This window comes from Mytilus edulis, chromosome 8 (assembly GCF_963676685.1).
Source record: "Mytilus edulis chromosome 8, xbMytEdul2.2, whole genome shotgun sequence".
NCBI lineage: Eukaryota > Metazoa > Mollusca > Bivalvia > Mytilida > Mytilidae > Mytilus > Mytilus edulis.
In genome coordinates this window covers 7073483-7208084 of record NC_092351.1, presented here as the reverse complement: position 1 = coordinate 7208084, position 134602 = coordinate 7073483, and the positions used below count along the sequence as shown (strand labels likewise).

Sequence of the window (134602 nt, the reverse complement as noted above, 5' to 3'; positions counted from 1 at the left end):
GTACTGTGAAGCAGACAGAGACTGGGTTCATACAAAATTTATACAAAGAGTTGAAAATGAAGAGGGATTAAAATTGTGTATTCATCATCGTGACTTTGAAATCGGACATTCAATTATCGGCAATATCAATAAGTTTGTGGAAAAATCTAGAAAAGTTGTGGTTATAATGTCAAATGATTTTGCCAAAAGTGAATGGTGTCAGTGGGAAGTTGATGTTGTACAGGAAAAACGTAGACGACTTGGGAGAGATGTGTTTCTTCTCGTCATGTTGAAGAATATTGACTCCAGTCATATGACAAGTCATCTCCGAGCTCTGCTGGCCAGTGGTCATCATGTTAAATATTCAAGTGGCGTAGGAGAGGATTTGTTTTGGAGAGCTGTTGTTGAAGGTCTTAAAAAACCTTTAGGGTATCCACCGGTTGCGTTGTTGTAAATACTTATACCGGCTGACATAAGGCTTTTTCTAACAAAAATAGCATCTTTATTAAATTCGTCAAAAGTAGGCGTCATGCCAAAACCGTCGTCCAGATATAAAACCATCTTTATATAATTTCTTCTGTTTAACCATTTCACGTAGACATTTTGAAAAAATAAAAGGAGCTGTTGATAAGCCAAAATGTAAGACAGTGAAGCAGCAAAACTGTTGTTTCAAGGAAAACCCTACAAAGGTGTGCTGTTTGGGACACGTGTCAAAATGATGATACCCCGATTTTAAATCAAACTTATATAGTGTTTAATCATTCGCAAAATATTATATTGTAATTTTCAAGTCTTTAAACTTGAACTTGTCTTTCCTGACACTTTGATGCAAAATACTTAGATGTAATATTAACCTATGCTTTGAAGATTAATTTAGCGCTACGCTCAAAGGACTCACGAAGAAAGGCCTATTAGTAATTAGTTATCAAAGGTATCAGAATTATAATTTAGTACGCCAGACGCGCGTTTTGTCTACATAAGACTCATCAGTGACGCTCATATCAAAATATTTATAAAGCCAAACAAGTACAAAGTTGATGAGCTTGAGGATCCAAAATTCATAAAAGTTGTCCCAAATACGGCTAAGGTAATCTATGCTTGGGATAAGAAAATCGTTAGTTTTTCGAAAAATTCAAAGTTTTGTTAACGGGAAATGTATAAAATGACCACATTATTGATATTCATGTCAACACCGAAGTGACGAAGTGTTGACTACTGGACTGATGATACCCTTGGGGACGAAACGTCCACCAGCAGTGGCATCGAGGTGTAATACCACCATTGATTTTTCCCTATTAGTCTTTGTTAAATTGGCACTTTTAAAAAAATTGTATAGTATTTACCTTTATTTCAACAAAAGAAATACTTTGCATGTATAAAGTTTAATTCTTTCCAGTGATACAGTTAAAAATTTCACACTACATTTCATTGCCTATAAGAAAGAAACATGCACCGGAAGTAAACAACCCAATTTTTACACTGTTATTTACTGGTTACCTGCTATGTAACCTTAACGCTTCAAAATATTTTATAAGACCATCCAATAAAAAAAGAATGCTGCTTTCAGACATCCAACATACATATTTACGACTCAGAAAAATTTAAGTGCACTGAAATGCAGGGTTGATTTTCTACAACTGTCAAATTCAAGGGAATATTTTTTTAGGCCTACTTTCGTATGCAACCAGATGTGACGTACCATGATTTGGTGGTATTACACCTGGACTCAGTGGTGTAAATAGTTATCAAAGGTACCAGGATTATGATTTAGTACGCCAGACGCGCGTTTCGTCTACATAGGACTCATCAGTGACGCTCATATCAAAATATTTATAAAGCCAAACAAGAACAAAGTTGAAGAGCTTGAGGATCCAAAATTTCAAAAAGTCATAAAAGACACCCAGTTCCTACTTATTCAGAAAAATCTTTATCAACAAATTTCTCATTCATAAATGCAGATTTGTTGTTTTTACAGTACAACTGTTAAGGCGTTTCTAAAAACGGTATAATGTAACCGCCTTTTATAGTGTTAATGACAAAATCACTATCGCCAATATTTTTCCCAAATTCGATATGTTTATTCAAACTCCCTTTTACACGATGAAAAGTGTTATTATGTTCTGCATTTTCAAAAAACTTTTTTTGATTAAGAAAATCAGAAAAGTCATAAATAATGTTTTCATTGCTCCAATTCAGAAAAATATGATTCACAATTTAAATACTTATCATTAAATACCGGTTTAAGATCGTTGGGCGCCTTGTCCTTTTACGTTGTGTCTGGACCCTGTTAAGTGGGCAGTTTTTTTGCGCAAATGTCCAAACTGTTTACACTGTTGACACGTCGGCCGGATCATGCCGACCGTAGCCTGCATGAAAGGGCTGTGGATGTTGAGAATAACGACTGTAAGACTGAGATTTGGTCCTCTCTTTAATAAACTTATCTGCACGACTTTTGGCTTGTCTTATCTTCTTTTCATCGTCAGAGTTATCATCGATGGTATTTGACTCATATTGCGCAGTGTAGTTCAGCCTCCCTGCAAAGCTGTCAGCGATCATTATCGACTTATTTTTCAGTTTAGCTTTAGTTATAGGCTCAGACACAATCCTGTCAGTGAGAGAATCTAAAGTGGGGCCCTTCTTTAATTAATTAATTAGTTAATAAATACATTTTTTGGTTTCTGTATCGTGTTTTGTGTACTATTGCCTGTCTTTTTGGTTTTTTTCTTTTGTTGTTTGTCATTGCATTGTCAGTTTTTATTCGACTAATTAGTTTGAATTTCCTGATAGTATCTTTCGCCTCTCTTTTATACTGATTTTTTGTGACTTTATATAATAATTATTCGTAAGGTTATTTTCATGACAAATACAGATTCAAATTTATATAACCAAACGTTTTTATGAAACGAATGACATTAACTTATTCGCTTAACTCTGAACATTTCATTCCTTTAATTCAGACTATTTATTCCTGGGAGAACAACTGAAACCGACACCAGCTAAATTTAACGGTCATCGTTACGAGTATGTTGTCCACTCCGATTTTGTTTTGACTAGACTTACTTACGAACTTTTACCAATATCAGTCTAAGACAATTATACTATTTGTATAGAATCGTATTATATTAAACTTGTAGTGAGAAAGATAGAGAGCAGGATGTACATTTGAAGTTTATGATTTTTACATATATTTTGTTATTGTAAAAATGCTTTCGAATACCCTATTTAGCTGCATATATTTCTACGTTATTGGTCTTTTGAATGTTTTGATTTGAGCGTTCCTGGTAAAGGTAAATCCACAATTCGCGTCGAATACCGTAAGTTATCAAACTGTGTTTTGTTTTGTTTGTACAGAACATTTTATATAAATCATTTTGTAAAAGCAACTTTTTATTATAACTGCTACTATTGTGGCATAAAATTTTGCTATTCACATTTCTTTCACTTGTCATATTTATATTTATTGAATTGTATACGTGACAAATATTGCTGCAATCATATTCGTCACATTTCACATACTTTCTTCAAACGTCCACAGATAAACTAAACTACTGGTGATGGACAAGAACGTAGTATATGTTGATGCAACTGTCATACAAGTGAGAGGTTTAGCGCTATAAAACCAGGTTTGATCCACCATTTTCTACATTTGAAATTCTAATGCAACAACGTTTGTAACGTTCATTTTGATTGGATAACGTGACTTTCTTACATGGCATCAATTGACAATTGATGCTATGGGACGTACGCGCAAGCGCAGACGGCATATGACAGATTTTAAATACATGTTTTAACGTTGTTTTCTGTCAGTTTCATTAGAATGGAGATAACAATATTGTATTTAAAGCTCCGACGGCATCAATTTGGGATTTGATGGTCGCAAATACCCGTTTACTGTCTCCGCTAACGCGTCGCCAGTAAACTTAATTTGCGACCATCAAATCCCCAATTGATGCCGTCGGAGCTTAAAATACAATAAGTTATCTCCTAAATGCCTGTACCAAGTCAGAAATAGGACAGTTGTTGTCCATTCGTTTGACATGTTTAATCATTTGATTTTGCTATTTGATTAGGGACTTTCCGATTTGAATTTTTCTCGTAGTTGAGTATTTTTGTGATTTTACTTTTTTCCAGGATTGAACTTTGTAAGAAGCACCAACAGGTACGTTTTGGTGACATTCAAAGTCTTCCACATGACAATTTATAAAGCTTGATTATCTGAATACATTGAAATCGGAAAAGTAAGAGAGAAAAAGGTAAAAAAAGAGACAAATATTCCTATTAGTTTTTAAGACCAAGGAACAGAAATAAAATAAAATAAAATGCATATATTAAAAACACTGCAAAATTGTGAATTAATGATTTGCGTTCATGTCGTCTTGTTTCTGGTAAGCATTTTCATAATCTTGTATTAAAAATGAAGTGCAGTGAGTGATTTTCATACTCCATTTCTCGAGTTTTTTTAATCTCGAGCGTTCTTGCTCATTTTGCAAAGGAAATCGTGCCATGCACTTTCCAATAGGTATTATACATATACATGTATACACAAAGCATGAGATCTGGCTTCAAGGATTACTGACTGCGAAACAAAATGTAAACATATCCTTTTTTTTTAATTTGAATTTTTTATGTTTAGTGACTAAATGTTCAACGTTTATCTAGTATTTGTATTAAATAATAGGTAAAAGTAATGCACAGAAAAAAACCTAGCTATATCGAGCCTTAAAATCAACATCATGAGAATACTTAACTTATGAAAAATGCTAAGTGTGCAGACAGATTTAAAACAGAATTATTCGATATAGTGATAGATTCTTACCGCCAGCAAAACTTGTTTTATCTGTTACAATTAATAACAGGTGATAAAATAAGAAGACAATTGCTAGTAACTTTAACTATACAGGGAAGTATAGTTGATTTCCGCATAGATGAGCTTTGATATTGTTATATTTGTTTTTTGCTTTATAAGGGGTGAGAGAAATATTCATTGAATAAATTCGTTTTTAAAAGCAGGAAACAAAGTGTATTCAAAATCAAATTAAATACATAATAGATTAATATTATAATAATAATCCATTGAAGTAGCAACCGAAACAAGTAATTGATTACGAGGAGACATTTCCACATTTGAGATCGCAAATTGAAGAATTTAAAGAAATTTTGTAGTTCTTTTTTTTTATAAACGACAATTGTAGCGAAGGTAAGAGGCTCATATGTAAGACAATTGGTTGATAATTGATAATACTATAGTTACTGTAACCATAACACGTTTTCATGAACGAACTTCTGCTAAGACGTTAAGCTGAAATTTTAATTTAACTAAACGGAAATTGCACTCTTTCCTCTTCATTTTCAATTTTTTTATTGCTGAATTGTGATAGTACAAATTACTATTAACGTCAAATAAACTATCAAAAATGTTGGACATTGGGCTGGTAAATGAAAACTTATACTGAGTCTCCTGGTCAATTCCTGAATCAGCCTGAATATGACTTTACTCCATGAGCTTGAAAATAATATTCGATTTCAATTTTTTTTATATGTGTTTCTTAATCATCTATTTTCTGACATGATTGTTGAATTCTTCCAAGCTCATTATGGGATATTCATATTAATTATGTTTCATATTTTGTGTTTGTTTTGTTTGAGTTGAGGATATTTATATATAAAGACAGACGCCTAGGAACCTGGAAAGGGAGCACACTCCCGTCAATTTCAACATTTGAAGCGGGCCATAACAAATCTTTATATTGCCTCACATCAACACTAATAACATTTCCTTTATTAAACAATGAGCCCTTATGTGAATGAGGACATTAACTTACTTCAAGTCTGTCAGGCTATACTCTAATAGAAAAGTTTTGTTTTTACTGGTCACTTTTAGAGAAGACTCTCAATTTTTGGTCTAACCCTAACATATTGATGTTGCACAAAATCGGTATTAATTTAACATGGACACTACAGATTCAAGACGCGTTGGTTTTAAAGTATAATTTATTAAACTCATAATGCGTCGTAGGCAATTAACCAGTTTGAACAGTTTGGCGTTGACGTGCTTAATCTTGATAAGTATGCATTTTAAAATGTAAAATCAAAATCATCTTATATGTCAGATCTAAACAAGTGTAACAATTGAAACGGGCTGATGACAACCAGCGGATAGTTTTTATGTACTCGACGTCTGGTCACGGTCTTCTACTATCGCCTCGAACTTTAAAGTTACTTCTCATGAAGAAAATACAATACGGCAACGCTTGTTACCATCAAGTATATTGTTACTTTTGTTCTATATCCAGTATATGTATAAAAAGAAATGAGTATTCTTATTTTGAAATGAATTACGTTCCAGTTCTTTTATTTTGTGAACACAAATACTACCAGAAAAAGGAGAACAATAAAGAATAAAAACATTTCTGAAATTCAATCAATACATCTAAAAAAAAACTACAAACTCAATAAAAGTTTTATTATAACTATGTTTTGCTGTACTCCCCTTGTTATGTTATCCTACTAGTATTATAATTCATTTCACATCTTAAAAACTAAGCATAGATACCATTATTAAAGTGTTGTACGCAAGAAACACGTTGTGTACACAAGACTTATAAGTGAAGCTTGAAATACAAAAAAGGCAAAATAAAGAGGGAAAATTAAACAGCACTGAGGACAGAAGATTCTAAAAAGTTTTAACAAATACAGCTAAAGTAAGTCTGTGCTGATGCTTTTATTTACATATATTTCATTTTGGTTCTTTGTAGAATTCACAGAGAAGATGATTTTACTTTATACGGCATGCGTTTTTTCAAGCGTTCTTTTTATCGTTATTTCTACTCATTTCAATCACGTAAATGGAAGTAACATAACATGTGACAAACACTGTATATGTGAAGGGACGAGAGCCTTGTGTAGTGGAGATTCCTTAAACTATGTTCCGAAATTTCCACCTAGTATTACATTAGTGAATTTGACCCACACAAATTTATCTTATATTGGGGAACATGCATTTTATAATCTTTCATTCGGTATGCCCATCGGAAAACTGATACTGCGTGATAATTACATAACGTATATTCATCCAAAGGCGTTTTACAACATTTCAGCACTCAGAACATTGGAAATATCAAACCAACCTCAACTGGATATCATTGTGTTAACTAAAGCCTTTTTTAATCTTCAGAAACGTTATTTAAAAGCACTTCATCTTCGTGACAATAAATGGACGGACCTACCTGTTGATACCTTTATTTCATTTTCAACAAGTAAAATACAGAAGATAGTTATTACTGGAAATAATTTCAAAGTTGTAAACTGTATTATGTTTGAGCAAATGACTTCTTTGACAAATCTAATATTATCTTATAATTCTATGAAAGATGTGTATGTCAAGGGATTAAAAACATTGGTAAAATTATCTTTAGATAGTAATAGGCTCACAAAGGTCCCGAAATGGTGTTATAATTTAGATTTAAGTCATGTTCCAAACTTAAAACACCTCAACCTTGGAAGCAACAATATTGGCGACCTTGGAAACAACACGTTTAGATGTTTGCCAAGCGTTCAACTATTAAATTTAGAAGGCATTAATACTGGTCGAATACAAGATAATGTGTTTTCGTCTATGCCTCAAATAAAAACTCTGATGATTTCAAGAATAGGAAATCCTTTAAAAAAGATAAGTGAGTTTGCTTTCAATAGCACATCTCTGTCCACACTTCAGATGAGTTTGAATAACTTCCATTTTGACAGAACAACTAACAAACTATTTGCATACTGTCCAAACATCGAGTACCTCGACCTGAGTCAAAATTTCATGCCGCGAAACCTTTCAATGTTCAAAGAAATACTTCTTCCATTGTCCAATCTTCAGAAAATTCTACTTGCAGGATGTGGAATTACCGCCATTCCAGAAATGCTGTTTACACCATTCAAAAAGATATGGTCTATAAATCTTAGTCAGAACAAAATATTTCAGTGGAAAAACTTATTCCTTAATGTTACATCGTTAACTATGCTGGAATTGAGCGTGAATTCGATTGCAGTAATAAATCAGACTTCCTTTCCTCGGGAAGTTTTGTATTCTTTAAAGATACTTAACTTAGGTTTCAACCCTTTCTCTTGTACATGTGATCAGCTTTGGTTTCTTAATTGGACGAAACATTTCATGAAGAAAGTTGTACACTTCAGGAATTATAAATGCAAACATCCACCAGATTTAGCTGGACAGCTGTTGTATGATTACCACCCAACAGTGGAAGTATGTGCTCCCTGGAATCCAGTAAATACAATTATAATCGGGCTTGCAGGAAGTGGAATGATAATTGTGTTAATAATTGTGTTAATTGTACGATGCCAATCAAATATTAAGAATTATATCTACCTTTTTCGTGTGACATACAACAAAAGGCGGGGATATCTAACCTTGGATGACGACGAAGATTTTGAATACAATGCATTTGTTGTGTACTGTGAAGCAGACAGCGATTGGGTTCATACAAAATTCATACAGAGAGTTGAAAATGAGGAGGGATTAAAACTATGTATTCATCATCGTGATTTTGAAATCGGACAACCAATTATCGGCAATATTGATAAGTTTGTGGAAAAATCACGAAAAGTTGTAGTTATAATGTCAAATGATTTTGCCAAAAGTGAATGGTGTCAGTGGGAAGTTGATGTTGTACAGGAAAAACGTAGACGACTTGGGAGGGATGTGTTTCTTCTCATTATGTTGAAGAATATTGACTCCAGTCATATGACGAGTCATCTGCGAACTCTACTGGCCAGCGGTCATCATGTTAAATATTCAAGTGGTGTAGGAGAGGATTTGTTTTGGAGAGCTGTTGTAGAAGGTCTTAAAAAACCTTTAGGTTATCCACCTGTTGCGCTGTTGTAATTCCTTACGTTATGTTGTTATCACAGGCAATAACTATATGTTGCAACATATTCTTGAGAGTGTCAGATGATGTGTACTAAAGCAATAACCGATTAATAACAACCCCATGATTAATCAGATAGTAAGGAAACTGTTTGTACAAATTTAATTATTGAACAAATATAACAAAAGAAGATGTGGTTTTATTGCAAATGAGACAACTCTTCACAAGACACAAAATTACACAGAAATTATTTAACAACTATAGGTCACCAAACGGCTTTCAACATTGCGCAAGGCCCATACCGCATAGTTAGCTTTAAAAGGTCCCGAAATTACACTGTAAAACAATTCAAACGGTATAATTAACAACATAATGTATGAAGCAAATAATGAACGAAAAACAAATATATAACACAGAAACAAACGACAAACCCTTAATTACAGGTTCCTGACTTGGGACAGGGAAATAAAGAATGTGGCAGGGTGAAACTAGTTTAAAGCACCAACCCTCTCCTCACCTGGGATAGTGGTGTTACAGTACAACACATAAGATCAAACTATTTAACAGTTGAAAACGCTTTATTAAGTTCACTCATCAGATGAATGCACATTGAAATACAATTAGCAAAAGTGAACGTGGCCGGGTACTGTTCTCATTATCATTATCATTAAAAACGATATTCCATGCAAATGAAATGTCAATGTCCAATTAGAATTGAATGACATAAGATTGAAAACATATGATTATATATACTGACAGATGAATGCTTCACGTTAATAATAACCATGTATATGTCTGATCATGTATCACACGTTGAATAACGATTCAGATTAGAATTGTTTTATTTATTTTTTTATTTAGACGTAGATCCGGTTGTAACGTAATTCAAAACACTAAATACGCACAATGAACATAAAAAAAAATAGACAATTGAACCGACACACGTGATTGAGACCAAACAGGAAAACATAAAAAGATAAAACAATCAGATTATTTGCTTTATAAAGTTGAAAAAAAAACAGGTTAAGGAAATAATTATTCTATCGAAAGTTCATACACTTTTTTTCTTCCGATATAACAGAATGCACATCACATACTGTACATGTATTTAACAAATGAAAAATGACCATGAATCTAGTTATAAAAGGAGAGTTTTCTGCATATGTGGTACTAGTACAGAATACGCATGAAAAGTGGTCAGACCAGTCCGAGAATTATTGATAATGATAAAAATTAACTTTAAACAGAAAAATCATAGACTTAGAACACGATAGATATTTTTAAATACCCTACACTAAAAGTGTTAAAATGTAAGGAAATATGGTATGATTTTTAATGAGACAACTATCTACCAGGGCCCGGTTGTTCAAAAGGCTGGATAAAGTTATCCAAAGGATAAAGTCTGTATCCACTGGATAACTTTTGTCCACTGGACAAATCCAGTTGTTTAAAAATTGTCCAGTGGATAAAATAGCTTAACCACGGACAAAATTTGTCCAGTGTCTGGGGGTTCGGATAAGTTCTTATCCAGAGGCTAAATATGGCTGCCCATGTGTTGTATACATGATGTGTAGTAGACATGTAAACCACGCATAAATAGTGAATTTCACGGTGAACCATATATATATAGAATTTCAGACTAGGTACAGATTTTCTGAAGCTAGCATAGAAGTTTAACCAATTTTGCTTTATGATGATTTGAAAAGACCTACCGAGAGAAATTATGCCATTCCAATTTCCACACAGATTAAAATTACTTTTCGATGTTTTTTACCATTGCATTGCTAGATATTGTGTAATATTGAAGTGGAAAAAAAAAATCAGTTCGGACTATGAACGCCTTTTACTTTAAATTATTACATGACGTCACAAAAGTTCTGACGTAAGAGATGCTCGGCCAACGCACCTGTTGATGAACAATACGATACAAGTTGTTTTTCATATTGCATAAATTTTCCAACAATAGAATAATCAGAAATACTGGTCAGCGTAATTATAAATGAATATAGACTAATAACTGATTATACTCAAACGCTGCCTATACACATTAAATGATTTTGTTTCATAATTGATGAAATCAGCACATTGGAATGTTTTAATCTCCGTTAGCACTTTTGTGAAAAGTGCTTTCTTTCACGTCCGCATTTTTATAAAGTATGGCATGCCAAGTTAACATTTTAAGGCAATCTTTTTAAAATATAAATACAGATGGCGAATATAAATTACAGAACTGTGAATAATAACATACATTGTAATTCATATGACATAAGAAGACACCATTTGACAATTTTAATTATTTAATTGTGTAAGTGTAACAATAATAATTAAAAGATCAAACAAAATTATCCAACACTTTTATGATCTACATTATGTATCTTGAGTAATTTTTTGGTTATGGTGTTGAATTTATTTATTGGACTAATGATAAGTAATTGTACCCCGCCTTCCCGTTGTTCTTTTTCAACGACAACGCAGGCTACCTCGTATTTCTTGTTTTCAAATTATTCTCTACATAAATTTCTGTTTATAATATGCATGCATAAAGTATTTGTCACGTGCACTGGATGGTCAGAAAACAACATTCAATCAATCATATATCCTCCTAAATAATAGTACTATAATGATTTTAAACATATTCAAAAGAATAACATATTCTTTATTTTTTAATCAGATATGCACACGTCAATGAAAATAAAATGAATATTGAATATTAAAGGAAAAAAACCGCATCATAGTCAAAGATGTCTTTCTTTTTAATTTTGTACACTAGACATGTGTTTCGTATCTTGATTCAAAGTTTTGTTAACAGTTAATTCATAAAATTACGAAAGCCTAATTAATAGGGAAACATTTTTTTTATCTCGTAATTACGGGTACATATCTCGTAATTACGAGAAAACTGTTGAGTAATTACACAATAATTATCTCGTACTTAAGCGATAATTCTCGCGTATTATTTACGAAATAATCATTGTTTTATCTCGTATATACGAGATATACGAGATAATTATGGCGTAATTACGAGAAACATTATCGCATAATTACGAGATAATTATCGCGTAATTACGTGAAACTATCGCGTGTTTACTTCATAAGAAGCTGTTTTATCGCGTAATTACAGTCAAGATAATTATCACGTAATCACGAGAAAACTATCGCGTTATTACGAGATCAGTTGTTTGTTATCTCGTTTTTACGAGATAAGTATCGCGTAATTATGATTTGAAAAATAATACAGGATATAATTTATCGAAAATACATAGAACAAGCAGTCATTGAAAATCAGGAAGAAAATGATTTTTGGAATGGAATTAACAACGAAGAAGATTAAATTGTCCTTGAACTTGGTTATTTTGGCGCACAACTTTCCCTATATCATGTATATGACTGTCTTAAGTGTAACAAGTTTTGGAATATTATTGGCATGATTGGACTGTACAGAAAATATGGTTCCGGAAGCTACAAAGAATAGATTGCCAATACTGTTAACATATAAGCGCAGTTTACACAGAACAGCAAAATCACAATGAGGGAAAAAGTTAACAAAGGCCTGTCATTTTTGGATGTCAACACTTAATGCGCACCCGTTGGGACAAACTAAAATTAGATCATTTAGACCCTGTTACATATTTTTTCTTTCAATTCCGTATTTTAATCAAAGAGCTGAAAGCTCTGAAGAAAAATGATGCCACTGTCTCTAATATTGGGATAGTTTATGCAAGTCTTGATTTTCACATACCGTAATGAGTTTAACAATGCAACATGTCTCGTAAGCAAATAATTGATATTCGTATATGTGTGTGTGTGAAGTGAAGGTGACAACTGGCTGTTTTTTTTTAAGACAAATGAATAGGTCAAGACTACCTGAATTGTACAAATGAATACCGTAGAAAGGCTTGTATATTTCTCAATGGTACATAGTCTGAATCCGGGTCCGTTCGCGCCCAACTCATGTTCGCCCTCTTTCACTTTCACACCCTACATGTTCGCACCCAATCTTAATTGGTTTTGTGTTTAATAACTCTGTAAGCAAGTGTTTTCTGATAAGTATAATTGTTGTCATTGTCTTAAAATAAAGTGAGACAGCATTTTTGTTTGTGTTGATTGATTGATTGATTGTTGGTTGCTTAACGTCCAGTGGCAAATATTTCATGCATATTCAGGACTAGAACAAGTTCACAATAAATACAATAGGTAGATTGATACAATAGAGGCCATCTGGGATGATGGTCGGAGAAATTTGGACTGCCACCGGAAAAAGAGGGTATATTGGATAGGAACAGAAATTTGGCCTTGCAACAGGCCACCTACGGACCCCTTAAAGAGTTGTTGCAAGGGTTCTTAACGTGCAAAGAGCGTGGCACTCTCTTTACACGAGGCATCAGATTTAACGTCCCCCTTCTGACCGTACGTGACTGCGAACTTGATACATTCCGCACAGCCAAACGGACGCCCCACTTCAGCAAGCGTTTTACTGCCGGTCGGGAGAAGACCAAGTGACCATATTTCTATTCCCCAGTCACCCTTGGGGAGTGTTTGTGTTGAATAAATCTTAATCATGTTTTGGATAGCGTATTGTTATTGCAATTTAAAACAACAATCATGATTTTTCAATTATTCAACTTGAATTTGAATTAAAATTGGGCGCGAATGAGTAGAGTGCGAACGGACCTTGGGTGTGAACCTGCGAGGTGCGAACGTGTAGGGTGTGAAAATGTATTGGGCGCGAACAGACCTGATACCACATAGTCTGAACCCCCTTCTCCCACAAAATATTAAGTAAATAATCTTTGTGTTACTGTTATCAAAGGTCTAATGAAACTCAGGTAATTTCAAACATTTGTCAAAGAATTCTAGTCAACCGGCACCTGGTTAAATTGGCACCTGGACAAATAAGCACCTGGTTAAATCGACACTGGATATAGTCAATTCGTCACCCATGTTAAATATATATTTAAACAGTATTTTAAGCAAAAAGAGTTTAATACTAACTTTCACATTTTTGGGTGTTCATGTACATTTTGTATATATTTATTTTTCTCAACTAAATGACTTTTTTGGCTTATTTTTAATGATATATATATGAGTAACAGTTACGGTAGTCCAAATAATTATTACGTCTGGCAAGGCTTTTTAAAATTTATTCTGGGACACCTTCTTATGACCGCAAGGCTATGTTAATTTTTTTCTGGGACGCCTTCTTACGAACGTCTAAGGAAGGCGTCCCAGAAAAAAAATAAAATAGCCTTGCCAGACGTCATTATTATTTGGACTAATACATGAGATATTGGATATTTTTATGCATTATTTTAACCAGTTGAGCATTTTACAGGATTGTTTGTTTAATGCTGTTTAAACTTTACTGTAAAAAAAACACCTAAAATTTGCTAATTATTTGGCATAAAAGTTTAATTTATTGAAAGGGACTCATAGTTTTCCATTTTATTTTAATTATTGTCTAATTGTTAAAACAATAGCTTGGGTAAAGGCTTCGTTGTTTACTGTACCCTTATACACAACAACATATTCACTTTGGTTTCGTTGTTTACCTAAATACACAACAACATATTCAGTGAGTGACGGTGGATTTCACAGTGAAATTCACTATGTACTTGGTACCTGTTATTAATTAATTGAATAGAAAATATTATAACAAATATTATTGGATGCCGATTTGACTAGATGCCAATTTGTTCAGGTGCCGACTTGACTTGTACGTTTCAATTCCTCTGCGATCGTTTGCGGTATTTTCTTGAGAAAACATATTTTCCATCATCAAAGAGAAAAAGAAACTGCTTGAAAATGATTCTGGAACGCTTCATGATTGTTTCAATAAGTTTAATTCACTCAAAAAACAATTTTAAAACTTGCGATGTTTAAACAGGAAGTTTCAAAAGCACGTGTAAAAGAAGAAATTAACCGGTGAGAGTGGAAATCCGTACATAACAGATATCACTATAGTACGACTTTGAAAGCAAAACAGTTCCATCCTTTTGTAAAACAGTCTTTAATATACCTATCACATTAATGTTTGAAGGGGCTTAAGCTTATTCAAACCATATAAGTCGGTATGAAACACCAACACGGAATGATCAATAACCGATTACGTTTTGTAGTTTACAAATTCTAAACTGGTTCCTGTCAAACTACAACACTTTGTTCGAGTGTAGTGAAATACAAGCAGAAACCAGTTAGTTTGTAAACTGGTTCCTGGCTGATTACTACACAATGATCATGCATAATGATAACACAAGCAGATTCCAGTTTGTATGAAAAATAGTAAATACGAAACCAAGCGCGGTAGGCAGAGAAATGTAATGAAGTTCAGGTCGCCAGTAATGGAACAATGACTGCGTCATTTTCCAAAAATTATTTCTTGAATTAACAATCACATTTTGGTACACGTTAATTAACACTTGGGTGTACAGGAATGGGTGTGTTTTGTTGTTGAGTTGGACATGATGTACAGTTGAGATTTCTCAATTATATTCCACTATGAGCTGCTTATTCAAAAATAAATGTTGTCACCAAATTCTTTGTAAAATAGAACACAATCATAAACGCTTATTATATATTTTGGTCCCTCGACAACATGCCACGAGCGTACTGTTTTACCCGTGTCTATTTGGCCATCCGTCCCTCACATAATCGGTATATAGGATGTAGCTTTATTTTATACAACTTATTTCGAAGTGCTACATTTTCTTTATGTCAACTTAAAAAAAAATATATATATATACCAAAAGTGCGCATATTCAGTCAAGACTTTTTTTAAATGACAGTTTGCTAAATTTGGTATTTTGAAAATATATAAAGACACACAGAGCACATAGTCCGACTTCCTCCTTCTACAGTGTACAATTTCAAGGTGGACATTTTATAATGTACAGAGTGTTTTACTTACAGAGGATGCATGTTTGTTCTCAGATTTTTTTATTGTATTTTTTTCACGAATGACAGAATGTTGAACTTACATTTAATACAGTTTGCAAGGTTTGTCTGCATCTATGCACACTACCCAAACGTTTACATCATACAGAGAATATACTATATTAAAAACATGTATTATTTATCTTTCACTTTTACAACTGACGGAATGTTTTTATTAGTAACCTTTTTTGGTGGCTGCTACGGGGCGCCGAATGGGACTCTTGTAGTTTTGTACTCAAAATTCAATTTTGTACGGACAAAAGTGACTTTTGTTCAACAAAAATAAGTTCAGTTTAACAAAATTTGTATCATACTACAAATTTAAAATTTTGTCATACAAAATTATCTATCAGCGGACAAAAGTCACTTTTGTCATAACAAAATTCATTTTTGTTACACAGACTTGAATTTTGTTACCTAATTTGAAAATTGGGCGACAAAAGTCAATTTTGTATTCAAATTAGTTTAGTTTGGTTTCTGTGAACTAATTTGCATACAAAATCGACTTTTGTTACACAAAATTGACAAAAATGAATTTTGTCTCAACAAAATTGACAAAATTGACTTTTGTCTCAACAAAATTGACTTTTGTCTCAACAAAATTGACAAAATTGACTTTTGTCTCAACAAAATTGACAAAATTGAATTTTGTCTCAACAAAATTGATTTTTTTCTCACGAAAGTCAATTTTGTCACATAAAAGTCAATTTTGTTGTTACAAAATTGAATTTTGTCGTCACAAAAATGAATTTTGTCGTCACAAAATTGACTTTTGTCTCAACAAAATTGACAAAATTGACTTTTGTCTCAACAAAATTAACAAAATTGACTTTTGTCTCAACAAAATTAACAAAATTGACTTTTGTCTCAACAAAATTAACAAAATTGACTTTTGTCTCAACAAAATTGATTTTTGTCTCAACAAAATTGACAGAATTGACTTTTGTCATAACAAAATTAACAAAATTGACTTTTGTCTCAACAAAATTGACAAAATTGAATTTTGTCTCACAAAAGTCAATTTTGTCTCACAAAAGTCAATTTTGTCTCACAAAAGTCAATTTTGTCTCACAAAAGTTAATTTTGTCTCACAAAAGTCAATTTTGTCTCACAAAAATTGACTTTTGTGATTTAATTTCCATATCAGGTAACAAAAGTCAATTTTGTATGCAAATATGTTTATATTTGTATGCAAATATGTTTATATTTGCATACCTTTTAGACAAAATTGACTTTTGTCATGAAAATTATGAATTTTGTCTACAAAAATGAATTTTGTCATGACAAAAATGAATTTTGTCTACACAAATGAATTTTGTCATCACAAAATTGAAGTTCTCACAAAACAAGTCTGTAGCACATAGTTTTGTAAGACAAAAATGATTTTGTTATGACAGAATTGAATTTTGTACAAATCCACAAGAGTCCCATTCGGCGCCCCGTAGCTGCATTAGAAATGTGTCTTTTAGACACAACAGTTTCGAATTGTATTGTATCGTCCTGAACATGCCTGAAATATTTGCCACTGGACATTTGCAACCTCAAATCATTCAATTCAAATTGTACTTGAAAATCACAGTTCACTCAATAACATTTTTGAAGCAGAATGTGCACCCTGTTAGTTAGGAAATAAAACTAAATCAGTAAAATTGATAGGAAATTTACGAAACCAGACAGGGAAAATGAAAACAAAATAACAAAAACCATTCAGATCCCGTTATATGTTTTTTCAATACCTCTCAGATAAAAGCATGTTACTCTTTATTAATTAATGTCATCCTTTTTCTGCCAGATTGTATGCATATCGATTAACTTTGAAGCAATTTATCTATAAAAAAAACCAAGGATGGTGACATGTGTCTCTATTCATTCATGGACTCACAAAAAAATCCTTGAAATTGTTAGCTTTTAGTTTTTCTCCATATATAAGAGATTGTAATGAATTAATGACGAGGTTCGGAATATTTTTTTTGTTAGTATGCCATTTTGGGGATTTTTTTGCGACTGTCATACAAGTGAAAAGTTTGACTAGTCATAAAACCAGGTCCAATCCACCATTTTCTACATAAGAAAATGCCTGTATCAATTTGGAATATATCTGTTGTTATTCATTTGTTTGATTTTGCAGTTAGATTAAGGACTTTCCGTTTCAATAATTCCTCAGGGTCGTTTTTTTGTTATTCTGTTTTTATACGTTTTATTATTTGCTATGCTCTATTTATTTCTTGAATCTTTTGATTAACTCATTTATTAGATAATTGTTTTCTTGCTAAATTTTAATAATTTTAATATACATTTTTGTCTCCCTTTTCTCCTTTCTCCCGCCCCCTCTCTCCCTTCTCCCGCCTCTCATGAATATAGTTTTGTAAATCATATTCGCCATCAATGATAATCGTTGCCATAAATGTTAATTTGGAATGCCATACTTGATAGAAATGCGGACGTGAAAGAAAGCACCTTGCTTAAAAGCGTCAATGAAGAGTCTGGGGATGAATCGCCTAGTTTGTACATTCCAGGGCGACGACCTCGTCATTGATAAAACAAAATACATGTTTCTGAAGGTAAAGATGTACTAAAATGTACATCAATATCCATCTGTTGAGTAAAGAATATTTATGCAAAATGTGTTCCTGTTAAGAAACTACCAATCCTCGGAGATAAAATTCTAAACAAAGTTATTATTTTTTTTTTTGCAGTTTTAACGCTACAAAAGACATGTTAATGCTTTGACATTATTAACGTCTGTGTAACAGGGTTCTAAATATTGAAATTTAGTAAAAAAAAAAAAAAAAAAGGAACTCGGTTTTAGTATGAACAACTTATCAAAAAACTTCATTCACATTCCTAAATTTGTCACAGCTCCTTCTGATTTTGGTCAAAATTCGACGGTCTGCTAAAATGTCACTTTTAATCAATGAATATTAGATACGGGAATATCCTGTTTTCCTGTCTCAAATATGTTAAATTTTAGTCCTAAAGAAACTAGACATTATCTAGCATGAAGACAAGTCTGTCCCAGTGAATACCGGAAATCCTCTCTGGTCTGCAGTTCGTTTAAAATTTCGATGATTCAATGAAAACTACGAGTAGATCCGAGTAGGACGAATTTATTTTAACTGTTTTTTAAATGTGTAACTATGATCGTACTATGTCAGTCACACTTAAATATTTTAACTGCATCAACATATGTATTCAATGAATTTCTGGTACATATATATTCGTGAGCCGTAGCTACGCTCATAGTTTCATATACAGAAAAGGGTACATGTATGGAAAATGCCATTTTTTGACTTTTCGCCAATTTTTATGTACTTTCTGAAACAGAGCTTGAATAATATCATTAAGAATTCTCTGGTTATGGGAGTTGTCCTCCGGATAGCATTTTGTCCAGTGGATAGCTGGACAATCCTTAACCAGTTTTTGAACAACACAATTTAACCTCTGGATAGCAATCCACTGGATAAACATTTATCCAATGGACAAGCTTATCCAGTGGATAACTTTATCAAGCCTTTTGAACAACCGGGCCCAGTACTCAGATATAATCATGTACATGTACAAGTCACCATACGGCCTTCAAGTCATAAATTGATTGAGAGAAAATATCTCCGGGTTAAAAGTTAAACCGATGGAATCACATCAACTATAAGAGGAAAACAACAAAACATCAGAAACACAGACGTGCAACAAAAAACAAAAACCAATGCGACATACATTGAAACGAACTTTTTGATGACAACTGTTATATTTCGGACTTGGTACAAAACATTTTAAGATAGAATGGTAGGTTGAACCTATTATTACGGTTAGCCAAACCTCCCGCTTCTATGACAATGTTAAAAAATATCGCTAAAATGACACCACTACGTGACAGAAATACAGCACAAACAAACGCAAAATCCACTCAGCACAGAGAAACGCACAAATAAATAATAAAACAGAAAAAGACAATACAGTGCAGAAATATATATTGCCATACAAAAGAAGTGATAAGATATCAAATTGTTGACAGAAAAAAAAAGATTCGATTAAGATTTCATTCCAAATTAAAAAAAATAAGAAACATCATCTGAAAGTGTTACTTCATCTGGAAATTTGAGATGACAATTCTCCTGCTTTATCAAAACTTATTGCTCTTTTAAACAAACAAAAGAAAAGTTTTTTTTAATACGTATATATAATTATAGGATAAATTCAACATATCATATTTTATATCATATGAACAAATCGCATTCGATAGCATATTAGAAAGTATTATAGTCATGGGCGACAACTTACTCCTGGTCAATCGTTATAATTTGATAATAGAATCAAGCTATTTCCGAGCCAACTTTGTATTGTGCCTTCCGCGATTCACTGATACTTAATACTTAATATTTTCGATATTGTGACATCTCACGAAATGATAAGGATAAAATCAAAAGAAAATACTAGGTTCCATTGACAATGGAAGTCAAGTGGAAGGTACTTTTTCTGCATAAAAAGAAATGAATACAGTCATTTAAAACTTTCAGCATCATCTGTGATATAGAAATATTCGTCAACGGACACATTTAAGAATTGAATGCTTCTTTTTGTAAAAGCGTTGACCGAGGTACATTTTGTGTGCTTCATTCTAAAAATGTGCGCACCGTCAACGCTTTTACAACCCTATGAAGTTACAAAAAGAAGCATTCAATATTTATAATTACATTTTTCAGCTAGGATCAGGGAAACACGATTTTTATCAAGTTTTTATTAAATTTACCTGTGCACTTTATTGTGGGATCTCGTGTCATCATGAATGATAAATTTTATTGTGTAATGCAATTGATTAAGGAATAACGCGAGATTGCCAATTAGCCAATCAGAATCAATCGGTATAGAATGTCTTAAATCTTCATACTGGCACTGAAAAGAAAAATGGCAAATTTCATTTTGTTTTTTTTATTTCTTATATTTTAATCTATTCAACATATGCATATAATGGGGAGTTGTACAGTGACCACATTATGACTATAATTATCTTAAGTATTCCAGTCCCTTGTCAACTGATTATTTTTTTTAGCTTTATACATGTACGATTATTTGGGCAAATCTCTATTGTTTGATTGCTACCTGATACACGTATTCATCCATGTACATTTTGTAACTATGTTCTCCTTTCTAATTCAAACTAACATCAACGTAAACTATTTATACACGAAATAAGGTTAGAACCAATTGATATACAATGTCTTTTGTTTTACATTGTACATTTTAAATATATTTGTATTCCGTACAATAGTTACTGTACACTATATTTTTTTCCCTATAGAATTGAAATTATTTTTTGTAGAGCTGTGACAGTCGCTTTGTGTGTCCGTTCTTTCATACATGTATGTTCGGTGTGAGCCAAAGCTTCGTGTTGAATGTCGTACATTGACCTTTAATGGTTTATTTTTATAAATTGTTACTTGGATGGAGATTTGTCTCACTGGCACTCGTACCACATCTTTCTATATCTATGTAATAATAGATCCAGTTATTAAATGTCGCTAGAACCCAGAAGAATGCGAAACTAGAGGCTCTAAAGAGCATGTGTCGCTCACCTTGGTCTATGTGAATATAAAACAAAGGAAGCAGATGGATTCATGACAAAAATGTGTTTTAGTGATGGTGATGTGTTTGTACATCTTACTTTACTGAACATTCTTGCTGTTTACAATTATCTCTACCTATAATGAACTTGGCCTAGTAGTTTCAGTGGGAAATGTTAGTAAAAATTTACAAATTTTATGAAATTGTAAAAAATTTACTATTAAGGACAATAACTCCTTAGGGGGTCGATTGACCATTTCGTTCATGTTGACTTATTTGTAAATCTTACTATGCTGAACATTATTGCTGTTCACAGTTTATCTTTATCTATAATAATATTCAAGATAATAACCAAAAACAGCAAAAATTCCCTAAAATTACCAATTCAGGGGCAACAACCCAACAACGGGTTGTCGGATTCATCTGAAAATTTGAGGGCAGATAGATCTTGACCTGATAAACAATTTAACCCCATTCAGATTTGCTCTAAATGCTTTGGTTTTTGAGTTATAAGCCAAAAACTGCATTTTACCCCTATGTTCTATTTTTAGCCATGGCGGCCATCTTGGTGGGTTGGCCAGGTCACGCCACACATTTTTTAAACAAGATACCCCAATGATGATTCTGGACAAGTTAAGTTTAATTTGGCCCAGTAGTTTCAGAAGAGAAGATTTTTGTAAAAGTTAACGACGACGGACGACGGACGCCAAGTGATGGGAAAAGCTCACTTGGCCCTTTGGGCCAGGTGAGTTAAAAAGAAGGACGATATTATACTAGTGTAAGTACTATTTCACTTTTACCCTTTTTCGTTCTGAACAATACAATAGCAATAGAGGCATGTGTGTGGCTTAAATGGCTTTAACGAACATACTAAAAGCTTCCGTAGAGTTTCCAAATAATTCAAAATATTTATTTAATGACATAAACCACATCAAAGACCAAACCACGTTGAAAATTAAATGAGCTTTTTAAATTTATTCATATTTTTAGACTTTGGCGATCTTTACGCATTTCAGCTGTTAAAACAGATTCCTAAATGAGATTAATCATTAACAAAACATTAAAACTTGTCATATACTAGGAATCAGCTTTAATGCATACTTCATTTTGAGGCGAGATGTTTTTAAGAGTGGCGTTAAATGCCCACAATCAATCAATCAATCGAGCATTGGTATTTTCTATGTTTTTCTTTCAGATTTTTAAGTATTACAGAACAGTTTGTAATGTTTTTAAAATGGGATTTATTTTCGCAAATTTCACAATGAAGATGTAAAGGAAACCTATCACAAAAAGTAAACTAAATCGAAAATGAATATCATAGTCCGGGACAATCGAAACGAAAATAAAAGCTTATCAATTAATTTGCTTTCCGCGTTCACTGAGTGACTGTATCTCTGTTTTCTTTTATTGACCGATATAACGGTGGTCTTTATATAAAGAAGTCAATCTCTAAACACAACGCTATCTCAAAAGCCAATAAATAATATTACGGTTGTTATCTAAATCTTTTCAAAAACACCATTTCTGTTTTGGATTATATTTCGGTCAATAGCCAGTGTTTATTTACATTAAAACGAATATAAATAAAAGAAATTTTCCAAATGAATACATATTACATTGGAGCAGGATAATGTAACCTTCACAGGATAGTTTCTAGTATAACAATTAAAGGTAGGGCGTTGACAAAAGGGAATTTTGTAAAACAGACACAGTTTAAATTTAGTTATGTTTCTTGGTGCACTTTTAAAACAAAACGATCGGATATCTAATTCATTTAATACGTTAAAACAACAGATATCTTGATATGTCTGAATAACCATTGAAATTAAGGACGAAAAATAACACAAAATCAATGAAAATATTTAAACGTTACTGCAATTTTGGATACGGAACATTAAGTTGCACTGTAGAACCGATTAAATACTTTAACATTGGTTAGGTTTAAAAAGTAATACTTTCAAAATGGCAGGCAACACCATGGCAGGTATGCAGAATTAATTCTAATTTTTATATGATAACTTTATTTTGGAAATACACATTTTTATTCAAACTTTATACAGAAAATTAAAATATGTAAATAGTAATCAATTTCTATATATTTCATAAATAAAGGTAAAGAAATTGCATAATCAATTTACGCCTGTTGTAAATCTCAAATCAGTAGTTTCTGTGTCTCAGCCTTTATATATTAATGACATATCTTGGATTTTTGACGTTCGGAATTTGCTGATGAAACTTTTCTTCTTGGTATACTTACCTAAAACATATTTCAATTGTAGCGACGAGGATGGCTACGACTTTCCCCTGTAATAACTGTGCCGGACAGGGAAAGAACAAAATAGCCGTAGGATGGTGTGACAAGTGTATGAAGTTCCTGTGTACTCCTTGTAAAAAGCGGCATCAGAAATTAAAATTTTCCTCAAATCATAGCTTCATGCCAGTTGAAGATTACCACATCTTTTCTCTCAGAAAGGAGCGCCCAATAATGTTTTGCCGAACACACCCTTCCAAAGTTATATCGATGTATTGTCGGTTTCACAATCATACTATCTGTGATCTATGCAAGAAAGACATAACTCATTTCAACTGTAAGACACTCGACATAAACTCAGACGGAACAGGTGCCCGGAACTCGTTTGCTATAAATGATCTCAATCAGAGGCTGAGAGAGTCCAGTCTTACATTCGGTAAAATTCTTAAAAATAGAAATAAGAATTTGAAGGCACTAGATAGACAGAAAGAAACAATTGTTAATCAAGTACAGTCATTTCGTGAAAATATGAGGAAAGCAATAGAAATATTGATCAAGAAGCTCTTGGAAGATGTTGATATCGACATGACCGACTACAAGACAAGACTTCAAACTCAAATTGATGACCTGAAAGAAAAGAGAAAAGCAATCGCTTCACATCTTGAAATGATTGAGGAATTACAGCTGGTCGGTTCGAATGCAGAAACAGTAAACTTCATTCAAGACTGTGCCCATATACAGACCCGGCACGAGAGATATCTGCTCAGCCTACCAGAAAGTGTTAAGGACTTGAAACTTGACTTGTCTATTAAAGAAAGCTTCCAGAAACTCCTCAATGCCGAAAAGCTTGGTGGAATTAGATTGACAGAAACGGAAGTTGAAATAGATGTCCCAAAGAATACGGATCGGACTCAAATTCCGTATTCGGCTCATCAGTTAGGCTTTGACCCGCATTTATGTAGTCCTGTTCATGTTGATATGGATATCTTAACCGTGAGAGAAAACGAGTATAATAACTATAAAAACCGAACCTTGTCACCGATAACACCAAAACAGACGGTCAAGAATCGCCAGGAAAACACCGTCAGTTTCGAGCGGAAAGCTTTAGTTCCCACGTTTTACCTGTCTTCAGATTTCGTTGTACCAACTGAAGAAAAGAATGACGTCATGATAACAGGCGTACTCATTCTTGATGATGGGAACCTCCTACTGGCAGATGGCAAGAATAAACGTCTATTGAATTGTACAGAAGAAGGATCCGTCTTGGACGTGTATCCCCTTAAAGATGAACCGTTTGACTTTACTTTGGTGGATTCTAATAGGGTTTTTGTCACACTGCCTTTTAAAAAATATTTTCAAGTAGTTTATACAAAAGAAAAAGAAAAGCGAAAAATTGTAGAACTAACTTATGGGTGCTTTGGAATAACTAAAATGAACAAGCTTTTAGTAGTGGCGTGTAAAACGGAAGGGTTATTAGTAATAGATCATCGTGGTCAAATATTGAATACAATTATTACACCAGTTAGTTACCGTAACTATGTTCATTCAGCTGGGAATAAAATCTATTTTACCAATGACGATGACAGTTCCTTCATTTGCTTCGATAGTTCTGGGGATATCATTTACAAGTTTAAGTATAACGGATCTATTTTTAAAGGGATCACGTCTTTACCAGAGGGGAAAGTTCTCGTGATCAATTACGGGTCATCGCCGCATGTTTTAGAAATTTCGACCGATGGAAGCAAGTTTTTGATCGATGAACCAGCTTTTGAATGTTTATCTCTACCGTATGCGATCAATTACAATAAAACATTAAGGAAACTGATTATATCTAGTGAATGTGGGAAAAGGATATTTGTTTATAGACAGTAATAATTGTACTTCCCCTTTTTCTTGATTGTAACTTATTGATCTTTGAAATGCATTTTTATTTGATTTAAGAAAATAAAAAATAGCTTTAAACATAATTATTTTCAAAATACGAATAGAAATTAATACTATTTACTAATATATAACACTAACGCGGATATATTTTTTTGGCCATTTTTTTTTTTAAAATTTCTCCCTATGTTTAGGACTCATTGGTATCATTGGGCTGATTTATGCGAATTGATTGAGTTGTTGTTTTTCGGACACATCCCCACATTTTCATTCTCAGTGTTATTTCAAATCTATCTGCAATAAACACCGGATGATTTTTTTAAATCTTATCATTTTTTAGAAGTATTTCTATTTTTGAAAACCGGATATTGACCTCTGGACGTCTTTTGGGTATTTGTGTTGTTGTGGTGCTGTCTCATTGAAGGTTACTTCAGATACTCGTTGTCGGGCCTTCTTTAAAAAATCTAATATTATACATTGTAATTTGGAGTGGATTTTATCGGGTGACATAATAATAATAATAAAGATAACATTTAAAAAAAAGTGCAAGTAAATTACTGTTTTACATCGGTAAAATCATTTACAAAATGTTGATGTTACCACTAAAAATTTCAGACTAAATGTTTTTTGTACTAATTTCTGATTTCAACAAACTTGCTTGATGGCATAAATTACAAAATGTTATTAGAATCTATATACAATGTATCTGAAGATGTTCAAGACTGGTCTGCAAGTTCCGTTTCTAGTGCATCGAATCTAGTGCATCGAACAATCTACAAAACAATGTATATCTGTATGTAAAATACTACAATGATGGCTACATGTATAATCAGTTGTATGTTTTTATACTATATCAAACAGATAAGGCATTCCATGGGGTTGGACCCCCCTTTATCCTTGGTTGGGAATCACCCCTTTTTTAAACTTCATAGTATTGTTAAAAATCAATGTTGTTGTACAACAGATCAGATGTTTACTGAGCGATACAATCAGACATAGATCACGTCGATAATACTTGTAATCTTAAATTTTTTCACGAAAGGGCATTGATTGTGTTGCAGACGAAGAAGTGTAACCAGATTTAATGAATTTGTTGTTAGATATACATTTGAATTGTCTCCCTTTCACCAAAATAAATCTTAACATAAGTAAAAAATGAAAATTCTAATTTGAAGATCTTTGAAGTAGATCAACATTTTTTTTTATTGTTTGTAGAATATCAAACAAATCAATTTTACATGTAAATGTATAAATTAGGTGTGACGTAAAACGGTGATACAATTTGTTAGAATTTGGCATTATGGATGAAATATAATTTATTTTCTGAGTCACTGATATTATTCAAACAAAATGCGAGTTTTAATAAACTAAAAAACAAAACACGTCAATTATGCATATCTTTCACAATATGATTTTAAAAACTTCAAAATACAAGTATGATCTTAGTTGTCAATAACCTACTTTGCATTCTTACCTTGTTATTTCTTTACTTTTTCTCATTTGATCCGTTATTCGTATCATTTCGTTCATTTCATTGCCATTCTGGTTGCAAACATCATCAACAGTAACAGATTTGCCTGCCTTTACGCCATATACTTTATCCTTTAGGATAGGATTAAAACCTTCAAATCATAACACATTACTAGTATGTTAGCCGGTTGTAGTTGATATTGAAGGTATATTCAAAAGAAGATGTGGTATGATTGCCAATGAGACAACTCTCCACTAGAGACCGAATGACACAGAAATTAACAACTATAGGTCATCATACGGCCTTCAACAATGAGCAAAGCCAATACCGCATAGTCAGTATGTTGATTTGAGCAATTGAGTTGTTCATTTTAAGGTAAATATGATAAGAAAAGAAATCTTGCAGCTTTTGTAGTTATTGTATATTCTGGCGTTAATGCTTTTTCGAAATCATGAAAATGACCGATCATATATTTATCTTTTTTCATGGGGAGTCCACTGTATGAGCAACACACACCGATAATATTTAATTTTGATGACATTTTAAAGAGCGCTCATTGGGACAACACATTTTGCAGATATTTCAATGCTACCGAATATTTAAAGAAGATCTTGAGAATTCCGGATATTGAAATGTTTAGGACAAAAGTACAAATGTGGTCGTACCTGTCATTTATTTATGATATCAGAATCACCTTTTTATTAAAATGCAATAACCGTGATGACGGGGGTGCATTGTACATACGAAATCTGCTAGTTAAATCATAATTATGTAATGTACCTGTCTGTATGGAATACTCTTCGCCTTTAACAGCCAGACAAAAATAAATGTCAATTTGTATCCCGAAAATAGGTTGTGGAGTCCTAAAACAAAACAAACAAAATCTCCATTTCGTTAAAGTCTCGGTATCTCGACTAACTATAGACATTTCGAATCACTCATACATCCAACGTGTTCATATTTGCTTACCCTTCCGGAGCACGGTCACCTGAGATCACCCCAAGATTTTGGTGGGGTTCGTGTTGCTTAGTCTTTAGTTTTCTATGTTGTGCCTTGTGTACTATTATTTTTCTGTTTGTCTTTTTCTTTTTTAGCCATGACGTTGTCAGTTTATTTTCGATCTATGGGGTTGGCTTTACCTCTGGTATCTTTCGCCCCTCTTTTATATGAATACTTATGTGAATCATAATATTACTAATTAACTCTTTTCATTTAATGAAATTAAAGAATGTAAGTCAATTAAAAGTGTCTCCTGAATTAAACGAGTGTACAAATAATATTCACAAAGTTTTGTGGAAGAAAACCAGTTGAAATAGAACCTGGCTACGCGTAAACACAAACTACATGGCAAACAAAAACTGTATTACAATGAAGCTTGTTGTCACAAGTATTTAAGTTTAATAGAAACACACACACACATAGACAAACACCCAAACCATTGTACCATTCTGAACCTACTCATTTTTAGCTTTGAACTTTAAAAGGCCGTAGTTTTATCGTTTGAATTGTTTTATATTTGTCATTTCGGAGTCTTTTACAGCTGACTATACGGTATATGTTTTGCTCATTGTTAAAGGCCGTTCAGTGACCTATAGTTGTTAATTTCTGTGTCATTGGTCTCTTGTGAAGAGTTGTCTATTTGGCAATCATACCACATCTTCTGTTATATATAAAAAAAAATCGATTTCGAAGACTACCCCATACTTACTCCACATTTTGTAAGGTATAAATCGTTGTATCTCCTTTCTGGAAACTTTCGACACAAGTAAAATCTGTCTGTGACAGTGTTGGCATGTTTAAGGTAAAATCCCTCAGTGTATCTCCATCAAAATTGAAAACAACATTTTTCCTGGTCTCGGCATCATAACCGCCATTCCATTTACCCTGAATGGAATCTTTGAATTGACAGGATGCATCTAAAATAATATATAATAATATTTTATATAGAGAGCGTTTAATCCTATACTAAGTAAAATAATCATTTTTTTTTTAAATCTAATTTAGTTCTGAGTTCCATGCACTTTATCGTAAAGCCGATCATTTTGGCATATTTATTAAATTTAGTGTATCTGACAGTATGAAGAATGCTTATCCCCAGGGGGGGGATCCAACCCCAGCCCCCCTCCCAGGATCCGCCAATGGAATGCCTTATCTGTTTGATATAGTATAAAAACATACAACTGATAATACATGTAGCCATCATTGTAGTATTTTACATACAGATATACATTATTTTGTAGACTGTTCGATGCACTAGAAACGGAACTTGCAGACCAGTCTTGAACATCTTCAGATACATTGTAAATAGATTCTAATAACATTTTGTAATTTATGCCATCAAGCAAGTTTGTCGAAATCAGAAATGTTTGCACCTGTCCTATGTCAGGATTCTGATGTACAATAGTTGTCGTTTGTTTATGTAATTTATACGTTTTTTTTATATAGATAAGACCGTTGGTTTTCCCGTTTAAATGGTTTTACACTAGTGATTTTGGGGCCCTTTATAGCTTGTTGTTCGGTGTGAGCCAAGGCTCTGTGTTGAAGGCCGTACATTGACCTATAATGGTTTACCTTTTTTAAATTGTTATCTGGATGGAGAGTTGTCTCATTGGCACTCACACCACATCTTCCTATATCTATATTATATACAATATAAAATTGAGAATGGAAATGGGTAATGTGCCAAAGAGACAACAACCCGACCATAGAAAATAACAACAGCAGAAGGTCACCAACAGGTCTTCAATGTAGCGAGAAATTCCCGCACCCGGAGGCGTCCTTCAACTGGCCCCTAAACAAATATAACCTGTTTCGTTATATAAAAGTAAGAAAATGAGATGATTCCCAACGTTACAATGTGACAACTATCCATGTCGTGAATATTCTGGTCCCTTTTCATCAAACAATCCCTCCAAACAGCAGTAAACAGTCACATATATTAAAACAGTTTTTAAAATAAAGATTCAAATAACTATTTTTATTTTTATCCTGTATACAGGAGAATTCGCTTTAATGGTAGTATTTTAAATAAGAATAAGATGAACACTTCTGTGTTTATATAAAAAAGAAGATATGGTAAAATTTACAATGATACATCTCTTCAAAATAGATCAAATGGCACATGTACAGAAATTAACAACTATTGGTAACCGTACAGCCTTCAACAATGAGCAAAGCCCATAACGCATACTCAGCTATAAAAGGCCAAAAAATTAGTGAAGTTGACTGAACACTAAAAAATGTATTCACCTACAAGTGAATAATTCATATACGTATTTTGTTCACTGAGTAACAGATATGGGATAGTTTAAAGTTTACAAAAAATGTATACATATATTTAATGATTAAATCAATTTGACTGTCAATGAAAATTTATGTAACATCATATTAGATAAAGAGACAGGGTATGATTGTCAATGAGACAACTATACACCAAAGTTAAAATAAAGTGGATGTAAGCAATAAAGGCAACCGTACGGTATTTAACAATGAAAAAAAACATATACGGCTAAAAAAGCCCGCTACACAAGCAAAATATGAAACAATTCAATAAAGAAAACTAAATTAATGGAATAGCAAAACAATTAACAAAAAACAAATATGACTGACAGAACCAACGACAACTTCCGAACAACAGGTTCATGACTTTGGACAGGCACATGATACATGTGGCGATGTTAACCGTATCTTTGAGCGCTCATCCCTCAGATCGATATGGAGAAAAACATAGAACAAAATCACAGACAGGATGTGGCAGGCTTGATTCGTGTCAGGCGTGTTGGACATAAGCGTGACTTGTTATTTTTTTTGTTCCCATGCCTTACCCGATGGTAAGGCCGTGTCAGGACCCAAGCAGGCGAATGCATTATTCCCCGATACGTTACCCATCGGGTAAGGCATGGGAACAAAAAAATTAACAAGTCCCGCTTATGTCCAACACGCCTGAAGCGAATCAAGGGTAACCGTATCGGGGAATAATGCATTCGCCTGCTTGGGTCCTGACACGTCCTTACCATCGGGTAAGGCATGGGAACAAAAAAATTAACAAGTCCTATCCATGCATCCCTCACCCCTTAAATATTGTAGTTAATTAAAATTAAGGGGATATAAAATTTAAGAGTATATAAATATGATATTAACTAACCTGTATTACTAATTACACAAATTACAAGCATGCAAATGAATCCAAACGAAATCATGTCCAAATTATGTCTTCAACACGGCGTTTCAATATTTACAAAATTAATGTAAAGTTTAACAATTAATATATGCCATTTTTCCCCTTTATTGATTTATATATCTATCGAAATAATGGCAAAGGTAAAACTTTACTCAAGTTTCTGAACCAGCTGAAATAAAAAAAATAAAAACACAAGTATTTTGTTGTTGCCAAATCATGCAGTTCTATGGACCACAAGCGGGAAAACAAACACTCGTATTGTTCATTATTTCTCCTGACAATAAGCATACCATTGATATAGATTCCACGTCAGCAGGAAGCTTACACTAGATCTGATTGCATATCTTTAATAATCAGTAAATTTAAAACTTTGTAATTAAAAGTTGGCGTTGGTTGACAAATAAAAGTAAATCTTAACTTTGACACATAGCATGCATTAAAGCACTGACGTGTAGTATACCTATATATATTGAAGTGTCAAATAAAGCATGAATGTTACTATGTTAAATTATATAGGCTAGTTCTTGAATTCATTTTTTAAATTAACTAGTTGAAGCTATAATTGTATGTGTCTGTTACATGTATGGCAATTCAATTTGGCATATAGACGTGAATGCATTTAGGTGGGGGAAAATAAGTTAACTAAACTGTAAGGGTTGATCATTTGATTTTCTATGTATGGATGAGGGTGGGTCGGGCAAGACGATTTAGAACATGAATTTCATTGAATTTCATGGCTTGGGAAGAACTGAAAATAAATAACCTAGCATTACACTTTATAAACATGAATTATTTTCTGCAACCCAAAAGAACATGTGTGTTCAAAACTATGGAAAAATGAGCATGCGAAGCAATAGATAAAATTAATAGCCAATCCGCAATGTTAGTCCTGCAATCCCCAACCCCAACCACACCCTACCCCGAATAACAAATTGATAACCTCTTGGAACGACTTCATTGGTATATCTAAGTGAAGATGCGGTTTTAAATCTCATAAATTTATTAATTTTAAATATCAATTGTTTAACTCTCACCATAAATAAAGAGATTAACTAATAGATGATATTCGTTGACAAACGTCCAGTGGCAAATATTATGCATATTAAAAATCATGGTAAAGTTCTATGATTCACTTTTCTTTGTTTGTTCTATACTGTATTTTAACATGCTACAACAAAACGTTGATTGTGTGTGTAAGTAAAAAATGGAAGTGGCCAAATTAAACGTTCGACAAATTTAAATTGCAGTATTGTGTTACAATTATTTAGCCATGAAGGACACTTTCATTTGACATACTAAACTATGAAATCGACATAATGACATGCAGGTCAAACATAATTATTCAAGCATATATCATAATTGTTCCTTTTTTTAAATTGAAAAAAGGTCACGATGAGCTTAAACAATAATTCGTGGTACGTCGTGGTCCGTCGTATGTTGTAAAGATTTTCAAAGATCTCCGAATTTACCGCACTAATATTAACCAATTCAAAAGATTTTTACGGAATAGGTGATAAAAGTTTGTAAACTATTATTTTATTATACGCTTGATTATCGTCTTAGCTAAAATATTCTCAAGTAGCTATCTTATGTTTTTAGAAAAAAAATAACAGACATGACGGGGTGAGAATCAAAATACCTTGAATTCTATTTGTACAAAAATTATCAGAAGACTTCTTCTTGAAGAAATAGCTTTTAAATGCTGGGCTCGGGCTAATTTGAATATTATCATAATGTAAAAGCTAGTCAGCTAGACGATACTTTAATAAAAACTGAAGCCTGTCACACATACGAGATTTCTGCTGCCATCCTCGACATTACCATTCCCGATTTAAACTTGTCAAGATCAAGAACCTGTGAATCTAGACATTAAAAATATGTTTATTTTTTAATTTAATAACAATACCAAACATATTTTCCAGGCAGCGTCTCGATTGAGCAGTTTCTTGTCGAATTAGTGCCGATTATCCCGTTCTCAATCCGATTATGATCCGAATTGCATCTTTTGCCTGGTTAAAAAGGAATGCGACCATGCAGACAGTGCATTGATGCAGGCGGAAGACGTCCAGCAAGATCTGAACGCAACCTGTATTCAATTGGCAGGACACGACATTAAAAATGTCTCCAGATCATGCTTCTCATTATTTAAGGCCGTATGGTTGCCTATCATTGCTAACGTCCACTTTTATTTATTATTTGAATTTTGGAGAATAGTTGTCTCATTGGCAATCATCAATCAATCAAGTTAAAATCTGCTGAGTTTCCCAGATGGAAAGGGACTCATCTAACTATTGAGAATTCAGTCGCACACAGTCCAGTTTTCATTTGAGATCAGAAAAGAAAAGTGAAAAAGTACGACTATTATCCTCAGTGATCTGGATATCATATTTTTGTCTGAACGCAGCCGTTTAAGTCTGGAACAGAGTCCTATGGATCTGGAATGGTCCAAAACTGTAAGAATCGGGACGCTGTCGGGGCACATTCGTTTTTTTTTTATTTTACAAGGCGAAAGATACAAATCGCAATAGAATCTGATTTAGAACGGGATAATCTGGAGGCCTTCTGAACAATTTCAATCTGATTTATGTCGTGATAAAATATTATTTGTTTTTATAAATTTACAGCTTCAAATTACATGATCACGATCCCACTTTTTTGCATATTATTCACGGGAATGAATGTTTACTGGATTTTTTTAAAATAAATTAATCATAATTTAAATTTTACAAAAATACAAATATTACTGAAACATCGACTCGTCCTAAAATTACAATTTACTACCTATAACTTAGTATTGTTTCCCTTCATTTTGACAATTATTGTTAACGCTCATCAGATAGATGCATTGAACAACAAACATAGGCAGAAATACAAATTATAATAATAATTAAACATTATAACAGTATCATTTCTATTTTGTCATATTTTTTTTAAAAGCACGATATAAGCACGTTTAATAATGATTACCACATTAAGCAGACGGTCATTTAGTGTATTGCCTTGTAGGAGACTTTTGTAACTAAACACCAATAAGTAATTAGAATAGTAGGAACACTGTTACTTTATTGTTTACATGGTCCAATATACTAGACTATCCTTTAATAACAGAACATTATAAATTATTGAAATATCCCCAAATCGTAATTAAATCGCCTTTATGACAAAGAATTATGTGTTCGGAGGGTAATGTATCAATACGTTACACGCGACGTTTAAAATTAAATCAAATTAATAATATAGTACAATTTAATTTGGGGTACAATTTTCAAAATATTGAATGATAATAATTTTTGTCACTCTGCCCTTAACCAAGTGGCGTTTATGCATGTTATACAAAACAAGAAAATGTTGAGATACTTTTCATGGATATCTTTTGTGTTGTGCTTCTCTACAAATATTTGGACGAAAAAAGCAGGTAATTCCTTATACATTCAGAGAATTTAAGTGAAAACATATTTATATAAAGAAAGTAGATTTCTGATGAAGACATTTTGATTCGTAGACAATTTTCATTAGTTGGTGTTGAAGTGGCTTTGTTAGACTACGAGTACTCCCAAATCAGTACTTTTTTTGTCTTTTGAGCTTTTGTTAGGGTTTTAAATGCTTTTTACGTATCGATCTGATGAGTTAAGTCCTTTCAACTGATTTTCTGATTTTGTTAGGATTTTATTATGTTGCACTGGTATACACCACTAACACAGGAACGAAAGGTGAGGGGTTGGGGGGGGGGTGACACAAGCAAACCTGTTAACCCCCGCCACATTCAAATATTATTTAATTTTGTTTTTTGTTTTGAATATGAATCAGGTTGAAAGTTTTCTAGCTTTTCAAGGCAGGTTAGGTTCTGCCCATTGTTGAAGGCTGTACGCTGACATACAGTTATTAAAACTTCTACGTCATTTGTGTCATGTTTAGACTTACAAAATGTATCTACTGCTGTACCCATATTTTGACTATTTTATTTATTATGTCTGTCTAGTTCACGCATCATTATAAATATAACGGAATTTTATGAGACTGTCATCAAAGTTAGAGGTTTAGTGCTATAAAACCAGGTTTAATCCACCATTTTCTACATTTGAAAATGCCTGTACAAAGTCAGGAATATGACAGTTCTTGTCCATTCGTTTTTTATGTGTTTTGTCATTTGATTTTGCAATGTGATTATGAACTTTCCGATTAGATTTTCCTCTGAGTTCAGTATTTGTGTTTTTTTACTTTTTGCAATTATACATATCTTCTTATTTTGATATTTTGAACTCCGAGGTTTGTAAAAATGAACCAATATAGAATACTAAAACTATTCGGTGATACGTGGTTAATAACCAATTGTCTGCTTTGACGTCCAGTGACAAATATTTCATGCATATTCGTATAGAGAACCAATTATTCAGGTGCTTTTTTTTTTAAAGTAGTGGTCCGGAATTAAGGGGTACATTTTTTTGTAAATGCCATGTGGTTTGTTAGAGGCAGACTATCATATGTGTCTATCAATTAAGCAATTTATGAAGTCACCCGGGCACCACTCAACATGTACCAAAGGAGTTATTTACCACGAACATGAGCATGGTTCAATCCAACACGATGACATAAAATGTTTTCTCTTCCTTGCCGGATGTGGCTGAGTATTCGTACATCTCACCTAGCAAAATGGACACCTCTCAGCATGGGTAGAGTAGTTATAATGACCATATTTATACTGCTTAAAAAATCATTTGGACTTCACTATGTAATTAGAAGTTTAGATATGTAGATAACTGAGGTGCTTATTTTGATACTCGCGGAATTACCTTATGGACTAACATTGGGTATATATATGCATTTTATTTATATCAACCGAGTTTCTAAATTTTGTTTAACAATGTACCTTTTCTTCAAAGTTATTTAGTGCATATGATTTTGATATTTCAAACATATAAATCAGACATTTTAAGGTGCATAATATATTACCAGTGAATTTCGGTACAGATATATAACAATATTCGAACGTTTACATCGGTAATTATGCTTTATTTTCAGATGGCCAATGTATGATGCCATTTGGTGAAGAAGATACCTATGTCAGTGCTGCTACGGGAATACTAGGTGCTAATGTAACACATATACTTAACTACCCATTAACAATTCCTAATACACCGAAATCAGATTTCGAATGCCTTGAGAAAAGAGAAGACCGATACGTCCTGAAGTAAGTTCACATCATTTTCTAGAAATTAAAAAAAAACAGGCACGGCTTCCTCTGACTCATCTTTAGATGTATACCTCGAATTTAACATCAGCGGTCATCTCAATACCAGAATCTATGTGAAACAGCACAATTTCAATTCTAAAATAATCAATCCCCCCTCCCTACCTTAGTAGCAATATACCTACTTCACCTGCACATTTTCCAACTCATTCGATAATCAAGAGCTTGCAGCTGTTACTTAGACATTGTAAAACGTCACCAATGTCTGAGTAGAAAGTTGACAACCATGGGTTATGTCAAAAAATGTCTCGTTCTGCTTAAAAAATAAAATCAGATGATACCAAGACCTTGTTGATAAATATTCCGTATCAACTTACCAAATAGTACACAATGGTATTACATTATAGAATCTAGGAATCTATTTTTGTATGATAACCTTAAACATGACCCCTCCCGTTAGATTTTTGATAACCTTACTACCCAAATGCTAGGACAAACTGACAATAATCGAAAAATGACCATAAGAGAAATACAATATCAGTGTATAAAATACAATATATGTTATATGCAAATACATGTAACAGCTCATCATCCTTTCTTTTATGAACGTCAGTGGTGTCACATTTAAAGGTTGAGTGTGAACATTTGTTAGTTTTTTTTTTGTTTTATTTTGGTAAAAAATATACTATATATTTAGTAATAAACCAAAGCTGAACTATTGACTATTGACAGATGATTTCATCTTGGACCGAAACAATCATCAACGACTCGGTGTTTACAAAGCTATATGAGCATATTACGAAAATACTCTTTTTTTTAATTTCAGAATGGTGATTGAACCTAATATATTCGGGACAATCACGAAGTTTTATATGTGTATAGAGCTGTTTAAGGCTGACAACGTTACATTTTATTATTATTTGGGAACAGGTTAGTGACAAACGTCGTGACTATATTGTGGTGTTATATTAGACAGTTGTGATAAGCACCAGATTGAATATATACAAAAATAAAGAAACAGCCATATTAGCCAGCATAGACACAGCAAAATGCCGACAAAGCTTCGATACAGGAGAATACAGTTCACTACCCCTTTATTAAAGTCTTCAAGTTAACCAAACAACAGAATATTTTTCTTTTCAACTTAACATTCCTCAGTTCCAAGTTGACATTTTTTATTTCAATCTAAGTTGCGTCTATATTCTTGTAGGTTTTAAGTTGACAAAAATGAAACCGAAATTTCTCCACTCCAACTTGACACTTCTCAGTTCCTATTTGACAGTTTTCATTTCCAGCTCAACATTTTTCGTTCTAAGTTGCCGTTTCCAGTTTCAAGTTATCATTTCTCACTTTCAATTTAATATTTCCTTCTTTCAACCTGAAATAACAAGTAAAAAATTACCAATGTCAAATCGAAAGTGTCAACAATAGAAATTAAAAATGTTAAAAATGAAATGTTCCTATTAGTCAAAATTGACAGTGACCTCACCTCCAGTTACTGCTAGTACTCTTAGATTGGGAGTTTGTGTCTTTTGTCTTGTGTCTTTTTTATATTTTGTTTTATTCCTTGTGCTGATCTGATGAGTCGGACCCTTTTTAACTAATTTAAAGTTTGTTATTTTGATTTGTTATACTTCACGTTAAAATGCCATATTTTGATTGGCGAGGGTGTTAATTTACTCTATCACATGGCTGAGAGGGTGACAATTTTTTTGAATGTTACCCTCTCGTCTAGACCAATCAAAAATCGACAATTCAAAGGAAAATGAATCGAATTTACATCAAGTAATTAAATACAATGCTTATGTTCTACGTTTTTTTGCTCAGAATTAATTATTTGATTGTCAAAATAAAAAAAAAAAACATATTGCTTAACTTTTGCTGTTTTATATAATACCTGTAATGTTGATATGTACGTGACGTCATAGGACATACTTTTAAAATACAATTAATCTGTAAAAGACAATAATGATAGGACATTCAGTATAATAAATGAAATAACACATAGCTGAGAGGGTGATAGAGCAGATTGGTACCCATCGAACATTGTTAACCTTGGCTTCGCCGCGATTGACAATGTTTTCTCGGGGTAACAATTTGCTCTATCATCCTCTCAGCTATGTGTTATTTATATAGTGTTGCCTTGTTTATTGTATAAGCATAGCCGAAGCCACACGGATACCTATATTTGTTTACATCCTTCATGTATATTAGTTTCCTGTAGATATCATTCTCATTGGCAATGATGGGTGAAGGACATTGTAGCGAAAAATTAAAACTACTAGGGGACATTTGAGCGCCGACATTAGAGCCCATTTAATGCGGGGTTCACACATTGCCGATTATTGCTCCCGTTAGAGATCAGACAGCGATACGACAGGAAAAATTAAAAAGTCGGATTACTATCCTCAATTATCTGGAATGTCCTATCAATGTCTGAACGCTTTTTAAGTTCGTAACAGATTCCTACGGGTCGGGAAGGGTCCGAATAGTTCGGCGAAGCACACCGACAGTTAGGTGCGTCTCGTAACATTCGGGGAAACTCAGCCGATTTTTTTCTAGTCGTATTACAATCGTGCCTATGTCGGGACAGATTCTGCTGTATCGGATCAAAATCTTAACAATGTTCTGTGTATTCTGAACGATGTCCTGTGGAACGGGAATGATCTGGAGAAATTTTTCATTGCTGTTTTTCTGCCAATTGAGTCCAGATTGCATCCAGATCTTGTCGATTGCGAACCTTTTTGCCGAAACTGTTCCGGAACAGTCCCGTTATTAATACGAAATTCGTCAATGATACCCACGTCAGAGTCCCGACAAGTACAAAAAACAATACGACTGAGACCAGACAAAGCCGTTTGCAATGCGATAGAGCGGACCGTGATAGGATTACGTTCCGACAGTACCTGATCATCCCGAGTTTTCCGACAGTTTTCGAACGGATAACTTCCGTCAGCGTCGGTTAACTGTCTGGTCACTGTCTGATATCTGTCGGATTACATTCGGTACAATCGGGACGCAGCCGTGACAGGCGAAATATACAAATTGGATTAGAAGCGGATTGAGAACGGGATTATCGGGATAAATTCGCTTGGAAATGGTTGAATATCGACGCTTCCTGAACAATATCTGGTTGTTGTCGTAATTAAATTGTTTGATTTTTTTTTAGAATTTGGTGTTTTTGCTCAAGACTATTTGTTAGGCGATTCTACCGGTGCCACTATTACATTTGAAGATGTGTGTAGCAGGGCATATCCTTACGAGAAACAAACATTTGTTATGTTAGTTAAAGCAGGTACGTTACTATATGTATGTCATGTTAGCATGAACTGTTTCATGTTACTCTTAATGAATATGCTAGTTGATTTGGAGAGGTTTTCAAAAATAATCGGCATAAAACAAGCACATAACATGAACTGAATAAACGTAAACGCTATCGAAATAATGGTGCGCTAAATTTTCTTTAGATATTAACGCAAGTAAAGGGAACACTTAGTTAGGATGTGTGCTTCAATTTGTAATAAGACTGACAGTATTTTTCCAAAACGAATTTTCTGGAAAGTGCACATAAAAGCAAACAAATTTATCGTTTCTTTTCTTTTAAAATTTATTTTGGCTGAGTAAATGTTTTGACAGTTTTCAAATTAAAATCAGAATTTGTTTCGTTTTTTCTTTTTTGTCAATTTTGATTCATTTATAAGTTCACTTAAAAATTGTTATGTATTCTTAAATTAAGTTTATAATGACTACTTCACTTGTTCTGCTGCTTCTTTAGTGTAGTTGATATATATATAATATATGAGAGTAACAAAAGGTTAGTTTTTTATAATCCGGTTATATACCCTAAAGTGGTTTTCCATCTCTCAAAATTTAGTCATATTGAATGTAACGCAGAGATTGACTTTGGTATAGTAATAGGACCATATAGACTTCTTTCTATCAGAAAACACAAATAAGAATGCTCTTTTCAAATTTGGTCTCAGGAACAGATGAAAAGGGGTTTTCATTTTTGTACCTATCGTTCCATTCCAGATGCATATGATAATGGGTTATTGACAACGAGGTGTCCAGATGATTTATTGGCAATATTCCAGAGTGTAAACATTACCCTGTCGGACGGCACCAAAACGACTAGCTGTCCAGGAAACACATTAGATGTGTGTGCAAACAGAACAACAGTTAGTTTTGGGTACAATGATTCATGTTCCTCTCCTGCCAAACAAACATCTCGTATGTATAAAACTCTGTTATCATATTAGACGTAAAATATACGTATCATTTTTATTTTATTGACATAATATTTGCGATGGGTCATTAAGCTGAAGAGTAAAAGAAAACATATCTCAAAATTAAACATGGAAGGGTTTATATCATTATGAAAATAGAACTAAACAACTCATATGAATACTACCACTTTAACAATGTTAAATACCTATAATAATCATCAATTACAAAAACAAAATAATAAAAAAAATGGTAAATTTGTACCTTTTTGTTATGATTAAAAGTCATCAAATTATATGATGTCTGTGTTCCTTCTTAACTAAATTTCAACCAAAAAATGCTTATAAAGAACTTGATTTTAACTCAGATAATGGAAGCTACAGTTGTTTATTTTATACCACTGTGAACAGCTTTACATATCTTGGACTTTGGAACCAGGACAATACTGTTGACGACACGAATACTTACAGATTTTCTTGCTTTGTAAGTAGTCTGACATTTCATAAATTTAGTCGCTAATGAAATACAATTATATTTTTCAATTTAAGGAACTTCAGAATCTGAGATCAACCCCAGTTTTTAATGGGGTTCGTGTTACTTGGTCTTTAGTTTTCTATGTTGTGTCTTGTGTACTATTATTTGTGTGTTTGTCGTTTCCTTTTTAGCCATGGCAATGTCATTTTATTTTCGATCTATGAGTTTGAATGTCCATCTGGTATCTTTCGCCCCTCTTTTATAAGTACTTATAGACGACAATAACCAGTTTTGATATGATCTCCGAATTCACAACATGGTTTACCGGGAAAATCATCGCTTTTAATTGACCAAAGAATAAACAATTCTAATATGACGCGCTTCATTTGCTGTGTGAACAAACCCATGATCTAAATCTAATAAAATTTGTTTGCACATGCGTAAATAGACTTCTTCAGAATAATGAATTTTATCACATTATCATGCACTTAATATATTTCTGTAACTTTAAAACACTTTCAAACTCTTTAATGATGCACATGATGTTACTAATTCATTTATTATGACTGTGATGTGTTGCATTCCGAAATTGACATATTTTACCTATATACGACAACCGTACATGCTGGCTATTCAAACTCCTCCCTCTGCAAAGTCACAGTGCTTCTTTACAAACAAAAAAGGGAGGTTCATGGAAGAGACTACACAAACGCGTTAACCTTAATTGTTCTATTCAGAATCGAAATAATTGATGCAAGCTATCCTTTATTGTAGTTTTAATATGGATAGGCATTATATTCGTGTTATTTTAGCCCTCACTATATATCACTCGGGCAAAAACAATCACAAATATAATGCCTACCATGTTAAAACTACAATAAAGTATAGCTTGCATCAATTATTCCTAAAATAAAAAGTTTTAAGAATATGATATGTTTTTATAATGTTTGGTCTCTCCATGATAATCTGTATCATGCAATGTTTATAATGTTTGGTCTCTCCATGATAATCTGTATCATGCAATGTTTATAATGTTTGGTCTCTCCATGATAATCTGTATCATGCAATGTTTATAATGTTTGGTCTCTCCATGATAATCTGTATCATGCAATGTTTATAAGGTTTGGTCTCTCCATGATAATCTGTATCATGCAATGTTTATAATGTTTGGTCTCTCCATGATAATCTGTATCATGCAATGTTTATAATGTTTGGTCTCTCCATGATAATCTGTATCATGCAATGTAAAAGCAGACCATTCGTTTTTCTTCAAAAATTTGCAAACGAATCAAAAATTTATTTATCATAATATATAATTATGCCTCTATAACAATATAAGAAATACATGTAGAACAAAGCATAAACATAGTATCATCATAAATCGAGGCAAGTTTAAAGTTCCAAGTCAAAGAATTAATCAGATATGATCAAAACATTTAATGATTGTCATGATTGTGAGCATTAAAAAAAAACGATCTTCAACCGATACATGTATGAAATTGGCGTTACCACTGTTACAGGCATTCAAGAAAGAGGGAGGCACTGTTTATTCTACCGAGACACCTAAGTTTTGTGATACAGCAACAACTGCTACGAATCCAGGACCAGATGGGCTGACAATTGTTTCCTGGGATATTTCAGGTTACTGTAGTTCTTAGATAACTGCGAATTCAAATAAGCCAAAATAATAAGGATCAGCTGCAACTTATTCTTTATTTATATGCACCTCGCCAAAAGTTAAGCAACACCTAAATGTGTTTGCTTCTCGTTTTTGTTGTTGCTTATAAATAAAAAAAAATTCCATATATTTCGTTAATCTATTTTAATGGACAGATTAGAACTCAGGTATATATTTTATTCCTATGTATCTTAAAAAAACAAGAGTTTCTATAAGGCTAAATACAATTTTTTTAATTGCAAGTTTCTTGCAATAAAATGGTGTTTTACGTGCTGATTCTCAGTGTTTACGATAAATATTCTGTTTTGGAAGATGCCCAGACGTAAGATAACAATAGAAAAGAAATAACTGCGAATTCAAATAAGCCAAAATAAGTTATTAGTATGTGCACTACTGGTTTGAGTATGCGCAGAATAGCTGTTCAATATGGGGTTGCAATTTCGAGGTCATTAAAGCATCATAGAGATAGTGGGATCGTAGATGAGCAGGAACGTTCTAGTAGATCATGTAAAAACTCCTACAGATGACAGTACTTTTTCCATAGTCATTTCGTCGTCATTCACTACTACATGTACGTCTTGTTTGCCGGAGACTAAATAAAGCTGGTTCACGAACACGTCAAAAGACCATTTCTGACTTGTAGACATCGTTAATTTGACACAAGTGACGATTAGATCAAAGCATGAGATGACGTATGGATGAAATTTCCGGAGGCGTGGGGGTTACTGGGAAAAGTGTAATATTACATTTTCCCATTATTAGATTGGCCTTTTGTGTACCCAAAACAGTAGTCTTGGTAGTCAACTTAGAAGCGCTATGATTGGATGTAAGGGTACAATATATATTTTTTTATTTATCTATGAATAACTGCAGTGTGTAAATTTACAATATAAATTTTAAAAACTATTGAAATATTTTCTAGAGAATTATTCGAAAAGGCTTCCAAAATTTCATAAATTTGGTGCAAAATGACGGTGGGCATGGATAACATAAACAAGCTCCGTTGGAAATTGGTCATGATACTATTTGGCTTCAATTTTTAGAATACAGTAATAAAGTACTAACACCACACATAACTGTTTATCCAGGTTTTTATTATAAAATCTGGTAAATTTAGAAAATGTTAGTATTGTCGCATATGGCAGAATAAATAGTATCGTTTTCCCTACACTCGTCACTGAACTTAATTGTAATAGAATGTATTCACAAATTGGATTTGTTTTTTGCCATTTTACAACTTTTTGTCATAAATTTAATAGCGAAAAATTCATTCATGAAAACAGTCAAAACTTTCACTTGGCCAATAATATTATGTATGGTATCTTATAAAAACACAAATTCAGTTAATTTAATTTTATTTCGATTAGTTATGAATAAAGTAAAAAACAATTCTGAAAAAATTATCAGGTTTTGCTTAACTTTTGGCGAGTTGTAAAATTCAAACATCTTTCCGTTTAAAAATGAGAATTTTAAGTACAAAGCAATAGATTTTTTTTGTAATCTAATTGAAGTGCTTTTAACTTGATAAATATGGAAAATGAAGATGTGTGTATACAAATTAAGCCGATGTGCCTTGCTTGTTAATGTCAATAAGACAACCAGTAGATAAATGTCATTGTACGGTCTTTCAATATAAGCAAACAAAAGCCGTCAGGTCAGTTATAAAATGCCCTTAAATTACAAAAAAAGCTATAAAAAAAACAACAACGATATTTTGCATACCAAAACAATCTAACGGAAAACACATATAACTGCAAACAAAAAAACCATGACAATCATTAAATTTCGGGTTCCTAACTTGACACAAACACAAACAGAGTAAGGAGGGATTAAACAGGTCGAATACATTACCTTTAACCGGTTTGCATCATTGTTTGTTTGTTCCCTGTACAATTACAAATTATCAATTCATACAGAAGGTTTGTCCGGCAAAGTTAGTCATACTTGGACAAACGTTAAACAATCAATAATGGTAACAACTTAGTGAAACAGCATTTTTTGTGTGCATTTGGCAACATTTGTCTTTCGCAAAAAATTGTAACAATGATTTCTATCACATGAAGATATTGTGGTACTCTTCCTGTATAACATATCAGACGTAATGTCCCAATCCGAACAGATATGAATGACTTATTAATCAATAAGTACAACATAACAGGTGCCCTCTTCATCGTGAGATTTGCTGCCGGAATGTAGGTAGACATATAGCTGTACTCCAGTTGATTCGTTGTTGACCAGTTTGGTTAGTGTATCATGCATAAGACCTGTTCTTTATAATAGTAATGTTTATACAAATTATATATTTAATGTTGTTTTTTTTTCTTCAGAAATCTGTCTGGATGGAATACCAGGTATGTATAGACTCCATATAATCAAGAACTTATGTCACATGATCAGCTTTAATTGTTAACTAACAAAAAAAGATATATAGATATAGCAGGAATAACAATTCCAATCCACTCCAGGAAATTACAAAACATCAAACAAATTAAACGTTGCTATTAAAACAGGACAATGAATGAAAGATAAACAATGAACATACATTTCTTAATTAAGAAAAAGTATTCACAAAAATATCGGAACTCCAAGGTAAATTTAAGAATGGAAACGTTCATAAAAACTAACGAAATCAGACGAACAAAATGGTGTTCTAAGACCTGGTTTTATAGATAGATAATTTTTGAACCTCGTACTTGATATTGCTGTTATATTGATATTTCTATAGTCCTGACATTTGATAACATCAATATATATTTTAATATTTTTTTTTTTAGGAATAATGCATGTACAGCCATGCCAGCTATTATTTTGTAAAAAACTTTTTTCGATATATTTTAATTTCATGTTTATAAAAGGAATTTTATATTAAAGGGGCACTAGCTGTCAAATTCGTGGTCACCGATTTGACTGAAATTCTCATATTTGATTTATAATAGTGTAAAACATTTATCCAAACTACCAAAAGTGTAAAATAAACAGTTTCCAGAGCACGGAGTAGATAATATGTAGGTTCGTTTCGTGTGTACATGTATTTTAGTCCAGACGCCATCTAATTAACTATCTATTTGACCTCAGATGACCATATAAGCGATGTAAACATGAATGAAGATATGAATAGATTAAACCAACACGTGCAATTGGATTTGTTTAGGTCTCTTTGAGTTTATTTTATAGATTGAATGAATGAATGAATGAATATTTTATTTGCAAAAGCATATATAACATGCTATGGCAATACATAGTATATACATAATGTGACAAAAGACTGGTAACAGACTGAGAACAATACAATAATAACATACATGTTGTAGCTAACCAATAATATCAGACCTAGCTTTCCATGCACTCTTCAAATAGTTACAGAGCTTAAAAAAGATTAAAAATATATGTTTCTCATTGTTTTAACCGTATAAGAATGATTTTATATGGATCGAATCAGTATTCAAATGATTTATCGTAGTTTCACTTTCATTGTTGACATTCTTTTTCTTTAAATAACCAGTACACGTACAATGCATGCGTTGTCAATCTCTAGCAAGGGGTTAAATTGAAGTTCACATGACGGATTTAATGAGGTCGACTAATTCACTTGCAAGTGAATGAGTAATTATCAATGTTTCTTCGCTTAATTTGACAAAATTGAACCATTTTGGCTGCTAAAAGCGAATTATTATTTCACTTTTTCACTTTCATTATTGATTGAACAAAAAAAATCTTACTTTAGTTTTTTTATATATCTCGTAGCTAGTGCCCCTTTAATGATTTTATTTGTACAATAAATTATGTGTTATTTCCAGGTAGCTCTGACGAGACAGCTGACACAGACATGTCGTGGATATACTACTTGGTAGCTGGTCTTGCCATATTGCCACTCTTGATTTGGTTTATTTGCTTGTTTACCTTATGTTACAAGAAATATGGATGTATTTGCAAGCGTATTAAAATACCAAAAGTAAAACTACCGACAAAGAACAAAAAGCGTCTGACACCAAAACCACCATCTGAACATGAAATTGATGTCAGCAAGGGCGAGATAGTCGGGCCAGCGAGGTTTACAGGACCTATTATCACAGGACCCGAGTATAACATGGCTAATTTGTACCGACCTAAGAAACAAGTCGACGATTTCACAATGTTGAGTGCTATCTTCGTTGACAACAAACCATTATATTTACTGGGTGCTCCTAACATTAGACCAATATATAAGGATACATTTGATGACTATATGATGGGTGGACTACGGCGGAGTTATACTCAAATAAGTATTGATTCGAGTATCTATGAGAAAAAGGAGGATTGAGATGGGATAATTAAAACAACTACCTAGAGCTTTCCAAGCAATTATAAAAAACAAAAAACTTTACACATTTATGAAATCAGATTATTGATTGGTTATTAATATTGGATTATCAAATATAACAATTGAGCCATCATTGATTGTTATGACGAGACCCGTTGGCTCATTTTTTATTGCTTTCTATCAATTCTGGAAAAAAAATCAATAGACCATCTCTTGATGTAGTTTAAAATTAGAAAATTTGTATTACAATTACAGTGGGAAACATCCTGAAAGAAAATTCGACAGGAACTATATAAACTATCCGGTTGGTCTAATAAAAAAAAAAACAATCACCAAAATGGCAAGTCGAGCCGTGTAGTAGTTCTGTTATATTTAATCAGAATTTAAATAAACCGTGCTACTATTATTTCCTTAATAATGCAATGCACATGTAGAACGCTTTATTTTATTTAACAATGAACTGATTTTCAATTAGATATAAAAAACGATGTGGAATGGAACCTTTTTTGAAATATTTCCGAATATGTAAATGTTTACATCAACCGTGTAATCAGTTTCAACACCCTAAACGAATACGGCATTTTTTTTAAATATTTTTTACGAAAGAAAAAATAAACTTGTTAAAATTCATATAAGTATAATGTCTTGATAGTTAAAGAATAACTAAGCCTCGTTAATAACAATAAACAAACACACAGCCAAATGTACATACAGTGTTCTTTGTTAACATGTTTATTTTATTACGTGGGTAACATATCATCATAACATCGTTATTGATACTTAATCAGTTTATTAAATTTCAAAGATTGATTGTTTAGAATTAACAATTATGTTTTGTATGTCTGCATATTCACATAGCGGTCATTGTTTAACATAGAGTATACTTGTCCATGTTTGCATAATTAATTTATGAATTATGACGCTTTTAAATGTCTTTCATCATAATAAAAATTTAAATAGAAACGTTTGGTGTATTATTTTCAGTCTACCTTTAAAGGTTCTAATGTTTATATATTTATATGAATTGAAAAATGAATTAGTCAATTCTTTTTCTAATGAATTAGTCAATTCATTTTCTCTAACTCTAGTATCAACAGGGGAAAACTTATGACAGACAGGAACTATTTAATGTATTGATTTACCATTTAACAATTTATCAAATCGATTGATTTCTTTAATGATTTTACTGACCGAAAAAATCAGTCAGAGTGTGTATAAAAAAGAAGATGTGGTATGATTGCCAATGAGACAACTCTCCAAAAAAGCCAAATGAAAAAAAACACTATAGGTCATCGTACGTCCTTCAACATTGAGCAAAGCCTAATATTATACCACATAGTCTGCTATAAAAGGCCCTGATATGAAATTGAAATTAACAATTCAAACAAGAAAACTTACTGCTGAAATATTTTCATCCCTTGGCGTCCGTCGTCCGTCTACGTTATAACTAATTTCCGTTATTTCTAGAAAAACAATTTCTAGAAAAACATAACTGTTTATTTTTTAGTCAGTCATTTGACCAATTGTAGCGTTTTGAACGCAACAATGAAAGAACGACAGAAGCTATGAAATATTACAACCGATAAGTTTAGTGTTTCAGGAAAAAAAAAAGAAATTGGAGGGAAATGCATTATTTGTTGTATCTTATTGGTGATTTTTATGGGGTTGATCATCTTAATATTTTGAGGACTTTTGTTTTTGTGTATTTGTCTTTCGAGGTCATTTGGTGTACGTTTTACTACAACGTGATATTTTGACATCTATCCTTATCCTTTTTTCATAATCAATTTATTTGAAAACAAACGTTTATTCACAAATCTCAATACAAGTAAATGTCTCGTTGATACTTTGAGTAACAGACGTCGATTTTATGTCACTTACCATGAAGAAATTATGCATATTTAGGTCATTGCGGGCTCTTGTACGTATTATACATTAAAGACTGCTTGAAATGCTGGAATCTTATTATAATGATGGGAGTTTTTACCAGCCGTGCGAGATCTTAATATATATATGTGTTTTCCCTTTTATTGAAAGTCTTGGATGTGTGTGCTGCTTAAATCTAGCTTGTTGGTCATCATTAGAGTAGGATATGGAGTGGATAGTGGTTGTTGAATTGAAAGTTTAAATTCGTTTTTTTCGTAAACAAACAATGCTATATAAATAAGGATATGTTGATTGTCAATGCGACAATTGTACTAAAGAGTCCGAAAATTAATGTTAACAACTATAGGTCACTGCACATCCTTTGATAATAATTATTAAACAAGTCGTATAGACGGCTCTAGCTTCGAATATCCACGACACAAACAAATGTGAAAACGTTCAAATAAGAAAACCAACTCCGTGATTAAAGAAACAAACAGCACAATAATCGGGAAACAAACGTGGCAAACAGATATCAATGGCCAAACCACTGTATATATACCGGCTCCTGACTCGAAACAACTGACCAATTGGTTATTTTCTTTTCTTTCTGGAAGACATTAACGCATTCGAAGACTGCAAGGACTGGGAACAAAGAACATGGGGTATTTATTACGAATACAACGCTTATATATGTTTTCAATAAAGTTACATAAATTTAAATATGTGTCTTGCCCTATTTATAGGCATTATGTTTTCTGGTCTGTGCGTCCGTTCGTCCTTTTTGTCGTTCGTTCGTTCGTTCGTTCTTCCGTCTATCCCGCTTCAGGTTAAAGGTTTTGGTTAATGTTTTTGGTTAAAGTTTTTGATCAAGGTAGTTTTTGATGAAGGTGAAGTCCTATCAACTTGAAACTTAGTACACATGTTCCTTATGATATGATCTATATAATTTAAATGCCAAATTAGAGTTTTAATCACAATGTCAAGGTCCACTAAAAACATAGAAAGTGATTGTGCGATTTGGGCATCCATATGGACACCTTCTTATTTTGTTATCTTATTTCTCGGTAAAAAAATGTCCATTTATTTCTATTTATATCCTGTTTATGAAAAATAGCAAAAATAATTATATTAACAATTGTAAAACTTATAATTTGAGGATACTTTAGACTAACAGCCATTAATAACTTAACTTCTAAAATGATGTTACTAGTATAAACAACTATCACAGCCGCTCGAGAAATCACCCATGACAGTAATGCAGTTAACATTTCATTTTGATTTATATCTATAGAGTCTGTTAAAAGGAAGATGGTAAAATGTTTTTCAAAATACAGCGTTTAGACTTAAAAAAAACCTTCGTCATTGTGGGCAGTGATGTATGTTGTAATGGTTGTTTCTTTTGTAAAGCAATATCTCGGCGTGTTATACAATTAAACATTCAGATGCAACAACAAACTACAAAATAGACTGATGTACTTTAAAAGTGAACAGACGACTATAGAAAATGTAAATGAATAATTGAAGATGTTTCACTTGTAACACACAACAATAAAGAAAGCTGCAATTTTCATTTAAGTACTGAACATTGTTAAGTTGCATAATCAATTTAACTTTATGTAAATTAACAAAGTTTAACACTCTGCGATCATTTCATTATTTGTTGTCTGCTTAACGTCCAGTGGCAGATATTTCATGCATATATTAGACGCACACAAATGAACACAAAGTTCTTTGTAGATGGTTTAACTAGCTGAAGAACGGAAAATTAGTAACGATCATCCCCCATACAGAGTTGTTGCTAGGCTCCTGTAGTGTGTTGCGAGCGTGGCTCTCATCAGATTTTATGTCCTTATTCCAATCGAAAAATGCTTTAAGTTCATTTTACTGTTTATTGAACCTGCAACAAATTTGTTCAAGATGTAGTAATTCAGTATTTAAATTCGACTTTTGAACGAAGAAACGCTTTTGATAACTGTTTCGGATTTTTTTTGCATCAGAATTAGAAAGTGAAAAGTGTTACAGTAATTGTATTGAAATATTCTCGATAAAGTAATTGACATATTAACAAAAAAAAACACAAATAGTGAAAAATCGTTTAATATTTTGTGTCAAACATAAATATATTTTTGCAACAATATCTATCTTTATTGAAAACAGTTTAGAAGAACATAAACTTTGTGCCCAATTTAATGAGAATAAGAAAGCCATGGACAAATAAGTAGATTATACACAGTTGATAATGACATAACTGTGTCAAAAATTCTATTTAGATGATTAGGGATGGGATATATTATGGCTAAGGTTATACGCCTTATTTCTCATTTATATATCTTCTGTAATTTCATAGCCGTATCAATTACGTTAAATCATATTTATTACTTTTATACGACGTCATTCCATACTGACCAATTTTTTGGGTGTATTATAAATTTGTAATCATCTGTCGGATTATGGATACTTTCATATTAGACGTATCCCGAGTATGTATTTCTACTTTAGGATTGTACATTGTTTGGTGTGTGCTATGATTTTACTGTGCATTTCTCAAACAGGTAAAGACATATATATTTACTTGCTAGAACTTATATTTTGTAACATTTATATGTAAGATAAAAGCCTCTTATATCAAAATGACTTAAAGAAAGCATCTAAAGGTTGACACCATTCAGCGTTCAACAATCAGCAAATATGAATATATAGCAACCCACGACAACTCCTGTCTTACGAACCTGGTAGCTTTTATAACTATTAGCTTAGTATCTTTAATAACTATTAGCTTGTCGTAATGTTCTATTGTATTGTTTATATTTGTGTTACTTTGTCCTGTATGTTCTTCTGTTTATTTGTATTGACGTCCTGTCATGTTATGTTGTCATTTTAATGTTATATTTAACATTGCCATCAAAGCGGGAGGTTTGGCTAGCCACAAAACCAGGTTCAACCCACCATTTTTGTTCTTAAAATGTCCTGTACTAAGTCAGGAAAATGGCCAATGTTATATTGTAATGCCGGCAATCCCCCCTTTTTATAGTAAACCTATGTCTGTACAGTTTCTTGAAATTTTTGAGGATTAACGATAGATGTTTGTGCGATGTCTAATGTTGCAAGTAATGTAAGACTTGTATTTTGTTATTTTGGCTGTTGTTTCCATGATACGACAGATTTGTATATGTTAGTTTGTTAAGAAGTTTTATTTTTACGTACTGATTCCGTAATTTCGCGGTAGTTACCTTATTATACAATAAACTCAAATAAAACTGTTCTAATGTTCAACTAATAAATTAAAGTCAAAACCCATCTTTGTTGATGACGATCAATCCATGTTTACAAACAATATCAATATTACGGGAATTTCCCTTGTGTGATCCATGGTTTCCCATTGGTAAACAATATGTAACAAGCTCTGCCATTGGTAAGTCGAAAGTATAAATACAAAAGCATCAACAGAAACGATGGAGTGTTGGGTTGACAATGAATGAAGGAACTTAAATATAAGCTGGAATATGTCTGAGAAATACAGACAAGCGTTGAAAGTTAACTTTGTTTTAATTTAAGATTTTCAGTGCCGGTGACAGTGCTATCTATATACGGGTGCCGACAACGGTGCTAAATACGGGTGACGGTGACAAATACGGTCACCGGTAACGGTGACAGTGCCGGTGACGGTGCTATTGAAGGTGCACATTAATAGATATGTTGGCGGTTTTGAAATGATTAATATGTCATTTAATGAGTTATACTAAGTTGTTGTCTTCTCAGTTCTATAATGTAGACGGGTGTTATTATCCTTTAATTGGGATTATAGAAAGATACAAAATAAGTGACAACCTTGTTACTTGACTGTTGTGAACTTTTCATTTCTAAGTAGCAACATTCCAGCAGCACCTGCATACGGGGTATATATCTCCCAATTGATACGATATTCCCGTGCTTGCATTTCCTATCATGATTTTCTTAATAAAGGTTGCTGCTCACAAGGAAGCTATTAAACCAAGAGTTCCAAATGTTTTCATAACTGAGAGTTATATAAACACAAGAATACGATTCCCCTTTCTGTAACGTGTTTTGGTCCGACGGTAAACAGTGGACGTCGAACCTTATACTTTATAGATCCTTTTACTCTCTTTTTCTTTGTGACCCTGCGTTCTCTGGTGGCCGACTCTAGCACCAGGGAGGCGGCGTTACAATATCATAGTTCGTTTCTGTGTGTGTTACATTTTAGTGTTGTGTTTCTGTTCTGTCGTTGTTTTCTTTTTATATTTGATGTGTTTCGCTTAGTTTTAGTTTGTAATCCGGATTTGTTTTTTCTCAATCGATTTATTAATTTCAAACAGCGATATAATACTGTTGGTTTTATTTACGTACTCTATGTTTGTTGGGCCCAACCACATCCCTTAACTGTTTCTCGGGAATCAAACATTTCAAATATTTTTAGAGTGTTTATAGTTCATGCTTCTGTGTATTGTTGAAGACTGTACGTTAACGTTAAAATTTATTTTATTGTTTTTTTACACACTACACAGCTTCTGTCATTGATAGATGTACACATTCTTTATGTGCCTTTCCAAAGTCAGAATCATGTATTTCAGTGATTGCTATGTAACATATTTTTGTACGTTCATTATTTTATACATATATAGGACTAGTTTCATGTTTGAACTGTTTTACATTTGTCATTTGGGGGCCTTTTATAGGCGAACGCGTTGCATGGGCTTTGTAAAATGTAGAATTCCGTCAGGTAGTCCATATTTGTTCATTTCTGTGCCGTGTGGTTTCTTTTGGAGAGATGTCTCATTGGCAATCATACCGCACCTACTTTTTAAACAAGCTAAAAAGACGAAAAATAATAATTAACAATTAAAAACCAATTGTTCAGAGAACAATTGAAGGTCTTTCCATCAAAACAATGTATTTTGATATGAAAAGTTGTGAAACTAAGTTTAAAATGTCATTTTAATCGTCAAATGATAGCTCCTAGTAAACTGATTCCAAAAATATATTGTTTCCATACATTTTTTTTTAAATAAGGGAGATAATTTGTTACTTCCGGTTTGAAAAATGTTACTTCCGATTATATTTGAATATTTACTTGACACTGATTCCAAAAATATCTGGTTCTATATACTTTTATATTAGTAAAGTACAAAAAAATAGCTACTTCCGGTTTACAAAAGGTCACTTCCGGTTTTGTTTTTTTCAAGGTTAAATGGTTTGATACCTTTTTCTAAAAGTTGTATATCTTTATCATGTATACATATAGAATAAAAGCAAAGGTCAAAATCTAGAACGTCAAATTAAGCTATGACCTTGAGATCAATTTCAAGGTCATAAACCAAGGACCTCAAATCAAAAGACCATAGGTCTTAATTATATTTAGTTAATGAGTTATATCACCAAACGCGTATTTTTATCTACAAGAGGGGAGAAAACTCCCTTTTACATTCAACGTACGCTTGCAATCAAAATTTACATCTTTCGACATGTCGCAACTAACAATTTAGTAAAAATAATTTGTTGATATCTTATACAGTCTTTGAATATAAGTGAAAATAAGCCAAATTCAAATATCAGAATATGACCTTGACCTTTGACCTTGACCTAATTTTCATTTTTTGGGACCAAGGACCTCAAATCAAAAGATCCTAGGTCTCTATCACTTATGATTTATAAGATAGAAATTCATATCACTTATATCAGATGCATAAGGGGAAATAACTCTCATATGGAGCGGTCATATCGCTTCGGTCAAAATAGGACAAATCATGCGAAGGATATAACGAGCAATTTTGTAAAATAAATTTGTCATAATCTTTTACGGTTGCGAAGGAGATGCGCTAACAAGGAAAACAGTGTTTGGGGAGATAACTCCTACAAAGAAAAGTATTCGTTTACGCAGGGTAAATTTCAAAAGCGCATAAACTGTTCGATATCATATACAAAATATCTAAGCGACATATTGCGAAACAAATGTTTATCGCAAGAACAAAATTAGGCGGAAGAAAAAAAAAAAAAAAATAATCAGAAGAAAAACAATAGGTCTTTCCACAGAAAAGTGGAAAGACCTAATAACATATAATTTTAATCAAAATTATGTAGACGAATTTTGAGAAAATGCATTTCAGAGGTCGTTCTAACGAGTGGTCTACACATTTCTAAACCTCTTTCACTAAACTACCATCGACTGTATATCTGAATGTATAGAAGTGGCATATATCTCGTCTGTATACTGAGATGCATATAAATGCGTATTTCAATTATAATCTTAAATGTATTCGTCCTTGATTTAAGTTATAATAGTATGATGTTGACACAAATATAGGTCTTACATGACTGAGACTAAAAAGATATTCTTTTAGACATTTCCATTGTATATTATGTATATAAAGTTTGTCTTGTATAATTACAGATGCCACGTGTAACCTACCATTTTACTACGATGATGAATATGAAATAGCAGGCAAAGATAAGCTCCATATGAATTCTACCATAATAGTAGATTATCCACTATCAATTCCGGGTACAAGTCGAAGAAACTTTGGTTGCATAGAAAAACAGGGCGACATATACCTACTCAAGTAATTTATTATTTTTAGTATTTTATACATTCACTAACTACAATTATTATAAAACGAGACTGGACGACTTTAAAAAGACAGTTAATGTGGTAAAGGGGATATACTCAAATGGCATAAAAGTCAGTCATATTAAGGTTAAACTCGTTTATAAAGAAAAACGACAGTGAAATATTTGGTATACTTACCTTGACAAAATCAAACTATATGATGAGTATTTTTTACATCATTCGAGACCCTAGATAGACGCACAAGGTTTTAGTGATTATAAGACATATGCTGGTAAGTCATTTATACGAAACTTGTACAAAACTAATCTTTAATAATTAAGACATTGTCTTTACAGAGGAACAGAGGAATTAAATATTTTCAACCAATTTACCACGCGTTATATGTGTTTAGAGACTTACAGGATGTAATGACTTAAGGATATATGTTGGTATTTCATTAATACTCAACCTATACTAAAATAATCATTGAAAAGTGAGACATTGTATTTTCAGAGGAACAGAGGACGTAGATATCTTCAAACAACTTACCACGCTTTATATGTGTTTAGAGATACACAAAGTGAGCAATACTACATATTACTACTACTATAAGACAGGTAAGTGTGACACAGCCGAGATTCATGCTTACTAACTTAGATAGATGTAGGAAAAAGTGGTATGAGACAATGAGGCAACTACCCATAAAAACATATTTGATAAAAATTTAAAAAAAATATAATAAACAAAAGCGTGCAATATTATAGTGACGAAAATACATGACTAAAGTAATAACACATCTTAAGAACAACTCATCACAGCTAACCTTCATGCTTAAAAAACAAAATTAGGCAAATTCGTTTGAGCTTCGATAGAGCATAGTGAAACACCCTAAACTCATACCAACAAACCGAAAACAGCAATAAACCACATTAACAAAACCATGACTTGTGGTCTCTTCATAGCTTGAACAATAATCTGATTTTTATCATATATCAAGTCAAAACATTATATCTGCATCTACAATCAGCTTTAATTTGATAAATAAAATTTGAAAAAAAATTGAACGTTTATATGTGCATACTCTTAATATAATTGTAAAATTTGTAATTTGCCTTGCCATGTTTCTCTTTTTAAAGCACCGTTTTTTATGAATTATTTAATAATACAATAGGTTATGACGTGTTTCTACGGGATAATTTGATTGGATCAAAGACTGGAGAACGTACTTTTGATGAAGTTTGTACCGAGACAACCGACGAAAAAGCTTTCATCATGATTACAAAGAAAGGTTAGAGAATTCTATATCTTGAAATGTTATTGTATCAAGAAAATAAAATAAAACAGAACAAAGGGATCTCAATTGTTAATAGAAGGACCCTCAATTAAACAAATGCACTACAAAAAAAAAAAAACCTAGTGCAAATGCGGTTATTCCAAGCTAAGAAGTGCATATGCATTTGAAGGAAAATCTTAATTTGAACATAAACGACATCTTACGATGATACAAACAAAATCACGGCGGGAATTAAACAAGTTCAGAAGAATCGAGGACAGGTTCCTAAACAGAGGACATTTTTTATGAGTCATGAAGCACCCTCCATGCGAGTCCACACTCAGTACAAATGTTGCAAACGACAATTCGTTATTGCAACTTTAGTGTCAAATTCAGTTGTTTTTCATCATAACTCTGCTTGATAAGTTTTTATATAAGATCACTCCTCTTCTAATGTACAGTGTATAAACATGCACGAGTGTAACGTATCAATACAAATATGTGAACCCAATACAATGGAGCAATGGGTATATTACTGCTGTGAAATAAAAAGTTAATAATTGACAACTGGAAATTAAACTCCTTTTGATAGTAATGTATTATAGATTGAAATTGTTTAACTGAGACAATATTGTCAGGTATGATGCAAACTTTCTTGATTCTGTACATTCTTTAATCGCAGGTTTATTGATGTATATAAGTTGCGATCACTCACTAAAAGAGAATCTAAAGAACTTTTTTTTGGCTTTTAGTGTGTTTTGTTATATTCTGATCATATGAGTACACAATCAGTAGGGTGGACACTTATTACCTATTGACAAACCGACTGTCTGTTGAAATATTAATCGGTCAACTTCAAGAATTATATTGTCTATACAAAAAAAAAATGTTCACAAAGAAGAGGTAATGTGTATCTAAACATTCAATACCAGTACTTTAAATCTTTCAATCCTTTATACGTATATTTAACATACATAAGTAAAATACAAAAATAAGAAAGCAATGAAGTTGTTTAAGTTGATATATGCCGTTTCTGCTTCTTTAATAAATTTGTGTTTATTTTGATTGTGATTAAGATATATCATATCACAATGTTGACTGATGTCCCCTATTTGTGACCTTTTTATCCATTATGTCTGATTGTGTTGTTCACTCATCGTTGCCAATATAATGGAATTTGATACGACTGTCATACAAGTGATAGGTTTAGCTAGCTTTTAAACCAGGCTTAATCCACCATTTTATACTCAAGAAAATGTCTGTTCCTAGTCAGGAATATGACAGTTGTTATCCATTCGTTTGATGTGTTTGAGCTTTTGAGTTTTGCCATTTGATAAGGGACTGTCCGTTTTGAATTTTCCTCGGAGTCATCAGAATTTTTGTGATTTTTACTTTTTTTTTCACTATGTTATATTTTGATGACCTCAAAGAGAAGCTTTATTTAATGAGATGATGTATTCGATAGCATATAGAAGTGTAACGAATAGACACATTATAGATTAGATTTGTGCAAAATGTGGAAAGAATGGGATTGGAAAACATCAGCGATATCGCTCACATGGGAACTTTTGTAAAATTTAAACATCCAGTGTACATCCGGTAGATTAGGGATTCATAGGTATATATTTGATTCCATGTATTGCTGTGATATCATAGTTATTTAGTTGGAAATTCTAAATAATGATGTGTGCGTATGAAATCCTTATTGTTAGATGTTGAGTGAAGATGTAATGATGTAATGATTCAAATGTCGTCTCTGTATACATAGTCGACGTAATAACTGTATACATCTAACAAAATATTTAGTTGTCAGTGGTTGTCGTTTGTTAGTGTGGTTCATAGTGTTTCTTATTTCTCGTTTGTTTTCATATTGATTAGACTGTTGGTGCTTGAATGGTTTTACACAAGTTAATTTTTGGACCCTTTATAGCTTGCTGTTCGGTGTGAGCCAATGATCCGTGTTGAAGGTCAAACCTTGACGTATGATGATTTACTTTTACTAATTGTGACTTGGACAGAAAGGTGTCTCATTGGCACTCATACCACATCTTCGAATATCTATTGAACTGTAGTTGTCATTTAACAAATTTAACTTGAACTATAATTTCTTTAGATTCGTATGATGAAGGTCTACTTAACACAACATGTCCACAAGATATATTGGCTGTATTTGACAACGTGAATATCACAAGCTCTTCTGGTACTGAAACAGCTGGGTGTCCAGGAACAACAGTAGATGTTTGTACAGACAGGACCGCAGTAGCATTTACATACAACAGCACTTGCACTTCAGCAAAACTGACATCAGGTATGGAACTATTTTGACTATCTTTATCTTTATTTTTGTAATAATATATGTAACAAAACAGAAGATGCAATTTAGATAAAAGGCATTTAATATTCCAAGTAAACTCTACACCTATAAGAATTATATTGTTTAAATATTTCTCTGCATATCACAGTTATTCCTTTAATAATATTCATGGTGCATTAGATTGTAGGCCTGGTACTTTTGATAACAATTAGCATGCCGAAATGTTCTATTGTAATGATTATTTGTGTATTTCTCTGACCGTAATGTTCATGCATTTATTTGTACTGTAAACCTGTCATGTAATTTTATCATTGTATTGTTATATTAAACAACACCATAAGAGCGGGAGGTTTGGCTAGCAGCAACACCAGGTTCAACCCACCATTTTTTATTAAAAAGTCCAGTACCAGTTAAGGAAAATGGCAGTTGTTATCTTATAGTTCGTTTTCGTGTGTTTTGAATTGTCGTTTTGTCTTTTTGTTGCACTTCAGTGTTTCTCTTGTTTCGTTGTGTTCCTCTTATAGTTGATGAGTTTACCTCAATTTAAGTTTGTAACCTGGCTTTGTTTTCTCTCAATCGATTCGTGAATTTCGAACACGGTATACTACTGTTGCCTTTATTTAAGATTATATGTTTGTTCTTGCATTAGTAACACAAACACACTGTTCCTGTTTGATATGATGCAGTTATAGAAGTTGTTATGGGGGAATCAGAAATCGGTTCAGGATTATTTATCTACCCAAAACACATTATCAACTTTTATTAACAGGAGAAGGGAAGTACAGTTGTTTATTCTCAATCATATTGGGATCTGAAACATATCTAGGGGTTTGGAATCAGGATACGACGGTTGATGACAGCAATACATTCAGATTCTCTTGCTTTGTATGTATGAATTATAATAAGTTTCCTTCTATAATTTATTTACATCTAAGAAACGGCAGAAAATTAAAACTAGTCATTCGAACCTACTATGGAAACAAAGACATTGCATTATAAACTGTTGTACAGTACATAAAGTGTTAGGTTGCTATTGTAAATAGTAAGGCTTTTGATTGCACTTTTTAAATACAGCTGTTTCACAAACCACGCCTCTTTTGGGAAGATATATAATATTCATAGATAATTTGATTTGTTTAAACTCTAACAAGTTCAGGGCATATAAAGAGTAAAAATATGACAGACAGCCCTATGTTTTGACCTTTGAATAAAGTAGTAGTACTTTCCATTCTAGGATATCATTTTTTACAAAACTTTATTATAGTAAAAGTGTCACTGTTTTAGCTGCAAATGGAGTTCCTATGAGAAATTCCATTGTCTATATTTACAGAAATGCAACCTATAGTTGAACATAAGAACCTTGCGTTTGAGACCGTATACGACATCGTTTTGTAAAAATGTGGTTATTTTAAAAAGTTATACAGAGTGTCATAACATATACCAGATTTATAAGTTAGTACGTTCATCAGAGGCTCTAAAATCAAAACAGTTAGACGGTTTAGACAATAGATTAAAGATTATTTACAAAACGTTTTACAAAATCAGGCTTATGATAAACTGGCTTTGAGGTAGATAAATGTTCGTTTTCGTTTGATTTCAACATGTTATGTATTTTACGAACTGGAATATCCCACAAAGTAGTTGTTACTATATTTATGTTCAGAAATGGTGTAAGACCCACAACGGAAAAAAATAGAAGCCCTAACTCAAATTGTATTTGACCCTGTATTTATTTATACGTTTCTTCATATACATGCATTTTATCAACATTTAATGGAAATCGACCACACTGAAAAATCTTTTTTGTTATTACTTATGTTTACATTTGGATTTTTTTATTCAGGCATACTCCTTAACAGGGGATGTTTTGTACGCGACAGAAACGCCGACAGCATGTACGGGTACAACAACGTCTACTGATCTTGGATCAGCAACGGAGGGTGTTACTATTGTAGCATGGCATATTATTTGTAAGTATCAGGGTAGACAACATGCATATGTCATCATGGCTTCATAAATTGCATAGTAGTTGTTATAGTTGTCAAAAAGTCTAAGTAAGTAAGAACTTGATCATAAGACAGATGCACATGATACCAAAAGGACATCGAAACTCATAAGTCTAAATACACTCAATGGGTAAAATGAAAAAGATCACAGACAAGCACCAGTACACAAAACACAACATAGAGACTGGGCATCAAGAACCCAACCAAACACAAGGGGGTTGGGAATATCAAACCACATGTCGGAACACAAAGATACAACTAAAATCAATAAATGACGATTTAGCAACCTATAAACAAATAGCTTAAATTCCGACGAAGTTGTTAGGGTCCTCATTTTTACTCTTTGTTTTAGCAGATAATCATTTAGTTTTGCAGTATCATATATGTTTATCGCGTTTCTATAGAATAATGTTAGTAGTATAATATGCAATGATCCTTAAATATCTAACCTTTGTGACATCGATTTTAAAATTCCAGTAGCCTTGTATGTAAATTTAAACAGCATGTTGTTCTTTGATGTAGGTATGTTCTGATTTAAATTATATCTTTGCAGTGAGGTGTCCTGATAGAGTTATATTGCCAGGTAATTTTTCTGACATTATAATTTGTAAACGATTAAGTTGCTGTTTCTTACAGTCATTGAAATTAAATCTGTTTTCTTGCAAGTGCATATGGCATAGAGAGTTGTGAGTAAGAGACTTATCGATGTTGTTAATAAACACTTTAGTATTTTCACAACGACAGTTCATCATACTGCTTTCATGAATAGATTAACATTTTAGAAATATTTGATTCGTTGTGTCGTTAAGTTGCAGTCTTGTGTACGTTTAACAACCATCTCCGTTTAAATGCAGATAAGTTTATTAGAAAAGTTCTGTAAACAATTTTAAAATTTTAAAATAACTAATAAAAAGTGTAATACAAATATCGACTTTCAATGTCAATTAATAAAAAGAAGGCCATAAAAACTGACAAAATCGAACGACGGGATTTATAAGTATCTGATTGTTTAAATGGAGGTCATATGTTTTAGTAGAATCATCTATGATATTTGCAGTTATTAAATGCTTGTTTTGTCTCTTTCTAAGGTGTTTTACTTTTTACATACCACAATGCACTCTCACTTGATGTAACTCTTCTGCTTTTAGTTGTACCCGAGTCACCGGTGGATTTAACTTGGTTACATTATCTGGCTAGTGGACTTGGAATTATATGTTTCATTATATTGCTTTGCATTCTAACTTGTTGTCTCTATAAGAAGTATGGTTGTGTTTGTTTGCGCAGAAAGCCACTAAAAATAAGAATTCCAGCTATCAAATGGAAGATGAATAGACAAAACATGAACAGACAGGAATCACAGACAGGTTTCATGAATGGAGATGAAAAGAACACAATGTCATCCTCTTTAGCAAGTCGAAATTTGTCTAATTCTTCCGAATCCGACCTTCCTAATGTGTTCAAACCAAAGCAGTCAATCCATGACTTAACCATGATATCTGCTATTTTTAAAGAAAGAAAAATTCCAGTTATAATGCTGACCCCTAAGGTTGGACCTATGTATTCTGATACACTTGACGGTTATTTAAGATCTGGTCGTAGCTATTCACAGACTAGTTTATTCCGACTTGATTCTGGGGTTTTTGATGAGGATTTAGACCTGGAATAAACATTAACAGAAAGTATTGTTTTGTATATTACTCATCTTCATCATAATTAGATATATAGGAAGATGTGATATTAGTGCGAATTTGACAGGTATTCAAGTCATAATTCATGAAAATAAACCATTATAGGTCAAGGCACGGTCTTCAACACGGAGCATTGGCTCACACCGAACAGCAAGCTATAAAGGGCCCTATAAATTATTAGTGTTCTTTAATTCAAATGAACGGTATATCAATGTGTTATATTTCACCAACATGTTGGAAATTTATTACAAATCAAAAATAAACGAAATTGTATTAAATGAAATTGACTACAATTTCAATGATGAAAACTTCAAATCATTTACTTGAAGACAATTATAAAGTTAAGATAGCTATGAAAAAAATACCGATCGCATGTTTAGATGTAGCAGCATAATTTTATTAGTTTGTATCCATCGTTTTATAAGGCAAATATTTTAAAAGTGTCAGATTTTTAAGATTATGTAACGAAAGAATTAGTATACGATGACAAGTGTTTGTAAAAACTGAAAAAAAAACGTATTTCCATAATAGATTTATATATTAATAATGAACAAATATGTTCATCTAAGTGAAATAAAAATATAAATGTTTTCTCTGTCAGATTGAGAAAAAAAATTACGTTCAATCATATACTTACATCTAAACTTCTTGTTTGTTTGTACAATCATATTTTTATGAATGAAATGTATGGATGTGATATGAATATAATAATTGATTCATATAAATTTTGGAATTTTGTTATTGTATGAAAAAGATGATATATGAGACAAAAGCAAATATGTCAATTGTGCGGAAATAATAAATTTTAAAGTGTAAGAAACATTTATAGATATAACAAACAAAACTATACATTTAAAATGAATGATCAACAAAATCAATGGTTTGTGTCTGATTTATTGGTTAATTGCTCATAACCGAGACCACAATACAAAGTTAACGTGTGAATGAATGGGTGGGTTAAAGTATAATTAGAAACCGATGAACTAATGTTAAAAACGCACAGGAGATGTTATCATTTCAACCCCATAGAGACTGCATGCAAATGGTAATATGTGGTTATAGAAAATAGACTCTTAATTGTTCTAATGAATTCTTATACAAATTAATATAAGTGTATTTCTACTTGATTAACAATAACGGTTCTGTATGAATTTTCCAACTGTTTTGTTATATTTATCTTTGAAAATCTTGAAGGTCCAGATTTTCCATATGCATTACTCACAGAAATATAACATCTGGTAAAATAACACTGCAAGTTTTTAATTAATGTTTTAAAAGTTTGGGATATAAGAAAAGCAAGATGTTCTTTTATGATTTACTACGACTTTATTCTTGGTTTTCGTTACTCTCAATAGCAGGTAAGTGATTAGAAGGATGTACAACAGCATGTTTATATATCAGACGAACTTATATTTATTCGGGAAGAGGAGAAAACGGAACCCATCGATGTCGAAATCAATAAGTATGATTTTACAATGTTAAACGGTATTGGGTTTCCGTCACAATTGCTGAAGTATTAATCCTGGTTTTATTGATGTACAAAAATTGAAAATCGTAAACAGAATTGAAGAAAAACAAACAAATTAGAAAACAGATTTTGTTTTGATTTTGTTTTAGTATTTACTAGTAAATCTGATTTCAAAAGTTGATGCTCGTACATTTATATTTGTATGGTTCCTCTAACGCTCTTTCAGAATAAAAAAAAGTGTTGACCATCAAATCCTCAATGAATTACACAAACCTTCAAAAGAAATTATACTGCTTGCTCTTGATAGTTCATGGACATAAATGATTTCATCGAGCTACCGAGTTTTCGATTACTACTGCTAATTCTATCGTTACATGTTATTATATATACTCAATATGTTTGAAGGTCTATTTCTATTTATTACTGGTTTTATCATGTTCTTTGTCCCTAGATATGAATTAAAAATTATAATGCGAGTGAAGCTTGTAGGCAGATTTTGTATTTTTCTCTGTATATTTAGTAAATATGATCACCTCAATAATGAATCGCAAGTTTGTTCTCTCTGCATGGAATTGCTTGATGAAATATACAGTAATTGGTTGAATATTAAATCTTAATTTAATCTATGGTTTGTGATTGCATCTTGATGCTTTTGAGTGCAAAAATGAACTTGAAGGATAGTTATTGTTATTTTTAAGATATGATATAAGGTTTTCCATAAAAAATACTATGTTTATTTATAGAAACTTTAAATGAGGTTATCGTCCCTTTAAGCAGGAGCATAAATGTCAAACATTATGAGATATTAAAAGAAAATATGTTAATTCATTTATTTAGTTATGATGTGTCGTCTTTTGAAACTCTGGTTCGATATTATCTTATCGTTTGTGCTTTGAATTCTATTTTTATTTCCTGTCTGTATGTAAACGTTAAGACGATTAATCAGCTAGTTCATTTATATGATTTGAGTATAAAGTAACTATATTCACAGGATTTATTTGTGTTTTTAACTGTTTTCCTTTAAATCTTAATAGAAGAAAATCCGACATAGTTAGAAAATACAAATAATTACACACACCATTACTAACATTATTCTTTATAAATATTATTGTCATGGCTAGAAAATACATAGATATAACACCATTACAAACTTTATCTCAACTTTTTATTCTATTCTTAAACATTTACCTGCGACGTCACTATTTGTGGCGTCGATGCATTCGTGTGACGCACTTTTCATGATTCTATTGTAGTGTACTTTGTATGTAAGGTGTTCGTTGGTATTTTGAAAGTGTGGTAAACCTTTTATAGCTGTCTATGCGGTATGAGCTTTGCTCATTGTTGAAGGCCGTACGGTGACCTATAGTTGTTAATGTCTGTGTCATTTTGCTGTCTTGTGGACAGTTGTCTCATTGGCAATCATACCACATCTTCTTTTTTATATGTTGTAATGTACCGTCATATTATTTATTTATGTATTTCTCTTTTCTGAGTGATCTTTCGTTTATTTGTACTGAATTCCTGTCATGTAATGTTGTTATATAATCAGGAGGTTAGGCTAACCTTAAATTCAGGTTAAACCCACCATGCATTAATGAATGTCCTGTACCAAGGCAGGAATATGGCAGTTATCAAATAATCCGTCTCTATATATGTCGGTGTTTCCGTTATTTGCTTGTTTGTATAGTTGATATGTTTAAATATCCTCATTTTTGGTTTGTGACACAGATTAGATTTCGCCCGATTGATTTATGTCTATTGAGCGACAGTATAATACTGTTGTCCTTATTTGGGAAATGCGCTCAATCACCCTTTTGGAGCATACAGAACAAAATAAAGTGAGTAAAAAAGTCCCTAGTTCAGTGGTTGTCGTAGGTTCATGTTTGTCATATTTATTTTTGTAAATTGTTTTGTTATACATTAGTTTTAATCCACCATTTTTTAGATTAAAAAAAATGCCTGTACAAAGGCATGAATATGACAGTTGTTATTAGGGATGTCAACGAGTACTCGAGTAGTCGGTAGTACCGAGTATCGATTACCAAAATGATACTCGACTGATCAGTTACTTGTTAGAATGTTGTTGATTTCTTAAGATTATAAACAAAGTTTTGAACAAAAAACATATATGTTCATCAGCAAAACTGGTTGTTACATTTTGTATACTAAACAAATTTGAGAAATCGCTACGTCCAAGAAAAAATTGGTAAGATAATATTTTTAAATAAGAACAAGTTCATTTCATACTGTGTCGACCCTCAAACAATGATTAATGTCATTTTATGGTATTAGTAGTAAGTTATAATCATCACCCCTTTGTTGATCTTTAAATGTGTTTTTCTACGATTTCCAAAACTGTTGTTTGAGTAATATTTTTCTTTAGATAAAAATCAATTACTAGATTAGTTTTATATAATAAGTACATGTCGTAAATGAACGTAAATCAATTATGGTAGAAAATTCCTTGGACAATAATCCTAGGTAATAATGTTGAGGGTGTTACCATCATAAGACAACGACCCACACTACATGTACATTAAAAGGTATAGTTTTGTGTTTCCATTTTGTAAATGTTTTACCGAGCGAGGACTCGAGTATCGCTGGGTAAATCCAACGAGTAATCGATTAGTAAATATTCACCGAGTTGACATCCCTAGTTGTTATCCATTTGATGTGCTTTAGCATTTGACTTTTCCATTGATTACGTGCTTCTTGATTTGAACTTTCCTCGGAGTTCGGTAGTTTGTTATTTTGCTATTTAGATAGTTAGCTTTCCAATTAAATTGTTTTATACTTTTTGTTATGTCGGTTACGCTTATAGCTGACTTTCCGGTATATTTTTTTTTTATAATGGAATGCCCTACGGTGTCCTATAATTGCTTACATCCACTTCATTTTACCTTGGCGGATAGTTGTATTGGCAATCATTTCAAATCTCCCTATTCTCGTACAAAGTATGTTAAAACATTTGACACCCAAAAATAAATTAATTCTTGTACATTTTTGTTTTTATTTTGTGCAATGCAACATGCACATAACCGTTACCATTAAAATATTGCATTTATTACATTATTGTGGTTGTAGCTTTGTGACACTAAAAGTTTGGTAAAGGCTGTTATTATCACATAACTGAACTTTTTATACAACAAACTGATAGGGTTGGATTGTTGCTTCTAGTTCAATAAAAATGAGAAGGTATGAAAACAGAGATATTGAAACAGTTTTAAATGTTCCCCTTAAATGAAAGGAGTCATGGAGCAACTATTCAACTAACCACAAATTAAAATCATCGGAGGAAAAGAATGTACACAGTTATACAGCCATGTACGGTTTTCACTAATAAGCAAAACACATACCGTATAGTAAATAATAAACCATCGACATGAAAGGAGCGTAAGATACGAGGAAACCTTCCAAACTCCAACAGAAGAATGGAAACATACAACATGATGGCAGAAAAATCGAATAAAATATATCAATCCTCAAAACAATACACATATAAACTAACGACTTTGAAAACCAAGTACTATCTAACCGTCTATAATATTAAGATTTCCATTATTGTTAGCGCATCCTGCTGCATATGTTATACCCGTCATGTTCCATATAGTAAGTATACAAACAAGTTAAACAAATCTAACGAGTAACTAATTAATTTTGTCATCCTCAGGTCAATAAGAAAAATAAAACATAAATAAGGTGATAACCACTGAATGAAATGCCCCTCGCGTGGGATAAACAAATAAAGCCCTTGCCTGAGTTAAACATGTTTGAAAGTTAAAAACCGCCTATTTGTTAACAGAGCTGTAAACAATGTAGGAAGAAATTAAAATGTAAAGTCTTGAGACATCAAAACGGCAATGCCATTAAAAAAACATCACAAAAAAAACAAAATACCGATTTAAGGTAGATGGAGTGTCTAAATTATAATCCATAGAATCTTTTAATAATTTGCCAAAATGTAGTTCATATTCTGCTTGTTTAAAAACATTATAAAAAAGAATGGGTCACCGGACTTATTTTCACACTACAGGTTGTGCAAAATTGTCAAGATTTTGTATAGATTATACATGGAAAACCCATTTTTCCGCCATAAAACGCAAACCACAACATAGAACTTTGAGATAAAATATGAGAAGATAGCTCCAATATTATGCTTTCAGATAAAAAAAAAGAAAAAATGGGGTCACCGGACTCGTTTTCTTGCTACATGTAAAAATTGGTAAATTCCTAACACATTCTATTGTAAAAGTAACACTATCTGAATTATCTGCCCTTGCATTTGAGTTGCCTCCCCTTATTTGAGAAAGTTGGAAAAAATGAATCAAACAAAAGAATAAATTCTTATTTTTGTAAAATACAATCATACATATGATCAAACATGGCATTTTCTATATTATAATGAAAATTCTTTCACATGAATTACCTACTACTATAAAAATTTGCACATTTCATCAAAGATCAAGACCTTGTTTTCTAGTATTTCAAAATCCAAGATGGAGGAAGACACCCTATCTACCTTAAAAGTACTTCAGGTTTTTCTAGACTTTGATAATTATCAATGAAAATTCCGCTCGCCACTTAATAGTAAACACGTCATAAACAGTTCCAAAAAGCATAGCCTTGCGCAATATTCATCAATTCCATATTCTGTCGTCTTATAAAAAAAATATTATCTAGAAATCGTATTGAATGCAGAATACTGTTGGTGGATATCACTACTAATCTGAGTAATTTGTTCTAAATATATAGTGAATAAAAAGTAAAATCACAAAAATACTGAACTCAGAGGAAAATCAATTTGGAAAGTCCTTAACCACATGACAAAATCAAATAACAAAACGCATCAAAAACAAATGGACAAGAACTGTCATATTCCTGACTTGGTACAGGCATTTTCAAATGTAGAAAATGGTGGATTAAACCTAACGTGTGAGTTTAATTACAAAGTAATAATGTGCAACTCCTCATAGATACAATGCATAGCATCTTGAACACCAGGCGCGGGTTTTGTGTTCAAAATACTCATCAGTGACCCTTGAATTAAAAAAATCAAAAGGCCAAATAAAGTACGAAGTTGAGGAGCATTGTAGACCCAAAATTCAGAATAAGACTATTTACCGGGTTTGTAATAACATTAGTAACACGACGGGTGCCACATGTGATTACCCTTCCGGAGCATATGAGATCGTGTTGCTTAGTCTTTAGTTTGATATGTTGTTTCATGTGTACTATTATTTGTCTGTATGCCTTTATATATTTTTAGCCATGACGTTGTAATTTTTTTCGATCTACACGACTGAACCTCTGGTATCTTTCGTCTCTCTACTTCCTAAGAGTTTTTACCATGCGGCATGGGTAATATCAACCTGGGTTAGAAATCCTTAGTGAGAACCCCCTTAGTATTTCGAAAAAATCGAAGTTCTTTCAACGGCAGTGTTGACATAAATATCAATAATGTGGTCATTTCTATAAATTCCCTGTTTACAAAACTTTGAATTTTTCGAAAAGCTAAGGATTTTCTTATCCCAGACATATATTACCTTAGCCGTATTTGGCACAACTTTTTGGAATTTTGGATCCTCAATTCTCTTCAACTTTGTACTTTTTTGGCTTTATAGAAATGTTGATATGAGCGTCACTGATGAGTCTTATGTAGACGAAACGCGCGTCTGGCGTACTAAATTATAATCCTGGTACCTTTGATAACTAATTAGATTATAATAATAACCATAACAATAACAATATCGCAAAATTTGTTATATGCTTATCCCAAGCTAGGAGCCTGACATTATTTGTTATCGTTGTTTGCTTATTTTTGATGATTGTTTAATATGTTGTCTAGTGAAAATGTACAGACAACCATATAACATCAATTTATTAATATATTGTTGACTTTCGTTTTCAGCATGTCAATGTAATTTTCCATCACAGCTTATTGGAGTGTGGAAAGGAGCCGACCGAGGTGACATGACGTTTGTAAATTCTTCATACCTACAATTGTATAAAGTAAATATTCCTGGGGTCAATTCATTCGATTTTCATTGCGAAGAGCAAAACAGTGCAGGAACTTTATACTACTTAAGGTAATAGAAAGTTTCAATTAGAATAGAAAATGATTAAGAAACATAACAAGTATTAAACCATTTCTATTGTGTCATATGGTTCAATCGAGAACTCATTAAAACAAGATATCAAGCAATCAAAGCTACAAAATTAATATATCGGAAATAACTTGAACAGTATTCTTATAGTCTTTTATATTTATATTGGTGAAAAATAGATCGACTGCTTTCAGACTGATAGCATTTATCGATATTTTAAAAGTTATCAAAGTTCAATATGCTCCTGTCGGCCACACGAAACTTGTCAGTTGCACTGACATCAAAACAGTAAAAAGTGCAAGATCATCGAAAATAAGAAAAATAAAACAAATTGTCCCAATTGCTGTGGATTAAGGTGTCTGTGAGTACAAAAACCTTGACATCTTAAATTACTTTAACGTTATAAACATTGAATTGCCAACCATTACTTAATTATGACATTTCAGACAGGAATTGTACATTAAATGTCTATCAACACTATATAATGGTTGTCAAAGCTCTTTAAAGATACCATGCTTTTTACATTATACTCCAGGCTCATATTTTGTTAACACGACACTTGTCACTAGCTGGAATTAAAAATGTTAGAATATAATTAATAACTATGATTTTTTTAATAATTGAGCAGGTAAATAACACCTCTGTAACTGAATAATAATGGTTGCAAAGTTATTGGAAAGGATAAAAATATCTTTTTATGCATATGACGTATGTCTGCGTGCACATAACTGCTAAAACAATTTAATCTAAAGACTGAATGATTATATTCTGGTATACAAATATTCATAACAAACTATTCAATATTTCAGAGCAGAACAAACGAACAACATTTTTGGCTTGATAATAAAGTTCTATATGTGTTTAGAAATACATGTTGTTGATAGTGACATTGCCTACTACTACCAGTTAACAGGTGAGTGTTGATAGTGACATTGCCTATTACTACCAGTTAACAGGTGGGTGCTGATATTGACATTGCATATTACTACCAGTTAACATGTGAGTGTTGATAGTGACATTGCCTATTACTACCAGTTAAAAGGTGAGTGTTGATAGTGACATTGCCTATTACTACCAGTTAACAGGTGCGTGTTGATAGTGATATTGCCTATTACTACCAGTTAACAGGTGAGTGTTGATAGTGATATTGCCTATTACTACCAGTTAACAGGTGAGTGTTGATAGTGATATTGCCTATTACTACCAGTTAACAGGTGAGTGTTGATAGTGACATTGCCTACTACTACCAGTTAACAGGTGAGTGTTGATAGTGATATTGCCTATTACTACCAGTTAACAGGTGAGTGTTGATAGTGATATTGCCTATTACTACCAGTTAACAGGTGAGTGTTGATAGTGACATTGCCTATTACTACCAGTTAAAAGGTGAGTGTTGATAGTGACATTGCCTTCTACTACCAGTTAACAGGTGAGTGTTGATAGTGATATTGCCTATTACTACCAGTTAACAGGTGAGTGTTGATAGTGATATTGCCTATTACTACCAGTTAACAGGTGAGTGTTGATAGTGATATTGCCTATTACTACCAGTTAACAGGTGAGTGTTGATAGTGATATTGCCTATTACTACCAGTTAACAGGTGAGTGTTGATAGTGATATTGCCTATTACTACCAGTTAACAGGTGAGTACTGAACATATTTATACCAATGATATAATTTGTAATGTTTCATACGATAGAGAAAGATCAGTGGCTAACTTTCAATATATATAGGAAGATGCGGTGTGAGCGCCTATGAGACAACTCCCTATCCAAATAACAATTTATAAAAGTAAACCATTAAAGGTCAATGTACGGCCTCCAATACAGAATCTAAGAGTACTCGCTTTGAGAGCTAGGTCAACGACTATAATAAAAAAATGTCATGTATCCAAGATTGAAATATCAAACAGTAAATAAAATTAGAAAAACACATTATCCTATGACAAATTATTGACAGAACATAGGGCAGTACATGTCATAGCAATATTAGTATTTATCCTTTAACTTTTTTATTACGAAGTCCTTGTTTGTACCGATCAAATAATACTTAAATATCTAATAAAAGTATTAAATTGAAAACCTTTTAGAATTTATTTTTGAGATAATCAATGAATTTACACGGATCGTATCTTAATTTACGAGCTATATGAAAACTAATAATAATTATGTTTACGAAAATTATTAAGACTCGACGATTTTCTTATTTTTCCATGAATTTATATATTCATTAGAACGTGATCCCTATCTACAAGATAACATGGTCGGAGATGGTCAAAACTCGGCTACATTTGACAACGTGTGCAGCAGGACATTGGTCAGTCGTAATTTCATTACATTAGTTCGAGATGGTAGGTTTATGCTTGGCTTAAAGAAAAGGTTTCGCCTTACGTTTTGTATCATGTTCTATTAACATTTGAAAGCCATTACCACGAGCTCCTTTGTATATGGTGTCGAACGACAGAATAGTCTAGTTTGATTCACCACAAGTCTTAAAGCTGAGTTTATTTATCATAGTCTATCAAACACCAAATATTAAAAGAAAAAAGAAAACTTAAAACTTAAAAAAAAAACAAAAAAAAACAAGAAACTAAAAGAAAACATCAAACTTGATGTTACACGGATTCGCTCTACTGAAAATGTATGTTCAGAAAAAAATTATTACTGAAATTCAGAATTGTGTATTTTCAGTATGAAACATCATTTTGGTTTAAGATCAAATAGGTTTGAATGTTTATAACAGTGCTCTTAAATATTAAACGCACAACTTTTTTACTAACAATACAACTGCCTTTAGAATACTAAATTGGTGTTTGATTAGCGTAACTATATCGTTAAAGGCAATATCGCGTCACAACTACTGAACTTTGTAATGTGTACAATTATGAATATCATCTAAGTTAAGTTTTATTTTACTCATAGGTTCCATTGCTGATGGAAGTCTCAACATAACATGCCCAGAAGATCTACAAGCCCAGTTTGGTAATGTTTCCATTCAGCACGAAGGTCAAGCGGACGCATCAATGTGTCCTGACACTGTATTTGATGTCTGTACAGATAAAACTTTAATCAACATTACATACAATGAAACGTGTTCTTCAACGTCTAATGACAAAACTAAATCAGGTTTGCACTATACCGATTCCAGTATTCATAACTGAGATTTACATATTTATATATATACGTATAACTAACACGCAACATTTAGCTTTAAAAGGTACATATGCAACAGCAAAAAGAAAAAAAAACATCTTATCATGTATAGAAGCAAGACTGCAAAATTTAAATTGACAAGTTGTTGATTCTTAAACAAATCACACGTAACGCGTCAGGCATGAATTTTGTCTGTATTGTATTTTTTTTTATCAAATTGATTACACGATAAAAAAAAAACAAGGATGAAATTGTAAAACTGGATAGTAATTGTAAAACCTTATCAAAGAAAAACAATCCCCAAAAAGACGAATATACATATAAAAGTCTGCACAGGTAATTTAAGACTAAAATGTAAATGTTTTTTTTTAAATAGACAAGCACTTTAAATGAATAAAGCAATTTCTTTTCCAGAGAAAGAACACTTCATGACTATCAATGTTGTTTTAAAAATTATTTTTGATTTTTCTATAACAGAGATCATGGTTTTTTGAATTCTGAAATAGCACCAATTCTGTAATGATTGCTTGAGTAAGAATAGTTTATAAATTTACTTCAAACCGTGCTAACAATGTAAGCATACTACTACAAAATGTATTTTCATAACAAATTTTAGAGCTAAAATTTGTTATGAAAATACGTTTTGAGCTAAAATTTGTTATGAAAATCCGTTTTGTAGTAGTCGCTTACATTGTTAGCACGGTTTGAAGTAAATTTATAAACTATTCTTATCATTATAAGCATTCATTCAACTATGTTTATGTTAACTTCCAGTGTCAAACTAGATGTATATGCTAATACAATTATATGGGAGTGTGGAGAGAGAACAATATACTCGTAGATTGTGCTCGTACTTTAGAGGAGGGGCGAAAGATACCAGAGGGACAGTCAAACTTATAGATTAAAACTAAACTGACAACGTCATTGCTAAATAAAAAAAAAGACAAACAAACAAACAAATACAAGTACACAAGACACAACATAGAAACCTAAGCTGGTTCTCGGCTGACTACTACACCTTGTTCATAGAGTTAAATTTAGCGTAATACAAGCGGATTTCAGTTTTATAGAAACCTTCAGACTAAGCAAAACGAGCCCCACACAAACTCGCGGGTGATCTCAGGTGCTCCGGAAGGGTAAGCAGATCCTGCCCCACATGTGCTGTATGGGGAACGAACCATTGCACATGGATGTAAGATATATTAGAATCTCAGTTCTAAAGTAGACAGAGAATACTGCAAGATAAACACGGCTCACTGCTGGACGTTAAAATCGCAGCTAATATCTACATACAATCATCTAATGTAATAATAATTTTTTTGTGGGAAAACCAATAAAGTTAACACAGTCTATCTACTCATTTCACTATCTGTTGAATAAGGGGGAAAAACTATGAAAAAAACAACAGGCAAGCTATAAGCCAGACGAGATAATAGATAAAACTAAAATATACTATACAGTATGTTATATGTACATGTACCACTATATACTTACAGGAGAAGGACTATACCGCTGTATACACGCAATATCAGACGGACCCGATACCTACCTGTCTATATGGAACGACGATCCATTTGTTATCGAGCCATTTTACTGTCTAGTACGTGTTAAAATTCAAATTATGATCATACTTGTTATGAATAACAAGTAAATATTTGTCCTGTAATACAGCGTTACTTTACAATGATGTAGTGCTAATCATGTATTTTTTAGAATTAGAACCTTTGATACCATTTTTAACTCAGATTTTGTTTTCAATGCATGGGATTCATATTTTAAGTGTCAAAATAATCTTTTTGACGGATGTTTTCTGAGGTAAATTACTTTCACCCTGGTTGGCATAAGACCAGTAAAACACATTGCAATTATAATGATACTGTATTCATTGAAATATTTGTTTAAACCTGTCAACCTGTTATCAGTAAGACTGCAATATTAATGAGATTCGTTTGTGTGCAGTTTCCAATACTTTGTTTTTGCTGCGTGTTTTAAATCTAGTGTACCGTTTCTATTCTAAATACATGTTTACGGGGGTTTTTCTTCAATATTTTACTATTTAAATTGCTTAACTGTTACATAATCATGTTCTGTTTTTTAAATCTAGGCATTCAGAAGAACTGGTGATACAATTTACGCTACAGAAACTCCACAGTTTTGTGGTAATACAACAACATCTTCTGATGCTGACACAGGTGGCGTTAAACTTGTTATATGGGATATAATAAGTAAGTTTATTTGGCTAATAAGAATATGATTTGGCATATTTATAATTTGATAATTACTGTTAATCAAACACCGCTAAATTGTTCCACTTAAGTAAACATAAAATTGAGAATGGAAATGGGGAATGTGTCAAAGAGACAACAACCCGACCATAGAGAAGACAACAATAAATGTTTTGTCCTTTATATTTTCGTGTTGTTCATTTTTTTTTTCCATTTGCGTGTATATCAACATCTGTAGGTTTATATAAGAGTGACATCAAAGTTTGTAGGCATATTTGCAAGCTCCGACATCCTTTTTTTCTCTCTAAAATATTACGTTGACGTTGTCTTATTCTTAACATTCATTGTGTTCTATTTTTAAAACATCATAGAATCATTTTATAGTTAATATTTTGTAGTGTCATGTAAATTTCATCATTTCTGTTTATATCTACAGAATGAGTTAATTCCGGGAGTAAAAAGTTAATCATCTTAAGAATGCATAACTTCAAAAAAAACTTTATTGTATTATGTCGTCAACCCCAAAAAAATGTTTAGTCTTCCCTTTTATAAAGTACTTAATTACTATGTTTTTAAATTTTTATGAACTTTCGAAAATTCCAACCGAAAACCAACAAGACATTAATTTTTACTCTATGCAGATAATTTATCTATTTAGCACACAGTAAAATTGATCATCTTCGTTTCAGGTACATGTGAGGTTATAATTCCCAGTAAGTACAAATAGCTTAATGTTCAATGTAAAAAGATTCTTAAAAAACGATTGACAGAAGATATTTTAAGATGTTCAAATCAACTGATACTTGGAAGAAGTACAAAAAACATACTTAAAGATCTTGGTAGGGGTTTCTTCTCGTGTTTATCTTTCATAACCATTCTTCTCTATTTTGTATTCATTTGCCAATCGTTCTCTGTTATTTATTTTATAGAAAACTGTTACTCTTTTCTTTCTCGATTCTTCAACACTCCCTTCATTCTGCACGATTTACATTATTTTCTATTCTGTATAGTACCCAATTCAGACTCTCGTATTTGATTGGTAGATTAAAGCTTTACACAGCACGTGACATATCGGCGAAACCTTTGACTTTTTTACGCCCCAAAAAGTATAACTTATATCAAATATAATTGTTCAAAGATCGATATCGGCACGTGGTTATAAATGATTCATAAAATATAAAAAAAGGATACATTTTATTAAAATTCGAAATACATAGTATGTTTAAACGAAATATGGTTTACATGATATTACGTTTGATATGTTGTAGCAATACCAGAGGTTCCTCCCAACCTGGCATGGTTGTACATGCTGCTTATTCTACCATTCATTCTACTGCTTATTCTAGCCATATTGTTGGCCAGATATTGCTGTCGGAAATATGGATGTATATGCAAGAAAATAAAACTGCCAAAACGAAAGAAGAAACCTCCACCAATCGTTGACGACGGGACTGGACAACCTGACGTGGTCCAAAAAATTACATTTGTTCCAAGTGTAATAAAACCAGCTAAACTTTATAATTTTAAACCCAAAAAACCCTTAAATTTCTTTCCTTTGTTTGACCCACAATGGATTCCGTCCAAAACATTACAACCGATTGCAAAAGTGGAACCTTTATATAATGATACATTCGATGATTACATGCAAGGGAAACTCCCCCGAAGACCGTCTGGTGTTAGTCTATACAGCTTTTATTCTGGACCAATGTCCAACGGCAACGCTTTATAACATGCTTTTTTTATAAATAAAAACAAAATTGTGCATACAATCGTTAAAACACTGACATATTGACTTGATATTTTGTATTTGTAGAATAATTATTACATAGAAATAAAGTATTTAGAATCAGTATTAAATTGTTTGTTAGTATACAGATATCGATCTTGCAATAAATGTTGGCAAACGTTCAGATTGAGGCCTTATTTGGTTTACCAGGCTCAATGCAAATATCAAGAATTGGATGAATACGTAGTAAAGTGTAGATTTTTGAAAAGTTTCACAGTTTCACAAATATAATAACGGTTTTATTAGGTCGCAAATCTTACAAAAGAGTTCAAAATCGTATAGGGACACTTTGTTGAAAGAAATACATTTAGTTCTTATTTCCATTTTCTTATCATTCACTGCAACGTCATTGTCACATTCCATGGACTCCTGAACAATTCAATTTTTGTAGTTTGTTTTTGCCAGTGATAAAGAGGAATATTTCAGCGTTGTTCTGTTTGTTATATTTGTAGTTATAATTTACAAGTAGCTAGCATTGTATACGCTGACATTTACATGTAGCTAGCATTTTATACGCTGACATTTACATCGGTATTTGTGATTTGTCGATGAAACGACTTCTTTTTCTTGGATGTATGCTTGTTCTCCCATCGTAACTATAAAAGAATGATCAATAAAAAGTCTCAAAACCATTTTTAAACAACTACATGTAAATACACATATCTAGTAGAAAATAGAACGGATACAACAATGGAAACGAAAAGGAATATATATGTAGCCATGTGCTAGTTGGGTAGACAAACTTAGTAAACAGTGGCAGAAGATACCAAGGGATATATAATTTGAAGATAAACTGACAATACCATAACAAAATACTAAGAATGAAATAGATCCAAAACAAAACATACACAACTTCAAGAAACCCAATCAAAATCCAGACATGATATCTGGTGATTTCGGAAGAGGAACTTGATCTTATGCCAAATGTACAGAAAGTATCACAAGTGTATAAGTAATCTGAAGTAAGGTCACTTTGGTCATTTCTGCTTTCTTTTTGTCATTTGTCAGTCAAACTGACCGATTGTTCCTTTTGTTAAAGCGACAGGTTGGAGACAACCAGCTGACGCACAATGACGAATAGCTGAAATTTGAAGACAAAAATTGAAACATGATTGGATTGTTGGCTGGTTGTTAAGTACCGATATGCAAAGAAGAAATTAACCAGTTACGTAGTACTACATAACTTGTATTTTGAAGGCCATCGTGTTTAACGTTAATTCTTTAATGCATATGCTAAGCTGTGGTTGTCAGTGTTTTGTGATTGTTGTTTTTTTGAAATGATAAAAAAAATAAGTATACCAAAGGCAGTTAAATTATCAGAAGTGCCATGATGAAATGCATAAACTTGAGAATGAAAACATAATATGTGGACCAAGTTTTAGGTATAACAAAATGACATTTAAAAGTAAATTTCATGCTTACTTTCATATGTCGATTGATTCCAATTTTTGTCATTTTTAAAGATTATTTATTTCATAAATATGCAATCAACATGTTGTTCATACGTTACAAAATGAATCTGCTACACAGAATCAATTGTATAAATCATAGTTTACCAGTACAAACACAATAATAGATACTGATAAAGTAATTAAAACATTACTTGCATATTATTATCAGTAAAATCATAGCTTAAATCAACAATTATTCTCTTATATATACGAGAAAGTGATATAGGTGTTTTCAGTTTAAAGGGTCTAATCAAAGTAAAATATATACTAATTGATTTAATCGTAGCTGTCTTCATTTGGCTCAAATGAGTTACATTGTTCTTTTTTTCCTTCTTATTTTTAAAACATTTTTTTTTAATATAATAATGACAGTGATGACAATAGTTGTAGGATTTTGTGTGTTATGTTTGATTTGTTTAAAACATGTAGGTGAGTATTTTACTTTCTATTTTTTTATTATTTATTTTATTTATTTTATCAGCATAGCAACTATTTATTCTCTAGAGATGACGATCCCCACAATTTTTTAATATATATATATAGTAAAGTTAGTAAATTGCCCAAATTTGATACATACTTTGTTTTCCTTTTTATACTTTCGTAAACCTGCTTTGTTTAATGCTAATGTGTGCTGTCTTGTAACAATTTCTGATTAAGTACAATTATTTATTTCTATTCATTTTTCTGTAAAAGATTTTCCACAATCACTGTAGTAATTTCATTGCTTATATACGGAAAACAAGTAAATAAATTTAAAATGCCGCTAACTGCAATACATCGATTTGATAAAAGAAAAATCACCTTTTACCATGTAGTAACTACATGTTCCTTTAGGCTTGAAAAAATACCGATAAGAATAAAAATCAATGCATTAATTAAAACATAATTTTATTCAAATAATTGATTTAGATTAGGCAACAGGCAAAGTTAGGCCTATATAACCCCTCTACACACAGTGCATTCAAAGGCTTATTCTCATTTCGCCTTAGCTGTCAAAATTATTATATAAAACTAATCCCAGTTTGCCGTAGTACAAATTTTCAGGTTAAAGAATTAACTAAGGCGAAATGGGAACTTGTTTTAACAATGAAATTAAGTAATTCTTTGTTTGTATTGCAATTATGTTTGATATGTGTTATTTTAATGTCAAAATCAGTCTTGAAATACTTTTTAAAAGATGATTTTTTTGTGTGTGTTTCCAATGTCTCTCTTTTTGAATAATCCTTTCAAGAGTGGCTCATGTTTTTTAATGTATTTTTAAATTAGAAAACTAATAATGTAATAATGTACATATAATTAAGAATCACATGAGAGAAAAGCACTAATACATAAAGCACAAGAATTATTTACATAAACATAAATAAATATTACTATAATGATAGTATTTTACTTATAAATGGACTTCAATTTTCTGCCAGGAAACATTACATTCACTCTGTGGTTAAAGTTTTTAAAATTTTAATTACTTTCTTTAACTATCCTGGATTTGTACCAAACTTGGACAGAAGCTTGTTTATGATCATAAGATAATATACAGAAGTAAATTTTGTAAGATGTAATATTCAAATTGTTCAGTATTTTACATATAAATGGACTTATTGTTTCTGCCAGGAAATATTACATTCACTCAGAGGTTAAAGTTTTTAAAATTTTGAAAACTTTTTTTTTATACTATCCTGGATTTGTACCAAACTTGGACAGAAGCTTGTTTATTATCAAAAACTAGTATCTAGAAAGAAATGAAGTTAAAATTTTGTTCTTTATTTCCATATTTTACTTATGAATGGACTTATCTTTTCTTCTAGAAACATTTATTCATAAACTATCTTTTTTTTTTTTACAAAACTTGGACAATCAAAAGTTAGTATAGAGAGGAATATATTTATTATTTTTTTCTCATCTTTGTTGAGGCTGCTATTAACATCAAAAGTAGGCGAGACACCAGGTCCAACGGAATCCTTACACATTTAATATACAATAAGGACAGTTTTTTTTAATTCAATTTTTTTTTATTATTAAAGTTTCTGTTATAAAAGTCTGTTGGAAAACATGTTTTTTCTGTTCTATTAATCTTTTTTGTGTGTTGCATAATGTAAAAGGATAATTCTGAGGATAATTAGATTATTTAGATTTTTCTAACTGCATAAATAAAAAAAAGTTTCATCTTTTATTAAATGTGAAACAAACAATATTTAAGAGAAGCAACATTCCAACTAAAAATGTTTTATTTTAGATTTTTCCTGATTTCACAACTTTTGAAATCATAAAAATGGTCACTTTAATTAAAAAATAATAATTCAAGAGAAAAAATCCCTAATTGCATGTTGTTTAAATTGCAATAAAAACACAGAGGTTTAATTTGTTTATTTAATATTTTTATCTAAATTCACATTTCGCCTTAATTCAATTCCCATCTGGCCTTAGTATATTTTTTACCTTTTTTACCTGGAATTTCCAGTTAAGGCGAAATGAGAACACACCCATTAAAACATATGGATAATCGTTTTCGTTTTTGATTATACTTTTTTATAGACTGTCAATGCAGTTTTCCTTCTAACTTAATTGGAAACTGGTTAGGGGCTGATAGAGGAGGTGTAACTGTCTATAACTCTACGTTTATGACGTCATATAGCCTTCTACCTCACGAGGCTTTACCTGACAGTTTGGATTTTACTTGTTACATAAAACAAGACAAGAAATTCATGTTACGGTAAGTAAAACACATAGATTGAGTAACCTGGATAATTATTCTCTAACTCATCGTTTATGACGTCATACAGCCTTCTACCTCACGATGCTTTACCTGACAGTTTGGACTTTACTTGCTACTTTCAACAAGACAATAAATACATGTTAGGGTAAATAAAACACATATATTGAGTACACAGGATGATTTTTCTATATGTCTTTGACTGCTCCAATATTCTATTGATTATTACGTCACATCAGTGAATAATCACGATGTCATTACATAATAGTACAGTTTTGATCACCAAGACAACACATATATGATACGGTACAAAGAAATACAAAAATCAAATAGCATTAAAAACTATTCCATATTCAATACATGTTTCTTTTCGTGTTTTTTTTTTTCTTCTTCGTTTTTTTTTCACAATTAGTCTATTAATTGTTCTGTCAGAACAAGTTTGCAAAAAAAAAAAAAAAAAAAATATATATGCAAGCAAACATTCAAGGGAGAACAAAATCTTTGCCACCATTTTAACTTTACGTTTACCACATAATTGTATATTGTACATTACATGAAACATGAATTTATTATTATCCTAGAAGAATAAGTACAGAACAGGCTTCGGTAAGGGAGATATGAAAAAAAGGATAAACATCTGTAAGACAGTAAAACAACAAGAGAACTATTAATGTGTTTTGTCCTTTGATATTTATTTTATGATTTTAGATCCCCAACAGAGCTGTCATTTGCTAATTCTACCATCCACTTGTTTCTCTGTATAGAACTGACTATGGTTGATAGCAATATTGCTTATTACTATCAGTTGACAGGTAACTATCACATTTATTTTGAAGTTCATGATTTGTCAATATACACATCTACTTTTGCATAGGTACCATTTCTGTACCAGAAATCTGCAGTACTGGCAATCTACTTTAATATTCAGTACTATTTTTTAACTTAAGAATTATTGTCATATTTAGGTACCTGTATTTTAGAGTACTTGATTTGTGCTTGAAATTTAAGTACTACAGATTTTTGGTTAAAGAAAAAAAGAATAACCAGCATGTTTTTCTCTCGTTTGTTAAGTTTGTTAAATTCTTGATAGAGAGCTCTTATTTCGACTATGTTCATATATTTTTTATTTCTAAATAAGTTAGCTTTTCATATCTTTTCTGCGAACTTTAACTTGCTGGTCTAAACATTGTTTTGTAAAAATAATGAACTTCTATAATAGAAACATAGTCTAACCTCCAGGCTTCAGCTTGGTATCACTGAAATCTGTCAAAAGTCTCTATATAGTCTGGAAATATTTCTAAAATTGAAAGCGTTCGTGCTTTTTAGTTAGGTTTGACGATTTGTCAGGTTTAAGTCTATGTTTGTCCCTTAGATTATATTGTTTTTACATCTGTTTTAATCTGTTGTGTTATATCTTTACAGAATATAATCCTTTCCTTACTAATATCTTGTATGGTCATGTAAATATAAGTGTCAACCTTCAAGATGTTTGCACAAGGAAAACAGCAGCTAGAAACTTTATAACTTTAGTACGAAATGGTAAGCATATACTCTTTGTTGGTATTATAAAATTATCAAGATATTTTTAGAATCTCTAATGTAAGCAAGTGTGTTGTATTTATTTTCTACATCGACGAATTCATCTCAAAGAACGTGTGTAAGCACAAAAGATCATAAACTCGGCAATTAATGCAACGCAGGACTTTGGAGTTAGACGGAAGTTTCAATGAATCGGCCTTTAATAATTCAAATTTGTCGAAACTCCATTTTACAAGTTGGAATCTTTTGCAAATATTCTATTTAACAGCTCTCTTAAGGTAGATGGGGTGACTAAATTATAATCCATAGATTTTTTTAATAATTTGCCAAAATGTAGTTTATATCATGCTTTAAAAAAAAAGAATGGGTCACCGGGCTTATTATCACGCTACACGGTGTTCAAAATTGACAAATTTTGTATAGATTATGCATGGAAACCCCAATTTTCTGCAATAAAGCGTAATCTACACCATAGAATTTTGAGATAACATAAGAGAAGATGGCTTTAATAGTATGATTTTAGTAAAGAAAAAGAAACAATTGGGTCACCGGACCCGTTTTTTTGCTTCATTATAAAATAGGTAAATTTCTAACATATTCTATTGTAAAAGTAACTTAATCTGAATTATCTGCACCCGCATTTGAGTTGCATCTCCTTATTTGGCAAAGTTGAAAAAAGACTTATCAAACAAAAGTTTTCTGCTTTTTTGTAAAATACAACCATAAATATGATAAAACATGTCATTTTCTATATCGAAGTGAAAGTTCTTACACATGAATTACCTACTACTCTAAAAATTTGCACATTCTATTAAAGATCTAGAGCTTGTTTTCTGGTATTTCCAAATCCAAGATGGAGGAAGACACCCTATCTACCTTAAGATGTTATGATTTGTTTACAGGTTTTGAATTTAATTTGAATGTCATATAATCTGCATTTGAAGAAAGTTCTGAAGTGTTGATTATATTTGTTTCCAGGTTCTATCGAGGAACAGAATATAAATATAACCTGTTCGCCAGCTATTCAAGCTATTTTCACTACTGTGGCAATTCACCATCATGGCGAAGCTAGCGGATTTCACTGTATTAATACCACATGGGACGTTTGTACTGATAAAACAAGAATACAAGTATCGTATAGTGGTGTATGTGAAAATACTGCTGTAGGGAAAACATTCTCCAGTAAGTTTACCACTGATGATGGTTAGGTGTAAAAAAAAAATGGCATTACAAAAATCTTAAACCTTGCATGGCGAATTTTCTGATTGTTTTTAATTAGCATCGTTAAGTAAATTATTAGTAGTTAAATCCTGTTTACCTATCTAATATCAGGTTAATATATGTGGAGTATCTCAACGGAAAATGTGATATAATAATAAAAAAGTCAACTATAAGGACAACATCCAATCTTTAACACCACGCACTTTTTCTATACAACTAGTCATGTTGAAATTCATGCATAAAGGCAATGGCTTTGTCGTTTTTGATGTGTCGTTGGAAATTCCTAAAAAATCATTATTAGTTAAAGTATCTTGTAACATTTATTGTTAAAGGTACCCGTCTTTATTCACACTTTATCTCAATTGTAAGAAAATACGTGTATATGGAACATAAAATAAAGATTATAATTATCATGTCTGTCGATTTTTTCCCCTTTGGTGCCATCATTGTTAAATGCTTGAATGATCTTAATATAAAAAAGAAGATGTGATATGATTGCCAATGAGACAACTATCCACAAAAGACCAAAATGACACAGACATTAACAACTATAGGTCACTTCAATAATGTGATTAAATTAAATTTACTTATACTTTAGACATGGATTGTTATATCTTATCTCTTTGGCTGACTTCTTTCTTTATTTTGAATAGGTGGAGGAATGTATAAATGTTTACATGCAATTAACGAAGATTCTGAAACTTATCTATCTGTTTGGAATATGGACACTGGTATTCAAAATCCATTTAGTTGTTTTGTGAGTATTATTGAAATATTCATTTAAATATTTACACCTCACTATCTTTTTTTTTCGACGCATAATAAACTTCTTTAATCCCGCTACATGTGTGCACCCGTCTCGTGTCGGGATCTTCAGGCCTTTGTTTGTCATGTATGCATGTATCTATATGTTTCGTGTGACGTCTTTTTCGCTGAAATAGTACACATTTTTGTTTATTGGGCAGCTGAAGCCCACCTCCGTACGGGATATTTGTTATCTTTGACACTTTTCTCCGTTTCCATCCTCATTTTTATTCATAAAGAAAAGAAAAAGTCAGTTTGTGCAACTTTAAACGTTATTTTGTAAGTGTTCTTTTTATCTTAAAAGTTGGAAAGAGCAGAGTTCATGTATTACAGTCAAGAACGCATGCAAAATAAAACACACTATAAGGACACATAGAACAGCAAACTTGAATAGTAATACTAATAGCAGGTGTTCACTATCGAGAACACCGTTACGGTACAGAAAGTTATCACAGTCAGCATTCCAACAATTTTGAATTTCATTTTTTTACGAAACAATATTCTAGCACCGGCTCGGCGGTTGCGTCCTCAGTTGCCTCGAGTGCGGGAGGTAATGAGTTCGATTGCTTGTCGGGTAAAAACGAAGAATTGAAAATGGTATTTGTTGGTTCTCCGCTAAGTTCGATGCATATAGGAGTACAATCAATGACTAGTCGACTGAAAGTCAGAATAATAATAATTGTTCGGGTAGGATTACATGTATATTATGAGCTGTTATGTCGTGAACTATCTCTTTAACAAGCAGACTTTATGTTTATGTCACATTTGTATGTTCTCGTCTTTAATATAACTTGAATTAAAACAATACTCTCCAGTACTTGTTTATTATCATTGTATTATTTAGGAGAGTCTTTACCATGTTTACGGGAAAGTTATAATACATTAATTTTTTTTCTTAAATGTTTTACGCTTGTTCGGTGCCATTGTTTTCTTTGATAACTACTGCGACAAAAAAATAAATAAAAACAATTGCAACACAATAGACAGTACAGAAGCGCCGGTCTTGTGCAATGTGAAAAAATAATCTAAGCACAATACAAAAAATATGTTAAGGATTGCTTCGAGTTGTTTTTCGTATATAAGTTCAAGAAAAATTCAATAAATACAGATACATCTCATATTCATATAGTTTTCGCTATTGTATGTTTTGTATGTTCCAGTCGTTACAGAGAATAGGAAATACTACTTACGCCACGGAAACTTCAAAGTTTTGTAGCAATACATCATCCTCAACAATAGCCGAGCCTGGTGGTATTAGTTTACTACTGACAGATCCATCGGGTATGTTTAATTGTACTAAAAGGACTATTTAGCTGACTATGCGGTATGGGCTTTTCTCATTGTGGAAGGCCGTTCGGTGACCTATAATTGTTAATTTCTGTGTTATTTTGGTCTCTTGTGGAGGGTTGTCTCATTGGTAATCATACCACATCTTCTTTTTTAATATTTAAAAGGTGGGATTAAGTGCTGTAAAAAACATTGTTCGACCGAGCCGCGTATGAATGTGCCAGTCTGTTTTATATCTAAACATGATCTCTGCAGTGCGATAAAGGAAATTTTGGTTGTGATAACAGATTTTTTGAAGTTTTAAATTAAATTATTCACAATTTTTCTTAGCTCGGACCGATTAAGATTTTAACATAAAGAAACTTTTTTCTTAGATTGTTGACACATTTCACTCATTTGTGCCGTTATGTTGTAATTTAATATATGTATTTCTTACAACTACTTTATTCGTATACATTGTACTAAGTTTGCCTTTCAGAGGTATGTGAAGATATACCTACTGTTACAAATACTGGAGGCAATGGTAAGACAATTTATGTATGTCCAAGCGATCCACATCTGTTGTAATTTCGTGTGTAACGACTATATGATTTATTTTGAAATCTAAGTTAGTGATTCATAGAAATGAATAAAAAAAGTATGTAATCTTCACACCATTGAATAGTTATAACTAGTCTGTCCCTTCGGATTTGATAACTGTAAACGCCTTGAACTCACGAGTGTACAAGACTTGACGATTGAATGATAGATTGTTGATTGCTGAACGTCTAGTGGCAAACATTACATGTATGTTCAGGACGAGAACGAATTAACAAAAAAAATCAATAGGTACATGTAGGTCGTGTAATAAAAGCTGTCCTGGATAATGATCTCACGACTGGACAATTTGGATTGCCACTTAATAATGATATCTTTGATAAGGACAACATGCCACCTACAGACTCAACAAAGACTTACATTGTGGCTTGCAAAATGTTGCACTCTTTTTTCACAACGCAGTGTATTTTACGTCCCCGTTTTGACAGGACTAGGGTGCGTATGTATACATCCCGTACAGCAAAACGGAGGAAATACTCTGGCAAGGGGTTCACTATAAATCAAATGTAAACAACCATATTTCTTATTCACAATCACACTTTTAAAAGTGAATAAACTAGTGTTGTTGGAAGGGCTTTTTTTGGTCCATATGTCAGTCAGTCCATTCCGTCTGTCTCTCATTTGTGCATGTGCCCTGTAAGCACTTCCTGCGAATGGGCGGTGTATACTTTTTTGTATTTTACTCATAGTTCTATTGTTTTTCTTTGGCCAGTACATGTAGTTACACATAATAAAACAATGATGTTACGATAATCCGAGTAATTATTTATATCTTAATCTGAAATTGTGAACAATACATGCAGTTTTTTTATTTGTTTAAAGAAAACATCCATCTCACACACTTGAGTTATGAAATACATTTACTTTGGATACTAATTTATTACAGATGAATCGCCTTATTTAACAGGATTATTTGGACTTATAGTAATACCTGTGATAATTATTGTGCTGGGAATTGGAGCTCTACAATACAGATTACAGAAGGATAAAATGTCTAAAAGTCAGGCTGATTTAAATCCATTTAGCAGTTCAACAACAATACATATAGATGTAGTTTCAAAGGCAATTTTTGATCCGAAAATTATTCATTCTGCAAGAAAATATAACTTCAAACCTAAAAAATCAGCAAATAGTCCGTGGCCAATGTTCGATGCGCATTGGTCCCCAAAACATATTCTAACTTTAAATCCTGCACCAAAAGTAGCCCCTTTATACAGTGATGTTTTCGATGACTAATGAGATAATTTAAAGTCACAAAGATCAAACAAAGAAGATGGAGCTTCAATACCTCATTAGTGTTATCAAAAACAGTTCATCAGTGTTGGTTGCAAACATGGTGGATATTCATGCGTGTAGGATTGACAACGTTGCATGGCATAAAAATCATTAAAACATTTTATTTGCACAATATAAAATTTAAATTTATATTTTGCTTATATTTTATTGTTTCGTTTTGTATCCATAAAGGTCAATATTTTTTTTTTTTTGTGAGTGGAAAAAATTCAAACTCATTATTGATTGCTTTGTTTTTGTAATAGTCTCATAAACATAAGTAGAAGATGCAACTCAGAAAATATTATGTCAAAAAACAAAATATACAACGACAGTCTTTATTGTGATTTAAACATACTTTTATGTAATTACTAGTATTCAAAATATATGATTCAATCGAATTTGAAGAGGGCTGTAAAAATGTCGATTGCCGCCTGTAACATTTATCTAGAATTATAAGACAATGATAGATTGACATTTCGTAACCACCTATATTAATACCACCGCTTTAAAAAAAAGTGGGGTATTCTGTTTTCTCTCTGTCTTTCCCTCCATCCGTCAGTCCATCCATCTGCCTATCTGCCCGTCCGTTCATCCGTCAGTCCGTCCATCCGTCCCAGGTATATTTGTCGTCGGATCTTTCCCAGGAACTACACCATAAGGATTTCTGAAATTTTGTTTAAGGGTTTATATAAGTCAGCTATATCGTGTGATGCGTGTTCAGAGTCATCATTCAACAACTTCCTGCTTACCGAACACTTGTATCTTTACACATAATAGCCAAGTTTACAATTTTCGTCTCATTTAGCTCAGGAACTACAATACAAGGATTAATTTTCTGAAATTTGGTTTCAATGTTTATATAAGTCAGCTATACCGTGTGATGCGTATTCAGACTCAGTCAGATTCATCACTTAACATCTTCCAGAATATGAATTTTATTAAAATATGTAAAATATGCAACACTGAAGTTGAAGATGAAAATCATTTTCTTCTTCAGTTTCCTGTTTTACAAAATAAAAGATCGGAATATATAAATTACTTAAATAGGGTTAAAAAAAAAACCTTTAAAAAGATATAGGAAGATGTGGTGTGAGTGCCAATGAGACAACTCTCCATACAAATAACAATTTAAAAAGTAAACCATTATAGGTTAAAGTACGGCCTTCAACACGGAGCCTTGGCTCACACCGAACAACAAGCTATAAAGGGCCCCAAAATTACTAGTGTAAAACCATTCAAACGGGAAAACCAACGGCGTAATCTATATAAACAAAACGAGAAACGAGAAACACGTATATATTACATAAACAAACGACAACTACTGTACATCAGATTCCTGACATAGGACAGGTGCAAACATTTGCAGCGGGATTAAACGTTTTAATGGATCCAAACCTTCTCCCTTTTTCTGAAACAAATAGGGTTAAAAAAAAACCTTTAAAAAGATATAGGAAGATGTGGTGTGAGTGCCAATGAGACAACTCTCCATACAAATAACAATTTAGAAAGTAAACCATTATAGGTTAAAGTACGGCCTTCAACACGGAGCCTTGGCTCACACCGAACAACAAGCTATAAAGGGCCCCAAAATTAAAAGCCTGCAATATAAATCAAAATTAATATGTTTAATGTCATCTCAGGATAATGTTATAATTAAAAAAGTAAAGTTTATTATTGTGTACTTTATTCAAAGAGAGAAATTTGAAAGAGTTTGTCCATCAATATTATATTGTAAAACTATAAACATATTATTCCTGTAGAAATTGCTCTTCTCAGAAAGACTTACTTTTGTTTAATTGTTAAATAATCAATGTAATCACTTGTATACGATTTAACTTAATTGTTCTGCTCAAATTATTGGGCATCATAATTGACAATAAAAAAACTTTATATTGTATTGTATCTTCCTGTTTAACGAACACTTGTATCATTTTACAAATAATAGAAAAGTTGAAAATGTTCGTCACATCTTAACTACAGGATTTTGTCACTGTTTTCAACTGTATTGCCGAACCAAGATTTCAATACCAAAGGACAAGATACAATAGGCTTTTATTGCCCCCGATGTTTTCATTTTCACATTAAGCTACATATCATGTTAAATTATTCCCTGAGGTATAAAAGTCCAGTTATGCAATACCGTCGTTACCGACCCTAACTTTCCTTGAACAGGCTATATGTAGTTTCTTTTATAGACTATAGCAATATATCGAATTCGGTTGATCATATTGATTTTTAATATAAACATGCAGTAAAAGACTATTATTAAAATCTCCTCGAAACATTATATTGTATTGTTTTACCAGTGGTATATTATTTTTAAGTTTGATGAGTTTACTTTTACACAAATTGTGGTCCTTCATTAGAAGTGCAAACTAATCTAAGAGACTGTTCCTCCCTACATCAGACATTAAATGTTTGTCCTCATCGTTAAAGGGCGGAACATACTTCGAAGTGTACGGTTTCAGTCCATGTTACTGTAAATTGAATCTACAACAAGTTTGTTCAAGTTGTAGTAAGTATTTAAATTTGACTTTTGAACAAAGATTGCTTTCATATTGTACATTTGTTTTAGGTGCACCGCCGCATAATTCATACTGAAACGGATGTAATTAATATATTAATAAAGTTTTAACAAAAAAACAACCCCCCCAAAAGTGATAAATTGTTGGATCTATTGTGTCAAGCATATTATTAAATATGTTTCACAACAATACCCTCCATTATTAGAAACACTTTAGGAGAATATAAACTGTGTGCATAATTTAATTAGTTATATATACGCCTTATTTATATGTCTTTCGTAATTTAATAGCCGTATCAATTTCGTTAAATCAAATTTAATACTGTTTACGTTACGTCATTTCATACTGTCTATTATAAATGTATGTCAGCATTGGGATTATGGATACTTCATACTAGACGTTTCTCAAGTATGAATTTCTACCATAGGTTTTTGCAGTTTGTAGTCTGCGCTATGATAATATTGTGCATTTCACAAACAGGTAAAGTATATCTTTTTATTTGTTCATCTTCATAAGTATCTTTAACTTTTGTACTTAGGATAAAGGCTTTGTTTGTTAGAAATCGAACGTTTTAAAAGATGGTAGTAATATTTGATAGTGTTTGTTTACACTCGTAACATTAAAGGTCGCAAAATTGCACAGAGAACTAATTTCGTTAAAAATTGAACGTTGCCATCTACATGATCTAAATGGTTTTTTTTATGTGTACTATTATGTGGTGGCTGTCTTGTTGATATAAAAACCGAAACTCTTTGTATTTATTAATGAGAATTATGAAACAACATAAGAAAGGGCTGTTTTATTGCTGTTCTTTATCGGTTAATCATGTACAAGCCTAAGTTTGATTGTCACAATGAAACCTATTACAACACTGTTTCCAAATAGGTTTGTCTATATTTTGAAAATTCTATTAAATTCGTAATTATCCCAAGGCATTTAATTATGTAAAACTTAGTCTTAACCTTCGAAACGGACATTTTAAATTCATAATTTTATTTTTTAAAAGATCCAGATTTTAGAAATGATATTTTAAATAATAGTGATCGTTTCTTTTGTATGAGTTTTGCATATTTCTGTAGCAAATGTACAGGACATTAATTCATCAATATTAAAGGTGCAGTTCTCCTTATGATTTAATACTTTTTGTCTAATGAGTGTATACATAATTAAAAGGTTAGTCATAACTAGTTAACAAAGGTACCATTTATATATTTTTATAAATTTCCTGTGTACAAAACTATGAATCATTTGAAAAACTAAGGAATGTCTTATCCCAGGCGTAGATTACTTTAGTGGATTTGGCACAACTTTTTGGAATTTTGGTTTCCATTGCTCTTCAACTTTGTACTTGTTTGGCTTTATGAATATTTTGATCTGAGCGTCATTGATGAGTCTTAAGTAGACGAAACGCGCGTATGGCGTATCAAATTATAATCCTGGTACCTTTGATAAATATTGTACGAAGAGGAAATACAAAAACAGTCAACCTTATGCATAGGGCAAAAACGAAAATCAACGAAAAGACAAAAAAAAGTCCACAAAACATTTCAAAACTAATCACTGATTTACACGAACGCAAACGTGAACTGCTCCGTCCTTTTTTTGATTCCACACTTTCAAAGAAAATAAATGTTGCAAAAATGTTAAACAACATCAATTTTCCACTTATGTAAAATAAATAATGGATCGATAACAAAAAGGTACAAATGAAACGTAAAATTGAAGGTAATATTTATATAATTTCTAACATATCATAATGTGGTTTTCTCAGAAGGCAATGCAGTATGTTTTGAAGCTTTTTTTATTTTATTTTTTTATAAATGATGTTGTGTATTCCAGAGGCTACATGTGATTTACCGTTTTACTACGATGCTGAATATGAAATAGCAGGCAAAGATACACTCCATATGAATTCTACCATGATAGTAGAATATCCACTGTCAACTCCAATTCCCGGTACAAGTGATAGAAACTTTGGTTGCAAAGAAAAGCAGGGCGACATATACCTACTCAAGTAATTTATTATTTTAGTATTGTATAGTGCGTAAAAAGGAATTTTGACCAACTGCTATGATAATTTAACGAGAACTATAGTACATGTATTTAATAATGTTTCGATTTTTATACATCCTTGATCTAAATATTTGCATTGATGAAGGTGAATCCAGAAAAAAAAAACGATTTTGAGGAATACAATTTAAAACGTGTTGTTTTCATTTCCTATAATTTAATTTTTGATGTAACGTGTCTGCTGATTGGCTGACAGTGTTTTGTATATGAGCTCGTAGACATAATTTTGACATGTGACCGAATTGTCATCAACGTTTTTTTCATGATTTAATCACGCTCAAAATTGAATTTAGAAATAAATTATAAGGAATGACTGTAATATTTTTCTGTCTATTCGAAATATCATAAAAAATGGGGTACACCCTTTGAAATAACCTGCTAGAGTCTTTTCTGAAATAGAACAACACTATAACTCAAAGCCGAATGGGTAAACGTCAAACGACATCCCAGTAACATTAAATCTAAGGTTCATTTAACACTGTTTATTAACAATGTAATTTCAACTGATCGGGCGGAGTTTTAATTTGCATAAGGACAGTCTATTTGAAGATGAGTGTGATAACTAATAGTTATCCCACAAGGACGCGGTATGTCAGTGTAAGATCACCCCGATGGCCGGAGTCCGACTGGGATAACTATTTTACATCCCAGCTGTTTTAGATTAGACGAAAAACCATTTACAATTCATAAAATCTAGTTTAGAACGCCACACAACCATAACAATATACTTTATATATTGCTATATGATGTATACCCTTTTTGAACCCCAAACACGATGAGTAGATATCAAACAATGTCAACTCGCCACACTTTCCAATCGGCCCACACTATATCGCCACTTTATAAAAATATCGTCCACACTCTTGTTTACCGACTTGCCCCACTTTGAAAAAGTGTAAAATCAAATTGAACAATCAGTCTGAAAACTCACTAATTAACGAAAAAGGTTAAAACCCAATTGAATAAATGTCTGACAACTCGCTCCACTTAAAAAAAGATCTTGCTTCCTTTAAGTATGTCAAATTACAATTATTTTGTATCCAGTCGTCCTGGTGTAGTGGTATGTGTCGTGGCGTGATATGTTAAAGGTCTTGAGTTCGAATCCCAGCATGTACACTGGATTTTTTCTACGTGAATTTTGATAGATAGTCTTTTTCGTATAATTAATTATAAGTTTTATAGTGGATTTGACATTCCCGCCAAAATGTTTCAGAACAAAGGAAAGCATGCATAACAAAGAAACTCAAACTGGGGTGATCTGGTAGGGGTGATCCGGCTTAGATCACCCCTGTTAGAACAAAGGAGCTGGGATGTAAGGATGATTGCCGTTATAATTGTTTTTGAATTCTAATCACCAAACGCTTATACAAAAGAACTGAGTTATGATATGGGACAAATAACTGGACACTCCATTGATGAGTTTATCCCAAAACTCCTGTCTATAGATGGACTGGTCTTAAATAAGCGAACTTCTAAAACCCCGCCTAATCAAGTGAAATAAATCTAGTAATACAACATATATAAAACCGCAATAAGTTGATTATTTTTGTTGACATTAGGCATATGACTTTACAGATACTTTCAAGATATCTTAATGACGAAAATAACATATTATACACGTTTTTATTCATATTCTAATATATAGGTAAATCTGACGGAAAAAAATTAACAATGGTTAAGTGTGTTTATACTGAACCTGTATCAAAATAAATATTGTCAATAATTCAAACCTTGTATTTACAGAGGAACAGAAGTTGTAATTATCTTCGGCACACCTTATACGCTTTATATGTGTTTAGAGATACATCAAGTGAACAAAGCTACATATTACTACTACTATAAGACAGGTGAGGGTAATATAGTCAAAATATAAACTTATAACAAATGAATTAATCGAAAGTTTACGAAAATCAACAAAAAATAATCATGTGTACCTAGTTTATAATAATAATGCACATATTAGATTCAAGGTGATTTTGACCAACTCAAAACGATTTTGTTATCAGAATAACCATATAAAAGACCGTTTGAAAATTGGTACAAACCCTCAGAAACTATGCATCATTTAAAGAAAAAAGTGTCTTCCCATTTGAAATCAATCATTATATATAGAATATTGAATGGCAAATACCGTATCACATGCTGTATCACCACGAGAAACAAACAAAAGTTTCGTTATGTATTATTCTGTTTGTCATATATTTTAATAGATTCAGATTCATGTCCGTGATTGTTTTCTCTTTTTAATCCGTTTATCGACCGAAAATAAAGAATATGTAGTCTTCAAAATGAGTAAACTCCTATAATTACATAAGATGTATGTTTCATTATAATTTAATTGGCTAATTGCACATCACATGTTATTCCTTAGGCAATTGCAGAGTCAGAGTCAATAGTTTATTAAAGTCTCACCACTTGTAACATTATACATTCCAATATACATATAAAACATTGAGTATAACATGAAATATTTGATAAAATATATAAAACATTGCGTATATTAAAACTAACAGTAACATATCATTAGCTTAAAAATACTAAAACTTATACAAGTGCCATTCTATTAAGAATTATGAGAGACTAATATTAAAGGATTAATTACATACAACATTTTACATAATTTTGAAACTACATATATCTAAGATTTAAAATACATCATTAGCTATATGCAAATAAAACAAATAGTTCTTCTAAATAAAAAAAATTAAAGCAGGTTTTAGCAACTACCTGACATAGTTCTTCATTACTGAATAGAAATATAAATTTTTCGTCAATAGAAAAGTTATAAAATTGATCGTTTTATTTTACTGCTTCATTTAACAATATATTTCGAAAGTCTGCATATAAAGGACACAAAGTAACTACATGTTTCTCATCTTTAATTTCGTTTTTACACATAAAACAACATCTTTCATTTATTAACTTATTCTCATATCGTCCTGTTTCTATTTTAAGAGGCCACATCTAAATAAGCACTTCTAAATTTGATAGACATATTTTGTTTTAAATATAACTCTGTACAATATTGGGATTTATATAGCTTATCAGTACAAAGCTTGTAATCATTACTCTGTGACCAAATTTTCGTTTGCCATTCTGCAATATATTTATGAAATAAAACATTTTCAATTTGTAGAACAATATTCTTATGCAGCACACTATCAATACTAGTATAAAAATCAAACCTACAATCTTTAAGTTTTTTTCAGGACTCTATTACACAAGTTTGTTCTTATTATTTACAGCATTTTTGTGTGACCAATTGAACACTTTATAATTTTTTCTGTCATTCGTCATGGCACTTCATCTTGTCAAGTGCATAAAGACACTTGTCCATTGTTTTACACTAGGTGGTCTCTAGCCTATGTCCCCGTTAATTGCATAATTTGGCGTATACCTGCCAATATCCATAAAATAAAACTGATAGCTCTGTTCTGGCCAGCGTGAACGAGTGCCCAAAATGGATGCACCGTAGGTTATTACTGACCAGACCAGAGTATCAAATAATGTTGTAATGGTACTGTGCTGAAAACCACCATGGTCTTTACATTTAACAATTAATAAATTTAAAGCTCGACTTGCAAACCTTGCTACAGCTTTAGCCATCTCATTATAATCGAGATATTCTGTCAACAGTAGACCCAAATATTGGTAACAAGATACTATTTGTACTGTTTTATTATTTAACAAAAACATTCAAATGTTTCTTGAACCGAAGGGTTCCTAAAATGAACAACTTTAGTTTTATCTAAGTTCACATTCATACAATTGGTAACACACCATTTACTTTTAAATACATCTAATAGAGGTTGTAAATTATTTTCATTTTTAGCAATAAATGCAATGTCATCAGCATATAAAAGTATACCAACGTTTTCACCATCAATGTCTACACCAATGTCTATTGCTTTTATTACATCAGCTAAACTATTAATAAAACTATTGAACATAATAGGCGATAATACACATCCTTGTTTTAAAACTGAATTAACGCTAAACCAGTCTGTCATATTGCAATTAAGTTTGATACAACATACTCCATTTCCGTTCTATCCATTTTAAAATAATCTTCTTATTTAATTTGTTGTCTAAATTTAACTGGTATTCCTCTCTAATTCAGTAATATATGTGTTAAGTTTGGAAATTGTTTCACTGTCGGACATCCAATCGTTCGGAATACTCCGTGTGTCGTATTTAACTGATCTACCGTTATCTGGCAATTGTTCGGACACGGTTTGTTGAACATCATACCCAGGTGTGACAAATGTCCAGCATAAGAAAGAATTTTCCGGTATATGTTTCGGGTCATAAGAGCCTACGGCTGCATTTTCTTCATTTAATCAAAATAGTACGGTTGTTAATGTTATTGATTCTTTGTTCATAAGGGATAGCGTTTTCAATGTACACTCTTGAATACTTAGCAGAATTTTTCAATACATCTTCTTTGATTTTAAAACCAATTTGTTTTGTTCAAGACTTTCAAATCCAATCACTACGATGCCTGATTAATTACTGCCTAAATAAGTTTGTTTTCTAACAATATCCTTAACAGGAACATTAGCAGGATTCACACCATCTTTTATTAAGGCTGTAACTTTTGATTTCAAGAAGGTTTTATCTGTACTTTCACGTGGTTCTACAGAAATATTTTGTTCTATAGTATTTAGATTCTCTGTTTGATCTTCTTTATCACACTTTGATGTTATTGTCTCAGCAGATGACTTTTCAAAGGTTTCAACTTTGTCTTTATATTCACTTACTTCAGTCGTTATTTCTGCTTTTAATTGGCAACTTCGCCTTTCACTGATTCTTTTCTTTAGTCGACTACCAAGATTATTCATGCTTTCGGTCAAATTTTTTTATCATGTTTGTAAGAGCGTTGAACGTGACAGTGTCAGATAAGGCTATTGTATGGGGGTGCCCTGAGTTTTTCATTGTTTTATTTTCACTTGCTGTCTGTTCGGTCTCGGACAAACGTCGTTTTCTATGTGTATGAAGAGGTGTAGGGATAGAATTTGGTGTATTGTAAATTTCTGCTATTGTACTCACAGTGCTTTTGTAATCACCTGGTTGACTATTGATATTGACCAATGAATTTTACGCCATTACTGTTCGGACATAATCACCAGGTCCAATATGACTAAGTGATTTCCATCGAAACCAACCATACATTTGAATCAAACTGATTTAGGATCATCTTCAGTTAACTTATTGTTTATATATATATATCAAATTATTCACTATAATCCGTTACTAATCACTATAAAACTACTATAACTTTCTGTTTTTTTTTCTCAATAAAACTTCTCAATCATGATAACACTTGGTCCCACAATAAAGTGCACAGGTAAATTTAACACAAACATTCGTGTTTTCGTGATCCTTGCTAAAAAATGTAATTATAATTATTGAATGCTTCTTTTTGTAACTTCATAAGGTTGTAAAAGCGTTGACAGTGCGCGCATTTTAGAATGAAGCGCTTCCGCGCTTCATTCAAAATGTACTTCGTTCAACGCTTTTACAACCCAATGCAGTTACAAAAAGAAGCATTCAATTCTTAATTATTTCCATATCGCACTCATTGTATGATAGTCAGGACAAAATTTGAGAACGGTTATACTGAACGATACATTCGCATCGATATTTCTAATAATCTATTACAGTCACATGCTCAATAGAGCTATAAAACTGACAAACCATATATGTTATACCATATATTTTCATGTATATAAATTCATTCACTAACATTTAGTAGATAGTTCATTCTTAATTAGTGGATGAACTGTCTATTTAACAGAAACTTCTTCCTTTTCTAGAAAAATTGATTGAAATAAGTTATTTGATAATGATGAAGATATAATAGGAGTGCATTTAATTAAAAATATATATATAAAAATAAGAAGAACATAGAATAAAAGTGAAAAAATACATGTGGGCAAGGCTAGTATACAGTGAAGTAAAGATAGAGGAATAAATCATATTTCAGGAATTTGTGCAAAACCAAACTGTGTAACAACATGGTCGTAAAATAAAACACAGGGATAAAATGCAATATTCTTTTCATTTATTTTGAAACCCGCTAAAGATACAGAATTGTTTAGAATCACTAGATTCCCTTTCTGTCTATTTACATCAAAATTGTAAGATGACTATTTTTAGGAATAATTTTCCTAATTTTTCTTTTTTTCCTTTTTTGTCGGTCTATTATTTTACAAATTATAATAGATAGAGAGAATCTTTCAATCAATTATTATAGCGAAACTGATCACTGAGAAAGCAAAGATCTACACATAATTCCATATGATTGAAAGCTGCAATTGAACCATGTTGTCGAAACTAACTATGTTGCCTCTATGTAAAATATATTCATTGTCGATACACATGAAGGAAATCGCTGGTCTAAAACAACTGAGGTCCTAAATGGGCTTCCGTAGAATGTTGATAAATCACTTGTCTAAGTAGCCCGCTCTGAGTATTACAAGTATCGGTGACCTGACAAAGTTGTCTTGAGCTCCACTTAGACGTCATCTTATCTTTAATGTTCATGCTCTGTACGAGATCTCATGTCAAAATACATGCATTTAGAAAACGTTTGATAAGGACTTTTTATGAAAATAAATATAATTAATAAAAATCAAGTCGCACATTTGAAGCAGAGGGCATAACAAATACATATACATCCTTGCAGCACAACCCCCTTCTTTGTACACAATATTTCAAGTATTGTCAAAGAGTATTAAAAATATGAGTATCTATGCATTGTTCATGGGGTTTCACAATTGAATATTTTTAGAGCACTAAGTACTCACAACTTTCTAACCCTTAATCATGAAAATAGACGGATGGACACATATATGATTATAAGTTGTACATAAATATTTCATCAGGCATGGCGTAAACATCTTTTGCTGAAGAGCAGTTATTTTCCTGTTTGGTTCATGATACTTGTTAAATCGAATGCTTATTTCATGGGCATGGATAACCACAGTATATATGAATATGAAAAATATGTATATTGATCATTGAAATAAAATTCATTTACGGAGAAAAGTCATGACAAAATCCATAGTAAAACATAACAATATCGGAATATTTGTGCCAAACATGAATATCTTCCCAAAGGAGTGAACCGGTATGAATAATACCAACGGGTATAATAATATGTATTTTCATTTTTTTCGTCTTTCCTGTATATTTGTACTGAGCAGCTTTTTAATTGTAATTTTTATTTTAAATAAAGGCTGTTCTATTTGCCTAAAATAGGTTCGCACTTATATCTTCAATTATTGGTTGTTGGCATATCAGATTGCTTTCCCTTGTTTATGATATCTTTGTTGTTAATTATTGTGACTTGAATGGAGAGTTGTCCCATTGACACTCATACCACATCTTTTTATATCTGTTTACTTTTTATATTTTATAAATTATACAATATTACAAAAGGTTTTCAGGTGTTTTTCCAAGACTATATATTTGGAGTACAGACTGGAGAAACTACATTTGATGAAGCTTGTACTGTGACAACCGACCAAAAAGCCTTTATCATGATTGCAAAGAAAGGTAAATGTATTCTGTTAAATATATTACATTTTATATCAGACATTTGACTTCATTAAAACATTATGGTATACGGAATAATTATTCATACGGAATACCATGATCCCAAATGTAATGCTAATAAAATCCGTATAAACGAGTAATCACGAGCGAAACGTATCAGTTAAAATGTATAAAGGCCATATGACAGAGCAGAGGTTATGGTATGTAAATGCTTAAACGTAATAAATAAAAAAATGAAAAGCTGAATCAACAGGTTTGTGATGTAGAAGATCTTATAGTTTAAGTAGTATTCTCAAATTAAGTGTAAGGATATGAGAGGCAAGGATTTACTGAGATGTGGGATTTTCAGCTACAGGACATCTTCAATATCATTTTGAATTGAAATTATAAGGCTATGCATTATATTATTTGTCTTTTTATATGTAAGCAGTTTTTGTAAATTCTAATTCAACAGGTCCGCCAATATGGTTGCACCTTACACAGCTACTTTTGCATAGGTACTATTTCTGTACCAAAACTCTGTAGTACTGGAAATTTACCTTTAATATTCAGTACTATTTTGCTACTTAAGAATTATTGTAATATTTAGGTACCTGTATTTTACAGTACTTGATTTGTAAATTTAAGTACTAGAAATTTTTGTTGCACGGTTACATTTTCAGCATTTTGAAAGTTTGTCTCATCTCGTTAAGGACAGTTTTGATCCTGTATTTACAAGTTCGTGAAAATTTGCATATAGGCTATTTTTTACCTGATTAATTCAAATATGTAATACAAAATATACCTTCATGTGCTACTTTTTGAGTAAAATGAGGTCGAAATTTTGTATATTTGCTCAAAATTCAGATTGTGGTCGTAATTTCTTTTTCGAAAGAAAGACATAACTTTTTTGTTATAAAAGATGAACACAAATTGTTTTTTGTTAAATAATCTGTATTTTATAACTATCCTAAAAAATTATGCATTTTTAGTTCAGAAATAACTCATATTTATCAAATGTTCATGAATTGAGGAAAATACATCATTTTTTGCTGCATGTTTATCAAAATAAAAAAAACCCCTCTATTTACAGTTTTATAAAATTTGGGTCACATAATCTCCCTGCAAAATGAAACAAATTGCTGTTTTGAAAAATAGGGGTCCATGAACTCGTTTTCAAATTAAATCAGTTTAAATGATAAAAATCAGTCGAAAAATGCATCTTTTCCCGATATGTCACAGTTTGACGTCGCGAAAATAACATTTTACGTTAGCAACGTCATTACCCCCCCTGTAACTGTATCGTATGCCCTTAAGTTATGATGTTCAAACATGGAATACTGTGATTATTGTTGGTATTATTTTTGTACCAATTTTTTAAGTACAAATCAAGTACTGGAAAATACAAGTACCTAGATATTACAATAATTCTAAAGAAAAGAAATAGTACTAAATAATAGTACAGAAATAGTACCTATGCAAATGTAGCTGTGTAAGGATGTACTTAGGTGAGGTTTTGAAGTTCGTGTCAAATTTTCGGACTACTTGGTGTTTTTCCATACAAAATAAGGTGAAATGTTTTGCCCCATAACACCCATTTATTTGTTCATATAAGACCAAATAGCTCATGAAAGGTCATTTACCAAAAATTTAGAAGATTCTTAATTTTTTTCTTTTGTTTTGGGACCCAAATAATACCAATGCAATCATATGGCAAAATTCAGAGTCAGCCTTTTCCCGCCATATTTTAAATCGCAAATACCTCAAAACGGAGGTCCATGACCTATCAATATTTTAAGCTTATTTTTATCCTTGAAGAAAGCTCTACCAGCTTATATGGAACGCCACAGCTGTCTTATGTGGAACTCTGATATTACTTTATGTTGTTTTACTATTACTTGATGATATTTTGTCTTCACTTAATATGGTTTTGACATTACTTAATGATGTTTCGATATTACACGTTATGATTTCATATTGACTTGATATAGTTTTGTTATTGCTCAATATGGTTTTGTCATTACTCAATATGGTTTTGTAATTACTCGACGAGGTTGTGTCATTACTCGATGTGGTTGTGACATTAGTCAATATGGTTTTAACATTACTTGATGTGAATGTGACTTAACGTTATGTAGTTGTTTCATTACATGATGTGGTTTTGTTATTTCGTAATGATGATTTGCCTATTCTTTATATGGTTTTAACATTACGTAATGATGTTTCAAAATTTGACGATTCTACACAACTTGATAAGCGTGTTTCGTTATTTGATGTGGTCGTGTCATTCTTTGATGTGGTTATCCATTACTTGATGAGGTAAAACCACGTGACCAATTCGGAAAAAAAATATGTTCTATTTTTAAACAGATTTCAATATGTCGTTTGTTTAAAGCCCTAGTTTTTGGTGGGGTTCGTGTTGCTTATTCTTTAGTTTTCTATGTTGTGTCATGTGTACTATTGTTTGTCTGTTTGTCTTTTCCATGTTTAGCCATGGCGTTGTCAGTTTATTTTCGATTTATGAGTTTGACTGTCCCTCTGGTATTTTTCGTCCCTCTTTTGTTTAATGTGCTTTGGATGGGAATCGCTATCCATTGAGTCAAAGTTCAAATTTAAGTTCAGAGTTATTTGGTATAAAAAAGGGGAACGGCAGACAATAATAAGGAAAAAAAGTACTAAAAATATTACAGTATTTCGGACATAGTTGTGATATCCCCTAACAACTTGGTCCTGCCGTTTTTTTCTCTCTTAGTTTTCAAATGGAAGCAGTATTATAATAAATTCCTAAAATATTCCGCGGAACCCTGTGTCTCGCCTGATATTGTTGATATCAGTGCAAAAGCGTAATGTTGACCGTCTGTATATTTATCGATACATTTATCGGTAAAAAAAAAATTAAAAAAAAGCTTTTCTGTAAATTTTTTTTTTTGATATTGAGGACACAAATCAAAAGACTTGTATTTTATTGTTAACAAATTAGACACTTTAAATAAACTCACACTAAAGTAACAGGGAAATGGGGGAGGGGGAGGGGGAGGGGTTTGGCTCGGACTAAGCGACAAAGCATCAATACTATAAAATAAGAATTCTCCGATGTTTTTAGTGTGAATGATCATTTGAACATATACAAATATCAATCTATTATTTTTAGCAATTGAAATTTCTGATCTACCTTGCACTAATTGAAAAAAAAACTGTTTGAAATATCTGTTTCACATGTGACGACGGATATTTTCCAGTTGCCGTAACCTAAATACTGTCATCTCTTCCTCCGATGTGAACTACCAAATAAACCAAAATCACTGGGTTTGTACTTCAAAAATAACCCGACGGGTGCCACTCGTTGAGTAGAATCTCCTTTCCTTTCTTGAGCTCTTGAGCACCCGATATCCCCCCCCCCCGATAAATTTGTATTACTCAGTCATATCGATCTATTGAGTCAGTCAATTGAAACGGTTTTTTTTATGCCCCTGCAACTGAAAGTATATAGTTATTCCGCATACTAGTAACTCCTCCTACAATTTGAATTGTAGGAAGTTTTCTCTTTACTGTCTGTTTGTTCATATATTAAAGGTGTGCAGGTGGTCGTTTTTTAAGGAGTTGCTCTTTTGAGAAATAGTTAAACTTTGTCATTTTTGGGGTATAAGCGGTTAAATGTTATAGTTATTTTAAAATAACACTTTGCATCTGCGGGGCATCAACTGTGTCTCCCAGGCACAATTATATCTGAGAGAAAGTCCTAAATTGACTTTGTTATAATACAGCTACTTAAGAGAGGGGTGCGGTGGTATCATTTTGTCTAGTTTACATTTTTTTTTCATGTTGTGCTGTTACACTACTGTAACAGTCCGATGTTAGGTTAGGATTTATCGGTCACATACATGTTAAACTCCGCCATGTGCACTTTCTGTATGTACCTGCCCGAGTCAGGAGCATGACTGTCAATTGTCGTCGTTGTATCATGTGTGTCATATTTTTTTTTGTAGGATTTGTTTATTTATAAATTATACCGTAAGTGTTTTCGTTTGATTTTCTTCACATGGTGCATGGTGTTTTTTTGTAGCTGACTATACGCTGTGGTGAAGGCTGTACGGTTGCCTTAATATGATTTCTTATACCCACTGCATTTCGACTCTGGTGGGTAGTTGTCTCATTGGCAATTACACCACAACTTTATTTCAATTTACATGTTGCATTTGTATACAGTTACATTGTTTATCTTTTGTACGCATACCCCAGAGCCCTCTTTTCGGAAGCCCGAGCAAAAGCCCTTGTCCGCGATAGAAAATTTAATTACAAACTCATATAAGATAGCTAGAATTCAACTCGAAATCTTAATTAATCTACATGAGACTTAAATTCAAATCTCACACAAACTCTACCTCAAAAAGTGACTCAAATTGTAACTAGAAATCTACCTTTAAATGTGACTATAACTAGAAGTCTAACTCGAAACTCAATGCCAAGTAGAACTTTAATTCTAATAATGGCTTGAATTCGAAATCGAAGACAAACTCAAAGTTTAACTCAACAGTAACCCGAACTTTAATTTGAACTATAATTCGATCGATGGCCATAATCATCAAAGGCACGTACAACATGGAAAGCTATCTAAAAATAGAACAGGTTTTTCCTAATTGGTCACGTGGTTTTACCTCATCAAGTAATGGGATAACCACATCAAAGAATGACACGACCAGATCAAATAATGAAACAAACACATCAAGTAGTGTAAAATCGTCAAATTTTGAAACATATTTTTATTGTTAAAACCATAAAAAGAATAGGCAAATCATCATTACGAAATAACAAAACCACATCATGTAATGAAACAACTACATAACGTTAAGTCACATTCATATCTAGTAATGTTAAAACCACACTGACTAATGTCACAACCACATCGAGTAATGACACAACCACATCGAGTAATGACAAAACCATATTGAGTAATGACAAAACCATATTGAGCAATGACAAAACTATATCAAGTCAATACGAAATCATAACGTGTAATATCGAAACATCATTAAGTAATGTCAAAACCAAATTAAGTAAAGACAACATATCATCAAGTAATAGTAAAACAACATAAAGTAATATCAGAGTTCCACATAAGACAGCTGTGGCGTTCCATAAGCTTATAATATTTAATTTTAAATTCTTGATTTATTAATTTTCACCTAACCTCACCTCGAGCTATACAGGATTCCTAGTTTTGTAGAAAAATCCCTACTTGATGAGACGATGTATGAGACCTTTCATGGAAGAGATGAAATAAAAAGAAAGGATATTCAAACTCTTAATTTAAAAAAACATTCATTCAAAAACAAACTGACAATGCCATGACATAAAGGGAAAACGACAAAAAGATAAACAACAATTCACAGAACATAAGTGTAAGAGATGTCACAGTAGATCTTTAGAATTAATAAGGATCTACATGTACATGTGAATGTTGAACACGTTGAATAAACATCATAACTTTATTTTTGAAGGCAATATTTGAATGTTAGAAGAGTGATGGTCAGAGCTTTAATACAATATGGTTAATGTGTTATGGGACTGACTATACATTAAAACAGATAGACTTTGTTAATACTTTGCCAAATGTAGTATATATTGTGACATGTTCAAAAATATAATAAAATTGATAAGGCCACACCAATTTAATTTCTTGTTCTACGGATTTTTAGACTTCAAAATTTGGGGCGAGCGAGCGATTTGAAAATTTTAATAAAAAAATATTTAATTTTCAAATTTTTGAGGCGAAGCTTGTAAAGTAAAGGCGAGCGATTATAATTTTTTTTTGTAAACATAAAATAGTAGGTTTTGACAATATTAAAACTTGATTTATCACTTGTAATTTGACATTTCTTTAATTTCTGAAGTATTTTTGTCCTGTTCACCAAGAAATAATCAAATCTGGTCTATGTATGTGTGACTGACAATGAGACAATTCTCCATTCAAGTCATAATCAGTTTAACCCCTTAATGTTATAAATATCCCTTTTACATGTTTTTGAGGAATCAATATAAGTTATAATATATTTGTTTGTACAAAAGGGCTCATATTTTCTCAAAGAACTATATATCTATCTGGTATTAAATGGTCAAACATGTCCAAGAATTTTGTAATATTCCTGGACTTTAACCATGTTAACACATTTACAAAATAAGTGGACCCCTCTTTTAGAAAAAGTTGTTAAAAATATGATGTAACTCTCCTCTTTTTGGGTACAAAATTCTAAGTTTTCAAAGGTTTTGTATAGAACAACTATACAAATTCTTGGTATTTCTATTTACTTTTCTACATCAGTAAAATGACCCCTTGTCTGAGGGAGGGTTGTTCTCAACCTGATAATAACAAACACAGGTCAAAGTGCGGCCTTTTACACAGGGCTTTGATACAGACCAAACAGCAAGCTATAAAGGACCCCAAAATTATTAGCGTACACAATTCGAATAGGAAAACCAACGATCTAATTGTTATATCCAAACGGGAAAATACAAATGAACAACATCAACAAACGATGACTGCTGAACGACAGGCCCCTGAATCAATCAGGACAGGTGCATAGACATGCAGCGGCTATGGATAGTTTTGTTTCACCAGCATACAATATAATTGCAGTTGAAGGCAAATCCTTCAGAAGTTCTTTGTACTTTATTCTAACAACGAACATTTTTTGATAGGGAATATAAGTAAGGGGGAAAGAAACCAATTTTTTGTTCTTTACAGGTATTTCCGCTGTTTTAAGTTATATAGAAGCACTCCCACTTTGGATAAATAGGTTTCATGCTGAAACAAATATTCTCACAGATATTTACACAGTCTGGTGGGGTGCTTTTATGTTTAAAATCGTTATTTACAGGTTAGACTGTGATTTTAAAAACAAATGTTGATATCTTTTTATAATATTTACAAAAAAAAAAACGGTGCGGGAAATGGACATGATTACATTTCCGGATGCGGGAAGCGGGAATATAAAAAAAATAAAAAACTTCTGTTTTGAAAAAATAAAAGTGCGGGTGGGTCCGTCGAACAAGGAATCAAATTGATGTGGCCCAAGTCACAAAACATTTTTTCAAGTTAAAGGTTGTGACAAAACCACTCATTTTGTATTGATTATACAGGGGGAAAACATCATTATGTGATAAGAAGCTTAACTAAATGATAGAATTATATTATACAATACAGAGATAGCTTTTAGAAAATGGTGTGATAATATCAGAAGAAAAGATAGGGCCATTGTATTTTTTTTCCGCTAAAATTTATCATAGCAAATGTCATATAGATTCCTTCAGAAAATGCACTGTTATCAAAGTTACCATCCCTTAAAATAATAATTTAAACATAACAAATCAAGCAAAAAAAATTATACGTTTTTAAAATTTTTAATATTTATACATTGTAAGTTAAAATTTTCTGAATTTGTTTTGAATGAAAATTCACATGAGTTGTCTGCTTTCTTCATCACATTTTGCTATCCGTATATATCTAGACCTTAGGCTCTCTATTATTCTACAATCCATGATGCCGAAAAACACCCATGCAACCTAAATCGTCGTATATCATCTATACATCGTTCTTCATAGGTATTTTCCTGCAGTTGAAGTGTCCACTTTAAAAATGGGAGATCGTCATTGCCCTGTTTTGTGTCAATGTCAAATAAAAAAGGACAGATAGTACAGATTATTGTCTGAATAAAATAGAGTTAAATGTGGGATATCCAGATTTGCAGTGAATTGCATGCTTTTTGGTCAGACATTCCAAATAATCACTTTAATTTTTGAAAACAAAAATTTTTTTTTAGAAGCTTCGTTTTATATATATGAGGTAAACTTTGTATTTCATTACTGATGTCAACTTGTTCATCATAGACGTAGTGGTAACAAATGTATACTTCAAACTAATGATCAAACTGTATTTGTCATTTGATCGATTTAATTTTACCTTACACTATATTAGGGGCTTATGAAGAACATTTACTGCACACAACATGTCCGGAGGATATACTGGCGGTATTTGACAACGTGAAGATCACAACATCGTCTGAAAATACAACAACTGGGTGTCCAGGCACTACTGTAGATGTATGTGCAGACAGAACTACAGTAGCATTCACCTACAACAGTACGTGCTCTGCTGCAAACATAAAATCACGTAAGAAATTCCGATATCTATTAGTTATTTAAACATATTTTTCTTACTTACACTTGCCGATATACACCTAGTATGATAAAATTTCGATACGTCTATATATGGAAACCTTAATCCATTAATTACATGAACATAAAAGAGATGAAAATAAAAGATGAAATAACTACTCACCAGGCATGCGTTGCAGCCCTGTTAAATCCATAATTGACAAAATTGACTATCTGAAAACATTTGCGTCTGAAAATATTAATAAGGACACCTGTCTGCACTAAGGACTTATACTATGCCATTAAGGACTAGAAGCGTTGATGTTAGATGTACATGGTTTTCATATTATGGAAGAGATTGATATTTAATACATAAGCGCCAAGTTTTATAGAAAAAGAACCACAAATACAGGAGCAATTGAACATTATTTGAGAATGTGCCGGTCTGTCTTTGATATTGCCATTGCCGAACATCAGTGAACCGATTGACACGAACCAACTTACATAACAACTGATTAAACAATCATTATATTTTTGTTTTTATGTTATGAATTAAGTACAAATTGTAAAGACTAGGGATGTACATGGCTTAGATGATGTGCGTCAACTTTTAAGAAAGAATATGACCAGCTTGTTTAAATGTTTATGTATTACAGAGTTATATAGACCAAATGAATAAAAATGTCGACAATAATAACATTTGATATTCTATGCTCAAAAACGATATAAGATGATGTGGTACGAATGCGAATGAGATAACTCTCCATCCAATTCACTTGTATTTTTCCAGTTTGAATGGTTTTAAACTAGTCAATTGTGATGCTATTTATCGTTTTTGAAAGAATTTCAGGAAAACTTTTTTTTTTTAAAGTACTTGCACTTATGCCACGTTTACTCTGGGTTTTTGTTAGATTTATTTATTTGTGTTTCTATCTGATGAGATAAATTTCTTATGTTGTACTGTTATACCACTGTCCAAGGTAAGGGGGGTTAACCATTCAAACTAGTTTAACCAAGACACATTCTATGTGTGCTTGCCCAAGTCAGGAGCCTGTAATTGAGTGGTTGTTGCTCTTTATCATGTTTTTGGGGGTTTTTTTTGCTTATTGTTTTGTATTGGATGTTTTGTTTTGTGCTGTTGCATCACTGTCCCTGGTTCAGGAGAGGGTAAGGCGCCAATTAACTAGTTTAACATCGTCACATTCTGCGAGTACGTCTCCCAAGTCAGGATCCTGTTATTCAGTTGTTGTCGTTTGTTGCTGTGTTACATATTAGTTTTTCAATCATAATTTTGTACATAAATCATTCCGTTAGTTTTTCTAGTTTTATTTGTTTTACACTTGTTGACTATTCGACATGGGCTTTGCTCATTGTTGTAGATTGTACGGTGACAAACAGTTGTTAATTTCTCTGTCATTTGATCGTCCTTTATGGAGGTTTGTACCATTGGAAATCAAATACATCTTCTTTTTTATAATTAAAATCTTAAACAAACCCTCCCTACTTTAAATATAACATTGAAATACTTTCTATGAGTAGGACACTTGTTCCATTAATAATCGTCATTAAATACACGCAACGTACACAGTTTTTAGTCATGGTATAGATTTCGTTCGTGTGATTTATCTTCCCTGTCACTACAAACATGTAAAAGACTGAAATTATATCTGTACTCCACTCTACTGATTTGTACTCAGTATGAATTGGTCTGAATTTCACTCGATATTTTTCTACCCAAATCTTAACCATATTTGACTGTACTGATTTGTACTTGACCCCTATCTGTGCCTTTGAAAATAGTCGAATCTACTACTCGACCAGTTTGAAACAGTCTTTATCAATTGTTTTCGTGAATTCAGTTCTCGATTTGTTTTATCAGTCTGAACCATAATCGACAAAGGTCTGAACAAAACTCGACCAGTCTGAACCAAACATGACTAAATAACCTCTATATGTGTTCCTTTCAACTGTTTAAATAACTTTTCTTTTAATTGGCATGAAAACTGCTACAATAAAGATATATAAAACAGACTTAACCCTACTTAATTATTAAATAAAAAATATCATACTAGGTTTCATAGTTGTACATACAATAGTCATATAGCTATCGTTTTAACTGAGGTAACAACAAGCAACGAAATCACTGAAATGTTAAACGTTATATCAGAAACAAATTTATTCTTCTTATAGCTATTTCTTTTAAATGAGGAAACAACAGACAACAAAATCACTGACATTGTTACCTTATATCAGAAAAAAATTTATTCTTCTTATAACTTGTCATATTTATATAAATATATATATATATATCTAAAAGGAAAAAAAATAAAAGAATCTATTAGAATTGTTCTTCTGATGAGGAATGAATTATAAATTATTACCTTCTATTTGGGGCACACTGAATATAAAGGTCACACCTAGTCAGAAAGTAATTAAATTTAAATAGCAACAATTTGATTGGTTTTCATATGTCCCAGACTGATAATTTGATACGCCTGACGCGCGTTTAAAATTAAAAACATCCTGTAAAACTGAAATCACGAGGCCTCTTGAATACACTATATAAGTAACACACGAGTTTAGGAAAAAACAAGGATTTCTTTTTAATTGTAAAACACACATGAACGGGGGAAATTAAACCTTATTAAAGTGCTTCTATATGCCATGTCTTAATTTTAACATGAAAAAACTTAAATAATTAACCTAAATTTTGAGTAGGTCCGGTAAGGGCCGGTTTTGGTCTCAAATTGCAGGTTCATCTGACAAAAGATTTTGGACAATTTTTTAACACTGTAGTGTCTATTTCAGATGATTCAATTAGTTTATTCGAAAGACTTAAAACTGATATGCCAAAAAAAACGTAACTTTTCAAATGTTTTTTTTTTGTCAAAAATGAAAGTTGCCGCGTCCGTGTTCATTCTGAACCTTTATGAGGGTCTGGATGGGGGTCTTTTATTCTGTAGACATTTGATATTTACCCCTTTTTTTCTAATCTTCAAAAAAATAACCCCTTTTTTCTCTAATCTTCAAAAAATTAGACCACGCATTTCTCTATTTTTCCTTTTTTTGCCCGTTATTCTCTAATTTTGATTTTTAAGGGCATTATTCTTAAATTAGTTTCCAATGAATAACTAAAATTTTGCTTTTACAATTTTGTAAAACTGCTATACTTTGGAGCCAAAAAGGGGTATTACTGGATCTTCTACTTTGTGCTCACACTTTGGAACCCACTTTTTTTCAAAGTTTAATCAAGGATTGCTATGGCAGTTCTATTGTTTGTTTTCCCTATTTACAACAGTGTGTCGATAATTCTGCTGGTTTACTATCAGTTTCCGAAAGTATAATCAGCTTAGTAGTCAGTACTTCGGTACTGACATGATTTATAACAAACTTTCCTTAAATTTTCTATTTATTTATTCAGAAATTATCAACAAAAAACTCAGATTTTAACTCCCTAAAGCAAAAATGACCTTTGATGAATTTGACACTTTTTAAAGTATTTTTGACAAAAAGCTATCTTCATGTAACTACATACTCGGCTTTCAAATATTCAGTTTTGAGTGTTTCTGTTCAAGATTTATAAAAAAAAAACGCATCAGACGAATGAATGTATTTAACGTGTTGTTTACTTTTTACAGCACTGGGTCGATACCTCTGCTGGTGGACTATCAGTCCCCGAGGGTATCATCAGCTCGGTAGTTAGTACTTCGGTACTGATATAGCAAACTTTTCTTAAATTTTAAAGTTTCCCGTTTATGAACTTAAGAATCGGAAAGAAATAAGGAGTCAACTCCCTCAGGCAAAGTTGACCTTAGATGAATCTAACTATTTTTAGGGTTTTTTTTCTGTCAAAAAGCTTTTCAACTGTTTCGATACTTACTCATCCTTGGCGTTCAAATATTTAGTTTTTAGCGTTCTTGGTGAACGTAAATCCAGAAAGCTCTTCGGACGAATGAAATTATTTAACAAGTTGTTTTTCTTTTTTTACGGCACTGTGTCTAAACATCTGCTGGTGGACTAACAGTCCCCTTGTGTATCATTACCTCAGAAGTCACATGATTTATAACATTTTTTCTAAATTGCCCGTTCATAAATTTAGAAATTATAAAGAAACTAAAGTTTTTTAACTCCCATAGGCATATTTAAACTCATATGAATATGGCTATTATGATTTTTTTATTGTCATGAAGATCTTCAACTGTTTCAGAACTTATACGTCATGGACTTTCACATATTCGACTTTGAGCGTTGCTGATCCAAAAAAGCCCTTCATACGCATACAATTGTTTTAAATCTTTATACAGTGCACCATGTTATAGTTAAGGTCATTTAAAAAAAAATAAGTTGCTTTATATACAACAGAAAAAAATCGTCGTTGTGTATTAGCTAAACATGACCGACACCACACATCTATACCAGGCTTAAGTTAGTGTTGAAAGATTTCCAGTAACCATTGGTGTTAAAGATTGCATTTCTGTAAATATTGACAATGCAATTTTCCATAGGAACTCTTTCTACGGCTCAAACTGTACCACTTTTACAATGAAGTTTTGAAAAAAATCTTATCCTAGAATTGAAAGTTCATATGCACCACAATTTTTTTCAAAGGTCAAAATATAGGGCTGTGCGGCATATTTTCAACGTTTATATGCCCTGAACTTCTCAGAGTTTAAACTTACACTAATTTTCTTAACTACCCCTACCTCGAATGAAAGGTTACCACAGATTTCAATGTAAACAATATGCACGTGTTTATTTACTGGTAACATTTCCAAGTTCTGTCTCTGCGATATGGAACACAGAGAGCATAACTGGGAACCAGTATGTAAACAAAATTAATTTTCTATGAATATTCAATTACTCCCCAAAAGAGGCGTGTTTTGAGAAACAGCTGTATTTACAAAGTGCAACCTATAGAGACATTTATTCAAATAGAAAACTCTCTAAAATCAGTTTTTCTCACATTAATACTCATTTATCAGAATTAAAGTCTTAAAGAAATCACTATGTATACTCTAAGTTTTTCTTTACTATACATTTTATACCCCCTCCCCTGTTTCATTTTTTTTTAAAGAATTTGAAAACAAGACTTTAATTATTGCCAGCTTAACATATTTGCATATTTTCTGATAAAAAATGCCTAGAACCTGCTAAAAACTGTTTTGATAACATATTGAAAGCATATCAGAATATCATAAATGTAATGTTTAGCAGTCAATCATTACAACATTCAAGATTATATAAAGTATCCAATCCAGTCCACATCTTACTGTATGCCTATTTGTCAATTAAAGAACACATTTTCTGCCTCAAATGGTCAATTTAGAATTCTTGTCACAACAGTATCATCTGTAACCATATATCTGACACAATTTAGCTACTATATATACTAGATATGTTCAAACAAAGCCATATTTGCAATAGTTGTATGTATGCAGATACCAGTCTGAGATATAAATTCACTTAAGATGTTGTAGAGATGACTGCTAACATCTGGGTTTTGCATAACTTCCAAGCATAGTTATTGTTTTCTATATCAAGAACTTTAAAATCATAAAATCATAGCATTTACAAGTTAAATTATTTGTTTTATGACCAAGGGGTAGGCAATTTTCTATTTTTTTTGCCCCTGGAGCCTCAAATTTCCTAAATCATTCTGCTGTTTCTAGCAATTTGGAATATTTGGTGCATATTCAGGATAGAACACACTATTGTAAGTTTTCTTGAGATATTTTTGTTTTCCTAGCTTGTATTTATTATGCCGTGGTGACAAAAAACAGATTTAGGTGTTGCGGCTTACTTTTGGGTTAACCAAAGGACACAAATACCCCATAAATAATATTCATGAAGGATCTATGAGTTTCAATGACTGCGAAGAGTAAATATAAGCACTTCTTTACAATTTAACTTACAAATATGCAAATATTATGATTTAATTTTGTATCCAGGACTTTAAGTAAACTATGCATACTGTAAACTGTGAATTTATGCCGAGTCATCATTTTCAAGGCCCAGGATTCTATCAATCTTCATTAAATATTTATAAAACTTCTTATTTGAGTTAATTTCTTTAAAATCTGTGAAATAAAGCAATTTTGGTTAAATTCTGAATGTTCCCCTTTTTCACCCTATATAAACCGATAATCGTAACTTGTTGTTGTCATGAGTTACTCAGCTTCAAAGTCTGTCTTACAATTACAATCACATTTGAATCGTAACAGTGCACCATTATTGTCTAAGCACTTTGAAAATTGCCGTCGTAAATTCGGGATAATAATCGTTATTCGAAAAATGGATAATCGTAATTCCAGTAGTAGAAAATAAGAAGATAATCGTAATTGGATAGTGTTTTATTGATATTGACACTAAAAAAGTATATCTGATAGTATATGATGAAAATATGGTGATGAATTAATCACGAAAGAAATTCCAACTTCAAGAGGTTACTATAGCGATGGACGGGAATTAAATATAACTAAACGGTTATTCGGGTTAATATATGATTAGTAGTCAGTCTAATGTACACAGCTACATACTATAATATATTATAACATTGGAAAGGGGACAAACTTCAGGAAATTAGAAAAGGTTGGGGGGACACGAACTATATTAAAATATTAAAAACTCCAGGAACTTGGAACGTCCAAAGTATGGGCATGAGAGAAGAGGCAAGTTGAAAGGAAGTTATGAGATATATATATATATATATATATGACAGTAATTGTTGGGCCAAACGTGTGTGTCAGATAAGTGATTAATTTAAAAAAAAAAAGAAGATGTTGGTTGATTGCCAATGAGACAACTCTGCACACACGAGACCAAATGACACATGTAAAACAATTTCAAGACTGTTGAAACGGAAAAGTTTGTTCATTTCGCACAAAATTTTAGTGTAAACATTCAGTTAAAGACACCGCCCCATATCTGCCAATATTTCAAAATGCCAATGTGGGTTTTACGTGCAATATGTCTCTCACAATCTCACAAAAACTTTAAAGATGCCTTCAAATTTGATATAATGTTGGGTTTTTTTCTACATGTACATGTGTATTATTCTACACCCCTGGTTATCCATACCCCTGGTAAAATATATTGTTTTGTGATAAATTGTGAACAAAATTGCTATCAACTGTTTAGTATGGTTCAGACTACATTCGATTTATATCAAGTTAGTTATAGACCAATTCAGACATGTTGAGTAAAAATCAGAACAGTCGAGTACATTTCAGACTTTTACTGCTTTGCAATTTTAATCGTCGAACCATAATAATTTGTCATTTATTTTCATAACAGAAGATGGGAAGTATAGTTGTTTATACTCTATGACATTGGGGCCCGAAACATATCTTAGTGTTTGGAATCAGGATACGACGGTTGATGACACAAATACATTCAGATTCTCTTGCTTTGTAAGTTGCATATTATGATATGTTGTTTAATGGATCTGCTATTATTCATTGACTTCTGATCAACTCAACAAAATTGTACACTGTTGAACAGCACTGCAGTATAGAATTCTTGTTAGTTGTATACTTGTAAAATACAAGTGCTTGTGTGTAAGCAGCAATCAAGGAAGACCATCAGGTTCAACATACTAAATATCAATACATCGCATTTATATGATTTCTGTTTGTCTTTTTTGTCTTTTTCATTTTTAGCCATGGAGTTGTCAGTTTGTTTTAGATTTATGAGTTTGACTGTCCCTTTGGTATCTTGCGTCCCTCTTTTATATGAGCGTCACTGATATGTCTTTTTTAGACGTAACGCGCGTCTGGCGAACTAAATTATAATCATGGTACCTTTGATAACTATTAATACAATGTACCACTGGGTGGATGCCACTGCTGGCGGACGTTTCGTCCCCGAGGGTATCACAGCCCAGTAGTCAGTACTTCGGTGTTGACATGAATATCAATAATGAGGTCTTTTCTTTTTTTTTTTTTATAAATTCCCGGTTTAAAAAACTTTTATTTTTTCGAAAAAATAAGGATTTCTAATCCCAGGCATAGATCACTTTAGCCGTATTTGGCACAACTTTTTGGAATTTCGTATCCTCAATGCTCTTCAACTTTGTACTTGTTTGGTTTTATAACTTTTTTATATGAGCGTCACCGATACAATACACCTAATCGCTATTTATTCCATTCTGGAGAAGTTCTAAAATTACACAACTTTTTCATCCAGTTGAACCTATCTGGGACCTTGTTTAAACAATTCACCATGCATGATACTTTTTAATGAGACCTGTTTAAACTACCGTAATTACCTCGAACAAAATATTTTTCGGACTGGACTAAATAGCGATAAGAGTTCTGCTTATAAATCAGCTATATATACACAAATTCGCTCACAACTTGCGTTATAATTGAAAGAGTTTCAGGCCATACATATAGTTATAAGTTGAGAAGTATTTCTATTCTAGGTAGTTATTTACAAAATTAGGTAACAAATCTTATTAAGTCTTAAATATGTATGGCTGTATTTGTTTGAAGATAGGTATTTCTTAAGAAATAAAACGGCACGTTCCTAGCAGTAATGTATTTAATTTTCATACTTTAAAAGTGTCAAATTTTTTTATGCATTTTGTTCAAATATTTGATAAATAGACAACACTCATATATATTGATATAGTTGTCTCATTGGCAATCATACCACATCTTCTTTTTTTATATATATACATAATGATTAACTTACGTCCGATTGTTTTTTCAGACATACTCAGTATTAAATGATATTTTGTACGCAACAGAAACGCCAACAGCATGTACCAGTACTACAACATCTACTAGTCTTGGATCAGCAACAGACGGTGTTTACATTGTAGCATGGAATGTTACTGGTAAGTATGAAGGTCAACAGCAGACGGTATTTTCATTATGCGCCATTGAATTTCATATCAATTCTAAATTCAATAGCATACGATATATATTATCATTGTACATGGAATGTTTAATGAAAGAACCAAGGTCAACAACAGATGGTGCTACAATTGTTAATAACATATTGTTAGTATCTGGATCAAAAACAGACGGTGTTACCGTTTTATCATGGAATGGAATATGCATGTTTCAGGGTTTACAACAAGGGTTACCTTTGTAGCAAGAAATATATAATTATAAGTATCCGGGTCAACAACAGAACGTGAAACGCTGTGGTTTGGACCGGTTATACATAATGTAAGGGTCAACAATAGACAGTGTTATCATTATAGCAATTACTATTAATATGTAAGTCTCATTGTAAACAACAGAAGTTTTACCCTTGTAACATAAGATATAATATGTAAGTATTTGGGTAAACAGCATGCATTGTAACACAAAATGTTATATATATTTGGTGTCACGATATCACAGTAGCATGGGTTCGAATCCCGGCGAGGGAAGAACTAAAAATTTGCGAAAGCAAATTTACAGATCTAACATTGTTGGGTTGATGTTAAGAAGAGTTGTATATACATTATGTACACAGCCATGTATCACCATCATTGATGGCGATCCGATGGATACATCTGTTGTAGAGTTGTCACTGACTCAGACGTACTTATAAATATAATTATTTTCTGTGACTGTATAATACATTAATTTGTAGGATCCTTTACTATAGATAATTTAGCTGATCTGTAACAATAACATCTTCATGCCTTATATATCATGTACTGTATAGTACGCCGCTAGATTAAAACTGACGAGGAAAGGTAACACACGGCCAGCGAAAGCTCTTTTTTTGAGAGCACAGGTGGTCGTGTGGTCTAGCGGGACGGCTGCAGTGCAAGCGATTTGGTGTCACGATATCACAGTAGCATGGGTTCGAATCCCGGCGAGGGAAGAACCAAAAATTTGCGAAAGCAAATTTACAGATCTAACATTGTTGGGTTGATGTTTAGACAAGTTGTATATACATTATGTACACAGCCATGTATCACCATTATTGATGGCGATCCGATGGATACATCTGTTGTAGAGTTGTCACTGACTCAGACGTACTTATAAATATAATTATTTTCTGTGACTGAATAATACATTAATTTGTAGGATCCTTTACTATAGATAATTTAGCTGATCTGTAACAATAACATCTTCATGCCTTATATATCATGTACTGTATAGTACGCCACTAGATTAAAACTGACGAGGAAAGGTAACACACGGCCAGCGAAAGCTCTTTTTTTTAGCCCAAGTGGTCGTGTGGTCTAGCGGGACGGCTGCAGTGCAGGCGATTTGGTGTCACGATATCACAGTAGCATGGGTTCGAATCCCGGCGAGGGAAGAACCAAAAATTTGCGAAAGCAAATTTACAGATCTAACATTGTTGGGTTGATGTTAAGAAGAGTTGTATATACATTATGTACACAGCCATGTATCACCATTATTGATGGCGATCCGATGGATACATCTGTTGTAGAGTTGTCACTGACTCAGACGTACTTATAAATATAATTATTTTCTGTGACTGTATAATACATTAATTTGTAGGATCCTTTACTATAGATAATTTAGCTGATCTGTAACAATAACATCTTCATGCCTTATATATCATGTACTGTATAGTACGCCGCTAGATTAAAACTGACGAGGAAAGGTAACACACGGCCAGCGAAAGCTCTTTTTTTTTTAGCCCAAGTGGTCGTGTGGTCTAGCGGGACGGCTGCAGTGCAGGCGATTTGGTGTCACGATATCACAGTAGCATGGGTTCGAATCCCGGCGAGGGAAGAACCAAAAATTTGCGAAAGCAAATTTACAGATCTAACATTGTTGGGTTGATGTTTAGACGAGTTGTATATACATTATGTACACAGCCATGTATCACCATCATTGATGGCGATCCGATGGATACATATGTTGTAGAGGTGTCACTGGCTCAGACGTACTTATAAATATAATTATTTTCTGCGACTGTATATTACATTAATTTGTAGGATCCTTTACTATAGATAATTTAACTGATCTGTAACAATAACATCTTCATGCCTTATATATCATGTACTGTAGTACGCCGCTAGATTAAAACTGACGAGGAAAGGTAACACACGGCCAGCGAAAGCTCTTTTTTGAGAGCCCAGGTGGTCGTGTGGTCTAGCGGGACGGCTGCAGTGCAAGCGATTTGGTGTCACGATATCACAGTAGCATGGGTTCGAATCCCGGCGAGGGAAGAACCAAAAATTTGCGAAAGCAAATTTACAGATCTAACATTGTTGGGTGGATGTTTAGACGAGTTGTATATACATTATGTACACAGCCATGTATCACCATCATTGAGGGCGATCCGATGGATACATCTGTTGTAGAGTTGTCACTGACTCAGACGTACTTATAAATATAATTATTTTCTGTGACTGTATATTACATTAATTTGTAGGATCCTTTACTATAGATAATTTAACTGATCTGTAACAATAACATCTTCATGCCTTATATATCATGTACTGTAGTACGCCGCTAGATTAAAACTGACGAGGAAAGGTAACACACGGCCAGCGAAAGCTCTATTTTTGAGAGCACAGGTGGTCGTGTGGTCTAGCGGGACGGCTGCAGTGCAGGCGATTTGGTGTCACGATATCACAGTAGCATGGGTTCGAATCCCGGCGAGGGAAGAACCAACAATTTGCGAAAGCAAATTTACAGATCTAACATTGTTGGGTTGATGTTTAGACGAGTTGTATATATAAATATATATATATAAAGATGTGGTATTACTGCTAATGTGGGAACTCTACACAAGAGACCAAATGACATAGAAATTAACAGCTATATGTCAGTGTACAGCCTTTTACAATGAGCAAAAGCCATATGCATGTATCAGAAATACAACAGACGGGTTACCATTTTAGCCTAGAATGTTATATGTAAGCATCTGGGTCAACAACGTTCAGTGTTATCATTTTAGCAAGAAAATGTGCATGTGAGAAAAGGGATGAAAAAAGACTTTGACAGTGTAAAAGTTGTAGAAGAAAATATTTGGTGCGCGTAATATGGTAAATAAAGCTGAAGCATAAACTGTAAACAGGATTTTTATGTAACGAGAATAAAACTAATTATGCAAGCAATTCCTAACTATCCCAGGTTAATTACAAAAGGAAGGCAGTGGTTTCAAAAGCCTCGCTTGAACAGGGGAAAATCAAACGATTTTCAACTCCCATAGTTAACAGCACAAATATCGTTATATCATGGCATTATATACAAGTGTGGTAAGTACGTTTTTGATTACAGTAACAATTAGTCCTTGTTATTGAATTCTCCACCGCCAAAGATGTGAAAGTTTTTATGATAGTAGGGATAGATACATAATGTTGGGTCCAATTTGAACTCACTTGTTTTTAATACTTCAGAATTTTGCAGTTACATACATGATTTTAATTCATTAACAGTTTATAGTTGTTACTCCATGTAATTCCCTTAAACATTACTCGTTATTCACAACAGTTATTACTTACTGCAAAATTTTCGTTATCGGTAACTAATTTGCAATAGTCGTCAAGTATACCACTATCATAATTTAAAACTTATAATTTTACAGTGAGGTGTCCTGATATAGTGCCAGGTATGTTATATTCTGTTATAATATTCAAACGGTTACTATAAAAAAAAAGAAGGAAAATGTGGTATGATTGCCAATGAGACAAGTTTCTTTTGTAAAAATCGTTAATGGTGAATCTGTTTTCTTGAGTTTGTAATGATAATGTATAATGTATGATAGATAGCCAATAAGACAGTTCTGATTACATCAATAGATTATACCTTAAGAAATTATTATGTTTTTTTAGTATTTTCATTGCAGCCTCGTTACTCTTTACTAATTCAAACATTTCAATATAATCATATTTATGCATATGACATAATTTAAAACATTGAAAATTGAAAAGAAACAATAAATAGTGTTAACATAAAGTATTGATAACCTTATAATTGTCTAACAATGCTTTGAAAAGTGTTGATAACCTTTTAACTGTCTAACAATGCTTGAATTATTTGCAAAGAATCAATATATCACGCATATTCATTGTGTAAGTTAGTCATAATTATGTGGTTAAGAAACGCTTCTGCTTTTGCTAATGACATTCTTCATATCAAACCATAGAAATGTTATAAAATAATTCAAGATTACAATACATTAATTTCAGAAACGAATACAATAATTACATGAATTGCAGTAATAAAAAATTGGTTCTCTAACTAATATGGCATGGTATTGGTTCCAAAAATTTGATATTTTTCATTTAAATAAAATATTTATTTTATGAAATTGGCATATTTCTTTATTAAATGCAATATCTTTCATTTAAAGGGTATATATTTTCATTTCAATGCAATTTTGTTTATTCAAATGGTATAATTTGTCATTCAAATGCAATATTTGTTATTTAATTTGTATAACCTGTAATTTTAATGCAATATTGTGTATTCATAATTATATTTGTCGTTTTAACTTTAATTTGCAATATTTATTAGTTTTTTTTATTTATATGCAATACTTGCATAATGCAACATTGTTTGACCTCACAAGGTCAAACTTGCAACAACGTTTGTGATTGGTCGATTCTGGATTGTATATGTTATATCGATACTAGTAAGTAACTCTTGTACGTTTTTTCTTTAAAGTTTATCGTATAACTGCAACATATAAAATACATGACTCAACATTTGAAGAATGAAAATACAGAGTCTGTTATTATAATAAAAACAAACTTATAATAGAAGAACATAAAAAGAAGAAAAAGACATACAACAACGGACATGGCAAACAAAATAGTCCAAAAAAACAAACAACGGACCACTTCATAACTGAGCAACACGAACATAAATTAAAACTGACGAAACATGTGCTCTAGGGGATAAGCATTTCAAAATTGGGGCTGTACGTACGGTGTTGGGATTTTCCCATGTCAATAAGTGCCACCAGTGGTGTAACTGCAGTTTAAATCCGTTGTAGAGTCATAACCCGTTATAATGAATCACAAACTTGCAGATTGGTAAATCGTCCTAGCTATATCTGTACATAAAACATAAAAAAAAAATATTCAAACATATTTAAAAGTCCCCTACTCTATATGTTAAAGATTTTAAATAAAACCATTTTATAATGACCAATACGTTAAATACCACCAAAGATAATTCACGAACACATAGTTATATCATGTTTTTGCTTTTGCATACTGGATTACGTGATTTTGTTTTTATGTATTTATTTGTACCTGGGTCATTCGTGGATTTAACTTATAACTGGCTACTGGACTGATTATGATAAAATTGATTGTCTCTACAGGAAGTATGGCGGTATTTGCACAGACAACCATGGTCACCAACGGTTGCAGCAATGTATTAAGATGCAAATGCGATGACCTGGCGTCTCTTTGAAGAAATTCAAAGGCCAGTTTGTAAAGACTAAATTATGTTGTCATGTATAATGAATAAGATATAGAAATTAAACATTGACAGAAATATTTGTTTTGTTTTTCCATCGTTATGGTGTGCAATTTCAATTTAGTTGTATGTTATAATGTAACTGTTTAGCTAAACGAACTGGTGAATAAGATATAAAAAATAAATAAAAACACCTTCCTTTGATATAGTATTTATGTCAGTATGGTTTTGTCTAGTGTTATCCTTTCTTGTGTCTTTGTTACTCAGCGGTCAACGAATCCCTTTAACAAAGATCACATGACTGTTAACACCAAGGTTTAAATTTCAAACCAAGCCCATGACAAGGTTATTTCGATTTAAAGAGTTCAAAAGTCAAATAAAGTTAAAGAAAATGCAAAAGTTTGTTCTTAATACAGGTGATGTTAGACGTGTCTATCGTCTACGAAAGACTGATCAGTTCAAATTAAAACGACTAAAAATTAAACACAGACCACAACACAGAAAAATAAAGACTATGTAATACAAACCCAACCAATCATCGGAGTGATTTAAAGTGCTCTGGAAAGTAGGCAGATCCTGGTTCACTTGTGATACCCATTGTGATACTCATGTAGGTATAAACCTAGTGATAAGTCTTATTCAATGGGTTAAATTCGTGGAAAAGAGGACGGAATTTTGATGAAATCAATCGGAACAAATGTGTCGTCATATGTGTGACATATACTCCATAACGGTCAACCAAATCACAATGGCGTCTGTAAAATTCCGAAGTGATGATTCCAAATTAGCCACTTGAAACTCGTTACACAAAATATTTTTTTATATACAACAAATCTCTTTTAAGGAAATCATGATAGGAAATGCAGTCTCTGGAAAATCTTATTAACTAGGAGATATATACTTCATATGGAAGTGCTGCTGCAATATTATATCAACTTCGTACTGTATTTTGTCTTTTGATTGTTTTGATTGTTTTGATTGGATTGCACTGATGATTCTGTTGCGCGTCTTAATTACGCAGTTATTAGCCTGGTATTTTCGTTGTGTTTTGTCTGCATTCAAGCATTGCAGATTCCAAAGTTTTTAATACACGTAAGGTCCGACTCCTGGGATATAAGTATTTCGAATTTAAAGATGTGCAAACAGTTTATGTAACGGCAATAAATGAAATTAGGCATAACGCTTATATTCAAGATAATAAACGAACGCTAATGATACAAAATGTCATTCGAGGGAGAGTAATGTATTTACGATCATATGATACATGAGTCATATAGTTATAATAGCTGGTTTCTTGGTGTTAACGTCTTGAACGTTCATAACTACATTTTGAGTATGATAATAAGTTAGGCTTTTCTATTTTGAATCACAAGAGGGGTGAAAGATAACAGAGGGACATTCAAACTCGAAGATCGAAAATAAACTGACAACGCGATGGCTAAAAACGAAAATTATACTTACAATTTTACACAAGACACAATATAAAAGAGTGAAGACTAAGCAACACGAAACCCACCAAACACTGGGGTAAGCACATCCTGCTTCACATGTAGCATTCGTCGTATTGCTCACGTTGTTAGACATGTGGTAAATAGTCAAATCTGGTAGTTCACACTCATAAAAAGGGATTGTTATTACGACACACGGAACATATCCGATATCATCCGTGAAACGGTTATTCCGTCACGGTCAACCAAATCGCGATGGCGTTCGTAAAATTTACGAAGGGGTTTTTAACTTCACCAGGTGGAAATCTTGGTTCAATAGCTTCTTTGTAAGCAGCAACGCTCTATCAAGGAAATAATGATAGGAGATACAAGCGAGGAATTAATGTATCAATTGGGAGATATATACTCCGTATGCAGAAGCTGCTGGAATCTGCTACATATAAATGAAAAGTTCACTTTGGAATCAGAAATCCTTTTTTTTTGTCGTAAAGTTTTATTTTAAACCGAACTATCGTTGTCAATTTCTAGATTAAAGTCAAGATATAAGGTTTGAAAGGACACTTGTGTAGTTTAGGTATCCAATACAGTGATGGAAGATACAGTTTTTAATATTTGGTTGAAATTCCAAAGGAACATTAAACAGACATATGATTTATTAGGATTTCCTCTTTGATACGTGTCGTGACGGTAATTGTTGTGTTAACAAGTGAATAGTGAATACCTATTTCCTTCACGAAGCAGATATTTCACACAGAATAAAACGATGTTGTTTTGGGGCTTTATCTGAGGAGACAACAATCTATTTGTCAGGGAGTTAGATAAGGGTTTTGCAACATTTAGTTTCTGAAAAGATTGACATAGCATGGGTATTGATTTTATTTTTCTATTTTTTTTTTCAAATATTCACGAGCATCATTGAAGAAACCTTTATTGTCGTACTACGCATCTGGTTCAGTTAAATTGGCACCATTAATGCCTTTATACTTATATTGACTGAGAAAAGGTAATTTTGGTTAACGATTGTGTTATTAGTTACTTTTAAGTCAAACATTGTCCTTATATCAGCTATTTTGATTTTTTGAGGTGAAGGACAATAAGACAACGATTCATTGAAAATAATATAATCGAAAAATATCTAGAGATAAACAGTTAGAGTCTTTTGTAGTTTTTGTGTTCAAAATAATAGCCTGTCATCTTTGAAAACATTTTCTATCGTAGAACTTGGAAAGCTCTAAGGTTGAGTACAGGTGTCAAAAAAACCAGTGTGATGCATCTAAATGCACTTACTTATAAAAAAAGAATATGTGGTATGATTGCCAATGAGACAACTCTCCACAAGAGACCAAATGACACTGAAATTAACAACTTTTGGTCACTGTTTGACCTTCAACAAAGAGCAAAGCCAATACCGCATAGTTAGCTATAAAATGCCCCGAAATGACAAATGTAGTACAATTCAAACGAGAAAATAACGGCATAATTTATGTAAACAAATGAACAAAAAAAGAATATGTAACACATCAACATACGACAACCACTGAATTACAGGCTCCTGACTTGGGACTGATACATATATACAGAATGTGGCGGGGTAAAACATGTAAGCGAGATTCCAACCTTCCCCTAACCTGGGACAGTGGTGTTACAGTTCAACACAAGAACTGATCTGAGAGTACTCGCAGTTAATGACAGTTAGTTCAAATACACTAACAACTAACTAAAAAAAACATGTACCCAAGACTAAATTAGCAGTCACTTCACATCCATAGATTTAGTGTAAGGATGTCATAAACAGTTAGAGAAAAACATGACCTTGTCCAATGCCAAGATACTGTTATCGACAGATTGTAGATCCATGAATGTGTATATATAGATATAGATACATGTATGTATATATAGCAATACTATCAAGCTTCCGTTTAATTTACTGATAACAAAATCAATTTTAATACCAATGAAAACAATATTCAATGATCTTATTACAGTGTTGAATGGGTAACCTTTGAAAATAAATTTATTTATAAGATCGATAACTTTACCAGGATCGTTTCTAAATTTCAAGGCACGGTGAACAATATTTCAGTAAAATTGAGGATGTGCTTTCCCGTTTGAAATAAGTTTTCTACAGGTACAACCAAACTTCAAAATCAAATCTTTATATTTATGGACGAATTTAGTAAAGGTTTTAAGTAATTTGTAGTAGCGAAATCCCTGGCTTAATAATTAACATTAATACATATATTACGTTCGTTAAATCAAAAACGTCTTAAAAGACACGTAAGCTAAAAAGCTACTATAATTCCTCATATTGAAAACAATGAAATTTATATATTTGTTGATGTCTCTAAAAAATACTTATGACTGCTAACAGACACGACAGACATATTTTTTTGACTCTGGTGGAGAGTTTTTAGACTGTTATCTCATTGGCAATCATAACACATCCTTTATTTTAGTACATTTTAAGGATTTAAAGTAAGTGACTAACAAACATTAAATCATTTGAAAACAAATTCTGCAATGATTTCAGTTTACATATATCAATAAGAAAATTTGATTGTATAAATCGTGTCATTATGTTTATATTGACCACAGTAAATGTTAACTGTCTTGTGCAACATTTCATTTTAATAAGTTCCGTAATGAATAGTACATAGATGTTTAAAAAAGAAAGCAAGTGTATGTACTGATTCCAGATCAATATGTTTGGCTATCAATTCAAATATAAATGATGTCTTTTTTTTTAATTAATTGAATAACAACTTATTAAAACAACAATGATAATCATGGTAATACACAGTAGAATTATGATAAGGTATACATATATCACCTTTTTCAAACATTTATGAAATTGTAATGTATGTCATAAGAAAGAGATTTTTTGTAAAAGTTAACAAAACTTCAGTATTTAACTACATTTAGGACTAGGAAACCTAATTTCTTAAGCGCAGAGTTTGAAAAGGTAGATCATGACTGTAAATTCAAAAATTATCATGAGGTTTTTAGTAAAGTAAATAATGCGATTAAATTAATAATCGCAATAAAAAAACTCGCATTCTGATTTGATACTATCAGATTTTTTTTTAGAATTTGTCATTGTTAAATCAGGAAAAAAATCTACCAATAATCATGTCTGACGATCATTGAGGTCGCACATAAAGAACACATCTCTTTCCATACATGTGTATCATGGTATGGTCTAACACCTACAACCAATCCGTTAAAGGTGCAGATTTACTGTGGTACTGAATTTGAGCCTAAAAAGGTGTGTGACTTGTTTAATCAATAGACATGATAAATACCATTTCATGATAGATTTGAAATTGCAATTTCTAGACGGAATTTTTCATTTTTAGATATTTTTTGTTTAACGGTCGTTGATGTCTTTTTCATTTTTTTTTCTTTTTTTTTTAGATATATTGCCTTATTGTTTTTGTTATTTTTCGCTAACTTCAGCCTTATTTGAATGACTATACGTCTCCAAAGTGGTAGACAATTAATAACGACTTTATCGATCAATCAATCGGTAATGTACGTATACGTTTGAAGAATCGTTTTGGTATTTTCTAAATGCTTTATTAAATATGTGTTATCCTAATAACATCATCTTAGCAGTTCAACAACAATACATATATATATATATATATATATATATATATATATATATATATATATATATATATATATATATATATATATATAAATATATGTCGTTCTAAAAGCAACTTTTGATCCGAATATTATTCCTTCTTCTAGAAAATATAACTTCAAAACTAAAAAAACAGCAAATAGTTCTTGGTCAATGTTTGATCCGCATTGGTCTTCAAACATTTTCTAACTTTAAATCCTGCACCAATGTGTTTGTTGACCAGTTACACCAAAGACAGTTTAAAGTTACACAGAAGAAATCAAAATGATGTAAAATTCGACCCTGATATTTGCAAATACTAACGTTCAATACTGCAGATAAACATGGTTGATATTCAAACTGTGTGTGTAATGACGAACATTTTTTATGTCACAAAATAAAGTCTCAACTTATGATTTGCTTATTGTAATTGTTACTTTTTGTATCCGAAATTAGCAGTTTTATTTTGTGTTTGTCGAAATTTTTGAATCTCAACTTTGCTACTGTTTTTTCTAGAAAGATAGTCAGAATTTTTAACTATACTTAATGCGGGGTTCACACATTGTCGATTATTGCTCCCGTTTGCAATTGAGAACAGACAGCAAAACGACACGAAAAGTGAAAAAGTCGGATTACTATCCTCAACTATCTGAAAGGTCCTATCATTGTCTGAACACAGTCGATTAAGTTCGCAACAGATTCCTACGGGTCAGGAAGGGTCCCAATAGTTCGGCGAAGCACCCCGATAGTAAGGTGAATACCGTAATGCGGGGTTCACACATTGCCGATTATTGTTCCCGTTTGAAATCAGACAGCGATACGACACGAAAAGTGAAAAAGTCGGATTATTATCCTCAATTATCTGGAATGTCCTTTCATTGTCTGAACGCAGTCGTTTAAGTTCGTAACATATTCCTACGGGTCGTAAAGGGTCTGAATAGTTCGGCGAAGCACCTCGAAAGTTAGGTGCGTCCCGTAACATTCGTGGAAACTTAGCCGATTTTGTCTAGTCGGATTACAATCGTGCCTATGTCGTGACAAATTCTGCTGTATCGAATAAAAATCCTAACAATGGTCTGTGTAATCTGGACGGTGTCCTGTGAAATGGGAATGATCTGGCGAGATTTTTCATTGTTGCTTTTCTCCCGATTGAGTACAGATTGCATCCAGATCTTGTCGATAGCGAACCGTTTTTGCCGAATCCGTTCTGGAACAGTCCAGTTACTAATACGAAATTCGTAAATGATACCCACGTCCGAGTCCCGACAATAACAGAATACAATACGACTGAGACCAGACCAAGCCGTTTGCAATGCGATTGAGCGGACCGTCATAGGATTACGTTCCGACAGTACCTGGTCATCCCGAGTTTTTCGACAGTTTTCGAACGGATAACTTCCGTCAGCGTCGGTTCACTGTCTGATCACTGTCTGATATTTGTCGGATTACATTCGGTAGAATTGGGACACAGGCATTACACACTCGGTCGATTTTTACCAGGCAAAAGATACAAATTGGAATCGGATTGAGAACGGAGTTATTGGGATAAATTCGCTTTGAAACGGTCGAATATCGACGCTTCCTGAACAATATCTGATTGTTGGGCAGTAAAAATCGTGAATGTGTGACCCCAGCTTTAAAGTGCAATGTTTTCCATTTCGACATCGGTATTAAATGAATTAAAAACAGACGAACGAAGATCCGACTTCTAAGACTTATTGAGTGCATTTCTTTCTAACACAAACGATGCAAACGGCTAAGCGCGCATATGTTTTGATCATTTGCTTCTAAAATACTTTTGCGAAGTTTACATAAAATTTGACAAACTAAGCACTCGCTAAAAATTCGTCTACAGATTGTCGTTCGTTGTTTGTTATTACAAACGCTACTTCAACTTTAATTTTAATCACCTTTCTGCACGTGTTTTCCCGTGAGAAGTGCCTGAATTAAATTGATGCGAGAGCTTGTATAATATCTCAAAATAGTCATGGTGGCACGAAAGTACCGGTGCGATTACAGCGGCTTACTTTTACATCAAAATATGTATTCCAGAATGTAGTCCTCATTGTATAACTCATACAATATTAAAAGCTAGGAATAAACTTTAAAAACTAAACCGGAACAAGATGGAGATCCAACGGTGTATATTCTAAGGACAAACACGGATGAAGTATTTAGAAACTCATTACTATGTTAGTTATTCGAGCATTGGGGAACGAGTTCTCTTTTTTCTTTTTTTCTTCTTTTTTAGCCATGGTGTTGTCAGTTTATTTTCTGAAACATCGCACGCTACTGGTGTTACTTTGGTAAAATCACGGACAAGACACATTCATCTTATTAATTTTTTAACATAAAAATTGATATTTTAAAGTGTTGTATATCATTTTAAAGCTTTTAAACTCTTCTTTCAGATTATTGCAATTTTGTATATGTAACAGACCATTTTCATTAATTAAAACTCAATAAAACCTTTATTTTGCAATATGATTTCCTTGTCCCGCGTAACACTTTTAGTTTTGTGAAATTCTGAATACCGTAAAAAACATATAAATTTTATTACCAAACGATATAAAAGTTTCTCTAGAACAAGCAATTCATAATTGGGCGATGACGTAATGTCGATTTTTTCTCTCTCGAAAAGACGGAAATATATAAAAAAAGGGATCAAGATGATACAAATTATGTGTCCCATGCACGAAAGGTTGCCATAATTTTTGTTAAATTGTCCCAAAAAAGGGAATTCCAGAGCAATTAATCCCCATGTCGAAAGTAAATAATTCTTATACTAGTATTTTGTACAAAGATCACACTTTCGCCTCATGCAATAATCCGGAATTTCTAAAATAAATGGTTTCAATTCAAGTTACTTTTTTTATTTTTAACTTGTTAATAAAACTAAAGCTTAACATCTTTTATCTAAGAAAAAACAATCTTGAAACAACTTGTAGTGAACACTATTAGTAATTTCCTATGTTCGTGCTATTCATTTTTTTTTTATAATGAATAACAATGGACTGTTTTAGAATTAGAAGCAGGGGTTTCCAGAATACCCGCTCTTTACACCCTGTGGTCGACATCAATTGTTATTTGTAACAATAGATCTATTCAGTTTACACTTGTTTTAGGAATAAGAACTTTGAACTATAACATTAGAACTGGAGTGTTATTATTTACACCGTAGTAACTATTAACCTTTAAATTAGTCAATTATGAAAAATGTCGTTATGTGTTTTTTAAGTGTTATTTCGTATATATATCTTTATATCAGTATTCTCAATAAACCATATACATAGGTATAGAGAAGACAATTATGTACAATATTCCAACCTGATTATAACAAACACAGGTCAAAGTACGGTCTTTTACACAGGGCTTTGATCCAGACCAAACAGCAAGCTATAAAGGACCCCAAAAATATTAGTGTACACAATTTGAACTGGAAAACCAACGATCTAATTTATATATCCAAACGGGAAAATACCAAATTATGAACCACGTCAACAAACGATAACTGGTGAACGACAGGCCCCTGAATCAATCAGGACAGGTTTTCTCTAACACCAACTAATAACACCACAGAAGAAAAGTAGACACTGATCAAAAACAAAATACAAGAAATAACAAACAAAAATATTCCATCAAAAATAATGAAACAAAAACAAGATATTCCTTGGCCAACACCAGAAATAAAGAGACTAATAAAAAAAAGAAACATAATACATAAGACAATAAAGGCAACAAAACCAGAAAAAAAATCGGATACTATCAAAAAGCACCGATTCTTAAAACACCAAGTACAACAAAAACTTAGAACATCATATTGGAACTACAAAGAAAACATTATAATTGCAAAACATACGTAAGACCAAAAATAGAATACTGTAGTGTCGTCTTGGACCCCTGGCAGAAACAACAGATACATAAAATTGAAATGGTACAGAGAAGGTATACGCCAATACAGCTATCAAAACAGTGTAACAGCCATTGTTGAACATCTAAGATGGCCAACATTACAACAAAGAAGAAATCTTGCATCAGTCACCATGCTATATAAAATTCAACATCAATTAGTCTCCATCCCAGTAAATACATACCTCATACCATCTAAAGAACAAAAATTTATACAGCCATTCTCTCCCACAAACTATCATTTATATTCATTTTTTCCTAGAACAATAAGGTTGTGGAATTCCCTACCATACAAAGTAGCCTGTAGCTCAGACTTAGAAGCTTTTAAGTCTGGTGCAAAACAACAGATGTATTACTGAACAAAATCATGTTTTTATCTATATACAAACAAACAAAAAAGATTTTTTGCAATTATTGTAAATATATGTTTGGTTTCTAATTTGTTTCCCTAGTATGTGCCTTCTTGTAATCTTCAACATATTAAAGTTAAGAAGTATTATGTAGATGTAGATGTAGCTTTGTTTCGCCAGCATACAATATAATTACAGTTGAGGGCAAATCTCTTAGAAGTTCTTTGTACTTTATTCTAACAACGAACATTTTTTGATAGGGAATATAAGTAAGGGGGAAAGAAACCAATGTTTTGTTCTGTACAGTTATTTCCGCTGTTATTTATTTATACCGGAGCACTCCCACTTGGGGTAAATTGGTTTCATGCTGAAACAAATATTCTCACAGATATTTGCACAGTAAATATATGTTTAAAATCGTTATAAGCAGTCTAGACTGTGATTTAAAAAGAAATACTGATATCTTTTTTATAATATTTACAACAACAAAAAAACGGTGCGGTAAATGGATATTATTACATATCCGGATGCGGGAAGCGGGAATATAAAAAAAAATAAAAATAATTGTTTTGAAAAAATAGGTGCGGGCGGGTCCGTCCAACAAGGAATTAAATTGGTGTGGCCTAAGATATGTCTTATATATAAATATATGTCGTTCTAAAAGCAACTTTTGATCCGAATATTATTCCTTCTTCTAGAAAATATAACTTCAAAACTAAAAAAACAGCAAATAGTTCTTGGTCAATGTTTGATCCGCATTGGTCTTCAAACATTTTCTAACTTTAAATCCTGCACCAATGTGTTTGTTGACCAGTTACACCAAAGACAGTTTAAAGTTACACAGAAGAAATCAAAATGATGTAAAATTCGACCCTGATATTTGCAAATACTAACGTTCAATACTGCAGATAAACATGGTTGATATTCAAACTGTGTGTGTAATGACGAACATTTTTTATGTCACAAAATAAAGTCTCAACTTATGATTTGCTTATTGTAATTGTTACTTTTTGTATCCGAAATTAGCAGTTTTATTTTGTGTTTGTCGAAATTTTTGAATCTCAACTTTGCTACTGTTTTTTCTAGAAAGATAGTCAGAATTTTTAACTATACTTAATGCGGGGTTCACACATTGTCGATTATTGCTCCCGTTTGCAATTGAGAACAGACAGCAAAACGACACGAAAAGTGAAAAAGTCGGATTACTATCCTCAACTATCTGAAAGGTCCTATCATTGTCTGAACACAGTCGATTAAGTTCGCAACAGATTCCTACGGGTCAGGAAGGGTCCCAATAGTTCGGCGAAGCACCCCGATAGTAAGGTGAATACCGTAATGCGGGGTTCACACATTGCCGATTATTGTTCCCGTTTGAAATCAGACAGCGATACGACACGAAAAGTGAAAAAGTCGGATTATTATCCTCAATTATCTGGAATGTCCTTTCATTGTCTGAACGCAGTCGTTTAAGTTCGTAACATATTCCTACGGGTCGTAAAGGGTCTGAATAGTTCGGCGAAGCACCTCGAAAGTTAGGTGCGTCCCGTAACATTCGTGGAAACTTAGCCGATTTTGTCTAGTCGGATTACAATCGTGCCTATGTCGTGACAAATTCTGCTGTATCGAATAAAAATCCTAACAATGGTCTGTGTATTCTGGACGGTGTCCTGTGAAATGGGAATGATCTGGCGAGATTTTTCATTGTTGCTTTTCTCCCGATTGAGTACAGATTGCATCCAGATCTTGTCGATAGCGAACCGTTTTTGCCGAATCCGTTCTGGAACAGTCCAGTTACTAATACGAAATTCGTAAATGATACCCACGTCCGAGTCCCGACAATAACAGAATACAATACGACTGAGACCAGACCAAGCCGTTTGCAATGCGATTGAGCGGACCGTCATAGGATTACGTTCCGACAGTACCTGGTCATCCCGAGTTTTTCGACAGTTTTCGAACGGATAACTTCCGTCAGCGTCGGTTCACTGTCTGATCACTGTCTGATATTTGTCGGATTACATTCGGTAGAATTGGGACACAGGCATTACACACTCGGTCGATTTTTACCAGGCAAAAGATACAAATTGGAATCGGATTGAGAACGGAGTTATTGGGATAAATTCGCTTTGAAACGGTCGAATATCGACGCTTCCTGAACAATATCCGATTGTTGGGCAGTAAAAATCGTGAATGTGTGACCCCAGCTTTAAAGTGCAATGTTTTCCATTTCGACATCGGTATTAAATGAATTAAAAACAGACGAACGAAGATCCGACTTCTAAGACTTATTGAGTGCATTTCTTTC

At 32.3% G+C, this 134602-nt stretch overlaps 6 protein-coding genes across 6 annotated transcripts; 5 read left to right on the top strand and 1 right to left on the bottom strand.

Moving 5' to 3' along the window:
- The first annotated feature begins 6956 nt into the window (after positions 1–6956).
- LOC139484708 (toll-like receptor 13) lies at positions 6957–9382 on the top strand. The gene has a single exon (XM_071268581.1). The coding sequence runs from the start codon at positions 7001–7003 to the stop codon at positions 8867–8869; it is 1869 nt and encodes a 622-aa protein (XP_071124682.1). The 5' UTR covers positions 6957–7000; the 3' UTR covers positions 8870–9382.
- A 13704-nt stretch (positions 9383–23086) lies between these two features.
- Positions 23087–25556, top strand: LOC139484706 (uncharacterized). Its single transcript, XM_071268578.1, has 2 exons — positions 23087–23325; positions 23621–25556. The coding sequence occupies exons 1-2, from the start codon at positions 23304–23306 to the stop codon at positions 25462–25464; spliced, it is 1866 nt and encodes a 621-aa protein (XP_071124679.1). The 5' UTR covers positions 23087–23303; the 3' UTR covers positions 25465–25556.
- Positions 25557–25950: 394 nt separating this feature from the next.
- On the bottom strand, positions 25951–31299 carry LOC139484707 (uncharacterized). The gene is made up of 5 exons (XM_071268580.1): positions 31089–31299; positions 28653–28860; positions 27725–27807; positions 26948–27095; positions 25951–26229 (listed from the first exon to the last, which is right to left on the bottom strand). Exons 1-5 carry the CDS (start codon positions 31141–31143, stop codon positions 26190–26192), a joined length of 534 nt encoding a protein of 177 aa, XP_071124681.1. The 5' UTR covers positions 31144–31299; the 3' UTR covers positions 25951–26189.
- Positions 31300–34435: 3136 nt separating this feature from the next.
- LOC139484705 (uncharacterized) lies at positions 34436–47894 on the top strand. The gene is made up of 9 exons (XM_071268577.1): positions 34436–34539; positions 36144–36312; positions 37139–37242; positions 39482–39607; positions 40345–40542; positions 40904–41019; positions 42531–42651; positions 45016–45039; positions 46486–47894. Exons 1-9 carry the CDS (start codon positions 34446–34448, stop codon positions 46986–46988), a joined length of 1455 nt encoding a protein of 484 aa, XP_071124678.1. The 5' UTR covers positions 34436–34445; the 3' UTR covers positions 46989–47894.
- A 3439-nt stretch (positions 47895–51333) lies between these two features.
- Positions 51334–77496, top strand: LOC139486710 (uncharacterized). Its single transcript, XM_071271633.1, has 17 exons — positions 51334–51409; positions 55264–55432; positions 55933–56036; positions 56591–56707; positions 58806–59000; positions 59776–59891; positions 60850–60976; positions 61566–61595; positions 62161–62676; positions 70077–70254; positions 71082–71185; positions 72507–72623; positions 73195–73398; positions 74922–75025; positions 75530–75650; positions 76340–76363; positions 76919–77496. The coding sequence occupies exons 1-17, from the start codon at positions 51340–51342 to the stop codon at positions 77377–77379; spliced, it is 2757 nt and encodes a 918-aa protein (XP_071127734.1). The 5' UTR covers positions 51334–51339; the 3' UTR covers positions 77380–77496.
- A 1602-nt stretch (positions 77497–79098) lies between these two features.
- Positions 79099–88470, top strand: LOC139484704 (uncharacterized). The gene is made up of 9 exons (XM_071268576.1): positions 79099–79316; positions 81420–81597; positions 82306–82409; positions 83020–83136; positions 84115–84318; positions 85011–85114; positions 86322–86442; positions 86927–86971; positions 87932–88470. Exons 1-9 carry the CDS (start codon positions 79193–79195, stop codon positions 88279–88281), a joined length of 1347 nt encoding a protein of 448 aa, XP_071124677.1. The 5' UTR covers positions 79099–79192; the 3' UTR covers positions 88282–88470.
- Positions 88471–134602: the final 46132 nt, after the last annotated feature.

Excerpts from the sequence above, each read along its gene's own strand:
- LOC139484708 (XM_071268581.1), top strand. The coding sequence starts at position 7,001 with ATGCCCATCGGAAAACTGATACTGCGTGATAATTACATAACGTATATT.
- LOC139484706 (XM_071268578.1), top strand. The coding sequence starts at position 23,304 with ATGGCAGGCAACACCATGGCAG. Across the intron at positions 23,326-23,620 it reads GGCAGGCAACACCATGGCAG|CGACGAGGATGGCTACGACT; the intron begins GTATGCAGAATT and ends TTTCAATTGTAG.
- LOC139484707 (XM_071268580.1), bottom strand. The coding sequence starts at position 31,143 with ATGATTTCGTTTGGATTCATTTGCATGCTTGTAATTTGTGTAATTAGT. Across the intron at positions 27,808-28,652 it reads TATACCTTACAAAATGTGGA|GACTCCACAACCTATTTTCG; the intron begins GTAAGTATGGGG and ends GTTTTGTTTTAG. Across the intron at positions 26,230-26,947 it reads AAAAGTAAAGAAATAACAAG|ATTCGATGCACTAGAAACGG; the intron begins GTAAGAATGCAA and ends TCGATGCACTAG.
- LOC139484705 (XM_071268577.1), top strand. The coding sequence starts at position 34,446 with ATGCATGTTATACAAAACAAGAAAATGTTGAGATACTTTTCATGGATA. Across the intron at positions 40,543-40,903 it reads TCCTGCCAAACAAACATCTC|ATAATGGAAGCTACAGTTGT; the intron begins GTATGTATAAAA and ends ATTTTAACTCAG. Across the intron at positions 45,040-46,485 it reads CTGTCTGGATGGAATACCAG|GTAGCTCTGACGAGACAGCT; the intron begins GTATGTATAGAC and ends TGTTATTTCCAG.
- LOC139486710 (XM_071271633.1), top strand. The coding sequence starts at position 51,340 with ATGTATTTCTACTTTAGGATTGTACATTGTTTGGTGTGTGCTATGATT. Across the intron at positions 51,410-55,263 it reads ACTGTGCATTTCTCAAACAG|ATGCCACGTGTAACCTACCA; the intron begins GTAAAGACATAT and ends GTATAATTACAG. Across the intron at positions 56,708-58,805 it reads CATCATGATTACAAAGAAAG|ATTCGTATGATGAAGGTCTA; the intron begins GTTAGAGAATTC and ends TAATTTCTTTAG.
- LOC139484704 (XM_071268576.1), top strand. The coding sequence starts at position 79,193 with ATGAGTTACATTGTTCTTTTTTTCCTTCTTATTTTTAAAACATTTTTT. Across the intron at positions 85,115-86,321 it reads AAAATCCATTTAGTTGTTTT|TCGTTACAGAGAATAGGAAA; the intron begins GTGAGTATTATT and ends TGTATGTTCCAG. Across the intron at positions 86,972-87,931 it reads TACAAATACTGGAGGCAATG|ATGAATCGCCTTATTTAACA; the intron begins GTAAGACAATTT and ends AATTTATTACAG.